Source organism: Strigops habroptila, chromosome 2 (genome assembly GCF_004027225.2).
Source record: "Strigops habroptila isolate Jane chromosome 2, bStrHab1.2.pri, whole genome shotgun sequence".
Classification (NCBI taxonomy): domain Eukaryota; kingdom Metazoa; phylum Chordata; class Aves; order Psittaciformes; family Psittacidae; genus Strigops; species Strigops habroptila.
In genome coordinates, this window is record NC_044278.2 from 120,241,465 (window position 1) to 120,385,643 (window position 144,179).

A 144,179-nucleotide genomic window follows, 5' to 3' on the forward strand; every position below is an offset into this window, starting at 1 on the left:
ACTAGGAGTGTCGAATTTACCTTTTGCCATTTCTTTAGTATCCCTTTTTGGCTGGAGAAAGCATATACATTTACCTAAACCTGAATCCATAATTTAATGTAAAGCTTTTGGGCAAAAGTGCTTAAGAAAGATCTTGCTCTACTTTATATCCTCACGGTCTTCCAGTCCTAGACATGTCAGAGACACTCAAAATCACAGAATCATGAAATGGTTTAGGCTGGAAGGCACCTTAAAGCTCATCCAGTTCCAACCCCCTGCCACGGGCAGGGACACCTTCCACTAGAGCAGGTTGCTCCAAGCCCCTGTGTCCAACCTGGCCTTGAACACTGCCAGGGATGGGGCAGCCACAGCTTCTCTGGGAAAAGTCTGTGCCAGCGCCTCAGCACCCTCACAGGGAAGAGCTTCTGCCTCAGAGCTCATCTCAGTCTCCCCTCTGGCAGGTTAAAGCCATTCCCCTTGGCCTGTCCCTACAGGCCCTTGTCCAAAGCCCCTCTCCAGGTTTCCTGGAGCCCCTTTAGGCACTGGAGCTGCTTTAATTTCTCCTCAGAGCCTTCTCTTCTCCAGGCTATACAACCCCATATGGTTATTCATATACTGCAGAACCCCAGGTGACAATGACAAGTTTGATATAAGCCAGAAGAAGCGTGTCATTTGCTCTGGGCTTCTTACAACTGTGTATGGAAAACTACAGCTGATGCCATACACTGGCATCTGCAAAGCACAACAGACTGTCCAACCCTGCTGGCAGTAATACCTGAATTCAATTGCTTTTTGTCATCCTGCAGCAGTGTGGAACTTCCAGGACTTAGATCAGAACTTGGTCGCTCTTTTTGGTCGCTGCTGTTTGACTAAAATAAGAGTAAGAACTCCCAAACAACTATCAAAACCTGAACTACCTAAACTGGCATCCTAATAGGGTTATTTCTTTTTTACTACAGAAAGAGATATGGCATATTTCATTTCATACAGATTATTCTCTTCTATCCAGAGCACTAAGTACAGCAGAAACCAAACCCATACCTATTCCACCATAAAGGTAACACAAAAATAATTAGGATTGTAACCCACCATTCTGGCATTTGCACATTATCAGGACGCTTCTCCACTATAATAAATGACATTATTTGGGAACTAATGCTGGTGGAAAAGAAAACAGAAGGGCAAAAAAAAAGTGTATGAAAGTCATAGGGACTTAATTTATAAAATAACTGAGGTTAGATGAAAAAACAGCACCATCTAGGGGGTACTGCGTGTTCTTACACAGTGGATACTCAGGACAAGTAAGATAAGTTGGTTTTGAGGTTTTGTATTTTTTAGTTTTGAGTTACTCTAGTTGGAATTTAATCTTAGCTACAATATCAACAGTAAAATCACAGCTTAAAAAAAAGACTGACGCAAAAAGCTGTATTAGACTTTGGATGAAATCTACTTACAGTAGTACTTCAGCACCAAAAAGTGGGCAGTTAGGCTTATAGATGTATATACAATTAAATGATATGTCAAAAGTCTTAAAATGCTTAGTTATTTATAATGAAATCTATACAAAACAGGTAAAAACGTGTTTTTTATATACATTTGGAGAAAAAAAAAAGTATTGTCTTCATTAGCAGAATGTACTAAAATTGGTTCTCTCCTCCCGCCTGAACCCGAACCTTTCTCTGTGGCTTGTAACTATCACAAAACCCCAATGTATTGCTTCAACAAGCCAAGTCATAAGGCTAATTTCTGAAACCTAACACTGTATACTGATTTAAGCTTTTAAACTGCCAAAAAATGGTCACTTTAAAAACAGCATGTAAGAGTAAAATACAGATTTTTACAAGCCTTTAAGCACATTTCACAGGTTCAACTTGGAAAGACGCTGAACCACATATCCCCGATTTTGAAAAACTGATTTGTAGCAAAATACATCCCCCCCCGCACACACCACGTTTTGTATTAGATTTAACAGACCTGCCTGTTTCACAGGAACTTCTTAAACAACTTGGCCTCACTTTAAATTTTACATTTCAATAAATAATCAAAAGATTAACTAGAGTAGATGGAGCATTTCGTGTGCTTACGGCACGAAGAAACGCCCCGCACACCGTCGTCACTCTACTTGTTGTAAAGCATGAAAACAAAAATCCACTAGCAAATCCACTTTGCTACCAGTTAGCGATTTTGCTTATTTCCAAACATTCAGCAAAGAGAATTTAAACCAAAAATAAAACTCTATTTTTAGGCTTATGAAAAAAAAAAAACCAACCCCAAAAATCTTAACTCTAAGTGAGCACAAGTGCAAGAAAGCTAACCAATTCCAAAATTCCTGGGGCTTTTCCAGCACTGTCAGAGACACTTTTTCTCTCACATGCTATTTAAAAATACAAATATTTATTAAACATTCTCTTTTTTCTTTTTTTTTTTGATGGTGTTTTGCTCAACAGCTAACAAAAAAAAAAACCACAGCAAAGTAACAAATCCCTTTTCACTGAAGGCTGTTTCAGTATCTGGGGCTTCAATAGCACGAGCTGTAGAATTCGCTGCAGATTTGCTTTTTAACAGGAGTACATTCCACTGTCACAGGTTTACTAAATCTCAGTGACTACATCTTGGTTTTTTCTTCCTTTTTTGTATTCTTTTTCTTTTTGGAAACAATTTGTAAGATGCAGCTTTTGCAATACCGTCTTGTTAAAACACACTGATGCTTCAAGGGTCCAATGAACGACTCTAATAGGCAAAGTGCTCTAAGACATCACAATACAAGGGCATCTTGGATACTCAAAAATCCCAAGATATTTTAAAGTGCACTCCAGTGTCCCAATTCTTTAGGATTGTTCAGCAGAACTTCGAGAGGGGCTGGGCTCAGTGCCGTCCTCAGTGCTACTGTCCACATCTTGCTCCATCGCTGTGTCCTCATCATCGAGGCGCTGACTGGTGAAGTTGTTGAGCTCCAGGAGCCCGCTGGGTTCCACTACCACATTGGAGCTGGAGTGACAAGGGATGGAATAGTGAGGGATGGCCTGAAAGGAAGAAAAGATTTCAGTTTTAACACGTGGTTTCTGCAGGTAAAGGCATCTGCGTAAGCGCGGGTACTCATGGAAAAGGGATATCTGGTTTCCATGAGCAATTTTCTCTAGCTAAGGCCCACTGCATGTTACATTAGCTAAAGCTTCAAAGCACCCTTTCACCAGATTAGGTTGTAAAAGATAAGATTTGAATAATCTTACTCTTAGGGCACTGAAGACTAAAGGTCTGCGACAGCACAACCAACAGCTAAACCAATGCCCACCATCCATCACTCCTCAAACACAAAGCACAGATAATCCTTTCCTCAGCCTTATCTTTTTCTTATCTTTTTAGGACAAGACATTCAGATATACGGACTAGCTATGGTTTTTGTATACAACACAACACAAGCTTTGGCCCTGCTCACAGCTGCAGCAACACAGAGGCTGAGGAACACGACAGATCTAAGCTATTTATTTCTACTCTGGCTTTTATAGGTTCTAAGAACTAAATCTACAACTTTATACAACTAAAATACTGGGCAGTATTTTAACTTAGAAATAGCTCGTAGCAATGATAAACAATACAGATTCGCAAAACATACAGATTTGAAGTAAAACAGAAATCTACCTTTGTCTATTTAGGGAAATGAGGACTAAAAATGAGTACAAAAGTGATGATTTCTACAAAAGCGAAGTTCGCTGCAATGAAGATTTTGCAAAGTGGCATGAAAAATTTGAAAGCTCTGCACACAAATTATTCCCCACATCAGAAGCATTTTCACTGTAACACAAATACGAGACAGAATAAAACCATTTCAATCCACTCTATCATTTGTGTGAACATCCAAGTTGTCTACGAAGATTCATGTTATACCTCTACAAGCCCTCGGATCACTTAAATACTTGCTTGGTTGACATTAGGACCACATATTACATAAAAACCATCAGCAGAATCAATCAAAAAAACAATCATCAGTTAGGCAATGACTCAAAGCATTAGGGCTGAAGATCAATAGTCATTTTACCTCAGAAGTGGCAAGACTGGCTGTAAGTTAACAAGGTTTCTTCTGAATCCAGACCTTATTTGCTGAACCTTCCAGGTAAGTAGAACCTCACTATAATTTTAGTGCTAACATTAACAGATGCTATAAAAAACTCTAGATCCATAACAAGGAGGTCACATTTTTAAGCATTTCAGATGTTGAAGGTCACATTTTTGAGCATTTCAGATACAAGTACTTTGTAAAATTAGATGAGCTTGGGTTGTTTTCTTAAGAGAAAGACACTGAAGACAGTGAATAATACAGTGATTGAGAAACTCGAGCTCCATTTCAGAATTACACACTGACGTAGCAACTATTACAAGCATTAAGAATAGAAGAACCACCAAAAACTGCAGAAGGAAAACACAAATACTTGAACATCTTTCAGTTATCATCACATTAGATACGAGTTTGCTCTGCTCAACCTTTGCCTTATTTGCTCTGGTCTTCTCTTACCTGGATAACAATTTCTGACGAACTCTCTTCAGCTTTCTTTTGTGATAGATTCTGAATGTGTATAAACTGGTTTGTTGGAGGCATTCCTTGTGCATCGACTTTCCTCTCTGTTACAGTAGGACCAACAGCAGGAGGACTTGAACTGGATTCTGTATGCGTCTGTTGCTGGGGGATGGAAGTTGCCGTCATCCCTACTGCAGTCACCCTCGGTCCCTGGGTACAAGGTGACGACTCTCCTTCGCTAGCCAGTTTACTAGTGGACATGGCCTTGTTTGGGGGATCCACTACCGTCTGTTCTATGTCTGTATCAATCTGAGCTTCCACCATAGACACTCTCACAATATCTGTTACTGCTGTCTTCTCGGATGCCTGCATGGGAAATAGGTTGGTAACCGGCAACGCCAGTTTGGGCACAGAACTGCCACCTGCTACCTTTGAAACAGAAGGAGGCTGATGCCCCTCAAAAGTTATCTTTGGAACAGTGGATCCTTGCGTTATAATTGGATGCTGCACCTGAAAATCAAATTTTGGTTGTGCATGTTACAGCTAATTTAGATTTGTAATTATTATCATTGAAAAAAAATCTAATCAATATTTCCAAGGACAGTATGGCACAAACAACATACTTGCTATTAGGAAGACAGTTGAAACTCAGTGTTTTAACAAAGGAATTAGCAATGATATGGTAACAGTTAATCGAAGCCTGGGGGAAAAAGCAGCTTTTTAGGCTGCTAGGTAAGGATTGTAGCAGTATAATACCACAGCAGCCTCGTTTTCCTTTGGGATTTACATCCCCATGTGATGTTTGTTAACCCTCTTGGTTCACATGTATTCCTGAAAGGGCCAGGAAAAAAAATAACTACTTTTCTGGAGTTAAAAATATGCATCTTTTTTTTTTTCCTCTACTTTTCTCAGTCTTTACATTTTCCCTTCCCAAAGAAAATCAAATTACTCCTGTAAATGAAAGCCACTTCATGTAACTTCAGGAAGATGTAAACTACAAAGGAAGACGTACAATGGAGAGTCTTAGGAGACTGCAGTGCGTTCACCTTTATTTCCACAGAAATAAAAAGTGCTATGGGAACGGAAATTTAACGTTGTAGAGATCTTAAAAATTCAAAGGAAATACTTAGGGACAAATTCCATGCACCAATGGTGGCAGAAATCCATAAAAACTGTCCAACAAAACACGTTTTTTTGTGAGCTCTATGGATTTTTTTTTCCCCCTAGAACATGTGTTTCTCTTTCCTAGTGTCAACCTTCTGATGGGGTCATTAATACCAGCGGAATGAGGAGTTCTCTCTCTCTTTGCCAGGACAAAAACACTGCTACAGCGACAGGGTTGGTGTTTTTTGTGGGTTTTTTTTTGCCTTGAACAGTGACGTGTATTTTTTGCATGCTATCAATATTCCGTTACCTGGCTTGCTGGCTGTTTCTCTGAAGAGGCAGGTAGCTGCATTTGACTCTGGGGGGGTTGGGGTTGCACGTAGATTTTTTGTGCCGTTGGTGCCTGTTGCAGTTTGGGCAGCTGCTGCGTGGTTTTTACTGCAAGCACCTGTACTACAGTTTGCTGTGGCTGTGCCACTAAGGTAGGGAGTTGCCTTTCTTTGGCCATCATGTGGTGGGGGGGGTGCTGTGCATCTGGTTTGGTCTGTGCTTGCTCTTGCTGCAGGGGGGTTAGCTTTTGATGCCTTATAGAAAGCTGGGGCATTTGTGGGAGTTTGTGCTGGATCTGATCGGCCTGCAGGTGGATTGTCTGCTTCTGCTTAGTCTGGAAACACTGCAGGGTTTTCACTTGCAGTTGAGTCTGTTCCAGCTGTGGCTGACTCAGTTTTTGCTGTTTTTGTGTCTGCGATTGTGTCAGGGCAGATCTGTAAAACAGGCCAGTCTGAGGATCTAAGGTGTCCATCTCTTCCACTTCTCCTTCCTCAGTTCCAAGTTGTTCACTGTGTTTGGTAAATGCAGTGTGACTGCTTAAGGCCTGAAGAAGAAGTTAGAGCAAGTCAGTAAAGAGAAATATAAGAACACACCATTTAAAAATCATTTTTAATGTTTCAACTGGACTACTTAACCTTATTTTACTATTAGACTCCCAATTCATGTATAAAAAGACACCCTACACGGAGATTCCACAATTCATAAGCAATTGATAGCTATTTTTATCATGTTAAAGTGTGGTACGTGACAACATTAACTGTATAACTAATCCTCAGTGGAGATTATGAAGCCCTCACATGTGTCAGACTAAGGTTCAAAGCCCCAAACATTACATGGCAGTTGCATATGAAACAACAGAAACCTAAATTTCCCCTGTTTAAGTTTGATCCCATCACCTCTTGTCCTATCACTCCAGTCCCTGATGAAGGTCCCTCTCCAGCACCCTTGTAGCCCCCTTCAGACACTGGAAGCTGCTCTGAGGTCTCCACGCAGCTTCTATTCTCCAGGCTGAACAGCCCCAATTTTCTCAGCTTGTAAACTGAACAGTCTCAATCTCATTAACTGCTTCCCTTTACCTCACCACCAAAACAGGCAGTATTAAAATCATGTTATTAATTTGCCCTTCCACTTAGCACTTTCACTGGCAGCAACACGACACACTCATTCAGAACAAGCCCAGATCTATATAATTCACACAACCTACTGCTGTTTATAGAGTGTTGGGAAAAGAAAGGGTACAACCTGCTGCATGATATGGGTAATTGCGCCCGTGGAGGATGCGGGGATAGATTTCACCACAACAGAAGTCTGCGTTGCTGTCTGCGACTGAGCCACATGCTGCAGCAGAGTCCTCTGGGGCTGAGATGACTGCTGGTGGGGCTGGGACCGATGGCTGACTGAAAGTAAAGAGGTCAGTGGCACTTCTCCAGAGCTAAGTGCTGTAACTTCAATGATTTGCTTTGCATTTAAGCTTCAACTGAAAGCATATATGAGTGAAATAAGGATCTGAGTATCAAAACCATCTTTCACTGTATGCTAGCTTCAATCTTGAAGTGTAGATCTATTCCGAGATGCCTCTTAAAGCAGCAACTCGGGAGGTTTTGCTTTTGTCTCTGTTTCTTAAGGAACCACATTTGGTCCAAACCTCCTCTGGCCTCCCTCTCCCAACCCACCAACTTTGCAAGCAGAATGTATACTTCAGCTGGGTTCTTTATACAGCACCAGCAGAACTGTGTAGAGCACAAGTTATTCTGTGGTTTGTATGCTGTTAAAAGCACCTGCACAATTGACATAAGAACAGCAAGCCTTGCTCACTGGATTTCTACCATTGATAAACTGCAAGAAATACTCTCCAGAGCACAGGCTAAATTGGAAAGATTCGCAAGTACAAAATATTTGTGTATTATGAAAGCAAGTGAGGTTGGTCACAGATCACAGACCAAGAAATGGAGACCTTGTCATGGGTCTATGCCACTTTCTAGAACAGATCCAGCATGAGTTATGGAGCTGTGGTGATGGCTCTACAATTAAATAGTGGATTGACAGAGAAATGATCTTCTGCTGAGGAAGAAACCAACCCAACACCACAAACCATTCGACACTGCAGTCACTGATAAGACATGAATCCAGTTACTTGATGCCTGTCCATACTAGTATGGAAATATTTGCTTTAAGTTCTTAGTTACAAAATAGTAACTGCAGGAGAACAAGTAAAGTTTAAATTCAGTTGTAACACCACTTGAAGTTCAAAAGTTTCCAGTGACCTTCCTGGAAGTTAAAAGAAAGGTCCTATTTTGAATTAAGATGGTAATTTTACTATGCCACACCCACAAAGGAGTTGGATTCATCAGTACCGGCCTGCAAGCTCTACCAGATCAGTCATGGATATCCCCCAACAGCTCCTGCACAATTAAAACCTTCATTTAAAAGTAAAGTTTCTAACCTATATGGTTGTGTAGATACTCTTCCGAATGTGAACCAATACAGTGTTGTCTTCCCGAGTCTGTAGACAGAAAACGGTGACACTAAGATGTGTGAACTGCTCCCTTCATCTCACAAGGAAGCACGCGCTGAATCCCAGCTCTCCCATAGAGATTAAAGTGTGCCTAATCCTTCGATTGAGATGCATGCAGGAGATTTCACAACAGATTATAGAGTGTTTGCTGTCTTACTACTCAATCCTTAGCAGAAAATACAGCTACATGGATTACTGAATCCTCAGAAGCACAAATTAAAGCAAAGAGAAACGCTGAGTTACCTGCAGCGTGCACAGAAACTGGGGGAAGGGACAAAAATAAGAGCAAAACAACTGGTTTTGTGCTGCAGAAGAGAGTGCTGCAAGTCAAACCAGAGCAGCCTGCATTTCTCTGGTAGAATCCTGTAGATCAATTCAAGGTTTATACAAATCCCAGTATTGAAAGAAGTAATCACAGCTCAAGGCAATTCTCAACTTCTATACTTCGTACAGCTTCTAAGCTGCAGAAAAGGACTTAAGCCTACACAGATATCAAATGTAATTTCCCATCCTCTCTGCAAAGGGCCCTATTTTACATCAGCAGCAAAAACTGGAATCCTGAACAGCAGCTCAGTGCACAGTATCTGTGTCAGGGAAGGTAATTGACTGTTAACTGCAGATTGCTTTAACACTATTTGTTGTCCTTTTCAGTTTGTTTTAAATGAGATCCAAGGCAGCACGATTCAAACATTCAAAATTGAAGCCAGATACAGTAAGTGTCATTTAAAAGAATAACAATAACATCCTCTCCAGCTCCAGTTTCACACAAATTTAGACCATACAATGGATGGAAGTGAGGGGAGGACGTACAAAGCAGGCAAACAAAAAGTGTAAATATCAGACTAGACATTTATCACAAAAATCTCTGGAATTATAGATATGTACTTCTGCAATTTAATGTTATCAGGTTTTACTGCTCTCTTCCAGTGTGCATATTCAACATACTTTTGCTTTCATTTTCCAAATAAAGTAGGGCGACCAATAATGTGGATTTAAGAAATGAAAATAGAAAACAGGAAATTTAATCCTCTCATGTAAGTATGGGAAGTGGCTCACCCCATGTTCTGGGGTAGCAGGGAGTAAAGAGACAAGGAGCCGAGGTAAGAGCTGAATCGCAACTGTGATTTCGACTTGAATAATTATTTGCTTAAAAAGTGCAAATCAGTTCAAAGTCTTCTGGCAAATCTTGGAATCATAGAACGGTTTGTGTTGGAAGGGACCTTAAAGCTCATCCAGCTCCAACCCCCTGCCACGGGCAGGGACACCTTCCACTAGAGCAGGTTGCTCCAAGCCCCTGTGTCCAACCTGGCCTTGAACACTGCCAGGGATGGGGCAGCCACAGCTGCTCTGGGAAAAGTCTGTGCCAGCGCCTCAGCACCCTCACAGGGAAGAGCTTCTGCCTAAGATCTCATCTCCATCTCTCCTGTTTCAGTTTGAACCCATTGCTCCTTGTCCTATCACTACACGCCCTTCTAAAATGAAGAAACTGGGGATTACATTAGCATGCTAAATCCACATCTGGCTTAAAAACCTACTTAGTCCTGGTAAGCAAGTAACAATTTGCAAGTATGGGTTAAACTAAGTCAAAGCCTGACTCCTCTTGATATGTACAGGAAACAATATACAGTTCCTGTAACTTCATTTTCTACTTTTTCCTTACTAGACATTCTCCTTAAAGACAAGTGGTACAGTCTGTCCTCTCCATCAGATCAGGGGACACAAATAGTTTCAACTAGGATATCCTGAACTGAAACAACCCTTTGTTTCAGTTAGAAACATTCTCCTCTACGCCCCCGAGCAGATGCAAGCTCAGTCCCCTGCACAGGGTCTCAAAAGCAAAAGAAAAGACTCATTTCCTCTACAGCAAATTCTAGCAAAAATGAAACCCATCGTAAGAAAACTCCCAAATTAAGTCCCCAGACTTCAACTGCAAACCCAGCACCACACCACTTTAGTCACTTACCAGTTGTGATATATTCAGCAACTAATTCTGACTCCACTACAGCAATTGAAGGGCTTTCTGGAGAATGCCTCTTCTCTTGGGTCATCTGGATTGGGACAGCCATTTGGCTCAAGTCAATGGTAGGTTGCCTTGGCTTCGATTCTATCTTTTCCTTCACTGCTTTGGAAGAAAACATAAAATAAACCTCCAGTATATAAACCTCCATAACAAAATAAACCTCTAATATAAATGTCAAATCTCACTTATATAGATGAACATTATAATAGAGTCAAACTGTTACAGGATAAGAAGAAAGGAATCAAGCTGATTCAAGATAGGTGCTTTTCAATTACAAAACCTGTTACAAACTGCTGTTTAAGCAAGTAATAAGCTTTGAAGTTATCCTAAACAACCACATGGGTTTTCACACCTGTGGTCTGCTGAAGTTCCAACAGTGCTTTTATCGTGGAAGTAGCTGACTGAGATTCATTGGATACATCCTGGTAAATTATTGTAGGGCTTGTGTCCACAGCAATTTCATGTTCGGACCAATCTTGACTTCTTGAAGCAATCACATGGACTACAGGCTGAGAATCTGTTTGCAAAAGAACAAAGGCACATCAAGTCACAGAACCATAGAATCACAGAATCATTTTAGGTTGGAGACCTCCTGTCCAACTTTGTGATTTAAAGTAGGGCTATAGTTCAGAATTAGACCAAGTTATTCATTATCCATCAGCGGTCTGAACACTGCCAAGGATGCATACTCTCATTATGCAACACTTTAGCTCACTACAATTGACTCGAAGTAAAATACTGCTCATGTTATGAACAAAAAAGAAAAAAGATCCTGTATCTTTGTTGTTTGTAAAAGCTTTGGTTCGAACAAGCAAAGTTCAACAGGTTTCTTTGTACACTGAATTTGCCTTGGATTGAACTCTTCTTCAGACTGTTTGAACAGTACAGGTCATGAAGATGTATTCAGCATTCTGAATTACAGCTCCTCAATTTTGACGTTTGTTCAATCTTCAGTTTTTCCTCTTTAATTTACTTAAAATAGCTGTACAGACCAACAGTTTCAGAATTATATGGAAGAGGTGACTGAAAGGCATGCAAGTACATGTTTCACAGAGGTATTTGCTTTTATCTGATGCAGTGATACAACCTATGGTCACTCCTGACCAAAGACTGGGTGTTATTTATTCCCTATTATTTATGCTCCTCTACCACACTAAGAGCTACATCTGTATCACCGCTTGAAGCCATTGCAGCATCCACATCAGGACTGGATGTCTGATATATGTCATGATGCACATATGTGTGCCTATAAAAGGACCACAGTTTATGTTGGTTCACATGACAGCTTTCAGTCATGAAGTGGAGAGATGCTTCCATACACTCAGGAAAGAGGTGGCAGAGCACAGGCTGCCAAAAACAACCCAAACCAAAACCTCTACACTGCCAACTTGTGGCAGACTCCCCAAAAAGAGGGAACAGGCTGCAAGCCACAAGCATTCTAACAGCTCTGCAACACACCATTATCTCCACTTTTCACATAAGAAATGGAGGCATTCAGTAAATAGCTCCTAAGAGATAAATAAAGCCATAAGGGAAGTGAACAATGACACCCATTGCTAAGAGACTGGGTGAAAACATGTGCTAAAAAGGAGACACGGTGAGGAATTATCTTAGATTCCCACCTTCATTTAAAAACTAAATATGGATGTTTAAATTCCACCTGACCTAGTGGAAGGTGTCCCTGCCTGTAGCAGGGGTTTGGAACTAAATGGTCTTTAAGGTCCCTTCCAATCCAAACCATTCTATGATTCTATATGAAAGTAGAGAAAGATGCCTGGGAGACAGACCATTAGTGACACTAATACACACCTTGGGAGCTCTGGGAGGACTCTGTAGAGGAAGAGCTGCTCTCGGTGTAGGTTTGTGGTTCTTCTTTCACTTCGGGGAGAGATGAGTTTCCTGTCTCTGCCACCCTTGATGCCTGCTGTAACGTTTCAGTCACCAACTGCCTAGTTTGTTCGCTCACAACTGTTGCTTGAAACGTCACTGGCTTTGGTTTTATGAGAACCTAATTAGAAAGACAAGTTTTGTGTATAGTAAGAGCACTCGAGAAAACAGATCTGAGCAATCAGTGTATGTATAAGACCTACATAATATGTCCTGATTTACTGAGAAAGTCTACCTGCAAATTCAACAGCTCTGATTATTAAGCCACAAAGCCCAAGTAAATGGCAATGCACAAGAATTTACTTCTCATTCAATATTTTGGAGTACGTAACACAATAAACCACCAAGCAGGGTGGATACAACTATGGTGTGACAGGAGAAAGCTACACAAGTGAGCTGGAACATGCATTGCACTAGTAAGGACAAGCACCTCTTCTGTAGCCCACAGTAAATAGAGTCTTGAACAATCAAGACACACGAAGTATTATAACTGATAAAAGTTTAGTTCTTTTAAATACTAAGTGCAACCAGAGAACAAGCTCAAACTGAAAGCATCCAGAAATAAGACAGATTCTCTATATACAGCCCCAGCAACTACAAAGAGTTGTGGGATAAACCTGAACATGCATTAACTAGAAAATAACTTCAATAAAGCCTCAGCTTTGATGGATGGTCTACGTCCAGACTCTGTGTCTTTATTTCTCACAATCTAGCCATTAGCTCTAAGTCTTAAACAGGCACCTAGAGCCATGACCAGACAGTTTCAGCTATGTAAAAGGCTTAGTAAATCCTTCTGGCTTGCTCTAGGCCTCCAGAAAAAGATAACAAATACAAACACTGTGCTCAAGAATCAAGGCCACCTCATTACACCCCTAAATCTCATTCCCCATAGGCATATATTAATCCTGCAACATCACGTGGCAACACATTGAAAAACTATTTACTTCCCATTAAATTTTAGGGGTACATTTCAAGACAGAAATGGGTCCTCACTGTACCTGCGTTTTCCCTTGCTGACCATAAACAATTTTAGTTGGGATGATTTTGGTGGCTGGCTGGACCGTGGACCCTATTCCTTTTGGCTGTGTAACAATCATTTTTGTGATGGGTCTTGTGGCAGTGATGATAGCAGGTTTTGCTCCTGCTGGCACTGCCTGAATAGTTTTTTCCCCCTGTAGAGAAGTCAAAGTTTACAGGTTAACTTAGTGAAATTCTTCAGAGAGACCCACTGCTCTAAAAAATACAGTTATAGGTGAGTGTGTACACCATGAAATTAACCTGCTGCTGCTGCAACTAAACTTGATACAAAAGAACTTACAGCTTTGAATGGAAAAAGCTACCAAAATCCCCTTTTCCATTACTTTACCTTTTGAGCAGCTCTGAAGGAGTGAAGAAAAAGAAGTAACTAAAAGATACTGACACGTGTTTTGAAGTTGCTTCAAAGAATTCACGCAAGTTGGAACTTCCCTCAAATCCTTATCAAATGTTTTTTAAACCTCTTATTTCTATTAACACTAACTTTAGCAAGACATCCACAGAACTTGAATTGAGATTCTAAGAAGACATTATTTAAATATAGATCTTTGTCTTATTGTCATGGACTTTTTTTTCCAACTGAAAGGTCAGTTAAAAAATACAGATTCACAACTGTTTCACAGGAAACACTTGGCTTCGGAATAGTGCTGACATATGAGTAGTCTCCCAACAGCTCAAGAGCAGCAAAGACATTGAGCGTGGTTGTTTTTAGCTCTGCACAACAAACCAGATGAGGAACAACATTAGCTGCCAGTTCTCCCACTATTCCTGTGAGTTCCCATCAAGTAGCTGGAAATCCCAAGAACCATAACGTTTCAGAACTATCTTCACATTGTGGTGGTTCCTACTGTATAACATCACAAGATTTCCACTTGTGTGAAACAACAGCTTTAAGTTTTGTAAACAGGAAAGTTTAAAATCCTCTAAAAAATTCCCCAAAGGTTTAAAAACCTCTCCCTTCTCAGCTATGCTACAAGTAGACTTTTAAAGATTACATGATTACTGCATTAAACCTCACAGTTCTACCTAGGAGCATAAAGCACGTTCATTGTCTTTATTTACTAGTACTTACAGGTAAACCCGTTTGAAGCTGGAAACTTCATTTTGTTCTTAATATACACCAGGTTATCAAAAATATCATTTAACAGTACATAATACTCAGGTACAGAGTGTTAAACACCACATACATTGAAAGGTGGTACGTTTACTGTGAAGGGACAGTTTATTTCTGCTCTTTACATCCACAATATAAGTAGTTGGAGATGCAAGTCCATAAAGCACAGGACCATGGTTCTCACTAGAGCACAAACAGGGTAAGAGTCTAGTAACTTTCTTCTACTTAATCCCTTCAGCATTACAAGCTCTTTAACCATGGAAAAAAAGGGCAAGCTCAAAAAAGTTGTTTTCCTTTGAGAACACTTCCAGTTTGCTTTAAGCATCTTCCATATCCTGCAAAACACACTTGCTTTCCAAACATCCCTGACATCAAGGCATGCTGTATCTGTTAAGGAGCTCATGCACAGTTTGCTTTTAATAAGGACTTCAACAGAATGAATGCAGCAGCCACCACACAGCCTGTCACTTGGCTATCAGTTTGAGACTTGAAACTCTTAACTTACCCCAGCATTCAACAGCGTTGTGACAACATTTTTGCCTGGAAGCCCTTGAATTGTAGTTCCTTTGCCAGTAGTCTTTTGCACAACAATCACATTGGGTTTGGATGTCATTGGAATTGTAGTGATTTTGGTTGTAGTTCCTAAAGTTTTGTGGGGAAGAAAAATAACGTGCAGTTTATCAGATGTACACTTACTTCCTTCCACTGTAGAACTTGATGAGTTATATAGGAATCATACTTAAATCTGACAGCACAACAAAAAAAGGGCATCATCTGGAAGGGGAATTTATGTTACCCGACTCAATATGTAAAGATGAGATGCCCACTCTACAAATCTTTCACCTACAGTAGAAACAGGCATGCCCAGGACAGAGTAATTCATTCTGCATTAGGACAGTCAGCCCTTTCTCACAAATTACAGCGCAAACTAACATGTCTAACTTATCAAAGGCTAGAATTAGGGGGGGATAAGGATACCACTAATACTTAACTCAAAGTCCTATTTGCACAGACAAATATTCTTCTACAGATAACCTCCATAGAAGAATCTACGTACCAAGAATGTATCTTGTAGTCAAGAGACATACCAGCTCTTTCTGGCACTGAACTGCTGTAATACAAGTGATAAGTAGTGGATTGAAAGAAGGAAAAAGAAGAAAAATATGCTATTGTTTCACAATCAGTTCTTAAAAGTTGAGTTTAGAAGCGTGGGGATTGTGTTTTTGAAGAGCTCTGTTGGCTATTTCTGTTCCTCTCCCAGTATTTCATTAGTTCCATTCCCTGTATCAGGTTTTTATTTACCTGCAGTGACAGGTAATTCGGTCAGCTGTCTTACAAGAGTACCTACACTGATATGTAAGTCACTGGTGTTATCAAACTGCCATTTCAATATCTAATCAAACAGCTTTTTATCCACACCTTCCACTTCCTCCTTGAAGGAAGTACCACTCAGTTACAGCAGAGCTACAAACACGACGATTCCCCTCACTATCTTCTACCCATTAGTCATGCCTGTAGGTACTTCACTACATATTTCAGATTAATAATGCTACTAATTCTGGGAAAGGGAAGAGATGCTGAGATGAGATTATGATTTACTTCATTCTAGTGACTTCAGAGGTACCTAAAGACTGCTCCTTTAGCAAAAAATAACTCCAAAACAAAAGAAAGATAAAAAACCCCAACACCCCCCCCAAAAAACAACAACAAAAAGCAGGCATCCTTTTAAAATTGGTGTTGTTTTAGAACAATCATTATTACCCTTATCAGGACCAGTCAGGGGTTTCCCTGCACTAGCTGGTGCTTAGGAGAATACTACTTGCATTTGCGTATAAACCCACTAAAACATCTAAAAATCTTCACTCATCACAGCCACAACAGGGTAAAAAAGTTACTTGTTCCCAAAGAAGCTATTGCATCAGCCCTAAATATCATTATAAAGAAATCAGGATCTGAAAAACTGAGGTTTCTCTACCAGGCTACACCCCAGAGTGGGTTTACTGGACACCTTCCAGTGACAGGAGCTGGTGTCATGTCTTTGCTAAGCAGCAACAACGGGACCTCTGAGTAATTTAAAGATATTACCAGACAGGATGAATGGACAGAGCAGATCTTGCTGTACATGTGCACCTAGCTAGGAAATGCAGCATTAGCTCAGCATTAGCACTGTTGATGTCTAAGACAGATACTAACAAATTGTGACTGGTGTGAGTGTGCTTGGTCCTGGTCCTAAAGAGAGGTTATACTGGCAGAGAGCAACAAGGCTGGTCAGCAGACTAACAAAGACAAGCAGCAGGGTCTGCATGAGGCTGGGAGTTAAAACTGAAGTTAGAATATGCTGACACTGGTAAAAGAACAAGGTGAGGTGAAGATTGCAAAGCTGAATTTTACATACACAGTTCATTTTTATTCTGGCTCTTTGGATGTGCAGTGGAGTAGAAAAGGGCAGCCTCCAGATTACAAAATGCTTTAAATTGGGACAAGCACACTCTTCTCATCTTTCTGTCCTCTAACAGAGAACAATATAGTAGTTCTCCCCCATATTTATCTTTTCCTCCCAGGCTTCCCTCACATAAGAAGTTTCCTTCATAAACACAAGAAATACTGCAATCCTTAAGAACACTTTACCTCTGTAACTTCTACCCATGACTTTCTTCATCCTCAGCTATTTTCCTTCTGAATTAACTTCTCCCCCAGTAAAGGTCCTAACAATTACTTGAGCAACTAACCCACAGAAAAGCCCTGAACAACTACAGCAAGTCTAAAGTTACTTTTGAAATAAGACTTAATGTCAAAGTATGACCTACCAGAAACAATATTACTGCTGATAATCTTCCCTCCCAGCGTAGCCAGTGATTTTGGCACTACAGTAATGATGCTACCACTTGTAGTTTTCACGTAAGTAGCAGCCCCTGGAGTTCCAGCCATCCGAGCCCCTATAGAGGGGCTAACTGTTGGCCGTGTATATGTTGCTTGAGTTCCTGTTTTAAAGAGAGAACAAGAAAGATCACTGTTAGAACATGATCCTCTACTAGTATTTGTGGAGAAGTAAGTTAGCTTGTGGAAAAGTAAGTTAGTTTAGAGAAAAAAAGCATCAGATTTTATTCAAAGAAACCCCACACTGCAATTTATCACTAGTCTTTACAATTCTCCTACTACTTTTTAAACCTATTTTTACCAAATGTTCCTCAACTAAGATTTTAACTTGTAATAGGTGTTTAGATTCTGCCTGTATGTTTGCCACTTGTTCCCTTAGATACTCAAGAGTTTGGCATCTGATGACACTACCAGAACTGATCCCTTCCTCTCTCGAAAGACACCTGTACTCTCACTTCTCCTATATGACAAATTGTTTAGCAACTGGTCGAAATATCACTCTAGGAGAAAAATATTATTTACAATGATAATGCCATTTTATGGATTTAGCCTTTAGCAGTACAAAAGAAACCTCCTGACATAGTATAAATGCTGGGGTTTCAGGCCTGCTCCTTCTCAGAATGGGAACAGAAATGGGTTCATACAAAAAACTTGCTCAAAATAATACAAGTCAACAGCTACATGAAGACTAATTCCATTCTGCTTGTACTACAGCAGATAGTGCACTACAGACCTTGATTGCTGAAGTTCACAGAGCAAACTGGTTTGTTACAAGAAAGCCATGTGTTCAAATCTAAGGGAGTGCAATAGAGGTTTTACCAATGAAATGAACTGCAAAACTGCTGTTTTTTTCATACACTTATATGTTTTTGTGAAGTACTTCAAAAGTTTAAATAGCAAAAAGAATATTAACCATTAGTTATACTGATACTGCCAAACCATGCTAAAAGATCAGGAAGTTAGTTTTCTGAAACTAAGATAAAGCTGCCTTTCAAGTTGTCCTCATACAAGTGTGCATTATTTCTGATCTTTAACTGGTAAGAAAACACAGATACAATTAGATCCACAGAAAAACACTGGGAGTTTCAAATTCAATTTACTGGCCTTTTTATAAAGTCACTGCAGGACTATGAGCAAGCCATCTGTCTTTTAAAATCCATCTATGTGAAACAGGAATGATGCTGAGCTATCTGCTTGAGGTACCTAAAAACTTCGTGTAGAACACCTAAATAAAGTGCTACAGAAGTGCAAAGTATCAGTGTAAGTTGCAAGAAAACTTCCTTTAAAATAAACCCAGTGGGGAAGGAACGATAATATTTTTGTGTTCTAATTCAAAAGTATCTTAAGAGCAATAAAAGAGCCCTCAGTGCAAAAATCCTACTCTAGAATAAATCCTAACAGGACTGTGAATGTGCTGTTGTGCTCGCTGTTTACAACAGAGAAGTGCTTTATCTTTTATTTACTCTAATAAACCATGTCTGATGACCTGTATGCCTGGGTTTACCCTCCCTTCCCTTCTCAGAGCCATAACTTACCAGTGGGAGTAGTGACCAGTTTAGTTGTCATGACAGTCCCATTACTGCTAACCACCATAATAGGTGAATTGCTACTGCTGGGCAAGGTCGCTGTAACTGGTTTGGGAAGGATTTTACTGGGCTGCACCTGCTGAGTGATTATTTTAACACCTAGGAAAGGAGAAAGGTCACTGTTAAAATACAGGCACGAAAAGTTACTTTCTGAAATGCTTCCTCAGACCAAGCCCAAGTGGGCAAGAAGCCTCACAAGGCTTTTATTCTGAGCACATGTATTCTTGATCCTGAAAAAAATAGACTTATTTTGTTTGGGTTGGGGCTTTTTTTTTTGCTTGGGTTTTGTTTTGCAAATAAAAAATCATCTTTAGGTTTCATGTGCCTGTTTCAATTCCTACCTACTCCCACTGAAGCACAGGATTCCATTCCATCATTGATTTGTTGTAGCGATTTTTAACCTTTTCTAATCCATGATTCAGTAAACAGTATGTTTCCCAGGAAACAACAGGTTACAACCAATACTGAATTGGTTCATATACAGTAAACAATCTAAAAGTGGAATAGTTCTTTATCAATTTAGTCTAAATTCTCATATTTTTTATCATCATAGTTTAATTTCATCTCTCTGGATAAACTAATAAAAGCTTTCTGCACAGATTATTAGTGGGTGTAAGGAAGCTACTGTGACACTGGTTAGGAAAGACTGCTTTAAGTAAAACTGCTCTCTCTGCTATTGATTTATTTGTTCTCTTGAAGCCACAAAGGAATTGGGCTGAAACAAGCTCTGAGTAGATTCAGAAGAACAAAGGATGAGGACACCTTAGCACAGCAAAGATTCTGCTCCTTCTCTTTCCATTTGTGTAGTGTGGAACGGGACCTCTGCAAGATTCACTTCTCAGTTGCAAACCAGGAGATTCACATCATCTCTTCAAAAGTATATCAAAGGATATTTGCAACTTACATTCTCTTCCATGATGAGGGACATGTATTGCATTGTGCTGGTCAAATGCCATAAAACACCCAGCCTGAATAGATCCCATCTAAATGTAGGCATTACATTTATGCACAAATATTTCTAGGTGAATAATTTTGTCCACTCAGGATGTGAAATATCTTCCTTTGATGTTTTCTTCTTTCTACATTGACTATAAGAGCAAGATGGAGCAAGTTAGCTCCAAACTTGAACAACAAAGTTAGGAAAGAGAAATTGAAGCCTTTGCAGCATCCAGACACAAAACTGGATAAAAGGCAAAGGTTCTGTGAAAGTTAATTCACACCTTCCAGAAAGCATAGGTATCAGATAGTATTTCCAAAGGTTTAACTAAAAAGCACACTGAACCTAAACCCATGGTAGAAGGCAGGAAATTAAGCTCTTATTGATCAAATACTGTTCAGTCACTGAAGACCTCTTTATCTGTCTTCATTAGTAGATATTATCCCTTAGGCAATAGTCCTAGGACCATTCCAAAAGGAAGTTTATCAAAGGACAGGAGCAGGGCTGTTTATTTTTTTTCATTCTATGGTGTATTTTAATTCTCTGATCTAAAATATGTATGAATATAAAAAAATAATTTAACTGACTGATTAATATATGGACATAAAAATACTTTGCACTTTTATAGCACTTCTTCCTTTAGAATTGGATAACTTGGCAAGCATTACTCCTTACTGTATCTTATGGAGATAAGAACTGTATTCTATAGCAAAGCCAAGATAGAAAGATGCCACGACTTGCCCAAAGTCAACTGAATGAATTAATACTACAAAAGGAATCCAGTCCAACTTCCAGTCTCAGATCTAATAGTATGTGTTTTGACAAGTATCTCAAAAATAGGTTTTGATTTCTGGACCCCAAAAGAAAGAATTAAAACAGATTAACTTCTTCTTCCAGTCAATACAGTTGAACAGCTCTTGGATCTTCAGAAAACTGGCATCTTCCAGGCTGCTAATCATGTTAGTTTTGATTTACATACCTTTTGATCTCTAAAGATAAAACATTTACTCCTAAAGCATCATCTGTAATACCTGTACCAAACAAGAAGGATGACAGAACCAAATCCTTCAATTCATGTTAGCTGAACACATTAAGACAGCCACCACTATCTACTTATGACCAGGTTTAATGCCAAATCCTGTACTCAAGTAATCACAGCTCCCCATGCACATTTTGGGACAGAATTCCACCCTTTCTCAAGCTGGGGTTAGACCTCATCAATCAGTGATATGACCCAAAATTAACTCCAAACTACCTGATTCCTGTTTGATCTGAATGGTGGGCTTGATGCCAGGCGGCAACTGAGATTGCTGTGGCTGCTGTTGAGCTGCAGAAGACTGCACCAGTTGTTGCTGCTGTTGCTGTTGTTGTTGTTGCTGCTGTTGCTGCTGCTGCTGTTGTTGTTGCTGTTGTTGGGCCTGTTGTATTTGGTGCAGCTGCTGTTTGGGAGACTGCTGATGCTGTTTGGGAAACTGTGCTAAGATCTGAGTTGGGTTCCCAACCAAACCTTTTGGGGAAGGTAGCCTGGTAGAGGCAACTTTAATTGCTGACGTAGACACACCTGTGAAAGAGTAAATGGTTTAAGACTGGACAGTGCAACACAAAAACCTTACAATTTCTAAAATCATTTTGCATTTCAACTACCTTTCCTACTGAAAAATGCATAGATACACAAGGGAGAAAAGCTCCCACATAGCAGAAGTGCTCTGATCAGAGGCAAGGGAGCTTTATACAGGTTTGCAATGTGGCAGCAGAACAGCAGCTAATGGAAAGACCACAATCCCTATTTACTTCCTGCACCTTTTCTAGTGCAAATAACTCACAAACATTGTCAAAGTCCGATCTTTTAGGCTTCAAGAAATCAAAGTATTTATAGTGAAAATCATGACTACAAAAAGTTAGGGATATGAGGATCTCAAATATCAAACCCATCCACATTAGAAGGGAGTATCTCCTAGTGAATGCAATGTTGTTTTAAAAGAATCAACTACTGGTATGTAATTTAGGAAACTGTGGAACACATTTTTTGTGCTGATAGGTTAGATGATCTTACTAGTAATAAAGTGATTAGAACAAGCTTGAAGTAAGATGGAAAGACAAAGTTCCCAAATAAATCTTAATACTTCTTTCTGTCATTCCCTTACGTAGCTGTCACAGCATTTCCAGCAAAATTGGGTTTCATCTTTAATTCTAAACTGCACATCCATAAGCACCAAAAAAGATAAACATAAAGTCCATATCTTATAAAGGCAGTTTTAAACCAAGTCCCAGTTGTAGTGGAACATACAAAGAAAATCTCCTCCCTTATTTTGCTACATTTACAGATGGCATTGATAATGATAGAAATCATAATAAAAAGTAATTTTGGCAATCTAAATAAGCAGCCCTTTTCTCACTGCATCATCTAAGATGATTTCTCCATTTCCTTGGTCAGCTGTTTTCATTCATGAATTTAACTTCCTTCACATTAGGAGTGATTACCTTTTTATGTCACAAAATGTTTTACCAGCATCTTCTGCAATGACGCAGATAGTCTTGAAAACCTAATAACTGTTAAAGGGATATTGCACCTCATGTATTTTAGAAGTTAAACCACTTCCATAATCAAACCTAACTAAAAAACCACAGTTCAAGCAATATGAAATTCTGCTGTAAGCTCTTGTGCTCTGTAGGTTAGTATCTTCAGGACCTGATTAACAGCAGCAATACAGAAGGCAAAATACCACCAAGGCTTGATTTGGTTGCCCAATGTTTTGTGGCATGGAACAAGAATGGAAAATACAGACAAGGAAAAATTGCAGTGTGACACTTGTCATTGTCAGGCACAGTATTTTTCAAGGGCTGCTCACTGAGGAGGCCCTTTCATTCATCCACAGCTTCCCTCCCTTCCTAACGTTAGCTAGTAGCTGTGGAGCTGAAACAGTCAAGCTAGCACACAGTTGGAACTGGCAATCAGAAACCTAGGAATTTTAATCCAAGCCCACTCAGGACTTAAACTCAAGGACTTGAAAACTGACATACTGATAAAATACACAGATAAAAAGGTGTTTACACCTCTCTACCTTTCAGAATTGTCGTTGAGATTAGTTACCACAAGGAATATTCTAAAGACTGAGCATGTCAAGCATACGTTCTATTTATCTGATGTTTTTGTAAATGAGGCTTTAAGAGAAGCAATCATCTTCAAGTATTGGAAACATCCATTTTCCATGCATCAGATAGAGTTCTTAAAGCCAGTCATTTTGAGGCTCTATGGTTTTAATGCTGCAAGTAAAATCTTTTCAAAACAGAAAACATGTCATGCTACCTCACCACATTCTCTTTAGAAAGAGGATCTGCACGTTCATTGTTGAATTAACGAGGAAAAGAGTTCACCAAGAATTTTTGTGGAGTACCTTGGATTAGTTTCGTCAGTAGATTTCTTTCACATCTCCTGTGCTTTAGTCATATGCAAACACAAAGTGCATCTGCCCTATGTTATTCTCAAAACAAAGAATCCAATTCATCAGTGAAAGAGCATCTTTTATAAGTATAATGTTAGTGCCATACCTTGTGCTACTGTTGACATAACCACTGATGGTGTTGATGATACTACAGCAGTCACAGCAATAGTATTTGCAGTACAGGAAGGAGTGGAACAGCTGCTGCTGGTGCTGCTGCTACTGACCAAAGAGGACTGAGAAGCAGTTATGACCACTGGTTGCTTTTGAGTAGTTGAGGCAATGACTGATGTTGGGACGAGTTTCGTAACTGCTGCATAGTTGTGGGACTTTGAAAGGATGTTGGGTACAAAAGTTGAGCTTGGAGAGGTGGTTACTATGATCACCTGAAAGAAGAAAAAGAACAACAAGAAATTCATTTGTTCTTTGCTTTTATTTAAAAGCATAACATTTCAGTAATGCATCTGTCTGTGTATTCATTTTAGGGATACATGTTTATTAAGACTGTTCAAGACTGTCATAATCTCATTTGCTGGCAACAAAAACACTCAATTAGTTTGAAGAAATGGTGATAAACATTTCCTTAAAATCAGAAAGGTGTGGGTTTGAGAAAAACAATTACTATCTAATTGAAGTAGAATTATCTCATGTCTGAAGGCAAACAGACAGGAATGAACTGCTTGGCTTCATTAAACTGGGCCAGGAAGCCTGAAGCCCATTTTAAATAGAACTAGAGGCATTTCCAGCAAGTTTTAAACACCATTCTCCCAAACCTTGCACATACATCACAAGACATGGCAGTGAGAGAATAGATGATTCCTTTTTTCTCTTCAGCAATGAACAAGCAGTTGCTGAGTCAGTAGTGGGAAATATTCTGATGCATAAAGCTGTAAACAATATTTCTTCAGTGAAAAAAACATGATTTAGGTTTGAAACAATTTCTGCTTTAATTAGCGCTCTCAATAACAAGAAATCCTTTCTTGCCTCTCTGAAAGCCACTTGTGCAAAGAGAATAAACGTTACCCCTAGTGTGAGTTACAATTACACCACCATGAATCTGATCTGACGTACGGAAAACACAGAATTCATTATAACATTGGAAGAGGTCTGTTCTTATGCAACTGACCTAGAAAGCTAACATTTCTTATGCGTTGAACATGGGGGCTGTTCATATAAAGAGATTCCTTTTATTCTGCTCATATGCACCTGCTTGTACTTACACACAGTTAAAATAGAAACACACAGCACAGAAATAGAACATATTTACCCTTTACCATGCAAGAATATTGAGAAGTTGTTTTAATAGTGCAGTTTGTCCCAATAAAAATTTCATTTATTAAAACCTTGAAAATTAAAACATATCAATGTAACAAAAGGAAATAGGAAAGAAAGGTACAGAAGGAGCAAAGAAAACCCAGGTTAGCTCAAACCAACAGTCTTCTACTACTACCCAAGGAATAGTGAAACCTTGCCTGATACAGAAAAGAAATAGTATGATAATGGCATCAGAAACAGACTTAAGCGACAGATCAAGCAGTAAGAGATTAAGAGTTTATAAAATAAAATAAAAACCACATGGATGGAATAAAAGCAGCAAATTTCACCATCATGGCTGCGTCTGCCTCTCCTTTTGCCCCAGTGCTTGGTTTTTATGATCCCCACTACTTAGCTAAGCCTTTAATAGCTTGACCTGAGGAAAACCATAACCATACCACCTTCACGAGCTACAGCAGGTTGTCCACAACTGACCAATGTCTGAAGGACGAGGTTTCTACTTCTGCTGCTCTACCACTTTATCACATTCCCCAGGGAAGAACATTTTCTCTGTGATACTCTTAGTTTTGCCTTCTCCCTAACCTTGATTCAATCAAAACACCCTCCTGAAATTGCTCTTAGGCTACAACCACGAAGATGAGCTGAACATGACAGCTTGATTCTGGTAGGAGGTGAAAAGATCCTACAACGTGCCTGTAGAGTTTTATCCTGTTTCTTAGTCAGTTAAGACTAGAAATACTTCCCAAGTGTTTGAATTTTATGGCCAGCTCCATTCCACTCATTTAGGAATACAGTCAAAGGACAACCTGTAGCTAAAAAAGGCAGATTATTCACATTAAACTTCCTATATAATCCGTAGTGCAACAGGACAAGTTCAGCATCTCCACTAAGTACAGATCTGTAGGATGAATCTGGGCATAGTCACAACTCTTGAAGACTGTTGTTCTTCATTCAAAGACAGAGGTAAAACCATCAGTCCAAGATTATCACTTAATAACACTTTATTTAACCATGCAACGAAATAGAGCTTGTAAAGAATTATAGTTCAACAATGATTGCTGTCCTGTGACTAAGCAGGTTTGGGCCTCTTTATTCTATTTCTTCTCTCAGGATTAACACAGAAGAACAAAGTTTAGTGATCTTCATGTATAAAGTATATCCAGAAAACAGAATTTTCAGGTAAAAATTTAAAAAGGTTAAAGCTCAAATCACAATCACATTTGTTGAGATGCTATTTTCTCATGCAAGTTGAAGTCAAAGTAACCTCATCATGGGTACCAAACTGCATCGTATTTTTTACAGCAGAAAGACTGCTTGATTTAAAATCTAAAAGAAAAAGCAAGTTGCTCTTTTGTTGTTGTTATGGTAAAAACTAATTCCTAATATAGATTAAAATTAGTCCTATCAGCTCTATTTTGAGAGGCATCAAACCTAGGCCCTGAAGAATTAAAGGCATTAACTGCCAGAAGCTTCACTAGCTTGATTCCTTCTGTGTCCTAGGCAGAGGACTTTATTATAACAGAATCCAGAAACTGGAGCTGTGACATTATTAGTCCTTAAATATAATCTTTCTCCAACCTACTAAAATGTCAAAACAATTCAGAAAGCTGGCATGCAGAAAGGAAGAATTTCATTCATACCCAACAACTTCACCCGTCTCTACCAGAACTTGTTTAAAGTAGTACACTTCCAATTTGAGTGTAACAAGTCTGACATTTAATGTCAAACTTCTAAAAGGGATGTCTCTCACCAAAATGATCCACAGTTATATATTCTGGCATATCTAACTCCAACAAAAGAGGGCAGTGTGAGAAGTTGAGATACAAACGCTACTATGCTTCCCTAATGAAACAAGTGATGGTTTTCCTATCACTGCACATTAGAGAGAGAGTCAAACAACACCATGCAAAACAAACCCTAAAACTTCCATGTCAGAACAACGAAAAGCAGGAACAACTGCAGGAAAGACTTTACCAACAGTCTCTTCTCTTCCTTTTGGAGATTTAATACATTCCATCTTTAACTATCAGCATACGTATCACTCGTACTTAATACAAAACCATTAAGGCAGAAAAATTCTTCCTGCTGAAAAGATGAGCCTAACAAGAACAACAGGATGGGTAGGTTAAGCCCTAAATTAGCTGTGAATTTGCTGCATTGAATGCAGGACATTTTATTTGATGGTTTCTGCTCACTCACAACTCTCTACTCCTGTATTCAGAGACGAAATTTGATTAAGGACACTGTTAAATGTTAAAAACAGTGAATCAAAAGAAAGCATCAAAGAACTCTGAAGTGGGAAAAGGCCAGAAAGCAAGATCTTTATTGCATATCAGTTAATCTTCCTTGGTTTTAAAGCTTCCAGAAATCAGGACATGGGAACTTTGCTAATCCAAATAGACTCATAAATCAATTAAGACGACCGAATAGAACAAATACCCTGTGAAGGTTTGAGCTCAATAGTCAAACTCCCACAGTTGGAATAAAAAATGCTTGTTACTGGCCAGCCTCCCACCAGTCTGTTGGCATCAAGGCCAAATTAATTCCACAGACACCCCCCACTCCTAAGTCTGCCTTAATAAATAACTATACCAAGAATTAACTTGGTCTGAGCCATTAATCTTTTCTTACATCTTAAGAACAAAAAAGTAGACACATCTGAAATGCTCCCTAAGGCCATGGGAAAACAGTCATGCCATAGATTTGGCACATAAAACTCCGAGTCCAATACAAAACTTCAACACAGAAAACCTTTTCCACACACTGCATTCTGGTGATAGCTGGGCACACTCAGCTGAAATAATGCAACTGATTTTGACCACTAAAACACTGTTAATGTAGAATGAGAAATGGCACACTAGTACTGAAAGGAAAATAAAGCCCCCCCCAAGTCTTTGATCAGCTCCAAGAATAAGCTTTGTAGACCCCAAAAAACCTAGTCTCTAGACAAAAGGCTTGGCAAGGGAAAGCCCATGCCACCTCTCCTGGAATTCTACTACTGCAAAGAATAATCATCAATAAGGAAAATAGAAATAAGAAAGATTACCTTTGACCAATAGTTGTTACCATCTGAAGGCTGTTCAGTGGCCTATGTGATCCAGTTCTCAGTGGACTAGTGTCCATATCACAAAACCCAACACCACAAATGGTACTAACTGGCAACCTTGTTGGCAGTCTCACCAGAGAGGCCAAGAATTGAATGAGCATGGAGACTGAATCCCCTCTCATCCCTAGAAGTGGTCCCTTCAGGTCAGGGTTGAGGCACATTGGTGGGGCAGTCTGGGGGAAGCCTGCACTCCCGCTGCCTGTGCTGTACCTGTTCTGTGGATAAAAAGAGGGCTTCAGTCTCCACGGCTGTCAATCCAGGTCCTTTCACACACAGGTGAACTAAATTCATACAAGAGCTTGGTTTTTTCTCTTTGTTCGTTTTAAAGAGGGATTACCTTATCCCAAGTGCAATCCTTAAAAAAACAGCCAGACAGTTCATAGAAAGGAAGAGTCAAACATCACATCTTACTCATTGATAAAGCCAGAATAAAGTAACATTTGGCAGCTTCCCCCACATACCTTCTGCGTTGTCGTGTTTGTTGTCTGTGTTGAGGGCTTAGTGAAGGTTATTTTCACAGGCGACATGTGTGGTGGTAAGGAGTTGGCAATGCTCTGCATTATATTACTCATCTTGGGGCTGCCACTTACAGGCACTGTGATAGTTTTAGTGACAGGAGTCACTGCCTTCGGGACTTCTTTCAGGAGAACAGGGGAAGAACTTGAGGAATTCGTTCGCCGTCTTTTACGGGGCTTTTCATCATCATCTGAGCAGCTGACGCCTGGAAAAGAAGTACTTTATCTCAATTATATTTTCCCTATCTGTAGCTCTAAGTGCTTTCTAAAACACTACACACTCGCTCAGTCTTGTATGCACTCTCAAATAAGGCAAGAACTAGAGGATAAATTACATCTTATGGTCACAACTAACCTGTATCACACCACAGATGGTCATAGTCCTTGATATAGACCACACTTAGAGCACCGTAAAGCAAAGAAAGAAACCCCCCCAAACCTCCAGCCACTCACAGGGTTACTTCACTCAGTTTAAGAGATTTAAACATAAGAGCCAGTACAGGGCTTTCATTCTGTCTCGAGAAGCTTGACTAATGAGATTACACACACAAGGGGGGTCGGGATAACATCATGCACATTTCAGTTTAAAACTTTACATTACATTGTTGTTGTTGCTGGTTTTGTTTACATCAATTGGACTACTTTAGTTTACCCCCCTGTAGTCTTCTCTGATTTCACAGAATCACAGATTGGTTTGGGTTGGAAAGGACCTTAAGATCATCTAGTTCCAACCCCCCTGCCATGGGTAGGGACACCTCACACTAGACCAGGTTGCTCAGCGCCCTGTCCCATACCTCCAAGGATGAGGCATCCACAAGTTCATTGGGCAGCCTCTGCCAGTGTCTCACCACTCTCACAGTAAAGAATTTCTTCCTTATATCTAACCTAAATCTCCCCTATTTAAGTTTCAACCTCTGTACCTACTATGCCATGCTTATCACTACAGTAACCCTTCTCCCTTTCACCTCAGCATGGCATCTTGAGATCCTTTATTTTATGACAAACTTTAACTACAAAGGTCAAACCTCATTCTACCAGCTTCTGCCTTGTCTGGTGCGTTTTGTGCAACACGTACAAAGTGGCACCAAACACACAATTATAAACACAAAAGTCTGGCCTCAAAGGAGTTCATTCTTCCTCACAGTCCTCTACTGCACACATACAACAAAAACCTGCTGCAATATTCAGCTGAGCAGAGGAAAACAGCGTGATCAATGCATCTTAAATCCATGTGAAACTTTCCAAAGTAGGCAATAGGTTCGTAAATTGGTATACATTACAGAAAGACATAGTTTAATAAGCTTGAAAATCTCTTACAGCTAACGGGTGGCATTTATGTTTATCAAATTAGCCAGTGTTCAGCAATTTTAAAAACCAGAGATAAGCCAAAAAGACCATTCCCCCTATGCAGAACAAGGCTGAAGATCTTGTTCCATATGCCTGGGGCTTAAAGACAAAAAACAGTCACAGCACAAGGCAGCCTTGCTGGTAACCCAAGCAAACTTGGTTGGCAGTCAATCTCTAATTAGGGCAAAGATCTAATTACAGTCTCCAATTAAAATAACTAAGTATTCTGGCATTCCAAAAGTGAAGATGCAGGAATTAACATGGACAAGAAAGTGCCCTCTAGCACAGCAAGTAATCTCTGGAACATGGGATTCTCTCTTCGTATGAGTCCCAGCTCATTGCAGGTGCACTTCAGAAGGCTGTCAGGTTTACCCACAAAAAGATGTGGAAATCCACTTCTGTGGAAACTGAACTAGAGAAGAGAAGCAAAGGCTTTGCTTTAAGTTTGCTTTGAACCCCCAAAAATACATTTTAGCTGGCTGTAGCTGTACAGACAAAGCATGGATCTACAGGTGGATTTCAAAGCTCTAATCAACACTTTACTTTATGGCCCTGAACAAGCCTAGAGGCTATATAAAGCAGAGATTTGGTTATATGACTTTAAACTCTATTATGAACAGGGTTTTAAGTATTACTGTGAGTGCACTATGCAAACTTATAGCTGTGAGGTTGTTAATCACACTGAAAACGTGCTGGAATTTCAGAATCTATTTGAATCAAAACTCCATATGCAGCTAGGATGTTAGGACACGGCTGTTATCTTGGTGGGTCACTAAGAAATACTGAAGAGAAAGCTATTTGTAATCCTTATCCACCAAAAAAAAACCCAAAAAAGAACAATACAAAAATAAGAAAGGAAGATTAAACTAGCAGAACATTATTTTTTGTTAAGTAGAGCTCATTTCATCTCTTATTTTCACTGCTCGGGTTCTGTTAGAATGTTAATTCTATGATTTCATGTTAGAAACTGCATTTGCACGAAGTTTTCCCCCAGCATTTAGCTAAAAGGTAGTACAGCTTGAGTGTAACTCACACTTGACAAGCAAGGAAGCAGAGGCAGGGAGAGGTTAATGGCTCAATCAGACTGTGACTCGGATGAGGTCACACAACAGATCAGTGGCAAAGTCACCACTATAACTCAGGCCTCCTGAGCTTGCTCTTCAGCAGGTTTGTTAAAACTAATGTGACTGATATAACACAGACTGAAAGACACTCAATTCCTTAAAAAAAAACCCAAAAGGAACAAAACGAAGCATGCAAAGTGGGGAAAAAAAGTGCAGTCTAGGGATGGACAGAATAAAAATGAGAACGTTTCATCTCTCCACTGTGCGTCTAGACTGGTTTTACACTCATTACCATGTAATAATTCATGTATAATTCATGTATTACCATGTAATAATTCATTAGAGGTCTAAATTAAATTTTTAAGAGGTTAAGAACATTTTTCCCCTGAATCCTTAAACTAAATCCAAGTGATTAGTGCATTAAATCAGGAAAATGAAAAATCTTCATGCAATGGGTTCTGTGGGTTGATTCAGGCCTTGCAGACAGTAGTCTGCAGATAACACTATGTAAAACGTGGCATTTCTGACTAGCTACAAGTTTATACAAACATCCACATAAAGCATAAAGATCATTTCTAAAATACTAAAGCAAGCATAAAAATAGCACTTATCAACTTCACTGTTAATCTTTGTCACCTGCATTTTGATATAGACAGCAAATAAGGACAGAAGGAAACATCTTTATTAGTTCAATAAAACTACCTTTGATGAGCAGGGTTTATGTATAAGGACATATTCTGCTTTTAAAACTAACTGATCTATTAGCCAATGAAAGAAGGGAAGGGGGGTAAGAAAAAAGACTGATTGTGGACGTTATACCCTGGGTATTTCCAAGTTCAAATACATGAAGATGGGTGTCTGGTGGGATTTCATATGTAGTTTTCACAGTTGCCGAGGAATGCAAGCCTCACTGAGATTCACTTCCAAATAAATGACAAAACAGCCAGACATAGATAACATAACCATGTAAATGCTTGCCAGGCTACTGCACACCATGAAAGTGGAAAGGAGGGACCTTTTCTAACTCAAGGAAGTGACTACTATGCATTACTTCAGCAGAAGGAAGCAACCAGCAGAGCCACCTTAAAGACAAGTTCTGATCAAGCTGGATCAGAAATCCACTGATACACAGCATTTCCTAGGTTTAATTTTGAAACTACTTTTCACTCTTGTTGTCCTTGTTATTACTGCTCCCTGCAGCATTTTACAGTGAGTGGATTTATCCTGAACGTGATTTCTCTGAAAAGGGGAAGCAATAAATTCATCCTTTAGACTAAACGAAGGCATAAAAGGCATTAAATGACTTGCCCAAGGTCAAAGTGTTTAACTCAGTCCATGCTTCAGCCACAAGACTGTCTCTTTCTTTCCCTTTTGTTAATCAGTTGCTAGTATCACTTACTTTTGACGTAAACAGTACTTCCACTTGGCAAGACGACTACATTGGAGGCTGGACTGGCAGGTCTGGGGGACTTCACTGTTGCTACACTGCCACTTGGAACAGGGGTAGATGTTGGGGTTGAAGTGGTACTTGTGTAGGAATAGCAAACCACCACTGAAGAGGAGAAAAGACACCTTCCATATAACTGAAGTGCAGAATCCCGTTATTCTATCACTATTTTAACAACTGAAATGGAAGCCAAAGACTTATTGGGTCATTATCCATACCTTTGCCTCTGCAATCCTGTTGATTACTCCCCAGTTTGACCTAAGCATGGCCATGGAATTAAAGGCCTTCAAAGACAACAGAGAAATCTAACCTCCCCTCCTCCCATCCCCAGAAATCTGTGCTGCCCATTCTAGATTTATTTGTATTAACCTGATCTTTTACAACTTGTTATTTTTCATTTTAGCATTTTAATTCAATATTTTCATCTTTTTGCTTTTCTATAGATGACCATATGCACACTGGTCACTGATAGAAAATAGCTAGTGTCTCTCCTCAACAGGACATCAGTTGAAGAAACTGAAACATTCCTTTGGTAACAAACACCTGATTATGCTAATCAGCTTTTTTCAACCTTTTCTTATAAGTAATAGCACAATGATCCAGCATTTCTCACACAACCAGAATAAACCAGCTTGTTTCAAGAAGTGTTACACATTCTCCAGTCGCATGAAGCACAATTCAAGCCCATTCAGCCAAGCTAGATGGAATGTGTACTAGCATTATTTAAAAGGCATAGGGAAAGAAAATAGTAATCTTTTAACTTGTTAACTTGGTGTGTTTAATCTCAAATGGGGGGAAAATAATAACAGAAAACCAACAAAATTTTCTTCACTTTCACCAAAACCTACTTATATTCTGAAAGTGTTCTGAAACATCAAATCATAGAACGGTTTCGGTTGGAAGGGACTTTAAACATCTTTCATCACTTACAGAACTTAACAAAATCTGAAGCCATCGGTCCAAGTTTTTGGAGTTTACAGAGCTTAACAAGTTAACCAGTGAATTTCCCCCTTGTTTCCTGGCAATTTGGTTTTCTTAATTTCAGTCACTAGTGTGCTCACTAACACCAAGTGTCAGATTTAGGCTGCAGGTGCTGCAAAGGCATTTAAATAAATAATAATTTCATATTTCTAGGAATGCTGTTCAATAAGAAAGATTCAGATTAAAAATAATAATAGTCTAACTTAAAAATCTGAGATAACAATTTCTACAGTGACATTATTTCTACATTCCCACAGACTGCAGTAGAATCCCAGCTTCCTCTCACCTTCTTTGTTTCCAGTTTCTGCAGGAACTGGAAGAGATGCATTGTGCTGAACAGCTGCATTGGCAACAGCATTAGCAGTAACAGTAAAAGCTGTTTGTGGAACAAGCCGTGGCATCAGCGGCACCAGGCGACGACCTTCTATAGACCATTCGGAAGAGCTATTTGGTCCAGACATACTAAACAGAAATGCACAGGCTGTAAGTATATTGCAGAGTTTCCAAAATACTCAGTACTCTTATTTAATAGGCTTTTTTCAACCCTGAAAGTCTAAAAGGCAGTTTCTAAAGACATACTACAGCAATAACCTTCAACTGTCTTCGTTTCATGAAAGCCTTACATTTTTGCCACCTGATGTAGAAATCCTCCCATAGAAATCTCAAGAGTTGCTGCTGCTTTACCTGTTTTGTTTTAAAGAGCCCTTAAGGGGACAGACATGTGTGGATGTCACGCTCAAAACCTCCATATTAGATTAGCTACTATTCAGGCAGAGTTGGTACACTCTCTACTTCTGGATGACAAAAATACCTACACATCAATAGATGTGTAAATTGGATGTGTAAATACCTACACATCCAATAAAAGACTATTGGAATTTTACATCTACTACTACGTTACAGGGAAAAACTCTTCAGCTTCTAATGCAAATCTTGTTTTACCTGAGCAGAAGAGCTTCTCAGACTTACTAAAGTAGTCCCAAACAAGGTAATACAACATGAAATGATTTAAGTACACCCCAAGCATCTTACTCAACAGGAACCAGCCTGCTGCTCCAATTTTCTCTTAACTTTAGTACTTACAAACTGGAATGCTTCCAAAAAAATGCTGTTCTTATCTAGATGGAAGAAGTATTTCTGTTTATGACTTATTACGCGAGTCATTTGTCAAATCAGCAAAACCAAAATGGCAAATCATTTTTCAACGCTGTTATGTTCTTAAGCAAATCAACCCATTTTAATGTATTAATATATTCTGAAAATACAACTTCTCACGTGAACTATTGCAAGCAAGTTGCAGCAAAAGCTACCACAAATTAGTTTGTAAAATGCAGAGGATCTGCTCTGTTGTTAAATCCTGATACACTTCAGCGTTCTTCATATACATATTCATATAGTGTAAGCAGAGCTACATCAGCCGAGGTAAAAATACATCTTTCCAATAAAAATTAAGACTACAAATGTTGCACATAGCAAAGCCAGAAAGTGGGCTTTCTTAATGAGTTAGAGATAATTATTTAAGTCAAATATTGTATTACCAACCATCACTTACAAAGAATTACCACAGGAAAAATAAAGAGATGCAGCACTTCACAATTGCACCTTGTCTGGATTATAATATCGCATCCATCTGAAGTTCAACACCTCAGGACAAACTTTATGCTCGTTCTGTAAAATGCTAAAAACAGAACTACTACTTAAAAAGGACACTTGATTGAAGAAAAGAAACCTGATCTGACAACTAAATGCTTATTCTTCATTATTTTTTCCCCTTTCTTTAAAGGAGTGTAAGGAAGTTGGTGGGTTTTGTTTGGTAACAGCATACTTCTAACTCCATCAACTTGAACATTGAAACACTAAAATGTTGAAAGTCCTTCTGCAGCACTAAAACTGTATGCTGATTTTGGCAAGTCTCGGATCTATTGTATAACTGCTAACTCAAACTGGCCTGCTATTTGTATGATTTCCTTTTTTAATTCCCGTGACACCTAATCTACAATAGTTAAACTTAAAAATCAATGGCTGTAACACTGAAAAAGAAGAAATATACAGACACTTCCAATCCTGCTCTGTTTAAAGACAGTTCTTAACAGTAAGACAGTTAAGTAACTATCAAAGATATGTAAGCACTTGCCCTCTTGCTCCTCTCCACCTTTCAAAATCCTGTGGAGCTTGCAAAAGCAAATGCAAGGAGGAACCAGCCCAGTGGATGCCAGCACAGCAGCTGCATCAAGCAGGAAGGGTGGACACGTCATCAGTTAATTTGCTGCAGTTTTTTTAACTCTGACCATTTTTTCCCCCCTCTGTGCTGATATGTTGTTTTCCACTGATCTCTGCCACCTCTTTCTCTCCCTTTGTCTTTCTGTGTAGTTAAGTCCCTCTTAATATAACCTTTCCAAAAGGATTTAAATAAAATTAAAGCTAAAACAAAAAACATCTTCATCCTGCTTAAGGATTTCTCTATTTTCTCCACCCTCTGTTTCTTCTGGTCTATGTCTCAGAAACCTCTTTCATAGAATCCCAGACTGGTCTGGGTTGGAAGGGACCTTAAAGCTCATCCAATTCAAGCCCCTGCCACGGGCAGGGACACCTTCCACTAGAGCAGGTTGCTCCAAGCGCCTGTGTCCAACCTGGCCTTGAACACTGCCAGGGATGGGGCAGCCACAGCTCCTCTGGGCACCCTGTGCCAGCGCCTCAGGGAAGAACATCTTCCATGACAAAAGACTGTTTCTTATATTGCGTTTGTACAGTGAATGGGATGCCTCCAGATCCAAAATGCAACAATACTAAATAACTGTTTCCAGTTCCCCGACATAAACCTGACACAGTAATTCCTTCACCCATACGCTGTTTTAACTCGCGTTCCTTAAAGCACCATCAATCTTCAAACTTCTATCTTTCAGTTAAGGCATAATGGATTTTCCAAAGGGTACCTTTGATATCACATAGAAAATGACCTGTAGCTTACTTGTGTGCAATAGTCGTTAGTCGTTCATCATTTACTGCCCTCCGAACTTCAGCGCGATGTCTCTCCGTTGAAATACTATTAAAAACAGCAATACATTTTAGTCAAAGGGAGACAGGAACATTTATCTAAAACTTCTAGCCTGAAATTAAACTTATGAATAATCTACTCAAGAGACGAAAGGGAACAGGCATTTACATTTAAGAGATTGTCACTTAACTTTTGCTATCACAGGGAGGAAGAATGAATGTATTGTTGTTCAAATATATTACTGAAGGATAAAAAGAACATTGCTGTTCATAGCAAACCAGCTAGAATCCAACCTCCTAAGGAGAGCAATAAATGTAAAGCACGTGGCAGAAAAATTTGCACAGAACACACAGCATTCTTTCTTGAAGAAGACCTTGAAGTTCTACCTTGATGAAGCCAGCACATACTCATGAGCTACCTGTGAGCTTGTAACGCTGTATCTCACAAAGCACCAAAACAGTAAAGCTTCAATCACAGAAGCACAGTCATTTTCCTTGTTAAAAAGTCAAAGCAGAAGAGGAATTAAACCTCCACCAGATGGAGAATTTCTTCTCTGAATTAAGATTTGCTTTGTGATGCTAGTGATAGAAAAAAAGCAGGTAATACCTTAGAAGAAAACAGGTCACTGGTTCTTATTTTAAAGAGGTCAGGGTTACCTAAGCACTTTAGAGAGTTCTCCAAGAAGATCCTTCTTCTCTTTCGTAAGGTCTCCCTGTGCACGTAAGGCACTGATGACACCTGCATATGCTTCCAGTTCTGAAGAATTAGAACAAATAGGATTTTATTTAATGCTCACAGCAAAGGGAAAAAAATGTTATTTGCAGTATTACTGACAGGATTCTATTCATTTGCAAAATCATTAAGAGGAACATGTCTTTCAATTATTTAGTACTTTTGAAAAGAGACTGATGATTTAGAACTCTCTCACTCAATTACTCTGCAGCGTACAGCTTTTCTATGAAACAATTCTATCATCAGAGAGTATTATCTAGTTTATAAACCCAACCGAATATGTCAAGCTCTGAGCTGACAGTTCAACCAGAAAGCTTGAAGAAACAGTCCCCAAATTTGAAGAGAAGCTTAGAATTCTCTAGAAGCAGGAGAAAAACACCTTTTAACATGTATCTTTGTTAAAAGTTCCACAGAAAAGCTTGGCTTGAAAAAGAATCGCATTATCAAAAGAGCAACTGGGTTTTCCATAATGCTTTTCCTTAATGAGCGTGGAGAACATCAGCTCTAGCCTGTTAAATACAATCATCACCATCTTTTATGCCCATTTACTTGAAATGTACAACTACTTGAATCTGAAAAGGACACAACACACTGAATTACACCTGCTCAACACAAAAGAAACAATTAGGCTATTCTTAAACGTAGAGCTACTCTTAACTGGAGAACTATCACAAAGATTAACTCGCCAACATGCGACTCTGATTTCAGGTGAATTTGTAATTCCAGTGACCTATGTAAATGCCATGCCATCAGTGTTTTAATAAAAATCAAATAGTTAAAGGCTACTGAAACGTCTGAATTGTGTCCTATGAAGCAGGGTGAAAATACACCTAATGAAATAATGGAGTCTGCTGATTTGCCGAAGAATGACTCGTTGTTCTAAGCTTAGCACAGTGGAAGGAAACATGACTGTAACTCCTGCTTTAACCCAAAAACACAAACTCCTTTGATACTTCCATAGCTGGCTTTGCCACCCCCACTTCAGTGGCCAACCCAAACCAACCCCACAACAGATCCCAGTTAACCAAAATAAAAGGGCTATGCCAAGACCTAACACCTCTGATGTTTGCTGCAAAAGAAAAGAGCGCTGCTCTTCTGAAAAGCTTTCAGTTTAGGATTCCAAAGAGCTAATTTACAAATCAAATCAAGGAATTGTGCTGAAAAGAAGTCCTGCTCTCCTGTCCTGACAAAACACAAAGCAGAGTCGCTTTGGTTAACTATGCAGCCTTACACAAGGATGTTGAGTGACCTACAGAAGCAGTTACAGCTTCAGTTATAAAACATTTGCTAATTAATGCAATGGTTATTACTAATATCAACATTTATTTAGACAACCATGTTACAATATTTAAGATACTAATTATTTTCCCTTGTTAACAACATAAACTAATTCTCAGATACAACTGTATAATCATTAGATTTTTTTTTTCTTTCTGCATTTTTCATAGACATTCTCTAGACCAGGGCTTTAAAAATGCACATTTTGGCCTTTTGGAAGATAGTAAAGATTTCAGAACAGTTGTAACTAGCTTCATCACCCTTATTCAGGCCAGGCTGGATAGGGCTTGGAGCAACCTGCTCTAGTGGAAGGTGTCCCTGCCCGTGGCAGGGGGTTGGAACTGGATGAGCTTTAAAGGTCCCTTCCAACACAAACTGTTCTGTGATTCTATGTAGCAATCGCTCTTTCCAACAAAAAAACACATCAAACGGTTTCACAAAACAGGTTCCACAAATAAATATCATTATTTCAAGTGTAAGGTGCTACCATCATGCCTTTACTCAGTTATAAACCACAAACGCTGCAGAACTATGCTAGGTATTGCACACCTCAGGATGCATTTCAGCCTCACCTACACCACTGCATTTCACTTGTGATGGGGCATGATGGATGTCCTGGAAAAGCAGGACTCTCTAAAGCAGATGAATATTGCTGGATATAACCCTTAGACAGCTATTCACTCCCACTGCCCGTGCTCCTTGACCCTCCAGTCCTGCAGTACATCTATTTAAACTCAAGAGCTTCTCTTCCCTAGCAAACACAGGGCTCCTACGGGCTCTGACCCTCTGTTCCACACACAGGGCCCCCTTGTGGGGACACAGCTCCTGCCAGGAAAAAAAAAAAAGGGAAAGGAAAAGAAAAAAACAACCAGCAAGAGGGTTTTATTATTTATTTCTTTTCCTGTCAGCATAGGTTATGTCATTGAAGGAGGTGTAGCTGCAGTTCTGTTTGGCTCAGCTGCACCAGCAAGGTTCTGCCAGCAGCTGGGGTGGAAGTTTTTTTTCCATGCTCCCAGCCAGCAGAGCTACGTTAACAAAATTCAGCAGCACAAATCCGGTCCAAATCTTTTGGCATCCTGCACTTTCTCTTAGTTTTTTTGTACTTCTTAAGCCTCGCTTAAGGCCTAGAGCACTCACCTTAATGGGTGTGCGGCTTAGTTGTAATGTTGTGCGCGACATCGCTGTTTCAACTGACTGCAACTCCCAGGTTCCCAAGAAATGAAATAAACAGGGAAATTCTCAACTCTCAGAAAATAGAGGGGATGGCTTCATAACGTACGCGAGCTTTGGCACAGTTAAGAAGTACAGCACATCATCTTTTAACGTCCAAGTAAAATGAGAACGAGAAAAGCTGTGACTTGACAGTCACAGGAAGTTAGAGGGAGTCTCGACTTTCTTCCTGACATCATCTCCTACATTATGCTCCTCAGAAGAAAGTCTGACCAGAAATATAAGGGTTTTTTTCTTCTCTTCTAGTATTATGCATCATTTAAGTGGCAAAAAAACCTTTAACTAAATAAATTCATCCCTAAGAACCCAGAAACGACTGCACAAGACCAGATCAATGGTCTAACAAAGGAGCCTCTCCTGTGGTAGCCAGAAGTGGATGTGTGAGGAAAGAGCAAATATTTTCATTACCTTCCAAAACGCAAAAGCATGTCTCAGACATTTACAAGGACAGAGCACCAAAAAGCCTCCCAATATATATCTCTTATCAGGCAGGGGTCTCAGATGCTGAACAATGCAAAAAGCTCCTGCTGTTACAACAGTTGAAAGCACATTGTTTTCACACTTCCCTGATAATTTGTGTAACTGCAGATCACAAACCATCAGAGATTCTTTTTCTACCTTTATTACTTGAACTCAGCCCCCCAGTGCTGGTTAAACCAGGGTTCCATGGGGGTATTTTGGTACGAAAAGGTGTCTAACACAGAACTGAAAACCAAACGAGGACCCTCCTCTCACAGAGTACCCCGGGCATGTTAACAGTCATAAAAACAGCAATGCAACACTGCACCATCAAGGCAGAGATGGACTAGGGCATCCGTGAGAAACTCGACCAAACCAAAACAATTCTGCTCTATTCATTTCGCTCTGGCAGAGAGCATCTGCCAAACATCATTTTAAGCCTGGGCTGTCAAACCAATGACACATGCAGAATGCAGGAAATGACTTGTAAGTTGCCTGTAGACATATTAAAGTATTCCATGGAAGCAGCAGGCAGGCAAATCTTAAAAGGGCAAACATACAGACCCACAAATTGTATCTTACTGTACCCAGTTTGCGAAGGATCCTCTTGCATTCATCTCTGCTGAGATCCAGAAGAGTTGGCCACACCACTGGCATCTTTCCCTCCTGTTTGTGCTCCCGGAGAGCTCAGCCTCGCTGGAAAAGGAATATAAATACAGTAAGAGCGAGTCTGTCACGTATTGATTTCCCAAACCGATTGATGCAAACTCTCCTCAGCCTGCTCACAACTCCACCGACACATTCCCTCCCATCCCCACACTCCAACCTTTGTAATGGCATGCTTCGCCATGCAGGAATCCAGCAGTTTCACAAGGGCACGGACTTCCTATACTCCCTCTAGCTCAGCTCCATCACCCGAACGTTTTTACCGAGTCTCCCTCCTCCTTCTCAAGCCCTTTTTCACGCCAAAACGCTCTCCGAATTGATGTTCCAGTCTCCTCCCTCTCTTTATGCACAGAGCACCTATTATAAGAACTCTTCCAGCTAACCGCACGCTCCCCCTTCCCCCCGGGGGACGCATTTAGCACCAGCCTATTATATGACAGAATAGCAAAAAAAAAAAAAAACCACCGTGAAAATTCGCTTTCCAACACTAACCCCCCCCCAAAAAACAAAAAACCAACCCCAAACCAAAACACAGGAACACCCCCTCGCCCCATCGCATCGCGGCGAGATTCCGGGGGTGGCGGGGGAAGAAGCCGCATCTCCCCGTCGCAATGAGGATAATAAAGGGAGAAAGAGGAGCCGGAGGCGAGCGGGGCGAGCCGGCTGGGGCAGGGAACGGCACAGCGGGGAGTGGGCACCGGGAACAAAAGCCCCGGCGCCGTCGCACGTTCCAGCGCGGGGTTACAGGGAGGGAGGATGGATCATCTATCTCCAAGGGCGCCCGGAGGCAACACGGCGCCTGGAGGCTCCCCGCCCGCCCTTCCCCGGTGCCCCCCACAGCCCTCGGCAGCGGCGCTGGGTCCCCACCGCGCTCGGAAGCCGGGAAGGAGCGGGAGAGCGGGCGGCGGCCGCGGAGGGGCAGCGCCAGCGGCCTGAAGGCGGGGACCGGGGCGCGGGCCCGGGAAGGGGGCGGCGGCGGCGGCGGCGGGTCCCCGCCGTCGGGGGAAACGGAGCTGCCCGTCTCCGCTGCCGGGGAGCGAGCCCGGGGCAAGGCGAGGGGGTGCTGCTGGGAAGCGGGACCCACCTGCCCGGCCGTGCCCGGCACATCGAAAGGCTCCTCGGCGGCAGGGCCCCTCCTACCTGCCCCGGTGCCGCGCTCCGGTTTGTTTAGTGGCGACGGCGGCGGCGGCGGCGGCAGCGCTTCCCCGGGCCAAGATGGCGGCGGGACGCAGAGCGCATGCGTGTGAGCCGCGGAGCACGCCGGGAGTCGTAGTCCCAGCGCTGTCTGAGAGAGAGGAGATGGATGAAATGCTTTGCCAAGATGGCGCCGAGGGTGAGAGAAGCGCATGCGCGGAGAAGAGGAGCACGCTGGGAGTTGTAGTCCTCAGGGGTGGGAAGAGGGGAAGGCTGTCCCGTCATGGCCCCGCCGCGGGTACGGGCGGCGGGAGTGGACAAACACCCTCCAGCGCTCTCCGCAGCGGTGTAATTTAATAGCATCCCCCACCACCACTAAAATTAAGGAATTAAGGGCTTGGGCGCCGCTTCTGCGAAGGAATGTGCAGGGCTGACATCATCCTTGACGTCATTTAGCTGTTTCCAGCTTTACGAGTTAAGACGGGCATTGGTTACGTGCGGTGCTGTTGTCAAACACGATGCGTGCGCACAATATGGTTGTAAAACACACACCCTAAAGCCACGCTCGCACCCGTGAGCTTGTGGTGTCCTTCTCATTGTGATCTTCTCACACAGCTTAAGCAATTACCCACTGCCAAAAGCCCTGGGCCTGGCTGCTCCTTCGTGTCTAACTGCGATTATAACTTTTCTTGCTTCGTATTTTCCGAGATAAACAGTAAACTGGGTCTGTTTAAAAGTGCTTAGATCAGATTAGAAACAGAAATCAGAGTATCTCGGGGGTGCAGCCACTGATGAGAAGCAATGGGACTGATAGGATAAGGGGGAATGGGTTTAAACTGAAACAGCAGAGATTGAGATGAGCTCTGAGGCAGAAGCTCTTCCCTGTGAGGGTGCTGAGGTGCTGGCACAGGGTGCCCAGAGAAGCTGTGGCTGCCCCATCCCTGGCAGTGTTCAAGGCCAGGTTGGACACAGGGGCTTGGAGCAACCTGCTCTAGTGGAAGGTGTCCCTGCCCGTGGCAGGGGGCTGGAACTGGATGAGCTTTAAGGTCCTTTCCAACCCAAACCTATGATTGTGGCTGCGTGTTGTAGTGAGAAAGTAAAAAAATAATCCAAAGCATAAAGCTGCCTACAAGGCGATCACTGGAAAATCACACCAAAGCTCCTTTAGGATGAGCTTTTGCTCACGGTCTTGTTCAGGGCTTTGTTTTTCCTGCAGGCGCTTGTTATCCATGCTTCATCATCATCATCATTATAGAATGTTTATGTTGTAGGGACCTTAAAGCTCATCCAGCTCCAACCCCCTGCCACAGGCAGGGACACCTTCCACTAGAGCAGGTTGCTCCAAGCCCCTGTGTCCAACCTGGCCTTGAACACTGCCAGGGATGGGGCATCTGTATTGCTCAATATAGCAAGCCTATTCTCAGCAAGTGTGAAATGAATACGTAAATAAAATGAAATGAAATGGCAGGAAACAAAATAAAATAAAATAAAATAAAATAAAATAAAATAAAATAAAATAAAATAAAATAAAAATAAAATAAAATTAACTAAACTAAGCTAAAATAAAATTAACTAAAATAAAATCAACTAAAATCAACTAAAATAAAATAAAACAAAATAAAATAAAATAAAATAAATAAAAGCTAGTACAAACCTTGATCTCACTACACAAAGTTGAGGAAAGGTCTTCTCATTAAATATTTATTGTTCAAGCCTTCTTTGAATCCTTTGTTTGTTAACCCTGTTGAGATTGAGATTCCTCTTGCATGCCTTTTGACTCTGCAAAGCAGACACACACCCTGGAGCCGGAGAGTGTGATGAAGAGGAGGGAAGGGCTCCTCCTCATTCCACTATCTCCCAGAAAACCTCATGTTATAGTTTGCTTTCATAATGCCAGAACCAGCTGGACGTTTGCTGAGGTGAAGCCAAGGCAGATGCATGGGGTGCATTGAATCGCAACACCTATTTCCAGATCTGCAAGTGCTGCTATTTCCACCTAACTATAGATAGAAATATTTCTTCAATGTGATCATTGATGAACACTTTCTCACTTGCAGTTTCCCATTGTTCTTCACAGCGGTGTATGTGTCTCAAGCACTTGAAAACAATCGTGCTGCGGGAGAGCTACAACAATTTTCCTTCCTATTTTAATGCCTTCCTAAACAAGAACCAGCTGAAGGCAAATAGCATCACCTCTGCATTATATTGCTTCATAAATGTCCTAAGCTTTGCACAAACCTGGGGATGATGCAGACCAGGTTAGGGCCAGAAGTTGAAGTTTTCCTTTGCGGATCAGAGACTCCATTGCAAACCTATCTGAAATGGGTATTAGTTGGATTGCTCTGATCAATAGGCACAAGCAACACAGACCTTGCTGCCCACCAGAATGAAATAACCCTGTTGAGGTTTATTCATCAGTTGTAAATGATGTTCTAGCAGAGCATTAGTTTTATTGCATCTGATGTGCTTAACTGCTGGCCTTTGTATTTGTAGAATAAATCATTCCATGAGCAAGAAAATACCAAAACCTCTATTATTAAATAAATCTATCTACTAAGGTGTAGATTTTAGCTGAGTATTTTGTCTTCGTGTGTTTATTAATGCACTCTGTTCTCATACACGCTCCCCAGTGAAATCTTTGCTAACAACACAGCTCAGAGAGAACACAAATACATTTTCCCAGCCTGCTCAGAGCTATATTCATTAAACTTCATTAGATCGATTTGGTCTATTTTCTTCAGATCTTTATTTTTTTTATTCCAAACGTGGATGGAATTCACCGACAGGATCAAAAGTTATTATGGGCAGAGTGGACAGACACACACTGACACGTACATACATATATATGTACTCAAGAAAGTAGTATACGCTTCATTTCCTTCAGCATACAGAACAGAAAGAGATGTAAAACCCAAGCCAGTTATGTATGAAGTGTTTGAAGCTGTGATTGCTGTGTTTCTGAAGATTATTTTTATGAATACTTCTTGTTTTTATTAAGAACAAGACCTAGAATTGGAAATACGCAAGAAGTCTAGAAAGTCTGAAGGCCAAATCGTGCTTCTAGTTCTGGCAGCAACATTGCAATTTATTTCAGACTAACCTACATCTTTACATTATATTAATTCTCATATATATCAATTCTGGATTAATCAGTACTCCATTACCTATAGATATGGGAGGGCTGGGGTACCATGGACAAAGGAAAAGAACCCTACCCAAAACACGTAAATAATCAGTCCTGTAACCTGAGGCAAGGCCAGAGGTCCGTGGTGGTTGATCAACTTGAATGGATCCACCAACGTTGTCCCTTGCAGCAGCAGATGCTGAGGTTTAGATTTAGATTAGGTTTAGATGAGCTCTGAGGCAGAAGCTCTTCCCTGTGAGGGTGCTGAGGCCCTGGCACAGGGTGCCCAGAGAAGCTGTGGCTGCCCCATCCCCGGCAGTGTTCAAGGCCAGGTTGGACACAGGGGCTTGGAGCAACCTGCTCTAGTGGAAGGTGTCCCTGAGTCAAGTCTCCCCATCCCATAAAAATCACTGATCTGTTTGATGTACAGCAGTAACAAGTCCCAGGAGAAGTATTGATCTTTCCATAAGACTAAATTAAGGTTATCTGGACTCAGAATGATTTCATGCAGCCAGCTTGGATCTTCTAGCCTAATCAAGGGAGGTCACCTGAAGGAGAGTGAGACTTGACAGCGTTTATTTATGTCAGAAACAAAATGTCAAGAGTGTTCCAATTATAGACTAAAAAAACCATGAAAGTAAAGCCAATATGGTTTAGGCTTACTTCTTTAATACAGAAACATGGCTGAATGTCCCACATATTCTTAGTAAATCCATATAAAATAAATTAATTCATTGTGGATAAAGGAAGAAAATGTAGAATATGAAAATGCCAGCACTTTTTCTAGCCTTAGTTGCCTTCTAGATGCTAATCGCTCTCTTAGTTCTCATTACCTACATCCCCAGCCTCTGAGTCATAATTTAATGAGGCCCCAAATTACAGAGCACTTTCTTACTGTTCACAAAGTAAAACAAGGGACAAACTTCTCAACAGCAGCAGTGTTTCATGTTCTTTCCTAAGGAGGCAAGGCTCAACAGTGTGAAAATCCCGCAGGGTAAAAGTAGTTTGTAATGATCCATTTTCTCCGGCAGTTGAGGTGAGCTAAGAAGTCAAATAATTAAAGCTGAAATCACTCAATTTTTGTAGCTTGGTCACATCAGGCTGATATCTTAGTTCTAAATGTGTTAACGGCAGCTCACCATTAGCTTTCCTGTCACAGCCAGCAGAGATGAAGCTGGGACTCACCAGGATCTGCTGTATTCTTCATCTGATGGTGACTTGGGGAGCAACCCTGCACGAGTTGTATCACCTCTCCGTGCCTCTGTTTCCCACTTTTATAAAGCATTTAAAACCTAATGACAGATGGTGCTATATAAAAGCCACACAACTATTATTTATAACAGCATCCTGCTGGGTATTCTTAAGAATGATAGAATCCCAGGGTGGAAGGGACTTAAAGCGTCATCTGGTTTCTAGGTGAAGCATGACCTAGACTAGATGTCCAGCCCAATCCTAACAGTGTCCAACATTGGGGAATCCAGTATTTGCTCAAATATATGCATTTAAGCAAAAATTCTGCCTCCTTTCAGTAAAGAAATGCAGTGACCATCAAGCACTCCTACTCTCCTTTATGTTCTTTACAACCTGGCATCCTCAGATCCCCCATCAGTTTAAATAACAGGATTCTCATCAATTACAGACACTGCTCTAATTAATTAAACTTTCTGGGCGCTAACAGAATGATCTGTGTCTCACCACGCTTCCTTCTATCCCCGAAGACAATGGAAGAGGGAAGACAATGAGCTCGGAAGCATGAGATGGCCCAAGGGAGGAGCAGGGAGGTGATTTGTATGCAGCCCAGGTCACCAGGACAAAGCTGCGCCTCTCAGCTCTTCAGTGGCTCGTAGCAAATGAGCACAGCAGCCTTGCTGTGTGGTTCTTGCTGGGTTATTAACTGCGTCTCCACTCGCATTGCTTCAACCTACTTGACACAGACTCCGAAATAATCCTTTCTTTTCAAAGCAGACTTTCCCAGGTAGAGCAGAGGTGTATCAGTGAGGTACTATGCACATGGGAACAGTGCACAGCTACTCCTTGTCTGCTGTAAACGGTGAATTTTCAGCATCCAAGAGTCTTATTTCAAAAGTAAAATGGGAAAATCGAGGAAAAAATAATATTATTTGGTTCAGTCTATCAGCAATTCAGAAAAGAAGCAAGAAACCCTCTATGCTTTTATAATAAGATGAATGCAGCATTATAGGTGATTTGAAATTGTAGGGAATTTAAAGATGGTTTAAAGTATGTTCTGTCTTGCATAAGAGAGAAATAGCCTCAATTCTAACAGAAGTTAACTAAATTCTTTGTCTTTTTTTTGTTTCTGATTTAAAGGCCTAACCAATGGGGTTTCCACTTAAGAGGTTATTCAGTCACTTCGTATGTTTTCCTCACATAAGCAACTCTATTTTAATCTCATTCTATTGCCCTCAGACCGCTCCTAAACTCACTCTCCCTCCTTAAACACTTTCCAATCCCATTTTTAATCCTGGCTAAGGTAAGAGCAGAACCCTCAGCAACACTCAAGTGCCAGTGGCTTGCCAAAGAAGCCTTTTCCATACAGCCTTGTCAGGGGCATTGTCACCCAGGACTATTCGTATTTAAATCCAAAGAGGTATTTCAACTGCTTTCACTGCAGATAGCTTTGTGTTGCAAGTTAACAAGAGACTTTTTTCCCCTATTATAAGTAATACATATTATATTCAACATGTGTAGTTATTTTACAAATCATGAGAGCTTCACTCCTTAAAGTACCTAAATTCAGCAAGGCTTAAATCCATCGCTTCACTACACCGAGGCAATAACTTGATTAAATAACCTCAGATAATGAAGAAAAACCCCTTCACTGTGTCATTCTGTGCCACGTCAAAGGCGAATTAAAGTTGGTACCCTGTGCAATGTAGGGAGGCTGATGCAAACCTCCGTCCTCTTTGTAGTGTGGTGTATTGGCAAAGAACATGTAAACTTGCTGGGAAGAAAGCAAAGCCACTTCTCGGAATAGAAAGGGTGGGAATAAGGCAAAGTATTATAGTTATCGCTCCACGGCACAACTTGTGTCCTTATCTGTGGTCACATACAAGTATTAAAAACCATCGTTGATTCCAGCACACTTCTGCAATTCAAAGAACACATCCCAGATTAGCATTTAGCACAATTCAGCCATGCTGGGATGTGATTTATGTTCTGTTTTAGGGGTGCTTGCATGCTCCCCCTCAAGTTGCATTTTTAACCTGTCAAGAGACTGTGTATTACTTTTCAGTTCAAACCAACTCATCAGTGAATGACTTGCTCCTGATTTTGACTAAATATTTTTAGAAGGTTAGATGCACTGTCAATGCTGGGGAAGCAAGTTGGGTCTATCAACTTGATTACTCTGCAGAGACTGCATAACAAAGGGAGCTCCATAGATAACAGGATGATAGAATCACAGAAACAGACTGGTTTGGGTTGGAAGGGACCTTAAAGCTCATCCAGTTCCAACCCCCTGCCACGGGCAGGGACACCTTCCACTAGAGCAGGTTGCTCCAAGCCCCTCTGTCCAACCTGGCCTCCAACCCTCTGTCCAACTGCCAGGGATGGGGCAGCCACAGCTTCTCTGGGAAAAGTCTGTGCCAGCGCCTCAGCACCCTCACAGGGAAGAGCTTCTGCCTCAGAGCTCATCTCAGTCTCCCCTCTGGCAGCTTAAAGCCATTCCCCTTGGCCTGTCCCTACAGGCCCTTGCCCAAAGCCCCTCTCCAGGTTTCCTGGAGCCCCTTTAGGCCCTGGAGCTGCTCTAAGGTCTCCCCTTCAGGAGCCTTCTCTTCTCCAGGCTGCCCCAGCCCAGCTCTCTCAGCCTGGCTCCAGAGCAGAGCTGCTCCAGCCCTCGCAGCAGCTCCGGGGCCTCCTCTGGCCTCGCTCCAGCAGCTCCACGTCCCTCTTGTGCTGTTGCCCCAGAGCTGGGTCAGGACTGCAGGGGGGGTCTCCCCAGAGCGCAGCAGAGGGGCAGGATCCCCTCCCTGACCTGCTGCTCACGCTCTGGGGGTGCAGCCCAGCACATGGGGGGGTTCTGGGCTCAAGCACACACTGAAGCCGGGTCATGGGGAGCTTCTCCTCATCCAGCACCCCAAGTCCTTCTCCTCAGGCTGCTCCATCCAGTCTCCCCCAGCTTGTGTCTGTGCTGGGATTGCCCTGACCCAGGGGCAGGACCGGTTCACACAGTCTCACCTCTCCAACCTGTCCAGGTCCCTCTGGATCCCATCCTTTTCCTTCAGTGTGTTGACTTCTGCCAATGAACAGTTAGTTCTACAGAACTGTAGGCAAACCCTGGATAGAAGCATCTTGTTTTTCATCCTGTCACTGTGAATTTCAGCACATCTGAACAGAGATTTACAAAAATACCTCCATGGGATTAACCTCATGTCCACTGAGCTCTTACAGACAGGTTAACCCAACAAAATGGGGCTGTATGACTTGCAAGAGAATGTAATAGTAGTAAGAGTTATTAAAGCATTTCAGACTTCAAATATTCTCTTGCAAATCATCTTTTAATAGCAGGAAACCTGCAGGACTACACAATCATACTTTAACAGTACATTCAAGCCCCACTTTCACCCTGGGAGAGACATGCAGCTCAATTCCAGATGTACATTAAAGAAGTCATTTTGCAACCACTATTGTGTGATAGAGAATCCTGGATTTAAGATACAGCTGATCTTAAGACATAGTAAGGGGGGGAAAAAAGCAGTTAAAAATCCATGTGAACAAACAAAATTCCTTTAATTTATCCGGAGAATACAGATTATATGTACAACATTACCAACACAGGATGCAATCCCTTCAATGTCAACAGGCAACAGACATACTTGGAAATATGCTGTGAGCAATAGTCTTCAGTATTATCTAAGACACAAAATCACCAGCATACAGATTATATATGTGTATTTCAAAGGCTATTCTGCAGAGAAAAGAAGGGTTTTGGTGATTTCTGTACTGTACAACAGAAGCTAATGTTTTCCAACTAAGCAGTAATGTAAACTAATTTTCTTTACAAGTAATGGGCTTCTATTGTTGAAAAGAATTAAGTTAATTTTCTTTCCATTATATAGCAATCACTTAAAAATTACTCTCCCCATAAAAATCATCATCCAGCAGACTTCAGGATGCACTACTTTCCTTGGGAAAGTTCATATGCAGATATATACACATTTAGAAGATAACAGTCTTAACACGCCTGTAGAGAAGGGGTTTTAGCACACACGTGCTTTTGTTTGGCAAATCAATTTGGAGGGAAAAGGCCCTTCAATCTTGGGCAGAAGATACAATTTTCTTCTTATTTAAGGCTGAAGAAGTGTTTTTTCCAACCGAAACAGGTTTTAAGTGTTTTAGAAGTCACACTAACATTAACAGCCATGCTTCTAAACTATTACTGCAACAGAAAATGATCCTGCTCTCTTTTTTATGTTGTGTGTGAACATTTATACAATCTGCACAGCAAATCAGATGGCAGTTACCTGAATTAAATCTAACCTAAAGGTAAATAAGTGTATTTAGAAAAGGGTTAGTTATCTGATTAACTCCCTTATACAGTTCACTGTGTATGAATGTTGGCTATTGCCCAGTAAAGTGAAAGCAGCCAGGTGCAGCAACGCTTACCTTTAGGATTGGCTTAAATGACTGCTCAAAACTACTTAAAAGGAATTAATTCAACTACATGAATGCTGGCAAAGAATTAACACCAAATAAATTAATGTTATTGAAATTATTCCAATGAAATATGCTTTGAGACTCATTTGAAGGGCACTTGACAGCAACGCCTCCTCATATAAAAGACAGCTTTTGTCATACTCATACAAAACAGCTTACAAGTTTTGAAGCCACACAAAAGGAACCAAATGAGGAATTTTTTTGTTTGTTTTCCCTTAGGCACTTTTTTTAAACAACACAGACTTTGGCTCTTTCCCATGTTTGCATTACGCTTCCCAAAGTCCAACAAATCTCCACATCAGGACGCTTTTTTATGCGATTTTAAAAATATATAGAAGATGTATCACAGCTGAATTCTTACAACACAGCACTACTATACCTGAAACAATTCTCATTTGCCATCAGCATTTATAGACTTCACAGCTAATCTACTTCCTCTACTTCTGGACAACCTGATCTAGTTGAAGATGTCCCTTCTCACTGCAGGAGGGTTGGAACTAAATGAGCATTAAGGTCCCCTTCAACCCAAACTAATCTGACTCCATGATTTCTCAAACTACTAGCATGGTGAATGACTCTTTTTCTTCTTCCACTCATCCCGTCTTCCATCTCCTGTTTCTTTTTCCTAAGCTTTCTTTCATTTTTACCTATGACATACCTGATAAAGCCTTCACACCAGGCATACTCCCTGTTTGATTACTTTATTGCTTAACATACCCCTTGTTCATAGAGTAGTTAGGATTGGAAAGGAACTTAAGATCATCTAGTTCCAACCCCCCTGCCATGGGCAGGGACACCTCACACTAGACCATGTTGCCCAAGGCTCTGTCCAACCTGGCCTTGAACACTGCCAGGGATGGAGCATTTACCACTTCTTTGGGCAACTTGTTCCAGCGCCTCAGCACCCTCACAGTAAAGAACTTCTTCCTTATATCTAACCTGAACTTGCCCTGTTTAAGTTTGAACCCATCACCCCATGTCCTATCACTCCAGTCCCTGATGAAGAGTCCCTCTCCAGCATCCTTGTAGCCCCCTTCAGACACTGGAAGCTGCTCTGAGGTCTCCACGCAGCTTCTCTTCTCCAGGCTTCAGAGCAACCCCTTCTCAAAAAGCAAAACATAAGAAAACAGACATGAGAACAACAGAATACCTCGCATCCCACATCCCAACTCTAGTTTTAAGGCAAATACACCCAACGCAGCACATACACCGCCCTCCACCACAGAGAGACCCAGAAGCCCCGTTAGGGGGCGCCCATGCGCGCCGCTCATCCGGGCGCCGCCGCCGCAGCGCGGCGCATGGGCACTGCCCCTGCGGGCGGCCGGTCGCGGTGCACTGTGGGAAGGAGGCGGCCCTTGTCCCGGCGGACGGTGGCGGTGAATCCTCCCGGCCGCTCACAGCAGTGTAGAGCCGCTTCTCCCCCCCCACCCCGTCCCCCTCCTTCCTTCCTCCCTCCCCCCTCATCCTCCTCCTCCCCACATACACCCCCCCCCTTCCCTTCCCCTCCCCTCCCTTCGGCATTTAAAGGGGCAGCGGCGCCAACCCGCGGGACCATGCCGAACTTCTGCGCGGCTCCCAACTGCACCCGCAAGAGCACCCAGTCCGACCTCGCCTTCTTCCGCTTCCCCCGGGACCCCGTCAGGTAAGACCGCACCCGGCCACTGCCGCCGCCTCAGGGAGGCAGCCCGCGATGCAGCGGCTTGGCGGGGGGGGGTGTGTGTGCTCGTCTACTCCCCGCTCTGCCTCAGCACACACCGCGGCGGGGAGGTGCCTCCCTCCTTCTTGCCTCCTCACCTCGGCTTAATGGAGGCGGGGGGCCCCCGGCTCGGAGCTGCCGCCTTCTCCCGGCGAAGGCCGCTGCTCGCTGTGGCGCCGGCGGGGCGGGACCCTGCGGGCCGCGGCGGGGAGGCGGGCGGGCGGGCGGCTGCGCATGCGCTGCCGGGTCCTCCGCTTTACCCTCCTCACCGGGATGGGGAGGCCCTGTGGGGCTTGTGGGAGTCATGGTGGGTGCTCGGCTCTGAGGGGAGCGGTGGGGTGTATCGAGCCATGGAGGGAGCTGAGGGGATGCCTGGCCTTGAGGGGAGCGGGGGGGCTTGAGGGGGTGCCTGGCTATGGAGGGGGGGCTGCCTGGTGTGATGGGGGGGTATGAGTAGTATGGGGGAGTGTGAGCAGTACCTTGGTGTGAGGGGTTTCACGCCTGTGGGGCAGCAATGGGGTGGATGTATGGCTGTTGGAGGTGTGGGGCAGCAGGAGGGGCACAGGAGCAATGGGATGAGGCTGGGGAGTGCATGGTGGGGAGCCCAGCATTGGATCGGGGGGTGGAAGTCTGTCAGTGTGTATTGAGGTGATGTGGTGCTGGACGATATGTGCATGAGAAATAGGGCACCAGTGTGACAGGCAGCTGTCACAAGGGTGATGCTTGGTGGTGAAGCATCATGAGCAACAGCGATGGGATGTTCAAGTTCCCAGTGGGTGAAAAGCAGGGATGGGGCACTGGTAGAGCAAGAAGCGTGCATATGAGAGGCCACAGAAAATAAATCATGCACTTAGACATAGAAACCCTTATGAGAAGCTCATCTTTAAATCTAGATAATGCTCCTAAAATCATTTAGCTTGCTCCTCACAAGTTTGGAAGGTGCATAGGCGCTAGAGCAATACCAGTTATCTCTCTCCTAATAGGAGGTAATAAGGGCTGAATTTTTTTGACATGTTATATATCTATAGACATACACATACCATATATATATATCGCTTCCTTGAAGCTGCTTGACCTGGTTTTCAGAAAATTGCAAACCCCATGGGAATGGTGGGTACATAGTTTTTTCTAAGAAAACAGTTCCCTGTAAGTGATTTTGAATGAAAATACAAAAAGCTTGTATTAGGTAGTAGCTGCTGTTTAAAGCTGTGTTTTCAGATGTGTCATCAAGCTCTCCTGGGTGAACGTGATGCCTCTGTTAAAGCTGGAGTAACCAGACAGCTTTCTGATGCCCAGACGTGCAAGGTTTGGTAGTACAATCCATATTACTTACGTTTATGTTTTTAATGAAAACTGAAATAGAAATACTTGGTTATCTACTCCTAATCTTTTATAGAATCATAGAATTGCTTGGGTTGGAAAAGATCTTAAGATCATCCAGTCCCAACCCCCTGCCATGGGCAGGGACACCTTCCACTAGAGCAGGTTGCTCCAAGCCGCTGTGTCCAACCTGGCCTTGAACACTGCCAGGGATGGGGCATCCATATATAGCAAGCCTATTCTGACCAAGTGCAAAATGCATTATTTGAATACTAGAAAGCTGGAGAAAGTTTTATACATAATTTTCTTCCAAAATCTTTTTAGTTGCTGCTTGGATAGTACTGTGCAAAAATTTACTCATTTGATTTCTTTTGGGTGATTTCAGGGGTCTGACCTCCTTTTTCTTTGTTCTTCCATTCCTTGCTCCTTGGAGACCACTAGATTTAGAACCAAACTCATAGCAAGGCTGAAGGGCTCAATTCAGACTCGGGTGTAGTTGCTTGAATCCAGTCACATAACCTCCTCTATCTCCCTCCAGCCCTGTAGCTACCTGAGAGAACATCAGTGCTCCAGCCTTTGCCAGTGGAGTTTCCTACATGTTTAGACCTTCAGTTGTCTTCTGCTGCTCCAGCGGGGTGAGGACCTTGGTGCCCATGTCCGAACAGGGTACAGAAAATGGGCACCAAGGGCTTCTTGTGGATTGTGTGCTCAGGCAGTGTTATGTTCAGCACAAAAGGCAGCAACTGCAGCTGTAACAGTAGAAGAATTTGGGAAGGGAGAGGAGTATTGGTTGGTTAATTTAATATTTGTGAGTCTCATTTCCTGAATGAGCTCTTTTGCCGTCATTCATTAGTCTGATCTACTAGTACCTACTTCACTTTTTCTCTGGTTGGTAGCCACAGCAGAAGTGAAGGGATTCAGGCTGACTTTTGTCTGACCTTGGCAACTGCATGCCAGTTCTACATACACCATCACTGCCACCACTTTGTGGTTGCCAGGAGGTGATTCAGAGGAGTTACCCCAACATGAGGAGTTCTGACTTTGCTCCCTGGCACTCTTCCTCAGCTTCCCCAAGCAACTGAGGGAGGCCACTAGGGTCAGGCTCTTCCTCTGGACACCCCTTAGACTGCAACCTTCCCACTAACTGCAGGGAGGCTTATCAGCCTTTATGACAGCTGATGCAATTGTGCTTAATGAATCGTCTAGTAATCAGAATGAACAATTAAGATGCACAAACCATTCAGCCAGCAGAGATCAGAACCCAAGATTCCTACCTTTTCTCTTCACAGTTGCCTTTTATTGCCCTCGGTTGAAGCAGAGGTGATGGTGAAGCCTCTCAGAGCTGTAGATTTTTCTCATTTGGGCTGCCCATTGAAACATCCGATGAGACAGCCTTCATTCCTAAATTGTTGAATAATCATGAATTATTTTTCTCCCCCCTTGCTCCTACGAGCAGCAATTCCATATTTGCAGTCAAAAATAATAGCTGGAAGTTATGAGAAAGCAAATTTACTATTTCTTGGGTCACGACCCATCTTCTTTCTAATTGAGGAATCAAAAAGAATTGTTTAAAGCCTTTTGGTTTTGACTGGACTGAGTAATTTTTTCACTTTCATGAATTTCAGCAATAATTGGGTTGTGGGGAGCTCTCCCCCACTTTGCCCTACTGAAATAGCAGACTCTTCACATAACTTCTCTGTGTAGGTTCCTGGACATTGCCAACATGCACCCATTAGGATAAAACCCAACACAATGCTTTAAAATATGAACCCTCCATGTTGAAGGGTATGTAGCAAAGTGATGGATAGTAAAGTAAAATAAGTCACTGAGACTGAAATGAAGGTTCCTTCTTTTTTTGCTGTAGAGTTATTGTGATATTACTATAAATCTTTATAATTGATTTGTCTCTGGTGTTCTTGAGTTTGACTGGGGAAGGATTTATGCTAGGAAGAAGAAGAGCTTGTGTAACCACCTTGTATAGTTATAATAATGAACAAATAAATCATTAGTTGTGTTCATATGAAGGTTTTTACTCATCTGTATTGTGTGTTTTCAACTGTTTACTTATTAGCCATTGTAAATTGGTGGCTCTGTGGTGCCATGAGATGTAAGGAAGTGCATTATTTTTGCAGGCTTATAGGAATCCCAGGTTGAAGGGACCTCAGGGATCATCTGGTCTGACCTTTTGTGGCAAAGCATGACCTAGACTAGATGGCCTAGCACCCTGTCCGGCTGAATCTTAAGCGTCCAACTTAAATCACCACTTCCCTGAGGAGATTATTCCAATGCCTGGTTGTTCTCACTGGGAAAAATTTCCCTCTTGTGTCCAGCCGGAATCTCCCCAGGAGTAACTTGTGCCCATCACCCCTTGTCTGTTCCATGGGGCTCCTTGTCAAAAGGGAGTCTCCATCATCTTTGTAGCCACCCTTTAATTACTGGCACGTGGGTTAAGGTTTCCCCTGAGCCTTCTCTTCTCCAGGCAGAACAGTCCCAGCTCTCTCAGCCTTTCCTCACACACTGCCCAGTCCTTGGATCATCTTTGTGGCCTTTCTCTGGACCCTCTTCAGCCCATCCACATCTTTTTTGTACAGCAGGACCAAAACTGAACACAGTATTGCAGGGGTGGCCTAACAAGCCCTGAGTGGGACAGTGGCATCTTTATCTCTGCTGGTGATGCCCATGTTGATGTTCCCCAGCATCCTGTTGGGTTTCTTTGCGGCAGCTGCTCACTGTTCACTCCTATTGCGGAAGGAAATGACTTTGTTTTTTAACTTCTAAATAGAGATATGAATAGCTGCTGGAGTCTTGTGGAGTAAATATATAAATTAACAAATAAAATAGCAGATGAGTTTTACTGGACTAGCTGTGCATAATGAATCTGTGTATGGTGTTGCTCAAAAATCCATAGCAAGAAAGTGATTGTATAGATCCTGTTGGGGGAAATAAGAGCTGACTAATGCATTTGCATCAATTACTGCAGGTGGTTTGCTCACCAGAGGAAGTAGTGTTTTTCATATCTGAAAGGAGTCCCTATTAGGGGAAATGTTTCATTAGCTTTGTGTTATATCTTGGAGAACTAATCTAAAGCAAAAGTAAATGTTGTAAAAATATGCATCTAAGGAAAACTTCAAGCATGTGAGCACAGTCTCAGGCAAAAGTTGAAAAACACAGCACTCCCCCAGCCACTAAGAAGGAGAAAAATGAGTGCTGCAGCTGAAACCAGGACAATCATAGAATGGTTTGGGTTGGAAAGGACTTTAAGATCATCCAGTTCCAACCCCCTGCCATGGGCAGGGACACCTCACACTAGGCCATTTCGCCCAAAGCTCTGTCCAACCTGGCCTTGAACACTGCCAGGGATGAAGCATTTACCACTTCTTGGGCAACCTTCCCAACTGAAACCCATTCCAGCGCCTCACCGCCCTCACAGGGAAGAACTTCTGCCTTATATCTAACCTGAACTTCCCCTGTTTCAGTTTAAACCCATCACCCCTTGTCCTATCAACTACAGTCCCTGATGAAGAGTCCCTCTCCAGCATCCTTGTAGCCCCCTTTAGATATTGGAAGCTGCTTTGAGGTCTCCACACAGCTTTTCTTTTATTTATATTAAAATTTCAAATTTCACTTTTCAAAAATCTACTCTGAACTCCCTCATGACCACAAGAAATTATAAATCCTGTATTTTGGAGGGAGGCGGAGAAGACAACAATTTTAATAGCTACCTTTGAAAACTGTATGACTTTAGTCTACAAGCACATCTTTTAGCCTTTTGTTTTAGGATTAAATTCTTGAGAATTAGATGATCAGGTTTTATGAGCAGTCTGGTGTGTGTGTGTTTGTGAGACAAAGGCAAGAACCATAGAATAGTTGGGGTTGGAAGGGACCTTAAGATCATCTAGTTCCAACCCCTTGCCATGGGCAGGGACACCTCACACTAGACCATGTCGCCCAGGGCTCTGGCGAGCCTGGCCTTGAACACTGCCAAGGATGGAGCATTTACCACTTTGGGCAGCCTGTGCCAGGGTCTCAGCATCCTCACAGTAAAGAACTTCTTCCTTATATCTAACCTGAATATCTAGATTAAGGGAAAAGATTCCTTAATTTGCTGGGGTGGTGTTAAGTGGTGAGCAAAAGGAGAAAACCAGCTTTCTAACAAGACTTGATGGTATGCTATGACAGAAGGTGTACAGAAACCCTCCCATAAAGGGCAGGGCTCACCTCACTCCCAATTCTGAGTACAGTTTGAAGTTGTAGAGTATTTTGTTGCATCTCAAAATGACCTAATTCTTTTGCTTACATGCAGGTGTCAAAGATGGGTAGAGAACTGTCGAAGGGCAGATTTAGAAGATAAAACTCCAGATCAACTCAACAAGCATTACAGATTGTGTGCTAAACATTTTGAGACTTCTATGATATGCAGGAGCGTAAGTAGAAACAAACTCTTGTTTGTGGCATCTTGCAAACTGATGATTTTCATCAGAACGCTCATTTTAATCTTTGACTCCCTGAGTAACTGGTCCCTGGGAAAATCAATCCCTTAGTCTTAACTGGGATCATTGTCATGGTCCAGGGCACCACCCAGGCTCACGGATGTCGGCACAAAAGATGAGGTGGAAATGAGCAGTTGTGGAAGGAAAAAGCAGAGCTGCTGCTACTGGTTTAATATGTTTGTGGAGCACTGGTCTTTACTTCAGATCTTTCCTCATACAAAGCAGTGCTTATTTTGTTTATTACATAAATCTATTGTGTGTAAGTATGTAAGTTTGCATACCTCTATTTGAAATCATTAATGTGCTGTTACTGCGGTGTGTACACAGTGTTACTTGGTGAAGTTACACTCTGTTGTGGCCAAGAGCTTTAAACATTCTTTGCATCTGTCAAGCTTTTGGTTCCTGTTGTATTTTATCCAGCTAAAATCATGGCACTGTTTCTGATGAAATAATAGCTTTCAATTCTTCTTTGTTTTCAGAGCTGAATTTCCCTCTGATACTTAGGCAAAATCAGTCTTTTAGTTCCAAAGGATCATTCAAATACACAGGTCAGACCCTGAGCTCCAGGTAGTATTAAATGTGACAGGGTCTCTGATTAGCCAGCATCCCAGAAACAAACACCTTAATACTGGGTGTAGTTAATCTGAAATGAAGCTTTATGACACTCAGTTTGTTTCAAATGTGCTTCAGTATAATGGCAGGTGGAGATGTCATCAGTTAAAATCCTCTACTTACTGAAATCAGCCAGTTTAGACAACATAAGTTTACAGTATATCCACATATAAATTTTTACTTAAAGTCTTTTTATTTAACTGCTAGAAACATTTACATGACCATCTAAAGTCTTTTCTTCTTCCTGCTCATTTGACAGGTAAATTTTCCTTCAGTATGATCTTCCACAGTAGTGTTTTGTGGAATTCCTAAGTTGACATAAAGAAGGGATTAAACATTTTTCGCAAGGAAAAAGTTTGTGTGATTATTTCTAGAATTGTGAAATCAGTGATAAAAACCAAAGCACAATAGTAACAAAATGATGTTTCCTTCCTGATTCCTAAATGTCTTTTTATCCAGAATGTTTATTTTTAACAAAATCCTAATATTGCAGTAAATAAACTTTAATGCATCTGGGGTCTATGGTGTGAAGATAATGGGGAGGAAAAGGTGTTTGTGGTTTGGGTTGGGATTTTCTTTAGTATCTCTCTTCTCATTTCCAGTGTTCTCTTGAGATCATAGAATCATAGAATGGTTTGGGTTGGAAAGAACCTTAAGATCATCTAGTTCCAACCCCCTGCCATGGGCAGGGACACCTCACACTAGACCATGTCGCTGAAGGCTCTGTCCAACCTGACCTTGAACACTGCCAGGGATGGAGCATTTGTCGCTCCTTTGGGCACCCTGTGCCAGCGCCTCAGCACCCTCACAATAAAGAACTTGTTCCTTATATCTAACCTGAACTTCCCCTGCTTCAGTTGAACCCATCACCCCTTGTTCTATTCCTGAAATGTGAATTGCATGACATAGCTTTCTGTGTGTTTTGAAACATCAGAAAGTGAGAATAATTTAAAAAGAGGAAAAAAAAGGGCACAGCACCTGAAATTCTGGGGTTATCTTGTGCACATACAGTGAGAATTTCCCAGAGAAATCCCTAATCTGGACATCTGTCTTCTTCCAGAGCCCTTACAGAACGGTTTTACGGGATAACGCTGTGCCAACTATATTTGATCTTACAAGTCACCTGAATAATCCTCACAGCAGACACAGGAAAAGGATAAAAGAGCTGGTAAGTTTTTCATGTAAGATTTGTGATTATTATTACTATTTATAATATTAAAACAATAAAGGCAAGTAAGTTCATGTGAAACTTTTGTATAAAAATGTCAAAGAACGTCATAGAATGACAGAATGATTTGGGTTGTAAAGGACCTTAAGATCATCTAGTTCCAGCCCCGCTGCCGTGTTAGCACTTGAGTGCGTTTTCTCTGCTGCCTGTTTTAGTATCTTTTTGTTGGTTATAAATTAAATGCCCAAATGTTACAAATTTTATCTACAAAGGAAGGCTTTATGAAATAATCTGGAAAATTAAATGTGTTAATCCAGAGCTGATTCTGTCTTCCAAAGAATATGTGTAGCTTCCTTTTGCTTGTTATTACAGCTCTAAATACAACTTCTGGATGATACCCTGAAATTCTTGCTACATATTGATTGTGATCTTCAGTTCACCTGTTATGTCTGTACGAATTCAGATATGTTTTTGTTTTAGCTTATTTACTGAGAAGATGATCCATGTAGAAAATCAAGATCAAGAAGTTTTTTGTGGAACTGTGTCTTGTCAATACCTCTTCTGTGTCATTTATAAACAGTGTCTCTAGGTCTCTGTGGTTATAAGTATACTGACAATTAAGAGGAATTCAACTCCTAAATTCTGCTTATATGTTTGAAAGTTACAGACAACTTCTAAATATTTCTTCATGAATCTGGAGCCCCCAGCATAAGAAGGACATGGACCTTTTTCACTGAGTCCAGGGGAGGTCACAAAGATCATGAGGGCTGGAGCTCCTCTCCTATGGAGCCAGGCTGAGAGAGCTGGGCTGGGTCAGCCTGGAGAAGAGAAGGCTCCTGAAGGGGAGACCTTAGAGCAGCTCCAGTGCCTAAAGGGGCTCCAGGAAACCTGGAGAGGGGCTTTGGACAAGGGCCTGTAGGGACAGGCCAAGGGGAATGGCTTTAACCTGCCGGAGGGGAGACTGAGATGAGCTCTGAGGCAGAAGCTCTTCCCTGTGAGGGTGCTGAGGCGCTGGCACAGACTTTTCCCAGAGAAGCTGTGGCTGCCCCATCCCTGGCAGTGTTCAAGGCCAGGTTGGACACAGGGGCTTGGAGCAACCTGCTCTAGTGGAAGGTGTCCCTGCCCGTGGCAGGAGGTTGGAATTGGATGAGCTTTAAGGTCCCTTCAACCCAAACCATTCTGTGAATTTGATTCAATGTGTTTATTGACTGAAAATAGAGTTAAAGATGGTTCTGTATCTTGACAGTGCTTGTTCATATTGAACCAGAATTCTTTAATGGAGTGTATTTCCTAATAATTATGTAGTACATTTTGAACAAACTCCTAATGGAAGCATGGGAATCTTAGGAATTGTAGCAAACTGCTCTTATGGCGTTAGTACGTATGTGTCATGGCAGCAATAAACTACCTGAAAAAACCTCCTTCTCTTGGACCTTCTAGCACTTTTTGGTAAATATCAACACTTTTAAATGGTCTCACCTGTAATATTTATATCTCGTCTTGGTGTGTTTTCATATTTTAAGCTCCTACTAGACATTATCATCAATACAAGTTTGGTTTTGGTTTTTGTTTTAGAGTGAAGATGAAATAAGAACACTGAAGCAACAGAAGAGTAAGTGGCCCAAATAATTGAGTTCATACAAACCTTTATCACTAAGGCTGACAAGGTAATGCAGGACACAGAACTGTAAGTTTATATATAATCAGGAGGATAATTGAGTTCCTGCCTGATTCAAACAGTCAGTCTAAACTCTTTCTGAAATACTCATTCACTTTTAAATTGGAAACATTAATCTCTAAACTCCAGTAATATAAAGGAAATGGGGATAGTAAGGGAAAGCAAATGTTATGTTTTATTCATGTTATCTTGACACACTGTTTTACATTTTGTAGTTGATGAACCTTTCGAACGGGAACAGGCAACTCAAGAATTGAATGAAAACAATGAACAAAACGCTGTCTCTGAGGAAGGAGGGGAAGAACAAGAGGAAGAAGCTGTGCCCTTAACACTGGAAGAAAGAGAAAACAAAGATTACCTTAAATCTTTGTTTGAAATATTGATCCTAATGGGTAAACAAAATATTCCTTTGGATGGCCATAATGTCGACGAGCTTCCAGAAGGTATTTTTACTTCCGATAACTTTCAGGCTCTACTGGAATATAGAATAAATGCTGGAGATGAAGTTCTGAGGAAGCGATTTGAGATGACTGCAGTCAACCTTGAGTATTGTTCAAAAACTCAGCAGAAACAAATGCTTGAGATCTGTGAAAACTGTGTTAGAGAAGAGACACTGAGGGAAGTAAGAGACTCACACTTCTTTTCTATCGTCACTGATGAAGTAGTAGACATTGCAGGAGAGGAACATTTGCCCGTGTTGGTGAGATTTGTTGATGATTCTCATAATCTAAGAGAAGAATTCATCGGGTTTTTGCCATATGAAGCTGACCCTGAAATTTTAGCTGTTAAGTTCCACACGACTATTACAGAGAAGTGGGGTCTAAACATGGAGTACTGTCGAGGCCAAGCCTACATCGTCTCCAGTGGGTTTGCTTCTAAAATGAAAGTTGTGGCTACGAGACTCTTGGAAAAGTATCCACAAGCTGTGTATACCCTGTGTTCCTCGTGTGCCTTAAATGTTTGGCTGGCAAAATCCATTCCTGTTGTTAGTGTTTCCATTGCATTAGGAACAATCGAAGAGGTTTGCTGTCTATTCAGTCAGTCTCCGCAATTACTGGTAGAACTGGACAACACGATTTCTGTTCTTTTTCAGAACAATAAGGACAGGGGTAACAATCTGAAGGAGATCTGCCGTTCCCAGTGGACAGGCAGGCATGATATGTTCGAGGTTTTAGTGGACCTCCTGCAAGCGTTGGTGCTGTGCTTGGATGCGGTAAGCAGCGACTCGTCCGTCAGGTGGAACAACTGTATTGCTGGTCGAGCATTTGTACTTTCAAGTGCTTTAACAGATTTTGACTTCATTGTCACCGTTGTCATTCTGAAAAACATTCTCTCTTTTACAAGAGCATTTGGGAAAAATCTCCAAGGCCAAACATCAGATGTCTTCTTTGCAGCCAGCAGCTTAACAGCAGTGTTGCATTCTCTGAACGAAGTGATGGAGAATATTGAAGTTTACCATGAATTCTGGTTTGAGGAAGCAACAAATCTGGCTACAAAACTGGATGTACAAATTAAACTCCCAGGAAAGTTTCGTAGGGCACAACAGGGGAACTTGGACTCGGAGGTAACATCAGAAAACTACTACAAAGAAATCCTTAGTGTCCCCACAGTGGAGCATATTATTCAAGAATTAAAAGATATATTCTCAGAACAACATTTAAAAGCTCTTAAGTGTCTGTCGCTGGTGCCCTCAGTCATGGGGCAGCTCAAATTCAACACGTCTGAGGAGCATCACGCTGACATGTACAAAAATGACTTGCCTAATCCAGACACGCTTTCTGCTGAGCTTCACTGTTGGAGAATCAAGTGGAAGCACAGAGGGAAAGACATTGAACTCCCAGCTACTATTTATGAAGCACTTCACTTGCCTGACATCAAGTTTTTCCCTAATGTTTATGCGTTGCTTAAAGTCTTGTGCATACTTCCAGTGATGAAGGTGGAGAATGAGAAGTACGAAATAGGACGAAAGCGCTTAAAGGCCTACCTGAAAAACACCTTGACAGCACAAAGGTCAAGCAACTTAGCTTTGCTGAACATAAACTTTGACATAAAACATGACTTAGATTTAATGGTGGACACTTACATTAAACTCTATCCTTATAAAGTGGAGTTTCAAGAAGACTTTACTCCCTCAAACAACTCTGAAGTAACAGGAGATGCTTAATTTTCTAAGCTTTACCCAAGCTGTTGAAACAGCTTTTAATTAAGCTTCAGTGCTGAGGAAAACAAAACCTGAGATCTCAAATCACTGCAACTGTGTTTCCATTTTAGGTCTTGGACTGAAGAAGTCAGTGACCCAGGTTATGGTTTATTAGCCTGCATTAAATGTCTTACGCGAACAAAATCAAGCCTGAAAACAAGCCCATGCTCTTGGCAGAGGTGCTGGTTGACTTAACTAGGTGCTCGTGTACTGCATCTTGGAAAAAATACACTGTGGTATTAGATCTGATGGGGCTGTTACATATTTGCTCATGAATTAGGATAAGAAAAAAGAAACCCTCAAAATGCTAAAAAGAGTATTGACCGTTTTAGATCTGTTACTTAGGATTTTATTCTCTTGGAAACCTTTTTAAAAAGAAGTCTTTGATGTATATTTAAATGGCATTTTGGAGGGTGGATTCAGCTATGGCACGATCCCAGTGCTGTGGACTCCTCTCAGTGTAAAGAGAATGTTAGTGACATAGAGGTACGTTTATACGGTTTCCTCGGAAGAATCAACCTCTTTAATGTCTTGATGACTGTTTACATTCCTTTGTGTGAGACACAAACCTTTTTTGTTTCCTTTAGGCTTTTAACAGGCATGGCAGGAGTATGGAAATTCCTAAAAGATACTAAAAACTTAACATTGATTCCACAAACGTTTCAGTCTGACACAAACCCATGCATCTTCTTGTCTGTTTATTTGTAAACTCGCCCAAGAAGGATTAAAATCAGCATTCGTTGTTTGTCTAGATGTAAGATTGAAAATATTGCTGTTATTTTTGGCAAGAATGAAACATTTTTGTACAGTTTATTGCAATTGAAAATAAAATGTGAATTGCTTTTTACATAGTATTGGGTTTCTTAGTAAAGCTGTGCCTCTCTGAGAATGTGTATTCCTTTGTAAGGTACCTTTTAGTTTTGGCAGGTCTTTTCTCTGTTGTTTTTGCACTTCCAGTGAGTAGCATTGTCTGAAGACACAGGAAAATTTGACAGCACTTCTGATCTGTGTGTTCTCCTGAAGGATTTTTAAAGTATTTTGAGATAGCACTAAATAAAGTGCTTTGAGTTGTGGAAGTTTGAACTGAAACAGGCAGAAATAGATGAAATTTGAAATGGTTGAGAGCTTTGCAGCTCTCCTGATGCATGCCAATTTTATAACTTTACAGTTCTCTTATGGACTTCCCAGTTCCAGTGGGGAAGACCCTCAGAAACAGAAAATTGTCTGATTGTCAGAACTATGCCAAATACAGTTCTTAACGTTTAAACGCAGTCAAACAATAACAATAAACTTGAAAATAGCCTTAGAGCAGCTCCAGTGCCTAAAGGGGCTACAAGAAACCTGGAGGGGAGCTTTGGACAAGGGCCTGGAGGGACAGGCCAAGGGGAATGGCTTTAACCTGCCAGAGGGGAGATTGAGATGAGCTCTGAGGCAGAAGCTCTTCCCTGTGAGGGTGCTGAGGCGCTGGCACAGACTTTTCCCAGAGAAGCTGTGGCTGCCCCATCCCTGGCAGTGTTCAAGGCCAGGTTGGACACAGGGGCTTGGAGCAACCTGCTCTAGTGGAAGGTGTCCCTGCCCGTGGCAGGGGCTTGGAACTGGATGAGCTTTAAGGTCCCTTCCAACCCAAACCATTCTGTGATCCTATGATTCTATGACTTACTGAGACAAATTGCAGAAACGAAGGAATAGCAGGTTGCAACGGGAAGTACCCCTTGAACTTGAGAGATTTGTGTGGAGGAAAACCATTTACTCAAACTATAGCAGCTCCAGCCTTATTTCTGAGGGTGAAGAGAAAGGATGTGACCCAAGTGGAACCCAGTAATACAGTCAGTAATACAGTTTTAAAGAGAACACTATTGCTAGAGCAGGTCAGAGACTGTCAGAGAAGTGTCTGTAAATGGGACAAATACTGAAGATAAACTTTCATTCCATGGGGTTTTTTAACAGATTGTTGAGATAGAAGGAGTTACCATCTTACATATCCTGCCAGTTCAGGGCACTATGTATTTCAAGGTGTATCTGCGGTATTTACTTTGCTTTGACCTGGTTTGCTGGCACACTGTGTAGTGAAGCAATAGTTCTGCTTATTTTAAGTATTGCTGCTGAGATATAACTTTAATGAAAGTGGATTTTCCTTACTGTGCTTTGGGAAAAGAATGCTTGTTTTAATATTCCAAACTCTGCTTATTTTTCCCATGGACAGAATTGCTGTTAGAAATCACTGTTGTAACTTAAAGCAGCGTGGAGCATTCTGTTTCCTGCAGTGTTACCTCTGTCACTGGCTGCAGAAATCTGGTACCTGCTGCTGTGGCTGCCAAGGTTTTGCTGTAAAGAATGGAAGGATCAGAACCACTGAATGCTTCAGGGTGCAGGTATCCTGCTTCTCTCATGCTCTGTTCTGTGCAGCTCTGCACATCTCAGAGTTGCCAGAAACCTCCCAGTTACTCTGAGAAGATTATGATAAATCTCTTCACTGGATCTGTTTCAAGAAACAGTTGCTAACCTGGAATAACAATAGGTGTTATACCAGAGTAGGCTTAATATTTGACAATTTCCAGACTTCTAATGCTCCCTACTTTCCCTAAGGAAAACACAAAGAATTGCAGTCTCCCTGACATTTTGCTTTGGTATAAGTAGTGAGGAATCAGCAAAAACAGTGAAGTTGGAAGTTTTAGCTCTGTAGCAGTTACAAAAGATGTTCCTTATGAGTTTAATTTACTTTGCAAAATAGCACTGTTAATGACATATTCATTACAAGGGTGCTGAGGCGCTGGCACAGACTTTCCCCAGAGAAGCTGTGGCTGCCCCATCCCTGGCAGTGTTCAAGGCCAGGTTGGACACAGGGGCTTGGAGCAACCTGCTCTAGTGGAAGGTGTCCTTGCCCGTGGCAGGCGGTTGGAACTGGATGAGCTTTAAGGTCCCTTCCAACCCAAACCATTCTATGATATAAGCCCAGATGGGGTCCTGGTCTTCTCCTCCATTCCCACCCACCATCCTGCAGTGGTGTTGGGCTGAGCAGACATGGCCTGGTGGGCTTTGTGCAGTTCATAGAAGGAGTACCTTGCACAAAGCCTGCAGTAGGGGTGTCTGTGAGGAGGCTGATGCTGATGGGGAGGTTGGACCCATGGCCATCCCTACATATCCACCATCTCACCAGCAGCCAGCTAAAGACACACTTGACCTCCTTCGTCTGCTGGGGGACTTATATTAAAGGTGAATCATCTATTTTATTAAATCAGAGGCCACTTCAAGGGCTGCAGCCAATTATGCCACGTGTTGTCCATATCCCAAAAAGAGTATTTGTGGAGAAATAGGATCCATATGAGCAGAACCTTGCTGTTGAGCACATCCCACTGGAGAACAGCCTTGGGTATCTGTCTGCAGAGATCAGGCTTTGGAGGATTCTGGCCTTAACTCTTAATTTATGGCACTGACGAGCTCTCAAGGATAGGGAGGGATCTGTAGGGGGTCCTGAATAAAGTGGTCGGTGCTGGGACATGCATTTGCCCTCCAAGGAGCAAGGCTTGCTGCTTTCGCCTTTGTGTGAGGCTCTGTGCTCCAGGAATGAGCAGGAATATCATGGTCTGGCCTGAATTCCTCCCTGGAGAAGAGAGAGACAGATGATATCATTGTTGGAGTTGTTTAGACATCATAAAGGTACTTACTGAGATGAGAAAAATATGGGTTTAATTCCTTTTTTAATAACAAAAAAGCAATGGAAAGCTCTGAGTGCCAGGAACCTCACTGAGAAAAGTCTTTGCACCCTGGAGAACTTCTCTTTGCTTATGAATAAGCACTTCTAAAGTCACTTTTGGGTTCATTTTATGTGTGTATCTATGTATTTAAAGTCTGCATAACCAGATGAAGTGACTCGTTTGTCTTGCAGATGTCAGATTTGCTGAGCAATGCTTTGATTAAGGAGCACGACCAAAGTGAAAGGCACATGGTTTATTCCTGAGAGACTTTATCCACACCATACATAGCTCCTCCTGAACCCTGTGCCCTGAGATCCATGCACATTACTGTTAAATCAGGAAAAAGATATTAGCTAATATATGCTAATTATTAGATGGTTTCCACTCTGAAATGGTTAAGTGGAATATGCAACTGAGTATTGACTTTAAGGCTTGCACAAACCTACACCTCCTTAAACTTTAATCCCCTAAGAGCATCATCATTGCAGAATAGGTGTTCATTGAGAAACCTGTGGGTTTTGGCACCCTTCTCCATTATTATAAAAGCTGGATTTGGAAACTACTTGTAATACATGCAATATGACATCAGGTGTCCAGGTATTTTCCAGACTATGTCACATTTTCACAATGGGGATAATGGAACAGATTCACGACTGTGAATCCACTGCTGACGCAGAAACCTACCTCCCATGTTTAAATCTAATTACAAGAAATTAATATAGTCATTTCTTCATTTCCAGCAAATCAATATTTCCTGAAGTATTGTGATGCTTTCCCTGAGCTGAGCATTAGGGCTCCATTAGGATTTTCATTTACAGACAACTTGGAAATATCTTATTCTATGTAAGAGTTGTGCTAGGTCAGATAAAAACATCTCTTGCATTCCTTGCTTGTCCCAGAGCTGCTGCACAGTAGATGTTTCAAAGTGCTAAAGACATGAAGAGTTATTAGTATGCAGGTTTGGAATCTTTTTAGGAATATTTGAATATATCATAGCCTTTAATAACCAGATAGAGCAACCACTTTTTCTGGGCTGGGAAAGAATTTGGGACCAGAGCTATAAAATAATTGGTGGTTTTGATTCAATTATAATTCTGAATAATGAAAAAAAAAAAAGATATTTTAAGTAAAAAGTCATCATCTGGTGTGAAATATAATTTTCTACATTTTTAACCCTCTCAATATTAAATTGAAGACAAATTAAGCCAAACTTGTGTGGGTTCAACCTGAAACGGGAAGTTCAGGTTAGATATAAGGCAGAAGCTCTTCCCTGTGAGGGTGCTGAGGCGCTGGCACAGGGTGCCCAGAGAAGCTGTGGCTGCCCCATCCCTGGCAGTGTTCAAGGCCAGGTTGGACACAGGGGCTTGGAGCAACCTGCTCTAGTGGAAGGTGTCCCTGCCCATGGCAGGGGGTTGGAACTGGGTGAGCTTTAAGGTCCCTTCCAACCCAAAGCATCATCAAAATGAAATATTTAATCTTAAAACCAGAGTTTCATTCATCCTGTACGAACCATGCAGGAAACCAGAGCAATTCGCAGACCAATTTCCCAGCTTACAGAATGTTTCAGTTGAAAAACTTGGATGAATACTATATGAAATCATATGTCTGTCCCACCCCAATCGAAGTCATTTTCATAATAGATAAAGGCAAATTAAATCTTCCTTTTGTTTTCTTTTGCTTTTCTATTAGATTGCTCATCTAATTATAAGGAGTGCACAGTGAGCAAAGCTTTTCACTGGGGTTGGGGTGATTTTTGCTTGCTTATCTATACAATTGTTACTGCAGCAGGGGAGGGGAAGAATGTTTCTGGTGTTTGAACAACTTGGCTTTCCTTCTCCATGTGGAATAAAAGTATGTGTTGTATTACAGAGCAGTCACCTTAGACCTGACATTCTTACGTTTCCTTCCTGTATGGAGAAAACAAAGCAAAGAGTAAGAAGCAAAACCATATACTGGGAGAAAAGATGTCACTACAATTTCTCACTAGGAATGCATAGTGGGCAAATAAAGTGTTTCCACATAGGTGAGGTAAATGCAAAATAATTGTGTATGTGCAAATTTCCTGGAGTCCTTGAGATCAGTGTGTTTCAGAACAGACTTTCCAGGTGCTGCAGTTCAAAACTGAGAAGTTCTGGAGAGTTATCCCACATTTTGGTTGCCCAAAGAAGTGGTAAATGCTCCATCCCTGGCAGTGTTCAAGGACAGGTTGGACAGAGCCTTGGGTGATGTGGTTTAGTGCGAGGTGTCCCTGCCCATGGCAGGGGGGTTGGAACTAGATGATCTTAAGGTCCTTTCCTTAAGGATTCATGATCTCCTTAAGGATTTATGATTCAGTACCAGCTCAGCAGAACTAAGTGGGAAATTGTGACTTTTTCAGCACTTCTCTTGTGTCTAATGCGTAAACCCAATGTCCATGTGTTCATTGTGTGATATTATTTCTTTGCCACTTCTTATGGCCACTTCTTATATTTGTCTGATGACAAATCAGCTCAAGCGTTTGGCTCACTGTTCCTGAGCGTGCAAACTCACATGGCTATAACAAAGACTGGCATGTTCAGGCGTGTGCAAAGCCTGAGTGACTGCTGTTAAGCTGCCACTGAAGGAGATGTCTTCTGGAAGTGGTTTCCCTTAGGATGCCATCACCTGCCTGCACCATCTCAGCATGGGAGAGCGGACCCAGCGCTGTGCCACTGGCATAGGAGAGGATGCACCACAGAGGAGGACATGGAAAGACCAAAGGAGTGAATGTTATATGCGGGTTGTGCTATTCCTTCTGGTTTTTTTCCCCATTGCCTTCTCAACAGCAGTTAGATGTTTAAGTGCAGGATTTTGTTGCAGTAGGAAAGGTCACAAGGAACTTCAGCAGAGCCTTCCCTATTTTTTTGTCCCCTGGACTGCCAGGATCCCAATTTTTATACGGCTTTTCCGTAATGCACTCCAACAGAGTTACTTTGATCTTGTGCGGTGGAAGGATCATAGAATCATAATGGTTTGGGTTGGAAGGGACCTTCAAAGCTCATTTAGTCCAACACCCCCTGCAATGAGCAGAGGCATCTTCAACTAGATCAGGTTGCTCAGAACCACATCCAGCCTATTTTACCACCCTCCTTATAAAGAATTTTCCTTACATCCAGTCTGAATCTCCCAGGATGAGCCACAGACCTCAACAATCTGTTTGCTCAGGTGTGTATCCATCCTTTTTTAATTTCTCAGTCTTCTTTTGTTCTTTTCTTTTTAAGCAGAAAGTTCAGTCAAGTGAATTTCCGCAACAGCTTTTATTTGGCTCCAAGTTCAACTTTATTGTGGTGCTGCTGCTGATCCTGTTGTTTTCCTTCTACAGGGTGGTCGTGGCAGGTTTGGAGCATCTCATTTGTGCAGAATATAGGGAACATGCAACAGATGGAGAAATCCAGCTCCAAAAGGTGGAATGGTTTTCTCGTGCAGAGTTCTCCAAGTCACAGCTAAGAAGGGGCACAGCTTTCTGGGAAAATGTGTGCCCTGTAAAAGAAAAGGATTAGGGAACCGCTTTATAGCTTGTGAGATTTATGGTTTCAGGACAAATGGCTGGAGTTCACTTGGTCTGCAGCTCTAAAGGAGGCCAAAACAAACTGCTTTAAAGCTCTAGTTCAAAAGGATGGCTCAGATTCCCCCCCCCTACATGTGTCTTTGTAAATGATGGGAGTACTGGAAAGAGTCTTGTGTGTCCTGCAGCACCTCTAAGTTACTGCTTTATGTTGCCCGAAAGTAGTAATATTGAAAGGTAAATTTGTTCCAAATGTCCCATCACAGTGGAAATGTCAACCTGGAAACACAGTGATGGAGCAGATATTTTATATAGAATCATAGAAAAGTTGGAAAAGACCTTTCAGATCATCAAGTCCAACTGTTCCCCAGCACTGCCAAGGCCACCACTAACCCATGGCACTGAGGGTCTCGTCTGCACGGTGTGTGAACACTTCCAGGGATGGTGACTCCAGCCCTGCCCTGGGCAGCCTGTTCCAATGCCTGATAATGATACATGATGGGAAGGGCTGCAGCGGAAATGTGTGATGTGACCTTTTCTCTGTCTCTTTGAGAAACACAAGCACAAGGCATGGCATTACCTTGCTATGTTGGAGAGAAGAACTGAGGTTGTTTTGGGATTAGCAGAGCCAAAGAAGCTTTGTTTTATCTTGACTTGTGTTTCCAAGGGGAGCTTGCCTGTGTGGATTCTCCGATGCCTGATAGGGAGCCCACATCCAGTTATTTCCTGTAGTAATGTGAACTTAAGGGGCTCTGTCTCTTGCAGCATTGTAGAACCTGTCTTCCTTCCCCATAAATTGGCTGGTTGCTTCAAAGGTACTAGTGGAAGGCTTGATAAGCTCACACAAATACCACAGCACGTTTAAAGGGTTTTTTAAACACCTTTTCTTTCAGAAACTGGGCTAAAAATACCAAGTCAAAGAATAGCATGTGTAAGAGCATGCAAACTGTTAACACCATTTGTCTCTGACAACTTAGTGTATTCTATCAGACAAACAGGGTAATTCATTTACTTTTTTCTATTGAAAAAACAGGCATTTTCAAGGCCAGATTGGACTGGTCTAGTGGAAGATGTCCCTGCCCATGGTAGGGGGTTGGATGTGGATGGGCTTTAAGGTCCTTTCCAACCCAAACCATTCTATGATTCTATAATAGGATTCTTTTAGGTTTTAAACATAGAAAAAGTGATACATAGAACAGGACTGGATAATTTACTGAAGATAGATTATTAAATTTGATGATTCCCAATAAGCATCTCAAATTGAATTTACCCTGAAGGATTCAGCCTTCCAGCCCAATAGCATAAAGACTGGCTGTAATGTGACCACGACAATTCTGGCATAGGGGTGTTTGTCCCTGCCTGTTGCTTCGCATTCGTTCTTGAGCCCAAAAGGCCTCCCAGGCTGCTGACAACACTTATCAAGCCCAGCTGCTGAGGAAGGATGCTGATTGTAGGCAGCCCATAGTATGTCATGGAGAAAACATTTCCTTCTTCTCTGCTTTCCAAGTCACTGAGGTCCTTCTGTGCAAACAGAGACAACGCTAAATTGCTGCTTGGCAGCCTTCAGCGTGGCCCTATGGAGTCGTCTGCCTACCACAGAGAGCCACCTGCCTTTAAATGCATTCACCACCTTTGCACTGATCTAAACGTGCTCCAGAGCAGTAGGGAAGAGGAAAGCAAACCAGGAAGGAGAGTATCTGTCACAAGCAAATGCATTCGGGTTTTCTAATGAGGCTGGTGATCATGGATATCTCAGGTGTAAGGTGGTTAATTTGCAGCCCCTGCCCAAAAGGCTTTCTAACAGTATATTCATGGCCATAAAGGCACCTTTGAAATTTGGTGCCATTAAAATGTCTTCTTTCATATAAATTCTCAGTACTTCAGCTTCTCAAAGTACATCACTTTGAGAAATGATGGCATTGAAGGACCATCAAAGGAACCTAAAGATTGTAATAATTTGGGTTAGAAATTAAAATCAAATTCTTGCTTACTCATCTTTCAGTAAGTGATTGTATGCTTTAGTGCTCATACCTAGATGTTTAGACAAATGGCCTGATTTTGAAGGTTCAGAGGTTGCCTTGAATCTCCCATGCAGCTTTTTGGACTCACTTTTCTTATTATTTAAGCAGGGAAAAGCAATAATTTGGGAGCTGGAATTGATGCCAAGGAGCCCTGTAAAACCTATGTGTCTTCTGCTTTCTGGCCAAGCGTTTCCCTTCTCCTCATGGGTTGACACTGCGAAAGCAAGTCCAGTAATGATGAGGGAAAACAAGGAAGAGGTTTCTGGGAACAGCAGCCAAATCTGAGGAAGTATTTAGAGCTCAGTCTGTTATGGATTTGAGCTCTTTAGGCTTGCACTGAAATGAAGTATCAAGTGACAAGAGCCACATACACTGGTTCCTATATTACAGCAATTGAATAGAGAAAAAGAGATCGTCCCAGTTCTGTGAGCTAAATAGTTACTTCATTTATATCTTCCCTATTCCCAAAAGAGAAGACACACTGGACAACTCCTCCGTTGTCTTTTTTTACTTCTAGGAGATAATGGATGTCCTTGGATCACAGCATCCCCAAAGTTGCCATTGTCTCTAAAACTGCAGCTCAATATCTTGCTGCAGACACTGGCCAGACCCAGCACCAAAAACCTCTTTAAGATATATTATAAGGTGAGATGCCTGAAGCAAAAGCTTTCTCCCGACCTCTTCCTTCTCCCTAGTAGCTTGAGGTTCAGCCGCACACTAAGCTATAGGTATTTACAGCCTCCTGTAAGCTTAATACTACTGATTACACCTCTGGATAGTGCTTTTATCCTTTTACAGATAATATTTCCTTCGCAGTGTGCTGGAACTCACCAGAAACTGAAACATTTACTACAGGAGATGTAGCTACCAATATTAAGTGTCTTTGAACTGCAAAGATGCTGGTTGTCCTCTTGGTTTTGGGTTTCTGCCTGCCTACAGGGAAGGACTGATGGAGTCAGCAGGCTTGGAGACAAGGACTTGGCACGGGAAGGCAGCAATGTTCAGGATGCAAGAAGGTTGTTTTCAATAGCGTGAATAATCAGTGCTAGAGCAGGTAATTGGAAGGCAGGGTGGATTCTGCATCCCATAGGGGCTTCAGAGTAAAATTAGGTGGTTTTCTGTAAGTTGGGCTTGGTCAGCCTGGAGAAGAGAAGGCTCCTGAAGGGGACACCTTAGAGCAGCTCCCAGTGCCTAAAGGGGTTGCAAGAAACCTGGAGAGGGGCTTTGGACAAGGGCCTGTAGGGACAGGCCAAGGGGAATGGCTTTAACCTGCCAGAGGGGAGATTGAGATGAGCTCTGAGGCAGAAGCTCTTCCCTGTGAGGGTGCTGAGGCGCTGGCACAGACTTTTCCCAGAGAAGCTGTGGCTGCCCCATCCCTGGCAGTGTTCAAGGCCAGGTTGGACACAGGGGCTTGGAGCAACCTGCTCTAGTGGAAGGTGTCCCTGCCCGTGGCAGGGGGTTGGGACTGGATGAGCTTTAAGGTCCCTTCCAACTCCAACAGTGAGGGGACCAAGGTGTTCAACAGAACACCTAGGAGCAGAGCGGAAAGCTTATAAATGGTTAAAAATGGACTTCATAATTTCCTTAATGGATTTGATATGGACACTCCTGGAAAAAGTGGTGCTTTTCTTTGCAACTTAAAATGTGTTAGGAATCACTGCCAAGAAAACCATGTCTAATAAAGAAAATCACTACCAAAAAATCACTACCAAAGTTGAAAGGGTAACTCAAAACCCCCCACTTATTGCCTTCTTTTTCCACTGAATCCTCTAAAACACTTAATGTTTCCCAGCTGGTGTGGAATCACATCAAATATCTGATCCCAACTGCTTTGGAGATCCCTAACTTTCCCTTTGGCCAACCAAGCAGGTGATTAGGTGTCTCAGTGTTTCACTTTGCAATGCCTAGTTGAATTCAGAGCCTAAATTTGGTTTTCCAAACTGATTTACTCATGTAAGAGCCTGCAGATAACTGAAATATGCAATGCTGCAAGTGGCTCAGGATGGGACCGCACATGTACTTGGGTACCACTGCTCAGATGAACAGAGATTTGCTAAGTGGGCTCCTAAGTCTCTCACTTCAACTCTGGATTGCTTATGATCACATCCTCACACTCCAATGTTCCTATAAGTCATTTAAGTGTTGCAGTACTGAATACTGCTAAATACCCGTTAAAACCTGGCCCATGGTCTTCTCTTGCTTGAGCATCTGTCTTGCTGTCGCAACAGTCCTGTCATTGGCCAAATGTCTTTCATTAGATGAACATGAACCCTGCAAAGTCATTATAAAGAAAAAGCTTCTACCTAGACTGGTAGTTCAGCATTTACATCTTTCATCTTTCATTTGGAGCATTATGTTTAATCCATTGTCTGTGACTGTAGAGTAAATGCGTAGTAAGGCTACAGGCTTTACCGAAGATAAGCCCGGTTTTCACTGCAGGTAAATTGGCAGTATTACCTGCTCCACTAAGAAACTGCATTTTGCCCTTGCTTTGTTGAGTTCTTAAAGGTTGGGTTCCTTTTTAAACAGCTGCCAAAGCTGGATAGTGGCTGGTTTGTGTCCAGTGAAGAACAGACTCAGACTAAATGAAACAGCTGCACAAAGATGTTCAACATAATAGGTAATGCGAGTCTTTAAACTAAACCCAGTGCCATCAAAGCCAGAATCTGAAAAGCTCTTAACAGAAAACATATTTGTAAAGAACAGATGGGGGAAAAATTGCTCGGAGCTGTATGACAGGATCACATCAATCAGCCCATACAGAAACCCTCACACATGACCAGAAAACCATAACCAGAACCAGGCACGATACTGATCCCTCCAACTCCTCACAAACCAAGAGATTCAGGGTGAACAACGTCCTGGGAGGCTGAGGACATGCAGGAAGCACAGTAGTTGTAGAGGTGTTTTATCTCTATAAAGCTGGGGTTTGGGAGATTTAGGAAAGCATCATTCCAATACGTTTTTCAACAGATCAGTTAGAAATACAGCCTCAAGCTCCCAACCAGTCCTTTTTATGTGCAGCAGAAAGCCGGTGATAATTGAGCTGTCTGAAAGATGAAGCAAATCACTCCAGTATATTTCCTTGCGTATTTTGATGTTATTTTTTTGCCACTAGATGTCTCTGCTGACTTGGCATAGAATCATAGAACAGTTTGGGTTGAAGGGACCTTAAAGCTCATCCAGTTCCAACCCCTGCCATGGGCAGGGACACCTTCCACTAGAGCACGTTGCTCTAAGCCCCTGTGTCCAACCTGGCCTTGAACACTGCCAGGGATGGGGCAGCCACAAATTCCTTGGGCACCCTGTGCCAGCGCCTCAGCACCCTCACAGGGAAGAGCTTCTTCCTTCTATCTAACCTGAACTTCCCCTGTTTCAGTTTGAACCCATCACTCCTTGTCCTATCACTACAGTCCCTGCTGAAGAGTCCCATTGTACTGGGTGAGCCACCTGTCCTGGTGAACAGGGGAGACCAATGTGGAGATCAAGCTGTGACGAAACCTGCTTGTGACTTTAGTTCCTAGGGTGTTCTTTCTCATTAATAGTATCTTCTGTTTAACACAAAGATAAGAGTCTGTGAGAGCTTTCTCAGCTATATCTCCCTTCTTTCAAGTATCAAAATGGGAATAAGCCACTTGCTGTCATCCAAAGGGCTGTGGGACATTGTGTAGAGCTCAGGGTGTCTGATCAAGGCACCCTTTCATTAGGTGCTAATGACAGACATGAGAAGGATGGGAGGAACATCACAGGGATAATCTGTATCATCAAGTGCAGATGTTGATTCCAACCTCCCATACTCTCAGATTTGGGGTGGCTCAATGTTGGAAAACATGTCAGATGGTACCTAAACTGTGTACTCCAGGTGTCAGGACTGGATAAAATGATCACAGCAGTAACTGTGTGTTCTCTGGAAGAGAGCTGGTTGTCTTCTGTTGGGTTGCAGCAAGGCGCATGGACTTAATGCATCCTTTGGCCATGGCTGCAGGATTGCACCCAGTGACTGACAGCTTATACTGAGAGTTGGGGAACAGGCACAGAATGGAGCTGCTCGAGACTGTAGGAACTCTGAGGCTATTGCCCTTAACATGTAAAGGGTACCCAGCTTAGAGGTTAAGCAACATGTGCTGGGATCGAAGCTATGGCCCTAGCGAGTGCTGTGCCTGAGGTTTCTGATAATCCAAGCAAGAGCAAGCCTGGCACTTATAGTGGTGCTTTGTGATGCCAGGGCTACAGCAGAGGCCACTGCCACTTGCCTGAGATTTGAAACCTGGTCCAAAATGGGTTTTTTGCCATTCATGTCATTACAGGGACTAGTCCTTGCCCTAAGAGAGAGCTTCTCCCCTCTTGGATAGGCATGACCATGCCTTGGATAGGTTTCTGGGGGAGTGTGAAGTCTCAGGCTTACAATTTCTTCACCATTACAATGAGTAGATAAACTCAGCAAGGCTTCAAAACACTGTCATCACTTTTCCCTTTTGCAGCTCACCATTCCCTGTTTCCATTCATTCCAAAGCGAGGAGCTTTCAACACCAAACGCCACCTTCCCCATTTCACAGTGTTCCCACGACAGTTCAGGGCAGTGTCCAAGTGCAAGGAAATTCCAGGGATGCTCAGAGGCGTATCTCAGGGGAGGAGCTTGGAAGAAGATATCAGAGGCTTCATGTTTTAACAGGCTGCCCTCAAGATAATGGTGAGAATTAGAGAGTTTTCTCCCCTTTCCATTATTTAGCTGTGTATCTCAGTAGCGGTTATCAGAAGGAAGTGCTGCACGGGATAGGTGGGGCTTTGACAAACAACCATATGATATAAATCCTGGGACTGGCAAATGTGCTCAACATATCTTCTGAACTCGTGTGACAGCACATGCAGTCCGAGTTTAAAACCAATAACAGCAGGAAGAGAAGGTGAGATGCAGAGCTTGGGCTGGTCCTTGAGTCTGATATGGCATCTCCAAATAACAGACCTGAGAACAGGAGGATATGTGGCTCTGTCCTTTCTTTACCTGCTCCCACTAATGGAAAAGCTGAGGCTAAAACTGGTGTGTGTTTGAGTGCAAATCCCTTTTCTTTTCCCTCATGGATTCTGTTTTCGTTCTTTGTTATGATTTGGGTCAGCAGTAAACCTTGGCATTGCAGTGACTGCTGCTCTGAATTGCAAAGGGATGCTTTCCCACTCTGTGGGTAATGTATCATAGAATCATGGAATGGTTTGGATTGGAAGGGACCTTAAAGCTCATCCAGTCCCAATCCCCTGCCACGGGCAGGGACACCTTCCACTAGAGCAGGTTGCTCCAAGCCCCTGTGTCCAACCTGGCCTTGAACACTGCCAGGGATGGGGCAGCCAAAACTGATGCCCGATAAGGTTTTCATTTCAGTCTTGGTCTCTCTTTGCTTCCAGGTGACCTCCTGAGCTGAATCTGAACCCTTGATCCTCACTCATGGGGTAAGGGTGTACCACGCTTGACCAGTGTTTGCTGATGAGACCATGTCACCATTGCTCTTGCAAGCAAATAAAACTCTCTGACTCCATCCATATCAATAACCAGCACAGGTCTCAGCTGACCATACACCTAGATTTGACGCATGGTCATTGGAACAGTTTTGGCCAGTCCCAATCAGTCCTATAGCTGCATGGGCCAGATAGCCTTCCCGGTGATGAGGATGGATGTGACCAACCTGTTCTGGAAAGCAATAGAGATTAATGATAAAGGAACAGATCCTTCCATCTCATCTGGTTATTGAGCCAGGGAACAGGCCTTGGCAATGCTTATTTTGCTGGCATAAAGACAACTGAGATGCTTAAGTGCCTCCTGTAGAAGATGTTCTGGTAAGATGAGCTGCATAGGTCAGCACGTTTCAGCTCTTTATGGGTTTGTTCAGTTCTGTCCCTTCCCACATATGAAGTACATTTGGGACCTTAAACCTAAAGCTGGCAGGGGAAGAGATGGGGAAGGAGCAGAATGGGTTTTATCAGATCACTTTTGTTTGAGGCTGATGTCTCCAGCCCTTCAAGGACACCTTGAATCTCATGCTTTGTTTGAAACATGAAGTCGAGGAGTTAGGCATCAGTTGAGCAATCTCCTCTTTGCTTTAACACTTTCCCTAATTCTTTGTTCCAGTAAAACCACTGAATCCAAAGTGGGAAATCATATCCAGGGTGGATGCTAAAGGCAAGAATGTAGACAAGATTCTGAGTAAAGTTTACAAGCAGCTTCTCAAATGGCTTGAAAGAAGTTCCCTTGGCTGTCTTTCAGTTATTTCCCCAACTCATCCCTCTGCCTTGTAAACTGTTTGTACAGAAGGACAACTATGTCTATACTTTGCAAGTATTTGTTCTGGTTCTCTATCACATTTTGGGTCAAAGCAGAGATAAGATTTCCAAACTGCAAGGAACCCACATCTTTTCATATATTTGCCTGAGATGAAGAACTTCTTACCTGGTGATTCCTGGGACAGAATGTCCAAACAAAGCCAGTAAAACCCTTTCCATAAGCTGAATCCTCTTTCTGTGTGAGCAGCCTTCACCCCAAGGCAGCTTTAACACCACATCAGAGCCCAGCATTCAGCTCCCACTGAACAGCAGTGCTCTTTGGAAACAGGTAAGAACCAGGAGAAAAAGAGAGGTGATGGGTAAAGGGGATGGGGAAGATGAGGCACAATGACAATGAGAATGGCTCTAAGCCTGTTGCTACAAACTGCATCTTCTCCCAAAATCACAGAATTATAGAATGGTTTGGGATGAAGGGACCTTAAAGCTCATCCAGTCCCAACCCCCTGCCACGGGCAGGGACACCTTCCACTAGAGCAGGTTGCTCCAAGCCCCAGTGTCCAACCTGGCCTTGAACACTGCCAGGGATGGGGCAGCCACAGCTTCTCTGGGAAAAGTCTGTGCCAGCGCCTCAGCACCCTCACAGGGAAGAACCTCTGCCTATTATCTGATGAAATCTAAATCTTAATCCTTCTTTTATGAACAGATGCCGGAGAGTAAAGTTTAAAATAGCTGTATCTAGATTTAGGAAACACAAGATCTCCAAAGTATTTCTTATTCTGCTTGCACTTTACATGTGTTTTATGGTGCCAGGAACAATTCATGCCAAGAGTCAGTGATACGTGGACACACAGTCTGTTGCCATTGACATAATTTAATGGTGATCTTTATTGTTGTCACGCTGCAGACAAGGGCTGGTGCTGGAGGCAAAGGGAAATCATCCGTGGAAATGCAATCTGCATGGCTGAACATGGATAAGGAGACAGCAGGAGTGCTGCATAGGATTGAGTGTGCACCACAAATGAGATAGGAGGGGAAAAAGCCAGTGAGATTTTCAGAAAATATCTCCTTGGCAGTTAGGGTGGAATTAAGGTCTTAAGCAATGCATTTGGTTGCAGAAGCAGCAGAAGGATGAAGGTAAGTGGAAAAAGGTGGAGGTGCTCATCACTGAGGACTGTAGGAGGCAGATGGGACACTTTGGGATTCAGGTAAACTTTAGCCATCTAAGGGCTTCAAATAAATACAGTTGACGTGGATGGGGCTTGGAGTAACCTGCTCTAGTGGAAGGTGTCCCTGCCCATGGCAGGGGGTTGGAACTGGATGAGCTTTAAGCTCCCTTCCAATACAAACGAGTCTGTGATTCTATGGCTCTCACTGTGACCCATGGGAAGTGAGGCATTTCCAAAGGGCAGTTGTAGGACTATGTTAAATAACCAGCTTTGGGTGGGTTTGCTTTACCCTGATGATACCCTGCTCTGCCTTTTCACTGTGGGACAGCACTGGGTGACCATTTTGTGCTGCACTTACGGTGAAATATTCCCCCCCTACACTTCTTATGGAGGAAAACCCAGGAAAATCCCAGCATAAATGCCCAAGTGACAGCTTGTAAGAGACATAGCCAACAATCGGCTGCACGTGTGGGAAGGGTAAGAACAGGAGGATAAAAGAAGGGCTGCCTGGGGTGCCAAATTGGAGAGATTATTTTGCGTGGATCAAAGGGGAGGGAAGCAGGGCATGATAATGTGGGACAGCCCTTCTCCAGAACGGGATCTACTGGGCTGCAAGTTCACATCTGCAGGGAAGCAGCAAAAGCCACAGGGATCCAGTCTCTTAAAGCAGGAGTGGATGAAGCAGCAATGCTCTAAGGAACAGTCCCAGAGCAGGCAGAGGACATCTGACTAACAAGACATCTCCAGCTCTCATTTCATCATTGTTGTAGAAGGAATAGTAGTTCATTTGGAGATTATTTGGACTATTCAGGTTGGATATAAGGAAGAAGTTCTTTACTGTGAGGGTGGCGAGGCGCTGGCACAGGGTGCCCAGAGAAGTGGTAAATGCTCCATCCCTGGCAGAGTTCAAGGCCAGGCTGGACAGAGCCTTGGGCAACATGGTCTAGTGTGAGGTGTCCTTGCCCATGGCAGAGGTCGGAACTAGATGATCTTAAGGTCCTTTCCAACCCAAATCAGTCTGTGATTCTATGATTCTATTGCCAAAGTAAGGCATCAATACATGGAGCAAACCCCCACCTGCCCTTCCTAAAGGAGGTGACTTCATTACAGTGAGTAAAGCTGCTGCAGCTTATCTCAAAGGAGCCTGTGAAGATGCCTTTTAGTGAATGCTGATCACCTCATGAACTCCCATTTGTAAACCCTTTGGCTCTGGGGACCATGAGATGGCGCAGTTACCCTGGCTATCAGATCGCAGCAGGCTGCACGCTGTGCAGGTATCTTCCCTAATTATGTGTCGGCTCCCCAGCTGCATAACTACAATCATGTGTGAAGGAGCTGCTGTTTTGTACACTGATGCACAGCTACATCACTTAACCTTCCTTCTTTTGACCTTCCCGGGGAGTCGTTGAGGTTCTGTGGGACAAGAAAGAGCAATCAAGAGTATTGTGTTCTTGTTAGCGATTGTGCCCCTTGCAAAGATTGCTTTCCTCTCCTTTTCTTACGTAGGGCTTTAAAAAAATAAACTAACAGCAAATCCATTTTATGTTTCCCCCCACCGAAAAGCCCAACAGGGACATTGCTTGTTTTATTAGAATAGAATTAGCAGGACAGCAAGATGCAGAATAACAGACACAGACCACACGGCAGAATGGTGGTGGATACCCTCCCTCTGCGTTCCCCATCTCTATGAGTGCAAAGAAAAGGTCTCAGAGCTGTGTCTGTTTGCAGGTAGTGTCCATTGCTATCTGCTTTTGGGTCCCTTTTGGGCTTGGGAAGGAGTGGTATCTCCAGTGCCCCGGCTGATTTCCAGGGAGGGGATCTGCATTGAGTTTCCCTCAGGTTCCACACTGGTTTGAACTGGATCTGGGTTTTTTTCCTGCTCCTCCTTCCCAGTGCTTGGATAATCTTGCTGTGTGCTCACTTATTTCCCCAGAGGTGATGTGTTTCAATGGAACATCTGCATCTGCTCATGGACTGGGACGCTCAACCCCATGCAGAGAGGACAGCCTGAGTCCTTTGTTTCACATGAGCTCCATCTGGGAATAAAAATGCCTTGGGGTACAAGAGCATTTCCTCCCTGGGATGCTCTATTTGCTCATGCAATGACTGCAGCCTCACTCAACCTAGAGTTTGCCTTCAGAAGCTATGGTGAAGCTGAGGCAGACAGATCTTCTTCAGCTTCTGGCAGTCAGCGAGGCCATAACACGCATGGGGTGTTAAGCACATGGGTGCAGTGTGGTGCTGCATAAGCACCTATATGCCAAACACACCCTGTCAGTAGGCTTTGGTATTCATTCCCTAAAGCATCACTGATCCCGAGTGTGATACGATGCAAACTCACCCTCCTGCTCCACAGGCACGTTTCGCTATGTCTATAAATGCGCTCCCAGCACATCAGGCCCCGATTCTTATCACCTCTACACTTGAGAGATCAAAACAGCCATAGAAAGGCTTCTCCAGGCTCTGCTGTGTGAGCTCCCACTGTATGCCTGCCCCCGGCCACATTCCAGCACTGGAGAGGAGCTCCACGCTCTCCTGTGCAAGGACCACACTGGCACCATCTCCTCCCTTGGCCCAAAATGCAGATCTTTAGCACCTCTTCATCAGGGACTGTAGTGATAGGACAAGGGGTGATGGATTCAAACTGAAACAGAGGAAGTTCGGGTCAGGTATAAGGAAGAAGTTCTTTACTGTGAGGGTGCTGAGGGCGCTGGCACAGGGTGCCCAGAGAAGTGGTAAATGCTTCATCCCTGGCAGTGTTCAAGGCCAGGTTGGACAGAGCCTTGGGTGACATGGTCTAGTGTGAGGTGTCCCTGCCCATGGCAGGGAGTTGGAACTAGATGATCTTAAGGTCCTTTCCAACCCAAACCATTCTGTGATTCTATGATTCTATGATCTGAGGCAGACCACTGCTAGCCAGAAAGCCCAATGGGTGCAGATGCTGCCTTTGACTCCAAGGAGAGAGGGGACAAGCAGCTCATGTAGAGGAGGAGAGGTCCCAGGAGCAGAGGGACTACTTGGCTGGGCATGCCCACCTCTTCTGAAATGCCCTTGCAGATGCCTTTCACGCTCAGCACAGTGTCCACTATATCCTGCCTTAAGCAGGACCAGCACTTTGGTAAGGGTTAGCATAGAAAACCCTTTTGTAGCATGGCTTCACCCTACAAGCACCTCACTGAAGCGGCCAAGCCCTGAGTCTGGCTTTTCTATGGGCATCTTAGAAGGCCAACTCTGAGATCTGAATCTCCCTTCAGGAGTGCCCTTCTCCACCCTTTAGGTGGCCGGGGGTCCTGAATAAACACCCTTCAGGGTGTGATTAATTACATTTAACATTTTCTTCCTCTTCCAAAATCACCTCCTACCTTCTCTTGGCAGTTGGTGTGATGCTGGTTCCCGGACCAGCTACCCAAAACTTGCCAGCTCTCTCACTTGGGTGGGCTGAGATGCAGAGACATGATGCCTTCGATTCCCCGTTTAATCTCGGGCCTTGGGGCAGCGTGTTGGGATCGAGGATGGGGGCAACTATAACAGGGACTTGGCCACCCTGGATGTCTCCAGTCGTGTTGCACTTGAGCTTTCCCCCATGATGCCCAACCCAGGCATCACATCCACTTTTCCCTATCAGCTCCTGGTTGCGAGCCGAGCCCTGCAAACCTACGCATTCCTCCTTGCTTACACACCACAAGCTTTATTTGTTTTAATCAAAGGGGCCCCTGATAATTATTAACATATTTAATTATTTTTACTCTGAGTCACTTGGCTCGGGCGGGCAGTGATCACAAGGGTTGCTTTTACTACAAAGAACCCAGCCCTGGAGCGTTTGCACCACCAAGTAATCGCCCTTTGCAGATGGAACTCCTATTGATGCATTTGCCTTTCCTCCCAGTTTGAGCTGGGTTTTGCTTTGCTGGGAAGTGCTGGCCTCAAAAGGAGCTAAATTTGGCACAATCAGACAATTTGCAGGGCTAAGGCTTTGCACTCCGAGACAGAGATGGCAAGGAATGATGTTCATCATTGCTGTGCTCTGGTCCTGCACCTCATGGGGAGTACTAGTCCATTTGCTCCCTATGAAGATTACACCACCCATCCAGCACATTCCTCCTTCCAGGCTGGCCAGCGAGTTACGTGGCCTTGCACCAGCAATCAGAGCACACTGCAATTAGTGGTGTTTGTCTGAGGAAACTCATAACTCTGCACTTCCACATGATTTATGAGGTTCCCCAGCCTGGGCTGGCCTGTGAGCTGCGATCATTCCCAGCCCTGGCAGTTCATAGGGAGGCTACATGGGGAGGTCCGGGTGTTTTTCCTCCCCTGGTATCCAGTGGGGCTTTGCTGTCCTTGGGGAATGCACAGTCTGAGTGAGGTCCAGGGAGTTTGGATGCAGACCAGACCCATGTGTCCGAGGTGCCTTTGCACTGGGGTGCACCCACACCATCCTAATGCGCTTGGTTCCTGCTCCCTCCTCCATGCCCCGAGACTTTCTCCCCTAAATAAGACAAGACTCTATGATCATGGGTCCCGTGGGGCCACCTTGGTCCTGAGCATCCAACATCCAGGAGAATCCATGTGGCTGGCGATCAAGAATTGCTTTAATTCTCTGTCCCACCAGTGATGCAGGATTGCATGAGTCAAATCTATAGACAGAAGAAAACAGAGCGAGGGGCTCAAGGATGCACAAAGGAGGCCTTGGAAGGGCTGTGAATTGAGCAAAAATCTTCAGACACCTTAAAGATGTTGGCTCTTGTTGAAATCTGTATTTAAGAATAAGTTTTTGGTTAAATGCGTATATAAATATTTATACGGAGAGAGGGAAAGGAAGAGGTGGAAAGAAATAAGTTTCCCAAACCCAAAAATGCACAATTTTAAACAAATCAAATCTTTTAATAAAAACCAGAACACTGATGCTACTTTAAAAGGATACAAGATAAGGGCCAGTTTCTGCTTTCCATTGAGGGAAAAGATTGGAAAATAGAGATCAGGCTGTTCCTATGCTCAGAAAGTCCATAGTGTTTTATCAGCATTTTTGTTCACTCTAATAATAGCAGCACTTCTTTTGTCTTGGCTGTTTTTACTGAAGACTCCAGGCAGCAGAGCTGGTGCTCTGGCATGTAAAGGCTTATCCCCACCAAAGCCCATTTCTAGTCTTGGTCACCCCAAAGTCCTTGCAGTTTTGGTATCTAAAGTGTGTCTCTAAGCAGCCCCCAAAAGCCACATGGTCCAAGCTGCCTTCAGACCCCATAAGCAGGAGGTACATGGGAAGAAGATGTGTTTGGAGCTGATTTTTGCTCCTATGCCTTAAGCACAGCCTGGACCCCATAAGTCCATCCAGCACCTCTTGCCAAGCACCATCCCAGTCTCACTTTTCCTGGGGGTGTTTAGCAGCTACAGCCCTGCTTGCTTTGGATACAGTGGAGAATAAGGAAATGCATCAGTGTGGGGTGAATTCCCAAACTCAGCTCCATCTTTACCCAGTACAGGGAAGAGTTGGGCTTGCAAACACAGCATAACTGCAAAGTAAGAATTCCTCTTGTTTAGAGATGCTGCAAGCTGAAGTGAGTGATAAATGAGAGAGCGGTGTCCCAGCTCTACTTGTGGATGCTGCTGCTGAGGAGAGACTTCCCTCAAGTGGCAGGTGACAGCAGATGGAAAGTGCCATGGGGAGGTGGAGACAAGCATGGGGAGAAGCACCCAGGGACCCAAAAGTGCAGGAGGTGGGAAGAAGTATCATGAAAATCCATCTCTCCTGTTTGCTGAGCATCATCTCAGGATCTCAAAATCTCTGCATTACTTGAGCCTGGGTTATTTTTGATCCCGATGGGCTGCCTGAGCTAATTCCCAGCTTGCCCAAGTGACTCTCATGGCAAAATGGAAGGGGATACCACCAGTGGTGATCCTCTCATTGCTGCTGAGAACAGACCTGTGCCATGGCAGCATCATCCTCTCCCCACACCTCCCCATCCCCTCCACAAACCACTAGACAAAGCTCCTTTATTGCAAGGCCAGAGCAGGGAGGGGATAAAACCCAGAATCATTAAAGCTGAGACTATATTAAGCCACGGAAAACCACAAAAATAAGTGCCTGCAATCCCAGCAGTGCTAAACCTGTCCGCTGACTTCCCTTCCCAAACCAATCCCAACCTGACCCGGGTGGGAAAACGCCTGTAGTCGTAACCACCCCGTCACGAAAACACAAAGCAAGGCATTTGTCTGAGTGTTTGATTGCACAGCTCGGTGCTGTGATTTGCTCCTCTCTGCAGAATAACAAAGCCAAGACGCTGCAGGTAGCAGCCAGGCCAAGAAGTCTGCGAGTTTCGTTCCCCTACAAGTGAGTTTTGGCACAGTAGCTACTTCACACCCAATTAATTACTTCAGCACCAGATTATACTTGCAGGCTCCAATAGAAGTGATAATAGGAACCAATTAAATTAATTTATATTTATTTTGTGAGCATATTTTCCTTTGGTAAATCTTTGCTTTAATTTGACAGATTGGACCCCAGCATTTTGTTTTTGTTAAGAGATACGGCCCTAAATCCAGAGGAACAAATCCAAACCTGTAAATCTAAGAAGTCCTTCCCTTTCAGGTTCAAAAACATGTAGGACATGGAGTTAAAAATAAAGAGAAAAAGAAGGATGTATGCACGTGCCTGGACTAATAAAAACACATGGTGAAATGTGCAGGTAGGTGCCAGCATGTCTTGCTGGAAGAACATGAGCATGAGCTGGGTTGAGTATGAGCATGCCAGAGCTCAGAACTGAGATAAGCTTTCATGTCGCAGTGGGTAAGCTCACAGACCAGCTTGGATGGGCTTAAGCCACATTATAATGGGCTGGACCCAGTTTATGCCTTTCTGTTCTGGCATAAACCTTAAGTGCTTAAATACTTGTGTATTGTAGTAGCATATGAATGTCTGCTTTTGCTCCCAGTTTGGATGTCTCTACAGCATACACAAATAGCAGGAGGTCTCTGTGTCTTTCATCAGACACAGGATAACTAAGAAGCGAATGATGTATAAACCATTGCATTATCTCATCCACATCTCAGGGAACAACCATAATAAAGCATAGTACCAATCAGCCTAAGAGACAGAAAAAGCCACGAAACCAGACCTGTGCCCCAGCATGTGATGCTGTATGTTCATATCCCCATTAGCCTTCCCTATCCCACTGGTACCCCTTCCTTCCTTCTCTTTGCCCCTCCAGCACCATCCTCCACTGCAGTTGGTAGAGTCTTTATGCTGTCTTCCATTGATGGTGATAACTTATGGACCCCATCAAAGGCAGCAGGGCTAGGGACGCCCAAGATGACAGTGGGAGCCTGTGTCTAAGAGATCAGGAGAGAAATTTCTTTGCACTGATGATGGTGGAAGAGACATGTGCAGGATGGGAGCAAACATATCCTCATGGATCCTCACTTTGTCTACATGGAGAGGAGCTGGGTTGAAGCCTCTGCCTTTGTCTGAGCAGGAATGGGGACATGATAGGGAAAACCTGCCCCTACCAGGCAGCTCACAAAAGTGGACAAAGATGATTTGGGGACACTTTGGAAAGCCACTGAGCTCCTTTTGAGCTCTGAAAATTTGCTACTTGCAATGTTGCTGTTATCTCAACCTATGAGATTTTTGGATTTTACAGATGTAGAGTTACCACTCATTTTTCACTCTCTGGATCATGATCTATGGCTTCTGGAACAAAAGATCTCCTGGAACTCTTCCTCCTCTTCTTAGCACTATTCCACACGCTTTGCACATTGCAGTCAGAAAAGCTCATTGGCCATGGCCCCATAAAATCCAATATTCTCTAAATTTTGGACCTCCCATGCTTATGTCTGGGAGATGTGAGGGTGTCTCATGATGTATGTGGGGTGCTGGGTGAGGAGAAGCTCCCCATGACCAGGCTTCAGTGTGTGCTTGAGCCCAGAACCCCCCGTGTGCTGGGCTGCACCCCCAGAGCATGAGCAGCAGGTCAGGGAGGGGATCCTGCCCCTCTGCTGCGCTCTGGGGAGACCCCCCCTGCAGTCCTGATCCAGCTCTGGGGCAACAGCACAAGAGGGACGTGGAGCTGCTGGAGCGAGGCCAGAGGAGGCCCCAGAGCTGCTGCGAGGGCTGGAGCAGCTCTGCTCTGGAGCCAGGCTGAGAGAGCTGGGCTGGGGCAGCCTGGAGAAGAGAAGGCTCCTGAAGGGGAGACCTTAGAGCAGCTCCAGTGCCTAAAGGGGCTCCAGGAAACCTGGAGAGGGGCTTTGGACAAGGGCCTGTAGGGACAGGCCAAGGGGAATGGCTTTAACCTGCCAGAGGGGAGATTGAGATGAGCTCTGAGGCAGAAGCTCTTCCCTGTGAGGGTGCTGAGGCGCTGGCACAGACTTTTCCCAGAGAAGCTGTGGCTGCCCCATCCCTGGCAGTGTTCAAGGCCAGGTTGGACACAGGGCCTTGGAGCAACCTGCTCCAGTGGAAGGTGTCCCTGCCCGTGGCAGGGGGTTGGAACTGGGTGAGCTTTACGGTCCCTTTCAACACAAACCATTATATGATGATTTCCTGATTCTATCTTGTTTCAGCAGTTCCCCCAAAAGTTCTTCCATGCAATGCAGTGGGGAAGGATAAAAACACAAGCATCTACAGGACAACAGAAGTGCTCCCATTTCCTCTGGTATATACTAGTGAGGCAATAACATCAGGCTGCCTCAGAGAGCTTGGTAGGACCCTGTTTTCTTTGCCCACCCAAATGCCCACATTGCCAATTCAACAGCTAGCTTGTGAAGACAGATATGCAATTGGCAGGTCAACAACCTTGTTTGCTCCCCTTCAACTCTTCTGCAAAAGAAAACAGCAAGGAAATAAAAGCACTGTGTTAAGTGAAGGGCATGCTAGACTTCCCTATTTTAGCTAATTTCCCTTTTCTGACTTATAATGTTCCCTTTTCAGGCTCATCTTGCTTTCTGCTGGTGATGGAGAAGGGAGTGTGAATGGTCTCTGTGGCATTAGCTGCTGCATTCCCTCAGGGCTGGGCTGTAGATGGGACCACCACTGAAAGCCAATGGCTGGTCCTGAGCTGAAGGCACCAATACCAGTTGGTGCATCCCATGACCCATCTGCCAGTGACCTGTGACGGATGTTCTTGTGGATGGTCAATGCCCTGAACCTACAGGAAGGCTCCAATCCATAGTTGGTCTGCAATGAGATATTTAACTGCTTCACCACCACACCCCACAAGCCATTGTTATACGTGGTTTATTCTTCCACCAGATGCAGGTTTTCTTTTTAAAGCAGACCTTAAAAATGAAAACTATGCAAGAGGAGCCTCTTGTGCTCTCCTGTCTGCTGCAGTTAAATTGGACATCCTTTAGAGCAAGAGATGAGACCTAGCCTGTCTGTGTGAGAAGAACCCCAGCAGTGAAACTTTATGAGCCACCATAGAATCATAGAATCAGAGAATCATAGGATAGTTTGGGTTGGAAAGGACCTTAAGATCATCTAGTTGCAACCCCCTGCCATGGGCAGCGACACCTCACACTAGACCATGTTGCCCAAGGCTCTGTCCAACCTGGCCTTGAACACTGCCAAGGATGGAGCATTCACAACTTCCTTGGTCACCCTGTGCCAGCATCTCACCACCTTCACAGTAAAGAACTTCTTCCTTATATCTAACCTGAACTTACCCTGTTTAAGTTTAAACCCATCACCCCGTGTCCTATCGCTACAGTCCCTGATGAAGGTCCCTCTCCAGCATTCTTGTAGCCCCCTTCAGACACTGGAAGCTGCTCTGAGGTCTCCACGCAGCTTCTCTTCTCCAGGCTGAACAGCCCCATTGCTGGGACATGCTCAGCAAGCCATGAGGATATCACATTATCATTCCTTTGCCTTCTCCAGCCCTTCCCCATTCTTAGTGGAAGCCTCGTGTGAGCCCTGAATGTGTCACAGCTTCTTCCTCTGGCTCCCTCTGAAAAGCTAGTTTCTGTCTTAATAATTTAAGGAGAGGAGATGATGTTATCAAACAGCATGAACACTTTTAACACTGTCAAAGGCCCACACCAGACTGGGAAACGAGACTCCTGGGTTGTTTGAATTCTTGCCTCTTCACCCCTTCACCCTTCTCCCTGCTTAGGTCCCTCATGTGCATTGACTGCACCAATAAAAATCTGGTTTGTATGTTGTCCAAGCTATTGCTATGTCAACTTATTTGGAAAGGCCCCCCCAAAAAGTGAAAAGTCACCAAAAAGTTTCAAAAGCCTAGGAAAAACAAGTCTCATGCTAGATCTCCACCTGCTTCACTTACCAAGGGAAGGTCAAGAGGAGGCTCAAGAAGGGTAGAAGTTCATCCTCAGGAGAAAACACCCAGAGGCAACAGAGCCTTGTAGTCTATCAGAGGTTCAAGGCCGGAACCTAAAAGCAGACATATTTCATTTCAAACTGAGGCCCGGTGCTTTAACAGTGGGAATGATTAAGTGTTGAGACAAAATACCAATGAAAGGAGTAGATTCTTCCTCTTCAGATATTTTCAAATTGTGAGCAGATGCCTGCTGGAACAGAGGTTTTAGCCAAGCACAAGTTATTGGGTTCCTTATTGGTGTATGCGATTTTTACAGTCCATATTATATGGAGCTCAGAATAGATGATCTTATAGCCCACTGTGACTTTAAAATCTAAAAAAATAGGTAGTTCTGGATTGAAAGCAGCCAGGTTTCCTCTGGATTTGTGTCTTGAGGCTGCCTGACTCTGCTGCCTAAGAAGACACAAGATCCGACTGAAGCTTTTCTGCTTTGACAGCCATGCTGTTAAAAATGCAGACTCTATTTCCAGGTTGAATTTGTCTGGCTTCGATGTGGTTATGGGTCTGCCTCTCTTTGCTTGACTGGCCAGAAAGCCTGGCTCTCAGTGGGTTACCAAGCAGAGCTTGTTTGGCCTCTGATCTCCTTCAAGTGTGGTTGAGCTTGGCCAACAGAGTCGGATGCTGCTACAGTGGGAATGGACAAACATAAGCACACACACACACTCACAGAGAGAAGATTGCCATAGATTCATTTCTCCAGACTAAAAATAGAGAATAATGAAAATCAACATTAAATCAAAGGAAAATTTATCTCTTCTGATGGAGGCTGATACGTTCGAGAACATCCTTTCTCAAAGCCGTTGCTTCTGATAGCAGAGTCAAGTGACCCTGAAGATCTTGTCATGTCTTTTGAGGTTATAGACTAAATAATCACATCCGCCTGACTTTATTTATTCTTGGGTTTGTAAAATGTGAGAGTCATTCAGTGCAGAAATCTGGTCCCTACTCAGTTTTCATGAGAGGTTGGCAGCTCACCCTCTAAAAATAAAAGCTCAAGTGGTATTCACTGTCTACATCATCCGAGCCAGTTAGGATTCAATTAAGAGCATTTCTGGGCTGTATTTTAGGAGTTAGTGTCTGTCAAGCTTTTACCTTGGGGTTCTTGGGTTAAACCTTCCTGTCTCGGTGTCGTGCTGTGTGGAATAGCTTTGCTCTTTGAAGGAATCCATCTCCCCTGTCTTTCCCCCCATCACCCTCCCACAGACACGAGGGTGAGCTGGTTTTTGGTATGTAGTAATAACAATTTGTCAGGATGCCAAGTTCAAAGCCTCTAACCTACTGCCAATGCGAAGCCCAAGAGTGAGGTCACGACTAATCTCAGACTTCTGACCTCCCAGTCACATCCACCATTGCCGGATCAGAGGAGAGAAGTGGAAAGGCTTATTTTGAAAGGTTTTAGATTTCAGGTGAGGTCAACAAAAGATTTGCCCAGATGGAAGAAATCAAGAGGATAATATGGAGCACATTAGGGAAGATGAAAGGCGTCGTGTAAAGCAATCTCCTCTTTTAGCCTAGAAAGGAAAGTCTTACTGCCAGGGTAACCTTCCGGTAACGGCAAATAAGCCCAAGCCATCAGAAAATGTAGCAGAAACCAGACATTGTCCTGAAGAAAGCAAGAGAGATCCAGAGTGACGCTGCTGGAATTTTCAGCAGCTCCTAAACAGAAGAGGCTTCAACCTCTTAATCCAGTGGGATTTAGGTGCCTAGACAAAAAAATCCCACGAGATATCGTTCTGCATTTTGAGGAGTGTTCATAGCTCAGTAACCTCAATGTGGGGCTTGATTTGATGCAACTCTGGACCCAAACATGTGGGAAAATATGGGCCATGTGGAAATTGAAGATATATGGGGGCTTCACCTACAAGAACCAGGGTATTCATGCAGCATCCAGCCCACTTCCAGCTCATAAACCACCTAACAGACCTGTTTCACCACCTCATTCAGTGGAGATGATGTGTTCCCAGCCAGACCAGGAGCCCATAACAGACTTGGGAAGAAAAACCAGATTTCCTGACTGCCATTGATAAAATGGAAAAAGGACCAACAAAATAGATTTCCATTTCTGGAATCAATGTTTGGACCAATGACAGGATTTCTGGTGAATTGAATTTTCCTTTAAAGGGAGGTAGGGATGTGGCTGCAGTCCTGGGACATGGATAGAGTCCTCCCCTCTTCTAGGTTTCTCTTTGCTGTGATACTCTTTGCCCCCATATGCTTCCTTGCAGCTCCTCTTCCACCCAGATTTGCCCCAGTCCTGATGCCCTGGAGGAGCTGGAGCACTAGTGAGTCCATTGCTGCGGGTACACCACTTGCTCTGGAAGTGGGTTGTGTTGGCATTGAAGTCTATACTTTATCTGCTAACAAGTTTACATCAATAGAAGACTGTCCTGGGCTAAAAGGATAAATTACGCAGAAAAGAAACCAATACTCCCATTATAAGAATAAGACAGAAGTTTTATTAATCTGAGGTAATGGAGATGTGAGCATTGATGGACACACAGACCTTGGGCCACTTGGAAGGAGAGCCAAGCCAAAGTGCATTTGTTGATCTATCCAATGCACTCCGAAAGGACTTGTATAAGAGATCCCATTTTCCATTCCTTGGACACTTTTGTTGCTGTTTCAGACACAGACAAGTAAGTAGAGATGATGCTGTCACACTCTGTGCACATGGTCTTATCTGGGGTTAGCTGGGCCATTTTCATCTCAGAGCAGATAACTGCATGTTATAGGATTACCATTTATGAGTATGAGCACAAATGTTGTTACAGGCATAAAAGCAAATTAAAGTTTAGACTTTTCTATACAAATTCAAATGTGCATCATAGTCAGAATTGGAGTTAATCATATTGTTTCCTAGAGTTTTTGCAGGCCCAGGCTAGAAAATAAATCAACTTTTGTTACAGACAGAATGGGGCATGTAAAGGCTCATCCCTATGAAATCTGCATTTAGCACCTCTTCCCCTGACTTGCTGTGCTGCAGGAGAAGAGTGTGATGCCTCCTGCATTAAAATCATCATCCATCAGCAAAGAGCTTCGCAGGAGGTTTGTGTACAACTCCTATCCTGACCAAGGCATTCTCCCAGATAGATGAACCTACCACATCTCAGGCAGACGACCATTAGGCCTACACCAGCAAGATAAGTAACATGTTTTCTATCTCAATCCAAAGAACTTTCAACCCTCTGTAGAAATAAGACTATAAATTATAGCGGAAACAAGTCTTAGCAGGAAATGTGGGTCGCTGTGTCCAAAAATAACAGCTATAGCACTGTGAAAACAGAGCAGTTGATAGGAAGGGAGTACTAGTCAACATGTGGATTTTTGACTCCTGTTCTGGTCATCTTATTTGATTTTAGTGGGAATATTGGCAGGGTGAGGAAAGGATTGTCATCGAAGCAGCCTGAAGTCCTAAATCATCAGGGGACAGATGCGTGCTCCATCAAGGCATTGCTCACTGGGCTCAGTGGTTAGAGCTTGCCGCCAAAGAAGTGAACCCAAATCCTTGGGGTTAATTCATCCTTTATATAACCCAGGGATATTTTCTTTCACCTTACAACCCATTCCATTTCACCCCAGATACAGGGGGACTCATTTTATGTAGCTTGATTTGCCTGGTGGTTTATCTCAAAGCTTTTCCCAGTGGGAGCACACAGTCATCTTTCTTATAGATCTGGTATTAGCTACAAAAAAGGCACATACTTTTATATATGACAAAGTCATATGTATCTGAATCTATTTTTAGGGAGAAATGATGTTCTGCACTTACATAGAGTGCAGTAAAAGGACAGTCCCTTCCATCCCTGACTTGTGGCATCCTATTGCCTTCAAACTCCCAACAGCGTTAAATGAGAGCAACTGGTCTTACTCTCTCATGTTGACAAATTGTTGTGTGCCAAAATATTGTCTACCTTTGCAATGATAATCATAACACAAGCATGAGAGAGATGTGGAAGAAGTCCAATTACAGATAATAAGTATAAAGACATACTCTAATGAAAACCCTTGCAGAGGGGAAAAGCAGTAAGTGATGTTCCCCTAAAGCTATGATCCAAGATCTTCGGTCTTCACTTGCCGTTCTCCTTCCACACCTGCTTTGATTAATAAAACCATTTCAAATATTAATATTTTATATATAATTTTCCTTCATATTTGCTCAGATGAAGAGGAAGAGGTATGATCTCCATTACAACTGTGTATTTGTGGATTGCTTTTGCTCACAAAACAATCTGAACTGTTTTTAGAAAGGCAAGCAGAAACGTATTTAGGTTTTCCCATTAAGAAATGTGAATTACTGAGCTGTTGTAAATTAGACTAATTTGATTTAAGCAGAACAGAGTGGAAATTAGGACCTGTCAGCTTTTTTCTTCCTCAGATGTAATGCAAGATGGAAATGACAAAATAAATATAAAAAGGATCTGATATGATACAACAGACATGCCGACAGAATTAATCCTCAGTTCTGCTGGTTATTATTGTAAGCGGCTTTAAGATTATGGAAAAAAAGACTCCTACTTGTTTCACTAATTTTTCCAAGTTCCAAAATGTTCAGGAAAAAAAGTGAACCATAACTGCTGCTATTCAACCAGTTTCTCTCTGTGGGAAACTTTGAGCACTTCAATCAGCTTCCTCAAGCACCAGCTTTTGAATCTGCAAAATCCCACTTCTCCACCTCGGAGCAAAGAGCTGGACCTAAGGAAGGCCACCTCCCCAGCTCTGAAAAGCTCAGTTTGGGGATTTGTTTTCTCTTTTAATCCAGGTCGATGCTTAAAATGGAAGTACTTTAAAAGAATCATAAAATCATAGAATATTTAGGGTTGGAAAGGACCTTAAGCAATATTACTAAGCTCAGGTTGCTCCAGAGATATTGGAGTGGAAAGGACTGGGAGAAGCGTGTTCAGTTCTGCGTTACCATCTGCCTACCCCCAGTGACAGCTCAATTTATAAAGGCAAAATTACTCATCCCATAGTAATATGTTTGGCACAGGGAAGAGAAATTCACGCTTCTGTAACCAAAGGCCCTGGCGAGCAGCAGAGGCATCGGGAAGGCTCGGCTGAGTGATTTTTGCTTGGCTTCACTTTGGCACCCATCTCCAGCTCCTGCTGAGCCCACATTAAATGGAGCAAGAAAACTCAAACTTTTTTGTACCCATTTCAAAGGAGGCGATTTTTCACAGCTCCCAGGTCATTTCTAACAAGCTGTGCCTACAGCTAGGTCCCTTCTGGTTCTGGCACAACTGCTGTCAGCTCTTCTACCAGAAACCAGCAGCCCATGACTGATGGTGTATAAAGTGGAACGTTGCTCATTCTTTTGCTTGGTTTTCCTCACTGAAAGCAAAGCCTGCTGTAGGTCCCTTTGTTCTTGGTGAGAATGGAGATTAATCATTTTTAAAATGAAAGGCAGGGTTTGAAAGCCCTCCCTTTGAGATGGGATAAGGTGATCGCAGAGTGGGCTGCAGGAACAGTGGGTAAGTGGTCTGAGTATTTTTCCCTCTTGGCTATTTGCTTTTATTGTGTGAAGGAGACACTTGGGACTGTGCGTGGCAAATCTCAGCCAAGCTGAAATTAGTGTTTTCACCAACTGAAGATCAAGTCGTGCCTGCTGAGGATCAGCACTCAACACTGCCACCGTGCTTTGCACAGCACATTAATTAATCTGGAGATCCGATCAATGCACCTCGTCATCCTGACAGTGATGCAGTACCATGCTTTGGCCAGCTGAACCTGAATGCAGCCTGATGTTTGTTCCAGTATTTAAAGGGTGGCTACAAAGCTGATGGAGACTCCTTTTTTACAAGGAGTCCCAAGGAAAAGATGAGGGGTCACAGGCAAAACTTACTCCTGGGGAGATTCCAAGTGGAATTCCCACAGGAAAATTTTTCCCAGTGAGAAATATCAGCCACTGGAATACTCTCCCCAGGGAAGTAGTGACTCCCCAGCATTGGACACTGCTAAGATTGGGCTGGACAGGGTGCTGGGCCATCTAGTCTAGGCCATGCTTTGCCTGGAAAGGCTGGACCACCAGATGATCCTTGAGGTCCCTTCCAACTTGGATTTCTGTGATTCTAGGACTCTATGATGCTGATGCACCCAGGACCCAGATCTCATGCACTGCTGATGGTTCTGAAAATGTCATGGTGTTAATGCAGGTCCTGGTGGAGCCAGTTGTGACCCACACATCTCCCTGTGGAACGTCAAAAGGTCTTTTGTATATATGGTCCACAGCTCCTCGCTGTTGCCTGGTTGGCTTAACTGCAACCCATGGGCAGAGCATCTGGCACCAATGTCCCTGAGCAGTTGAAGGTGTTCTCTGTCCTTGCTATGCATCTGCATTGTTAGAGTCAACACCACCAGATCAAATCCTTCCTTTCTTTTTGCATGGTCCCTACAAGGAGTGGGTAGTCTGATGTAGGTGACCCATTCGGTGATGATAACTAATCACTATCTTGTTAATTCTTAGCCTGGCGTTTGGGGAAGAAAAAAACTATAATAAACCCACTTCATTTCTACTCCTGCTCATCTTTGGGATTTTTCATACAGTGTCAAGCTCCATCCCCTGCTGGGACGGGACCAGTTCGTGGGAAGTTTTGGACTGCAACCCAAAGAATGATTCAGCTTTTCCAGTTCCAGACCAAGCAGCTGCAGCCTTCCGTGAGAGCAGCATTATCTCTCCAAAACCAGAAACACAAAGCAAAGGAAGTCCCTCATGCAAACATAGCATTAAAAAACCCTCTCAAAACTATAAAGTACTGCATTATCATCCTTTAAAAACAGTGACAAGAGCTGCAAGCTTTTTAAACACTTTCCCATACACAAAGATCAGAATCTTTTATGCCCTACAGTTTTCATGAAAACCAAATATTGGGAAGCTAAGCTATACAAGTGGTGCCATTTAAATCATAGTTAAAGATGTTCCCAGCCCTCAGTATTGTGGTGGTGATACCAAGGTGTCCAGGTTGACCAGGTGGCTTAGCTCTTGAGTTGCATCGTCCCAAACATGGGTGTCATGGTCATAGAGAGGTCAGGAGTTAATGGTGCAGATAGGGCACAGGCTTGTGTGGGAATACAATGGAATCTGAAAGCCATTGCGCATATTTGTAGGTTAGATATAAGGAAGAAGTTCTTTACTGTGAGGGTGGTGAGGCACTGGAATGTGTTTCCCAGAGAAGTTGTGAATGCTCCACCCCTGGCAGTGTTCAAGGCCAGGTTGGACAGAGCCTTGGGTGACATGGTCTAGTGTGAGGTGTCCCTGCCCACAGCAGGGGAATTGGACCTAGGTGATCTTAAGTTCCTTTCCAATCCTAACTATTCTGTTGTTCTATGATTCCATTTGGGCTCCATATCTTGCCTGGCCACACACAGGTCTATTTAATGCCTTCACAGGCAGAGCCTGTTGTAGGACACTGGCATCACTCAAGGTTTGCTGTTGGGTAATTGAGATCCAAGCTTGGACACAGTGATGAAATCTTTCACATTTTGGGTGTCAACGACCTTGAGAAATGTGGAATTACAGCAAATTGTGACCATTGGAGGTTTTTATGTTAACACATGGAAAATAAAAAGGGTTCAGGAGAAGCAAAATTATTGCTCTGAAATGATCTACCTCTATTAAGGTGCTGGCTGATCACATACATCTGTGCTCTGCAGTGCCAACTCCTTCCCCTTGTGCAGTTGTATTTCCCTTTGGCTTTGTTCCCCAGTGTAAATCAGCCAGAGCCTGGCTCAGTGTTGGTGTAAGGTATCAGCCTGGTGCTTGGTTTCAGCCCAGCTCCTCAAAGTTCACCATAAATAAAGACAAAGTGGTTCAGAAAAGCAGCAGGTGGGTGACATTTCTTCCCCAGACCCTTGGCAACTACCTGGGACCCTTGTGAGAGGGTCTTCGAATAGTGTGGAAAGAAATAACCCTTCTGACTACAATCATTTAATCAGGTAACTAGCTTGGAGAATATCAGGAGACACACAGTTGAGACAGCAATGCTTAAAGATAATTTAAACCCCATTTAAAATGCATTAGAGGTTCTGTGTTTTGGCTATTGTTTTGTTCTGTGCCAGTCTGAGGTTCAATGGGAGGCTTCTTCCACAAAGGAAACTCAGTTTGGGTCTGGGAGGGCAAAAGGCATTTGATGAGTTTCTCTTTTCTGCTCTCTCTCTTCTTCACAATGTTTATTCACTAAGACATTGAGGAACCAGAACTCTCTCCGTTTCCCATCAAATCACCACACTCTCCATGTCCCATGGGTGATATATTCCTTCTTTTTCCCATAGGAAATAACCATCTTGCCACCTTCTTCCTTTCATTACTGAACAACTTGCACTTAACCTTTTTATGTCTTTCAACTAACACATCTAGTTCAACTCCAAGCGCTTGCTAGCCAAGTGTAACCACCATAGAATTCAGTTGCTCCTGTTCCAGACTTGCAGAAGCCCTGGTGTGATGGGAACCTTGTCTACTAATCAGCAGCAGATTGGTACAGTAAGAAATGTTCTCCATACCATAAACCTTGCCTACCAGGAGACATCCTTACAGCAGAGATGGGTGTGAAGATTCCTATCCTGCTTTGTGCCTCAAATGGCGTAGCAGATGTGGAGAGCATCTGTGGTCCATCATTACAGAGATGTCATTTGTAAGGTTATCATGGCTGCCCATGTCTGGGTGTCATGTTTATGGTCTAAGTGAGGCGCTGGCCCAGGATGCCCAGAGAAGCTGTGGCTGCCCCATCCCTGGCAGTGTTCAAGGCCAGGTTGGACACAGGGGCTTGGAGCAACCTGCTCTAGTGGAAGGTGTCCCTGTCCATGGGACGGGGTTGGAACTGGATGAGCTTTAAGGTCCTTTCAACCCAAACCATTCCACGGTTCTATGATATGATTCTCTGCCCCATCACCCTGTCTATCCTGTACAAGAGAAGTCCTGTAATCCTGCCAGCTCTGCAGCTGCAGTTCAATATGCCATGAGCTATTGAAGGAGGATTTATCTAGGAGTGGGAAGCTAACCTGTATGAGTTGAGCCACAGGAAAGAAGGGAGATGAGACTTGGGTGATATCATCCAAAACTATCTTCAGTTGGGCTTATTGGGACTGGGAGCTTTGATCATCACAGAGTGCAGAGGAAAATGTGCAGCTCTGAGAAGAGGAGAATGAGAGGAGATGATCAAATCCAATAACAAATATATCTAGGACCAGAGGAGTTGCTGTGCTACTTTGACCCATGTTACATATTGTCTTGAACAGTGGTCACCACCAAATACTCCCATGGCAAGTGTAGAAACCCCATAGCTATGGGACCCACCCATACCACAAAGACCCAGCAAGTCTGAGATGGTTTGTTGCTCCCGGACAAGAAGAGCTCGATCTGTTTTGAAACCTTGATGATATCTTTGAGGAGACAACCACTTACCTCTGAACTTTGCTGAGATCTTGGAATTAGACAACTGAAAGGGAAAAAAGAGGCAGAATTTAAATGTTTGAAATATCTGTGGCAGATTCCTGCCCCCCGGCTGGTGCTCAGAGACAGGCCTCTGCTTCTACTTGTCAATTAAATTCTTACTTGAATTGTTTGGTATATTCTCAGTAAAGTTCTTTTCCAAAAGTTAAATGCTCTCAAGGCCTTTTGTGGCTAGAGATGGGTTGAGGAAGAGGATCCCACAGAAGTGGGCTGTGCTGATAAAGAAGGGGATGAAGCAGCAGACCATAAGAAAGTGGAGAAGAGAAGCTGGTAAGAGGAGAGCAGGGAAGGAGGAGGAGAGGAGGAATTGCCCTGAAGGGGAATAGGTTGAAATGTTGGATATTCACAAGCAGCCCATATAGACTTGTTTAAAAGTTTCCAAGTCCCAACATGAGGCACCTAAGAAAGCCCAGGGCCTTGTTAGCTGTGACTGGTGGACATTAATTAGGAGAAAGTGAACTCTGCAGAAAACATGGTCAGAAGATGCTTTCACACAAGAATTAGAAGATTGAGGGAGGGGATTCTCCCCCTCTGCTGCGCTCTGGGGAGACCTCCCCTGCAGTCCTGATCCAGCTCTGGGGCAACAGCACAAGAGGGACGTGGAGCTGTTGGAGCTGGGCTGGTTCAGCCTGGAGAAGAGAAGGCTCCTTAAGGGGAGACCTTAAAGCAGCTCCAGTGCCTAGAGGGACCAGAAGAAAGCTGGAGAGGGGCTTTGGACAAGGGCCTGTAGGGACAGGAAAAGGGGGAATGGCTTTAACCTGCCAGAGGGGAGACTGAGATGAGCTCTTAGGCAGAAGCTCTTCCCTGTGAAGGTGCTGAGGCGCTGGCACAGGGTGCCCAGAGGAGCTGTGGCTGCCCCATCCCTGGCAGTGTTCAAGGCCAGGTTGGACACAGGGGCTTGGAGCAACCTGCTCTAGTGGAAGGTGTCCCTGCCCGTGGCAGGGGGTTGGAACTGGAGGAGCCTTAAGGACTCTTCCAATCCAAACAGGATTTCTATGATTATCTGTGATCAAAGTCCCTGCTGCTCAGTAGAATTTAGGGGTGGATCCAGTCAACAGTGGCATCTCCCTGGCATCCCGTTGTCTCTGCAGGGAACAGTACTAAGGGAAGGCTGATAGTAGCAGAGGTTTTCTAACCCACCAGAAAGGTGACTGAAGATGTGTTTCCCACCAAATGACACTGTGATCCTGTGGTCATTTTGGGTACAGATATCCCTGCACCACAGGACTGACACATTTCAACAACCTGCAGAGGGTAATTTATATAGAGGAGAAAAGCAGCATGTTGCAGAGCAAGGGATGGGGGAAAAGTCAACATAACTTGCATGGCATTGAAAGCCAATGGTGGATGCAGGGAAGTTAAAGTAGAGGCTAAACTCATTTCCTCGCAGTAGCCCAGGGATAGGAGAACTGAATAGCTGTGAGATGATGGCTTTGCCAGCCACAGGTCTGTATTGTTATAACTCTTCTTCTGCAGCTGAACTTTCTGGTGTTACAGGTAGTTGACACAGATGTAAAAGTTATTGGTTGAAGCCCCCCAACCCCTCTCTCTATTTCAGCCTTTTCCTTGTTGCACTTAGAGAACTTTTTTGCCTCGCTCTGTTTATTCAGCCAGCTTTGGTGTTGGATGTATTTGAGTTTCTTGGCATAAATGCCCCGCTGTTTTAATGTCAAGACTGACTATTTAGGAGATTATCAGCTTCAGGAAGAAATTCAACATGTTGTAATAATGTGCCATGGCCCTTGCTCATTCTTACCATGGTAGTGGATGTTTATGCAGATCACAAGAGCATCAAGAACTGAAACAGTTAGTTTTCACATTACAAAGAAAATCAGAGATTCTGAAAGGAGATGTATCTTCCTTCTCCAGTAGAAATCTGATGTAAAACTCCAATTGCTTTTAACAGGGAATGTTGTTTTCTTTTCAATGTGTTATCGTGTTTTTTCATTGAGGGTGGAGGGAGGATTTCTGATCACAGAGGCTTAAAACACTTGAGTTTTCAGAAGGAAAAGAAGCAGAACATTTGAATAGAAGCAAATAGATTTTCTTTTTCCATTGAAAAGACTTTTTTAATACCTCCAAAAGGTCTGATGAGGCAATATTTGCCCATGTCTGCTCTGGGGGTTTAAGTCAATATTTGCTGGAAGTTAGAAAGAGATTCCTGCTATTGATCCACGTTTGCTTATTCTGGATTTTCTTGCGGTCTTCCTGACACATTTGTTCCTTGCCAGAGTCTGAGACAGGACATGGGATTGCTCACAAGTTTGGTCCAAACTTGGCAGCCCCCCTCACTTAAGCACAGTTTGCACTGCACGGTCAGGAGGCCAAAACAGGGTCCTGCTAGGGTAAGATGGGTTGAAATGTGAAGGAGGGCTCTGGATGTGCCCAGCTGAGAGAAAATCTCAGTCCACACACCTCTTGGGTGGAGGGTGAAGTGTTCTTCCCAGCTGCTTCATGCCAGAGCATCTGGTTGGTCCCAATGGCTGGATTGGGCACTGAATTGCCCCATCCACATGCTCCCAGGTCTGCAAACCATAACATTGAGGCATTCATTTATAAACTCTTGCCAGGAAGGAGTTCAACGTTTCTAACACTCTCATCCATGGACTATTTCTTTCACCTGTCATGTCTTTTGGCACCATCCTCTTCCATCCTGTTGGTGCTTAGGGACTCCAGAGCAGAAATGTAAGTGCAATCATAAGGGTTGGAAAAGAAACAGATTGAGCCCACTTTGCTGAGCTTACTGCAAAGGGCGGGCTTCAGACACCCACCTGGAAAGTCTTTGGAGGAAAATATCCACTGCCTATGCCCCTTGCTTAAAACTCTTCATCTGGATAGAATTAACAAAATCCCAACCCTCTCCCAAACACAAGAATGCATTTAGCAGTTTGCAGAAGGTCACAATTAATTTCTTTGTGAGGAAATAGTATGTCCCACACATATAAGCAATTTACTTCCCATAATTTGTGTGCTAGCTGTGGGCTGCAGCTCGTTCCTGCGTTTGCACGTAGCAAATATGGACAGACCCACACTGAAACACATCCATGGAGCTGTTTTGTTTCCTCTGACCAGACCCAAGAGAAAGCCCCTGCTCCCAAAAGCAAGAAGAAACATAATTGGTGAGAAGCAGCTGTTGGAGGTGGAATCTGCCCTTGGTATGGAGAGTTGAATGTAGGCCAAGTTTTGAGCCCAAATACACAAAGCAATGTGTCCACTACGTTGAGATATGTAGAATTAATGAGGGTCCTACTGTTGAATGCTTGTAACTTTTAGCATCCCCGTGCCCTGTGGTAATGAAATACACACTTTAACCTGGTGAACCCATAGAATACCTTAGACTTGGGGATCTTGATAAGAAATGATGGCTCAATCTGGCACGGGTGGGGCCAGGCAAGAGTAGTGCAGAAGTCAGGGAGGGGTCCTGAGGTCCAAAGGTTAGGGTCAAATCAAAGTGTAAGCACAAGACGAGCCCTTCTTCCCTCTCTGTCTTCATTCAGGACAGTTCAGTGGCACCCAGATTGGATCAAGTGCCCTCTTTTGGTACCGTCACTGTAAATTTTTGATTGAGGTTGTCAAGTTCTGGACTGTTTCGGAAGATCCAAGCAATGATCTTCATTTTGGTGCCTCACAACATTCCTTGTATAAAGCAAGATTTGTCTCCTTTGAGATTTCCAAAAAGGAGGATGAACCCTGCTGGCAAAAGTACAGGTCTGAGACAGAAATCAGTGGGAGTCTAAGCAAAGATATAAGTATAGAAAGGTAGCTGGGAGTTAAGGCAAGAATGTCCAGCCAGACCACCCCATCTGAGGATAAACCTATGGAATATATCCAGTTTGGCAAGCTGGATGGGGAACTTCCTTCATTGTTGTCACTGTCTTGAGGCATGACTCGACTCTTGCTCCAATGACTGTTTCTGGGGACAGCAAGTAGGGTTTGCCCATGGGATGAACGACGTTGGGATGTGAGGGACTGGCAGTGCCTGCCTGGTCCTACAGCAGAATCACACTCACAGGACTGGGAAAATGTTTAGGGCAGCAATGCCTGGCCAAGGATGGTAAATGGGAGGGACCCCACTATCCCAAAGGCAAGGTCTACCCTTGATGCCATGTCTGTGTCCCACTCACTTGTGGTGACATCAGCATGTTGTGAGGTGCTTTAGAAGGCACACTTGCTCCTCAACCAGCTCCAACAAGAGGGTCAAGCCATCAGCCAGGGTAAATCTATGTGACTCTATGGCACAGGAGACATCAAGAGCTATAAAGCGTTTGGGGTCTAAGCTTAAGTTTCCCAGCAGTGAGAACTGGAAAAGACCTAGGAGAATTCCAATCCATTTGTCTTGCTGAGGCAGAATTGCTCCTCACAGTGTATTTTCTCTCACTTTGCCCTGCCTTATTTCAAAAGCAATGGGATGTTCCCCAGGGTGCTTTTGAGGGGATTCTTTTCAGCTTGCCTTGTCAAAGCTTTGGAAACAGATGAACACAGCAAAGATTGGCCAGGAAACCAATCAAGCTCCTTAGGTGTGGAAACACCAGGTTGGACCCCCTGTGAATGGGTCCTTTCAAGGATCAGTGTTTTGTCCTGGGAGTAAACCGCATTCCCTCCCCACATCCCTGCTGGGTTTGAAACTAGCGTTTTTCTCTACTTTTTCATGCATGGTCCAACTGTCCAATGTCCTCTTCTCTGTTTCCTCCTGTTACAGCTCAGCATTGAGTGCTCCAAGGTCAGGGCTGCAGAAGGAAAGACAGAATTTATAGTGTTTTAGCATTATAAAGATAAATGTGCCCATCAGCATGGTTCCACCCACCCCTGCTAAGCTTTCTGAGTGCACGCAGTGGTGACCATGAAAACCCCCTGCAGTCAATGGGGAAAGAAGACTTCTTTTCTTCTCTGCATGAAAATCTATGCCACAGATCTACGACATTCATGTCAAAATCTGTGCCAAGCATATTGGCTTTGGGGCAGTGGGAGTTTCAGCCTTCAGCCCTTATTGTTTGCGCTGTGTTAGACCCCAGGCAGCTGGATCCAGCTCTTATTGGGGTGAAGGAGGTGGGGAATTGTGGTGGTTCACATTGACTGAAAGAGCATTGGGCAAGAAGATACATGGGGATGCCTACCAAAAAGCCCTAAAAAACAAATCTCCAGATTGTGTTAGGAGGTCTGCAAGAGAAAGCATGACAGCGAAAAATTGACCATCCCATGGGTATGCCAAGGAATGTAAGGGAAAACCAGAGGGGTATGGAAAGACCCTCAGTTTGGCTACATCATATTAATCAATAGTCAGTTTTGGCCTCCTGTAGCCTCCTTGAACCTGAAATAACCCAAAGAGTTTCTCTCTCATGCACAAATATCACCTTGTTCACCAGTCAAAGGCAACTTTCTTGTGATCCCATTGTACAGAGCAGAGCAAACCTGGAGAGCAGGCTGAAATATGAAACAAAGAAAACTAGACAGCAGGGATTGAAGGAGGCAAAAACGTATCTCCTCCTGGAAATGGTCTGAAGGACAAATCTAAGGCTGACTTTTCAAAGGGCCACATGAGCATTGAGGCTGCTTTTCAAACAAGAGAAGGCTTCGAAACCATCATGAGGCAAGTATTAAGTTTGTGCCGAAATCAGGGTGGTAAATCATGCTACCACTGTTGCTGAAATAGCCTAATCTATTTTATTTCAGGCTGAGCAGAGTGGATCACTTGGAGAAGCAGACACATTTCTGGATACTTGTCAGCTCTTGAAAGGCTTATGACAGTTCTTTGGAGCCCAGTTTTCTTTCAAAGGCTTGCATGGGAAAATTATAAAGGAAAGCATAATTCTAGATCAATGAGTCTCTGCTGCTCATGTGAATATATTAGTTTGTGTGTCCTCTACTCATGTGGATATGTGACTGCTTTTTATGTCACTTTTGAACCAGTTTGTGCTGAAATGGTGTGCCTGAAAAGATCTTTTGCAGCCAAAAGACATGGGGATAAAAGTCCTCCCTGCAGGAACAGCAAGCAGTTGTGCTGGTGATCGAATGCATAGCATATGGGCACGCTCATTTCTAGCCTAGGGTCTATGCTGCATCAGCTAAATGCTGGGCTGTTGGCATGATTCAGAGCTGAAGTCTTTGCCCCTGCCAGGGACCACAGCAGGATTCTGGTGAAATCTAAATCTGGATGATGAGAATATTGTAAGCCATAAAATTCACAAGGAGTCCCATGGAAAAGAAAGGGGTGATGGGCACAAGTTACTCCTGGGGAATTCCAGTTGGACACAAGAGGAAAATTTTTCCCAGTGAGAACAATCAGACATTGGAATAATCTGCCCAGGGAAGTAGTGACTCCTCAGCTTTGGACACTGTTAAGATTGACTGGGCAGGGTGCTGGGCCATCTAGTCTAGGTCATGCTTTGCTTAGAAAGGTTGGGCCAGATGATCATTGAGGTCCCTCACAGGGAGGCCTTGAGGCATGGATCATAGAATCACAGAATCATAAAACAGTTAGGGTTGGAAAGGACCTTAAGACCATCTAGTTCCAACATAATAACCAGATGCTGTGGGAGGAGAGGAGGTGGGTAGGGCTCCATTCTACTTTGCAGAACCAGAAAGCATGTGAGATGAATCTCAATCTCAACAAACACAACAAACAAAGTATTCAAAGGTGGCCTGAACACTGATAAACATTTAATGAGAGGACCTTTTTTCCAACTTCGTGTAATGAGATCAAGGTTTGCACTAGCATTTATTTTATTTATGTATTCATCAGCATTTTGCACTTGCAGAGAATAGGCTTGCTATATCAAGCAATACGGATACCTCACCCCTGGCAGTGATCAAGGCCAGGTTGGACACTGGGGCTTGGAGCAACCTGCTCTAGTGGAAGGTGTCCCCGCCCGTGGCAGGGGGTTGGGACTGGATGAGCTTCAAGGTCCCTTCAACCCAAACCAGTCTGTGATTATATGATTCCATGACCCCCAGCCAGCCCCAGCCCCTTTGCCGATTTCTTTCTTCTCTTACCCAGGCAGCTCTGATCAGCTCTGAATCAAAAGAAGCAAAGGGCAATGGGGCCGGTTTTAAAATTAGACCTGAAAGGAGCCCTTATCTCCAGCTGGGCTTTATCAGACGGGCAGGCGAGCCTTATCCCACCCCATAATCCCCTCTTCTGGAGGCTCTTGAATGCCAGCGACAACAGAAATGTGCTGTGTTGAAATCGTCGCCTGAAGAAATGTGAAATATCACACAAGGGCTCTCCCCAGCCCCTTATCCTTTGCTGTGGTCATGTTTCGTCAGTGGAGAATTACTTGCTTTGCAGCAGTTGCTTTGGAGAAACTGAAGTATCTTCTCTGTTTGCCCAGTTTACTGTCTGCAGGCCATGGGGAGATTATACTGCTGGTAGCCCCCTTTAAAGAGCTCATTAATGTCACCAGGGAGGTTCTCTGCTCTAGTAATCCGGGTGTTGTTCCAAGTCCATCAGTATTTGATTCTTAATGTTTTAGTTCAGATCAGGTGCTGGAAGTGTTTGATGTGGTGCCAGCCACAAAAAAAAGTATTCTGCAGAGGGAAGGGACGGAAAGGATAAATCCTACCCTCAGACAAGGGTCCTGAATAGAATCATAGAATCCCAGACTGGTTTGGGTTGAAGGGACCTTAAAGCTCATCCAATTCCAACCCCCTGCCACGGGCAGGGACACCTTCCACTAGAGCAGGTTGCTCCAAGCCCCTGTGTCCAACCTGGCCTTGAACACTGCCAGGGATGGGGCAGCCACAGCTTCTCTGGGAAAAGTCTGTGCCAGCGCCTCAGCACCCTCACAGGGAAGAACTTCTACTTTATATCTAACCTAAATCTCCCCTCTTTCAGTTTGAACCCATTTCCCTTTGTTCTATCACTACAGCCCCTTATGAAAATTCCCTCTCCAGCATCCTTGTAGTATGGAACCCTCAGATGCAAATGGCCTGGAAAAAAGTGGATTTAAATATTATGCTTGTCCCTGAGACATCTAAAAACAATCCTGAATCCAAACAACTCCTCCCCTTTCCTCCAGCTTCTCTTGGGGTACCTCTAGTTTTTCATCGTGAACCCCAGCACTGTTTCTGCTAGCTGGGGTGACACATTCATCCCATGGACTTCCTCCAGCCTGAAGTTGGTGGTTGAAGGTGAACATTATCCTATCCATAAGCTTGGCTGAGGCTATTTAATTTAACCCTCTCTGGTATATCCTCTTTCAGATGCTAAGTCTGGGTCAACAGCCCAGCCCCAGGCGAGGTCTCATTGCTGCTAGCCTTGACGATATGAAGGTTTCCACCTCCCTCCATTGAAACACTGGTTATGGAGCCGTTGTTTGCTTACAGAGCAGCTCTAGGATTCAGTAACTTGAACTAACACACTTCCTGCAGGCTCTTTGCATTCACACTCCCTCTGCTTCTATATTTTTAATGAGCTCTTGACATTTTTACTCTTCCCCTCTCTGCTGTGGGGATGAGCCTGTGATCTGCAGCCCGCACACTCTGAAGCTATAGTGGGACCAATTTCCAGGTGTCCCGCAGCTAAAACAGTGCAGGAGCTGTAGGATCCATATCCATAGACCCCCCCCGGCCCGGAGCCTTCAGCACGTCTGCCTTGTAAAGCACATTGTGCATTTCCAGGGCTTCATAAATAGCAGCCAGAAAAGCCGAGATGAGGAATCATTCTCTCGTCCTGCTGCCTTTCCCCCCGTGTTGTGATCTGATTGATAAACCAGCAATATACAAGGATATGCATTTACTCCACCATTTCTCTTTATCAGCTGGGATAACGAGTGGTGTCAGCTTGCACTGTTTCCCCCCTTCTTTTATAAGAGGGTGTTATTATGTTCTGCTTCTCCCCCCACTGTTTATAACTTGTTTTTTGCCAAAAACACTCAGAAATGCCTCCTCCAGGCTTCATGGGTAATAATGTAATCGAACCTGAAGGAGAAGAAGGAGAAAGCAAAGGCGACAAGCCCATTTTGACTACTGTGAACAGCTCCATCAGCATCTGATGTTCAAAGACCCACTGTGGTCTCATCTAACATCTGAAGATCTAATGTGGTCTCCACAAGCTCCCTCTGCAGTCAGAAGGCTCCTGCAACAGCAGAGCCTCAATGCTGCAGATAAATGCTTTTACCAGCAGACAGTGTTTTGGATATTGTGCCAGACAGGGTCCAGCAAGCTGGGCTTACGTCTGTGGTCCATTGTCCTGCCACCAAGTCAGTCCCTGGGGGTCTCTGCTTGGACATTCATTTATCCAGGCTGAAATCCATTTTCACACCCTGCTCCCTTGTGCCACAGAAGAAGAGTGGAAGGAAGGAGTCAGAGGACTGGAGCATCTCTCCTATGAAGGCAGGCTGAGAGAGCTGGGCTGGTTCAGCCTGGAGAAGAGAAGGCTCCTGAAGGGGAGACCTTAGAGCAGCTCCAGTGCCTAAAGGGGCTCCAGGAAACCTGGAGAGGGGCTTTGGACAAGGGCCTGTAGGGACAGGCCAAGGGGAATGGCTTTAACCTGCCAGAGGGGAGACTGAGATGAGCTCTGAGGCAGAAGCTCTTCCCTGTGAGGGTGCTGAGGCGCTGGCACAGACTTTTCCCAGAGAAGCTGTGGCTGCCCCATCCCTGGCAGTGTTCAAGGCCAGGTTGGACACAGGGGCTTGGAGCAACCTGCTCTAGTGGAAGGTGTCCCTGCCCGTGGCAGGGGGTTGGAGCTGGATGAGCTTTAAGGTCCCTTCCAACACAAACTGTTCCATGATTCTGTGATTCTATTCAAAAGGGATGGGACCTGAGTTGAGGAACACTGGCAGCAGGGAGAGATGTTCTTGTGCACAAACATGCAATGGGAACGTGTTCTTCTTGATCCACCCAGGGGCTGGGGAGGGTGCTTTGCACCCACAATCTCCTGTACTCTAATATATATGCATATGTAGCTATGCCAGCTACGGCATTTATGCAACACGGATGGACGCCTGGAGTCTGAATTACTCCAGCAGTGGGAAGCCACAAGTCACAACGCTTGGCACAGCGGGTACATACTTGCGGCACAGAAGTCCCTGCAGAGAGAGGAATAAGCTGCCAGCTGCCATCTCAGGCTCTTCTCTGTCAGGAGCCTTGTTTGAAGGCTTGAATTTGAATGCAAATTCCCCACAGATGAGGTGACACTTTGCTTTCTACCCAGAGGCAGATGAAAGATCTACTTGAACACGCAGATGAGGAGCCTGGCCCACCCAGCCCAGCGGGAGCTGCAGGACGGACTGGCTTTGTGGCCAAGGGCAGCCTGTTTGGAGAGGGGAGTGATGCTGGCATCTCCTTCAAACAGATTCCATTCCCTCCAGCCTTGTCTTAACACCTGCTTTGAGCTCTCCAGCTAAACATCTTTGTGTTCCCTTACTGAACTGACACATGGAGCAGAGCAGGCTCCCAGCTCCTGAGAGCAAAGGGGTGCTCAGACACTGTGGGTTTGTTTCCCTTCAAGGATGTGTGCCTGGATCACACCCAAGCGAGACAAAAACAAATATGCAAAGTGCATCAGGACAGAAATGAAAGCAGCAGTGGGTCATGGCTTTCCCCACACTCGATGGTCTGGAGATCTAAGGCATCCCTCAGATTAGCTTGCAAGGAGCGCTGCAGCCCATGAAGCCCCCCCTGGCCAAAATATTTGATGACTCCAGCTCTCTTAAGCTATCCCATTCACACATTGCCAGCTGATTTGGACAAAGGGCTCTGTGAAATCTAGACAGAGAAAATATGTCTGCAGTTCTTGGCTTTTCTGCTGTGAGTTTGAGCTGAACATGTGCTGAAACTAAAAGGGAGAAGACTAAGAAATACATGTTCTTATCCCTTGATATGAATTATACAGGACTAAGGCAGTTTTTGAAGTCAGAAGAGTGACAGAGGGGTTGGAGCACAAGGAGCATCTGAAGCAGAATGTGCCAGCTCAGACACAGCACTGTGTGGGACCCCCATTGTACCCTCAGACTCCCCTGCTTTCCCCCTAGACACATTGCTGAAGCATTAGGAAGCCACAAGACCCAGCTCAACTCACTCCAGCCACTCCACACAGCCTAAATACAGCTCACAGGCTCTTATTGACCTGCTGTACTTGTGGTCTGGTGGTGCATACCCTTGCCAAGGCCAGTAGCACTGTGAGCATCAGTAGGGCCACTCATGGAAAGGACACCAGTGGGAGGAAGAAATGGCCCTACAGACATAGCAAGGCTGATGGATAGTCACTGTAGATACCCCTGGGTGGAAGACACACAGTCCACAGCAAAAGAGCCTCCACCACTTTGTCATCACCTTCAACACCGGCAAAGCTTTCTCTTATATATCAATTCAATTGTGTTTCTCTCATCTCCTCCTCCACAGCCCTCTTGGGACAAGTCATACCCCAAGCTATTTGTAGGTTTAGGGAAAGCTGAGGCACACATCTCTCCTCTTTTACCTCAGTGCTGGGAAGTCATGTTAAACCAGGACCCGAGATGGGCTGGACTTTGTGCTTTGCTCTTGATAACTCATTAGATGTTCAGCTGGGAGGGGTGTGTGAAAGGCATAAATCAGGAATCCTCTTATTATCACCAAGGCAAGCTCACCTTCCCTCTCCACTGAAAGGAATTAAAACGTTTGAGGCCAGGTTGGGCGGGGCTTGGAGCAACCTGGTCTAGTGGAAGGTGTCCCTGCCTGTGGTGGGCCATTGGAACTGGATAAGCTTTAAGGTCCCCTCCAACCCAAACCAATCTATGATTCTATGGATAACCTAGTGTGATGCAGATGAAGCCTTTACTCAAAGTTTATGTTGATGGCTTTCTTGCGTCCTACAGAAGTCCTGAAGCAGCAGATTTTGTCAGTGGAAATCAGCAGGGGCTGTAGATGGAAATTTTCTGTACACATTATCCAGAGGGGACAGGCTGCCTGCACAGCTGATAAATATGCCATCTGTAGGGGTGTGAATTGTCGCTCCGAGGCATGACTCTGCAGAAAGCGTGTAACACTTCTAAATGCATGTACCAGTTGTCCTTCCCAAAGGGCAAATCAGTTAATGGCTATGGGGTGCTGTTTGCTATGGCTGTGTTCCCTGGCTCTTCTTTGCTTGATGGTGGAGAATCAACTTCATTTCTGGTGAAGCTGATTTCCTGAAGTTATATTCCACTTATTATGCTTAGGATGTGATCTTCAGTGTGTGACTGGTGTGTGAGGAGAGGAGGAGGAGGGTAAGAGTTTCCACATCCTGCAGAAAGAAAGGCAAATTGCTATTCTGTGTCATAGACCTTGGGTGTTGGACCTGGGCACCTAAATCTGCAGGTCAGAGATTCACCAAGACCCTCCCAAAGATTGTGTCTGTGGTTCAACCTTTAGGTGGCAAAATTGTGGCTTTTGGAGATATACAGAAGTGCAGCCTGTGAGTAGGAAAGTAGATGGTGATCCCCCAGATAAGCTGTTCTATTAGCAGACCTGGATGGCTGTAGGGAGAGCAGCTGCAGGTGCTCTGGAAGAGCATCTTTCCCCACCAGCACAGCAGCTAGAAGAGGCTGCCCTATGGCTAGGATCATCTGGTATAATGACCATGCTGATGGGACGTTTCTAGGGTAGAAAAATAGCAACTGGCCCAAGCGGAAGCTCATCCACATTGAGAGTGGCTGCGGTTACCAAAGACCACACTTGACTGACTTCACCTACCAGTGATGGATATCGAATCCTACTGTTATAGGCTGCATCCATGTCCCCTCACACTTCCTGCACCAAAACCCCATCTCCCCATGTAAGGCATGTAGAATGGGTCTTCTGCTCGTTGCTGAGGTCTTTGAATCATGAAATCTCAGGTTGGAAGGGACCTCAATGATCATCTGGTCCAACCTTTCTAAGCAGAGCCTGACCTAGACTAGATGGCCCAGCACCCTGTCCAGCCCAGTCTTAACAGTGTCCAATGCTGGGGAGTCACTACTTCCCTGGGCAGATCATTCCAATGGCTGGTTGTTCCCAGTGTGAGAAAGTTTCCTCTTGTGTCCAGTGGGAATTTCCCCAGGAGTAACTTGTGCCCATCACCCCTTGGCTTTCCCATGGGACTCCTTGTCAAAAGGGAGTCTCCGTCTTCTTTGTAGCCACGCTTTAAATACTGGTACATGTGGATAAGGTCTCCTGAGTCTTCGTTTCTCCAGGCTGACTTTGTCTAGTCTGCAGCAATTTCTGCTGTTTCCCTGCTTGTTTTACCAACCTCTGTAATAACACCCTGCTCTTCCATTGGGTTTGCAACACCTCAGGGCTTAGTAACACCTGGAAAAGTAATTAAAGGCCTTTTCTTCCTATCTCTATCTTCCCTGGTCAGTAATGAACAGGTTGTATAAGCTCCAATTCACCCTCTAGGCTCTCCCACCCTGAGGAATGGGAGCACGAGGGAACAGCGTCACAGGAGGAAAGCTGATCTCTTAAATGGAGAGACAAGATGTGCCCCTCTCTTGCATTCCCTCCTTCAAGGCAAGTACAGCCTGACTTGGTGCATAAGAGGAGACGCTGGGAATAAATGGGAGTGGGATTCTATCAGAGTTGCTCCAAGGAGGATTATCTGGCTGGGAAGGTGATGGGTTCCTTTGCAAGAAGAAGCTGAAGGGAATGCCTGTGCTATGATTGTAAACACTGTAAATTACTGTGTGTGATCTTTATGATCTATATCTAATGCAAATGCTGTCTGTCTCCAAAGTAGTAAATCATCACCCCCAGAGGATTTAATAACAATTATCTTGTGCTACCTGCAGCCAATGTTTCTATTTAAGGAACTATATAGAGTAGGTGTGCATTTATTAACCAGAATTTTAACATTTTTATGAGACACTTCTAAAAGTTAATCAATCCTCAGCACTCCAACAAGGCTTAATTGAGTGTAAATAAGGAGAATTATGTTTCTATCAATGAAGATAGCCACAGAGATCATCACTGTTTTTAGAAAAGGGGCTGGAACTCAGGTGCTCGATGATCATATCACAAAATACATCACAGTCATGGGCCTGGTAGACATGTGTAGGTAGACACATATGCACCTATATTTAATGTAAGCCACATGCTGGTGGGGTGAATGCACCATGATGTGCAGATGTGGGTCTGACATAAAGAGGGTTTTGGCAAATGGATAATCTCCAGACATGCACATGTGTGGTCGGAGATAAACCTTGTTGCTTTCCACATCCCACTAGGAATGTCTGAATCTGCCCTTCGTAAGCAGATACGTAAAGTTAAGGAAAAAACATGGACTTTCCTTTGTTTCAGAAGCTTGGATGCAATGTCAGAGCCACAACTGCAGTGGAAACACAGAAGCAAACCCGACTTGAGAAAATAAATAAGTGCAACTGATTTGGAGTCCTTGAGTCAAATTAATTTCATGTGCAATTCTCTTGAAAAGAACCAAGAATGGCTCAGAGCCATTCTGTCTGTAACAGATGTTGGGATCTCTTTACTAGTAGTCAGATCTCTTTACTGTTGAGTGGTCTTAACCCATTGCTTGTGGGTCAGTTGCTGTTCTGTCACTCATGGCTGGGGGAAAAGGGAAAAGCAGTGGAGTTCACGGGATCTTGCAAGACACAGCCCAAGAGTGCTTGACCACTATACTTGCTTGTTTATGGATGATCAGGACAGTGCTGGAAAAGAGGAAGGAACATCTGACCGATCAACATGACATTGTCCACACTGGTTGAAAGCTTAAATATAAACCACCTTCGTGGCTCTATATGTCACTTTTCAGAGTAAAGCTTTACTAATGAAGGCCCAATTGGAAACGACTGGTTTACACTGACAAGCTCCTACTCCCAGAAAGAGCTGGACTGACTTCTCAGCAATCACTCGCATGAGTAAGTACTGAGGAAACACAGTTTGGCCTGTAAGGAGCTAATAAGCATAGAGATAAAATCTTATTTTGAAAGCAGCACCAAAGGACACGTAATTTATATCTCAGTTGGTGACTTCATATGTTTTGCAGAGTTTCTCCAAAATGTATGGGAATTCATAATTCATTTTTACAATGTATTACATTAAAATAATAAATGTCAGGAAGTTGCTTTTTGGGAGAGAAAGAAAAGCCTCTAAGCAGCACTGAGGGATCAAAAGAGGTTTTGACAGGGAGAGACTCCTGTTGACTTGAAGGGCTTTGGATCAGGCTTGAGATTGGCAACAGAATGGACAACAGTAAATAAAAGTGAGCCTGTCAGGCATGCTGGAGCTTGGGTAAGTTGGAGCAGATTGGGAGCTGACTGTGATGTCTTAGTGTGAGTCGCAGGGAGTTGTGTGCTGGCCAGAGCCTCACCACTGCACATGGTGGGATCCCATTGCTCATCTAAATGGCAGCATCCACGGATGAGTCAAGACAAAGGAAGTGAGAGTGGATGCAGAGGAGAGAGTGGGGATTAGAGGATCAGAGGAAAAACAATGTTCAAGGGGAGAAACCATTCCAAACCCCACATTTATCCAAGGAGGACTGTTCCATTAAAAGGCTGTATATCATTCCTGGAGTTATTAATTTCCTTCGTGTTGGAAGAGTTATTATCTCTGTGCGTTTCAGTTCTTATCCTTAATGCAGGAATATATCATGTGCTTTTCAGCCGAGGTAGCATTTCATTTTTCCATGCACATTTGGAAAAGCACAAGACAAAGCCAAATAGGCAACTAATGTTCACCTCGTCCAGAGCACAGCATCCTCAGACATTTACAGGACTGGTGAGACATCATTTGAGTTGGGCAATGTTGTCGCTGTCTGTACCTACAAGAGATGTGTTTTGCCACAAAACGCCAGTCATGGCTGGTAGGCAACTAGTGCTTCTCTTGGACCATGGCTGATGGGCACTTACACCACCAAGCATAGGATTAACTTGAACCCTTTGTGCTCTAACCAACATAAGTCACTGCCTGTCCTACAGCAGTCACTGCTGACATGCTCTATAATCAAGGAAAAAACCAACAAAGATATCTATTAAATGAATGCCCTACCTTTCGGTGCTATTTAGCTGTATCCTTTTCGGTGGTCTCAACCCTCTGTCAAACTCAAGCTTCTTTTGACACTGGCTGGAGGGAACCTCCTGGTGTTGTGTGCCTCTGGTCTAAGATTCACCCAAAGCAGGTCTGCTTGTGGCTGGACTCGCTCCTGTTTATCACCATTTGCCTGGTGCTGAGAAGCCCAAACTGGATCCAGTGCCCAGACACAGTCTCAGGTCCTGAGTAAAAGGGAAGAATCATGTTCTGCAGCCTGCTGGTTGCCCCCTTGCTAATCCAGCCCTGGATGTGATCATCCCGTGCTGCAAGGGCACAATGCTGGCTTGTGGTCACCTTGTAGCCCACCAGGTCCCCTGGGTCTGTTCATCTTGCCCCAGCCTGTGCTGCTGCGTGGGGTTATTCTACCCCAGATACTGAACTTGACATTTCTCTTCATTGAACTTCATAAGGTTCCTGCCCATTCATTTATGCGGCTTCTTTCTTTGAAAAATATCCTTATTCTCCAGCATATCACCCATCCCTCCAGTTGGGCATCTTCTACAGGCTTGTTGAGGGGGCAGCCTGCCCCATTGCTTAAGAACTGGTTGAGCTTAATGACAACATCCTTTTCCTTTGTAAATGTTCACCACCTCCCGCTTGATCAGCTGGGCTATGTGATGTTAACGGCATAGAGGACTCCATGCAGTTTCAAGACATCATCCAACCTGGTGCAAGATCTAAAAGCCCACGTGGAGCTTTAATAACATGATGATTTATGGTTGGGATTGAGACTTTGTCCAAACTGTTGCTCCATTTGTATAAACCTTTCAGGCTGATGGAGGACTCTGCAAATTAAGTCTCTGACTTTTATTTAGACCCTGTGAAAATGGAGTTGTTCACAAGCGACCCTATGTCTCACCTTGGGGTGGTGAAAGCTCACAGTCATGGAGTGTGGATTCATGCAGACTGAGGGCTCTGTAGATTTGATTTTCCTAGGAGGCAATAGTCACATGTGGATGATAACAGTGTGCAACTTTTATGTACTGAGAGCGTATCTTCTTACTGCATTTGCCCAGTGTCTGTTTATGATGAGTGTAAAGCAGACCCAACAGCAATGTTCAGGCAAGGGTGTTCCTATTTATGTGCTGGGATTTCATGTCTAATGTGGCCTGTTGGGCTTTGAAAAGGCAAAACAAAATATGTGCCTAGTTTAAACAAAATGCATCATTGCATCACTCTTCATGTTTAAATCATTGAAAAAAGAGGAAATAATTTGAATTGTTTGTATTACATTAAGCCCCAGGAAGAGCAGATACAAACCCATGTATATTTACTGCTGTGCAAACAAATAAAGTTTGTGTTGGGCTGAAGTAGTGGAATCACCATCCCTGGAAGTATTCACACACCGTGTAGATGAGGCCCCCAGTGACATGGATTAGTGGTGGCCTTGGCAGTGCTGGAGAACGGTTGGACTTTACGATCTGAAAGGTCTTTTCCAACCTAGTTCATTCTGTGATTCTATGAATAGACCAAGAAGGTGTCATTATTAGTTTCTGAGAACTCATCCGCTCAGTGTCTTAATGCTTAAGTTCACGTACAAGGTCTGTGGCAGAGCTGGAGCTGCAGGCAGAGTTGCTTCTGCCAGGAAAACCAAGACCAGATCAGCCAGGTGGTGGGTGCCTTTGAAGTATGAAGGATAAGCAAAGAGCTGTGAAAAGGTTTCTGAGAAGGAACCACAGGGATTTGCCAGGCCAATGCTGCCTTAGTGCCTGAAACCTCCTGTTGTTGATGTTCCTGGAGAGAGAAAATGGGCAGAGATGACAATTCCTAATTATTGAGGAGTGGCTTTGCAGCGTGGTCCATCTTTTCTTGGAAGCAGTTAATAGTCATTGCTGATTCCCAGATGTGTGGCTAAATAATACTTTTTTGCTCTTATTAATATGTGGATATTAGAAGCTAGAAATAAACTGGTGTTTGTAAAGACATTATGGGCAGGTTATTCCACATTTTCTTGCCTCTTCCCCCCGGTTGTAGTTGGAGGCAGGCTCCTGCCATGACCCTCATGCTGGGCTGGGATGGCTTTGCTTAACTTCACCTGGCCTAATGCCTTCACTGCTGATCTGTGAACATCTCATTGTCTTTAGCATGTCTCCCCACTGCCTTTCAAGGCAGGACAGTGCTGTATTCCCTTCTGACAGAAGGGTACAGAGAAGTTATGATCACACTCAGTGTACTAGGTCACTGTGATGATTTATAATAAAATCTGTAGAGCTCATGAATTCCAAGTTGATTTTATTAAAACTTTTCAAAGTTTGTTTGCCATGCCTCATGGGGTGCTTAGGGTGAGCTCTGAAGGGTGCAAATGGGGAACTCTAGTTGAGTTTGCATGTTCAGGGCAGTACAGGAGGGCAGTCCCCTCCTTCATGGTCTTCTGCACTGCTGCCCATCATCATAGGAACATAGAGTCACAGACTGGTTTGGGTTGAAAGGACCTTAAAGCTCATCTAGTTCCAACCCTCTGCCATGGGCAGGGACATCTTCCACTAGAGCAGGTTGCTCCAAGCCCCTGTGTCCAACCTGGCCTTGAACACTGCCAGGGATGGGGCAGCCACAGCTTCTCTGGGCACCCTGTGCCAGCGCCTCAGCACCCTCACAGGGAAGAACTTCTTCCTTATGTCCCTTCCAGTTAAGACAAAACCTCCTTTGAGACATACCAGAATGAGCCAGCACTGCAGAGGAGAGTCCAATCTGACAGGCTGGACCTAAATGCAGCCTTCATGGAAAGCAGGGATCCAGGGAAAGAGATTTCCCCAGCCTCCCTCCATATGTTCTTATCCAGACTAATAACCTTTGCTAGAGTTGGCTGTATTTCACTGGTGGACAGGATGATTTCTCTGTGTGAGTCAGTTTTAGTTCCCAAAGCTGTAGGAATGAAGGCACCTTAGATCTGTGAGCTGGTATTATTAATAACAATAATTTATCCCATAGTTCCCCTCTTCTTTCAAATCTGGACTTTTATCATCTCTTCCACCTTCCCAGCCCTTGGAGCAATTTGCCGTTTGTCGGGAAGAAATGGGAGATGAAGCTGCTCTTCCTCATGCTGCAACTACGGGGATATAACAGAGGTGGATGGAAACTGAAATAAATCCAAAGCCCTGAATCCCACTGTCTGCTTAATAATAACGAGCTTTGCTCCAAGCCTTTCCCAATAAAACTCTTGAGTGTGTGTGTGTGTTGTAGGTCGAAGGGAAACATTTGAAACCCGAAAGAACAGAGAGAAGTAAAACCTTAGAAGTTTGCCTCAGGTAATTTGTAATCTAAATACCAGTTGTCAAACCTCACCCATTTATTACATCTTGAACCAACTGTTTTTGGGTTTGGGATTTCAAAAAAACCCCTAGGTTTTCACTGTGCCTGTGTTAAAGGTAGAGAAGACCACATCGAGAGCTGGTCCGCGGGTAAGTATTAAAGGCAATACTCTGGATGCAACCTCAAGCTGAGAAAGTCAGTAAGCACGGCTGGGGGAAGGGTCCCTGATTTCTAATACCCTTTTCCTCAGCATGGGCCAATGTCAAAAGTGAGTTACCGGGACAGATGGCCCCTTTGATCTGTCCCAGTAAGGTCATTCCTGCATTCTTATTCTCATTGGTGTTTGTTGTAACTAACAACACGTCCAAGGAGCTTGACAGCTGGAAAGTCAAGACTTAGGAAACGCTGGTGTAAAAGCTCCTTATTTTATCATTGTGTTTCTCATAGTGAAGTTTACATTGATGTAAGAATAATGCAGGCAGAGGCTCAGCTTCCACATGAACTATTTTAACCAGATGAGTTTAAGACAGACCTGAGTAGAAACTATTTTCAGAAACCTGTAACAAAAAGGACAGTGAAGTGCAGCAGCCCTGAGTGTGCTCAACATCTATTTTTCAGCCTGATTTCCAAAGGAAACTATGTTTATTTGATCCCTGGCAGTGTTCAAGGCCAGGTTTACAGGGCTTGAGCAACCTGCTCTAGTGGAAGGTGTCCCTGCCTGTGGCAGGGGATTGCGACTGGATGAGCTCTAAGGTCCCTTCCAACCCAAAGTCTGTGATTCTGTGAGGAATTCTGCAAAGCAATGGAAGGGAGAGAATCCACCATTTCTGCAGTGAAGGAGCTGGATTGCTAGACAGCAGAGAATCCTCATTTAAAAGTGCTGTTTTAGATATGCCAATGATGGGAAAACTTACAGCCAGTGCTTGGGGCTTATGAGGCACGCAGTAACTCAACACCAGCTTCCAGTGGCTGCACATGTCCTGCAGCTCATGTGCCGGCTCCTTTTATCAGGGCAGTGTATTCCAAGGAATGAGAGTTCTATCGTGTCCATCTCCAGCTACCTTTGGGTGAATCTGGGCCAGGCCCAGGCTGCTGGCCATGGGGATGATCTGCAATAGCAGCTGATGGAAACAGCACTTGCTGCCAGCCCCCTCTTCCCTCCCTATTGCCCTGCAGGGTCTCCCGAACAAACACTTCCCCATCTGGGGAAGCTGCTGTGTCTCTGTCCTCCCTGCTTAGCAGTTTCAATGAGCATGAAGGCTGGATTTGGAAGCTTTGTCTCTCTTCCCTATTTTTGGGGACACTTGGATTTTGATTTCATGCCCAGGCATCCATCCCATCACCATTTGCCCCACGCTCATGACTGCCCATGCTCCAGTCTCTTATTTGAATGCACATGGGGGTCAGCATCAGGTGGACTCCGCAGGGCTCTCTCAATAGGTATCAATGGCAGAGGGAGAGTAGCATTTACCCCTGTCCAGATGTTGGGTCTCTTCTGACCTCCCTAAATGCCCCTGCCCACACAGGGAAACCCAGGGAAGAATCAGCCTCCACATCCAGGGCTTGGGGCTTGCAGGGGTTGCCCCATCCTCGCAGGGAGGCTGGGTTGTTTCCCAGTCAGAGATGGACAGCAGATGAACAAAAAGAGTTCATTACAGCCCACGTAGTGCTAACTGAGACCATAGAAAGCCCTGGGGAAGTGGGAGAAAAAGGGAGAGAAGAGAATGGGGATGCTGGCACCAGCAGTGCCTGCCTGCTCTCAATTTACTCCCAAGGAGTCCTCTAATAACACCAGTGGAGGCCGTGCACACTTTACTGGGAGCTTCAAAAGTGTTTATGGGATGATTTGTGTGGAACGGTTACGCTGGAAGCGGTTGAGGGAAGGTATGCTGTTATTAGAGGAGTTTTAAACTCCATTTGGACACTTCTATCCATTATATACCAGCAAGGAATGAGCCCCAGCAGCTGTTTGCTATTTATTAGAGTCCACGGTGGAGTAACAAGGAGGGAGGCGACAGGGAGGGGTTCAGCAGCTTGGCAAGTTCTTCCTTCTCCTTTTTCCATAGGTTTTCTGCAGGGCTGTATTGAATCCTTGTAATTTCCTGCCCCACACAGACATCACAAGTGAAGAGCAAAGTGCTGGAGAGAACCCATGGAGTCAATACCCACATGTGAGCTGGTACCTCTCAACCCCAAAACTGAAGACTCAGGGAGTCATCACGGCACTGTTTACACTCTTTGTGTTTTCATGCTCGTTGTTTCTTGTGAAGAAAGCCTTGAATTTATTGCTTTGGGTGTTACCTATTCCTGAGCTGTCTTCTGTATGGCAAATAGGGAGATAGGACAGATTTATGCTAATAAGAGACAGTAATTTCTAGTATATCCCTGCATCAAAGCCTTGAATTTGTTGCTTTGGATGTTACCTAGTCCTAAGCTGCCTCCTGTATGGCAAATGGAGAGATAGGACAGACTTATGCCAATAAGAGAGTAATTTCTAGCATATCTCTGCACCGTGCAGTCCTGGTCCAAGCTGCCACAGAAACCTTTCTTCTGCTCCATGTATAACTCCATGTAAAGTTTTCCAAACACAATTATGAGTATAAATCTGTGTATGGCCTGTGCCCCAACTACAAGGTGTAAAATTGCTTGGCAAAGCTTATAGCACATGAGGGGTTTCAGCCCATTTCTTATTGTTGCCACGTGGCCTGAGGAAAGTGAACCCAGCATCATGAAGGTGCATTTTGCTGCTTGGGGATCCACACTCAAGCTGGGAATGCTTTTGGTGCAGGGAAAAGGCTGGTTGGGGTAGGTCAACCTTAGAGCTTGCTGTGTCATTGCGGTCCTGCAAAGCCTCACTCAGCAGAGGCGGCTTTTAAAATACCTCCCCCTTTCTGATGAAAGATTCTGCAGTGTCTCTCAACGCAGCGTTTGAGATCTCACTCATCCCTCTCTCTTCCCCCCCTCCTCGGTGATCCCGCGTTCAAGCTGTCACGGTTTAACAGCCCTGCTCTGCTATATTATCAACATCTACAGTAACTCGCAGGCGACCTTTGCTCTTTCTAACACTGCAGAGGCAGGAAAGCTGCAGGGAAAGGGAACAGGATCTCATTCTGGTTCATGCATCAGCTACAAAACCATCTGCTGAGTGTGGAGCACAGGAGTTTTATTAGCCGTGTGATATAGCAAGCAGAAAGGGCTTTGCTATGTTGCCATATGCCCGGGAACAGGATAAAACCTTTTCCTTCCCTCAGAGGAATTCAAGCAAGCTCCATCAGGCTCCCTGTACTGAATTTCATTCTTCTTCTTCCTTTTTGCTTGCAGGACCACTGACAAACTCTTTCACCCCAAAAGATCTGTGTCCCACTGGGAAACCAGTGCGAACCATATGCAAAACCTCAATGAAGAGTGTTAGGCAAAGTCCTGGCCCTGCTAAAGGCAACAAGAATTTAGCCACCGAGCCGTGATTTCCCTCTTTCGCTCCTGCTGCTTTAGTGCTTGAGCAGGGCTTTTATTTTCCCTGGAGCCTTTATTCTCCATGCAGATGGAGAACAGAGCTGCAGAAGGGCTGCCAAGCCAAGAGGCAGGTATTCTGCAGTTTCAATTCCCCAGTGCCGTGTATTTTACAAATCCCCTTTCCTAATATTTATTACTAAGGAGGCTTATTACGCTTCCAGCTAGGACACAGATGAGTGTGAAGAGTGGTATCATAGGACCAAAGACAAACCCTTCCCAGAAGAACTTCCATCAGGACAATCAAGTGAAAAGTAGGAGAAAGGGATAGCACTTGAAAGCCATTGAGCTGGCCTCTTGCCTATTTTTTTCTTCTCCACATTGTAGCTCTTGCTGATGTTTTCAGGGGCTTCAGTTCATGGCTGGCTCTTTCCCCTATTGCTGTATGTCTGGTGGCACATAAGCATCTCCTGAAGTGGTTTAAGAAGTGCACTGAGATGCACAGGTGCTGTGATTGGAACTAGTAGAAACAAGGAAAGGCTAATAGATACTAAGCACCCTCTTGGAGGGACCTAATTGAGGCTATTTGCAACCATAACCCTTGGCTTTTTATCTCTTCTTGCCTATTCTCTTCTCCAGTTGTTCTCCTCCACTCCTCACCATGGTGTCTCAGAGCAACCCAAGATGTACAGGGTGGTTGCTCCCCAAGATCTGTTGCCAGCCCCATAAAACACCCAGTTCAGCATCACCTTTCCAGCACTCCATGATTTTCCCACTCTTCATCCCTGCCCTGCATCTGCTGTTCCATAAGGCAGAAAGGCTTGCTGAAACATAAGGGTTTTATGGACTTTTGCACAACCTTCTCCAGCTTGGTTTCCCAGAAGATCTAAGCCTCATGCAGGGTCTTAGTCTCAATTATCCCTACAATGGGAGAAAATTGTTCTGCATTGGGACGTGCTGAGGCAACAGCAGAGATGCTGGTGGGGACGCACTTATTCCTGTGTCATAACTTGTATAATATCTTGGAATGGAGTTTAAACCATCTGAAATTCATATTCCTTTCAGGAAAAAGCTGGGGAAAAGAACAGGTCTTTGTACTAACATCAGCGCTGCAAGAATGGCAGGCGTAAGGCTGTGGGCATGTGGAGAAATAACCCACACCAAGAGCTGTCTGGAGTGACCTCAGCTGCATCTGAGGGATGCCACCCCATCTCAATCTCACCAAAGCATTTTTGTATGTTATAGATTGGCACTGAGGAACCCTGTCTTCCCCTAGGATCGCCCCAAGATTTCGGGGGACCAGGCAATTTCAGACTCTTCAGATATTTGTGGCTCCTAAGTGAGACTGAAGTAACTTCATTTCTGGTTTCCAGCATCCATCAATAAGATGGTGGAACCTTTTTCCTGGGCCGGAATCACAAGATTAACACACATCTGTGTTCAAAATAAAACTGCTGTGAATTGTTCTTGATGCAGAGAATGCCTTTGAAGCCCAGAAGGCACTGTTACAATCATCTTTTTTGGATCTCCTGCAAGAAATGTGCTGTCAAGCTTTTCTGAACTGATTTCTGCTTCAAGGCCATTGCTCTGTCTGAACAGAGCAATCATTTCTGAGCCATATCCACCATGACCTCCACATCCCTGCTGGAATTGCTGCCTTCCAGAGAGTCAAATCGTGCCCCCTACCCCCATTTGGTAAATCAGACCCATATGTGCCATTTTTCAGCATGTGGTCTTACATTTGGTCATATGGAAGTACCAGTAGTTTGCTTATACTCAGCATATCAACCGCAGCGAGTTGCCTTCTGTTAGCAATCTGTCTTGGGTTTTATTGTTTATTGTTCTTGCCAATCCCAGTGTCATCTGCTATGTTTATCCATAATGATTTTCATGCTTTTGCTTAGCCATTGGTAAGAATTGTAAATAATGTAAGGATACAGACAAATCCAACTAGAGCACAACTATGGTATTAGGTCAAAGACGTACATGAGCATTTAGACACTCATTTTAGGCATGTCTGACACTTTCATCCCCTTAAATGTACATCATGTTGATTATCCAGTGGTTCCAATTTCATAAGAGAAATTTTGTGGTGTAATTTACAAGATTCCTGTGGAAATATTCTCCATTCATGCTGTCATTTTTGCTTATCAAAACTCATGTGAGATTGGCTTGATGTGATCTATTTTCTGTGCGGATCAGGGTTATTTTTGTCAGTGATGTCGTTGACTCCATCATTTTTTCCATGACTGGTGTCAGGCTGATAGCCCAAAGTTACCCAGGTTATTTTGTTTCTCTGTTAAGAAGAAATTCTTCTATTCCCAGGATGGAAGTTATTTCTCAAACTCAACAGCACACAGTGGTCCTTGGTTAGTTCTTTTGGAAATATAGGACGCCAGTCATACAGATATCTAGTATCTATATATCTGATTTTACTAGCTGTTCTTGGCAGTCCTGGGGTAATGGTTGGACTTCATGATCTTAAAGGTCTTTTCCAACCTACTTGATTCTATGATTCTATGCTTTTATGGAAGGTATTTAATCATCAGCAGCTAATATATCTGTATTTCCCCCCAAACTGGAATATAAATGTTTCCTAGAAGACATTTACTGCTTCTGAACTATTGTTACCAAGTTTGTTCTGTCTTTCCACATTCATCCACGTCTGTCCGTGAACCAATATTACACTTAGGATTCCTGTTGATTTTGTTTTATTAAAACCTCCTACTTATTTTCTCCTCCTGTTCCCCCCAGAATATTTTTCATCCCCAGAAATCTCTACAATTTGTAGTTTCTAATTTTTTCTTTTAAGCTTCCCTAGTTATTATATATTGGAGTTTATAATTATTTTCATAACTGCATTCACTTCCTTTGTAAAGCAGCTTTAAAAAAAACCCCTAGTTTACTCTCCTCTTTCAGCTGCGGGCCTATGTTTTTATGAATATATATAGTAAAATATTCTTTAACAGTTTCCAATTATCATTCACATTTTAAAATTCCTTTTTGCCAGCCATTCATCTGTTTTTTGAATCAATAGAATATATCTATCTACAAAACCTTTTCAAACTTTCTTTCCTTCCCTTTATTAAAAGGAAAAACAAAGAAGAGAAACCTGAGATTTGTATCTAATCCCATGACTCTGAAGTCTGGGCTTTTTTAAAACATGTAATAAAGGCCCAGATAAAATCACAAGAATTGGCAACGCTTTAGTGTTGCATTTGTCTGACTGCATTCCCTGGCCGGTACCTAATAGCATATTATCATAATTCTTTTAATAGATGAAAATAATGATTTCACCACAATTTTGAAAGGTGAAATCCAGAGGAAGAACGTGTCTGTTTTTTGAGCATTTACAGTAAGAGTGAAGATGATTTCCAAGCCTGCAGTGATGTCTCTAGGAAGTGATGCTGACACTTATCAACTCTAGAAATCCAAACAGTTTAAACTCATTAAAAATACTGGCCTTACATTCCTTGGCCAGTGACTCACCATCCGTGGCACTGTCACACAAAGCAGAGTATGTGCTTCAGTTCAGTTCATTAGTGGGTGAAATTCACCCCATAGATGAGATAACGTACAGAGTCTGATTGGCTTTTTGCTTCCCATCAAGAAACACAGGGTTCAAGCAGCTTAAGAAGGCTTAGGTCTGGATGCTGATGGCAATATCTCTGTGGCATGTCATGATTAAGCTATTAATTATGTGTAAAATAACAATAGCCCACTTGTCCTTCTAGTGTCTCCATTCCAGATATCACTTTTACTTTCCAAATCCATCATCTTGCTTATGAAAGACTGAAAGTTTTATGACCTTTCTAGAGAGAAAAAGAAGGAAAAGAAAGGAAAAGGGAAGGGAAGAGAGGGGAAGAGAAGGGGAGAATGGAAGAGAAGGGAAAGGAAGGGGAGCAGGGAAGGAAAGAGAATCATGGAATCATAGAAGAGAGATAACTTACGATCTAGCGAGTTGTCCCCTCATGCTAAAGTTGTTTTCTTGTGGGGTTTGTTTCTTTCCTTTTTGGATTTTCAAAATACAGAATAAACTTAGAAGCAATTTTCTTCCAATGTGCCTTTGCCTCCTGCCCTGAACCCAAGAGACATGTGCAAAAGGAAGGAGCAAAATGCTGTGATGTGGAATGTATAACTGTGATTTACCAGTTGGACATGGAGGTTAGGAATAACCAGGTCTACAGGTAACATTACTTAAGAGATGTTTTGTATTCTCTGGCACATGGACAATCCCATTATGGATGAAAATCTCTCCCTGGGTCAAGAGAAGCATAAAAGGATAGACAAGAGTGATACACAGTTCTAATTCACCTTCAGAAGCAATATTTTGTGGGTCTTCATACTTACTGCTTGGGCAAGTGTTAGCCATTGGTAAGAGCATGTCTAGATTATCTCCTCCAAGGCCTGGTTGGACACGTCCATGACTGAGTCATTCAGACCAAGCAGGTGCAAGGAAGTTCCAGGACACGGATGGGAGGATGGAGAACTTGTCATCTGAGTGGAGACTGTAGAGCTTGGCTCTTTTAGCTCAGCACAACAGCATCCGAGAGAGGAAATGAGTGCTGTTGCACATGAAAGGTAAAAATAGCCAGGAGCAAAAAGAAACACTGGAGTGAAAGAAAAATATGTTGGCACAAGAACAAGTAGGTTTTTAATTGGCCTGGAGTAAATTTAGTCTGGAAATTAGCATCAGATTAGCAAAGTCCTTGAACAGGCTTCCAGGACTCTGAAAATGGAGCTTGCTGAGATGACAAATTGCTTTAGCTGCGGCAGTGGCTGTGAGAACACGGAGTTCTGCTTGGTGACCCACCAGGCTCAACCCCTGTGCACCTATGTGCACAGTTCTGGTGTCCTCAATGTAAGAAGGACATGGAGCTGTTGGAGCAAGTCCAGAGGAGGCCACGAGGATGATCAGGGACTGGAGCAGCTCCTGTATGAAGACAGGCTGAGAACATTGGGGCTGTTGAGCCTGGAGAAGAGAAGCTGCGTGGAGACCTCAGAGCAGCTTCCAGTGTCTGAAGGGGGCTACAAGGATGCTGGAGAGGGACTCTTCATCAGGGGCTGGAGTGATAGGACAAGGGGTGATGGGTTTAAACTGAAACAGGGGAAGTTCAGGTTGGATATAAGGAAGAAGTTCTTTACTGTGAGGGTGCTGAGACACTGGCACAGGGTGCCCAAGGAACTGGTGAATGCTACACCCCTGGCGGTGTTGAAGGCCAGGTTGGACAGAGCCTTGGGTGACATGGTTTAGTGTGAGGTGCCCCTGCCCATGGCAGGGGGTTGGAGCAGGACGATCTTAAGGTCCTTTCCAACTCAAACCATTCTATGGTTCTATGTTTCTGGAGAGATAGTGGAGACAGTCCCCAAAAACAGCCTTTCAACCATAGGATTGGTAGTGCTTGGACCATAGCAGCAAGGCAGAGTTGTAAGGCACCAGCAAACAATTTATAGATGAAGAAATACTCCACCATGGGGAACAATTTGGTCCATCTTCCTTGTAAGATTGCAAGATCTCTTTGCTGCTCTGAAAATTTATGCCTAATATAAGAAGCTGAGACATGGCCCTGTCTGTCCTTTCATCCCTGCTCAGCCTGCTAACCAGGTAAGACACTTGCTTCTGAGAAAGAAACCAAGACCAGTAAAATCACCACCCCAGACTGGTAAACTGCATCTATGATAAACTGATTTAACAATGAACAAATAGATAGGAAGGACCAGATGGGAGCTGCTCTGTTCCCAAATCCTTTACCTATCCCCAGGCTTTCAGGTTGTTGAGTCAAAGGCTGTCAATAGCTCTGTGTGACACCATGAAGAAGCACCAAGTTGCTTGGTACCATCTCAGCCATCCTCCAAGTGCACACATGCCCCAGGAGCCTCACCATATGGACAGTGTGTAGCCCAGGAGAAGGGCTGTGATGCAGGAGGGAAAGTGGTCTTCTGATCCAGCTCGGTCCCCTCCCTTGGAAGTCTTCAGCCAACACAATGAAGATTGAGACCAGGAAAGCATATTCTGCTATGAGATTCCTACTTCTGCTTTCTCAGGAGGGAAACGCAAGACCCTGGATGACACTTTGCCATTATGAGGAATCAAAAAACCCAATGCTCTTGGCAAAAGCTATAACAAAGCTAACACCAGCATAAATACAAGAATGATCCATTCACCTTTCTCTAAGGAATACTGAGATGCATTTTGCAGAAAAGCCTGTGTGGTTTAGGTGCCTGTATCACACAGATGCTGATGGGATCTAGCCCTACAGCTCATTGAGGCAGTGCACTTTGTTATCCTGTGAAGACGTAACAGGCCGTTTATTCTCCTGACAGGCTGTTGGTTTATTACGACTTTTTCCCCCCTTTGCGTTGCAGCCAACAAATTCAAATTCCTCAGTAAAGTTTGGTCCAGGGTGCCGTCTGCATGGGATGAAAAGGTGTCATAAATCATTTCCAAGAGGAGCAAAGGGGATGGAAGATGAGTTGAACAGAAGCAGAGGTGCTGTTGTAACACCAAATCTCAATCAAGGTAGCACTGTCCCATCTCTACAGTCGCCATTCACCTTTGTAGGACCTGGGTGAGACCATCTGAGCTGGACACTGATCTCAGCCAGGTGAGTTTGAATCCCTCCAGAGCTGTTGAGCAAGGATTTGCCTCTGATCAATCCAGACTTCATGCAGAATAGAGATGTGAAGGATTCTGGTTTTTAGTGGCTCTGTTGCCATGTCTTTGATGTAACTCAATCTCATTGTGCTTCTCTCGACGGCGTCTGACCAAGAGGGCTACACAACTGTTTCCAGAATTCCCCCCCCCATTTATCCCATGCAGTCTGGAGCAGCAGGTCCCTGGAAAAGCCATTGGAAAACAAACCTGCTCTGGTGCCTACTATAAAATCTGGTTCTGTTCAGATTAACTCTCAATTCTAGACATTCAAAACCAAGACGAATGGTTTAAAAGCCATTTATCTGCTCAGCGATGAAAGGACAAAATTCCTTGGCAAGATTGGAGGCTCCTTTTCATATCTCGTATACTTTAACTACCACATTTACAATGCCTGTAGTACCTTAGTTTTTACATTCTGGACTTGTTATTTTCCACTTCTTCTCCAGCAGCCATAGCACAGAAACCAACCTTTATCTTCAAAAGAGAGGTGAGATGTCAGTACTGATTTAGAGATCTGTGCTTTGAATGAAAGAGTGACACCCAATCTTACTATCTTTTCATCCCCCTCACTACACACACAGATAGGCACTCACACACTAACTACACCTTCATTTTAGATCTTATTCAACCAGTTCGGTTTTACTAGGGAGCCACTGAAACCAAAAACAGCCCCTGTGTTGAAGTGCTTGCTTATCTAGAGACTGGGGGGTCTCTGAATTAAAAAGTCTTCTTGAAGTATATAGTCTTTGCATTGAACACTGAGGACTCATATGTTCCTTTCTGGATGTTTCTTTCTTTTGGACCCTGAAGGAAATAAAAAGGAAATGCAGAGGAAATAAAGAAATTGAATGAGAGAGCTGAATACTAGGAATGATACAATTTTCTCTCCAAATAATCCAGTAAATGGAGCCAGAAATGACTGGGTAGTTCCTTTCTCAGCACCTTTGCCAGAACCATGTGTGCTAACAGGCAGCAGCTGCCCGTGTGTGAGCTAAGAAGCTGTTCACTGCAGGCAAGGGGATTACACCCGATCAGTGTGTTGGAAATCCTCTTATCCAAGGTGTGAATATAGCATACAGGAAAACCTCTTTCAAGTTTGAGAATGGCCCATTACTAGCCCCTCTCTCCCATCCTTGTGGGAAGGGAATAGTTCATCTATAATTGGGATGCTCTCATTGGGTTTTGCTGTTCAATTTCTAAGCCTCAGTTTCCCCACCTATAAAATTGCTTACTTCAAGAATTCCTATAGGGACTTTTTTGGTGAACCTTGGGCAATGCAGCTGAAAATTGCCATCTTTTAGTGAAGGGAGTGGTAATATCATTTTCTGGCAGCAGACAACAGAGGAGGGCAACAAAAGAAAACAAGTGACTCTTCATCAAGGATTGTAGTGATAGGGCAAGGGGTGATGGGTTCAAACTTAGACAGGGGAAGTTCAGGTTGGATATAAGGAAGAAGTTCTTCCCTGTGAGGGTGCTGAGGCGCTGGCACAGGGTGCCCAGAGAAGCTGTAGCTGCCCCATCCCTGACAGTGTTCAAGGCCAGGTTGGGCAGAGCCTTGGGCAACGTGGTCTAGTATGAGGTGTCCCTGCCCATGACAGGAAGTTGGAACTGGATGATCTTAAGGTCCTTTCCAACCCAAACCATTCTGTGATTCTATGATTTGAGTGTGAAACTAGCGAACAGCATTAACTGGAGGGCTTCGCAGTGTGGGTTCTCTTGTGTCTAATTAAGTTGTGGATCACACACAGTCAACTGTCCATTTCGGACAGTCTTTATTTGTTTTTTTGGGGGGGGATTCTTCCACACCCAGTCTTCTGGAGAAAAGATTCTGATTCTTGGGAGATTTAGCTTCATACTGAGGTTTGTAAGAAATTCTGGCAGCAATCCTTTGCTCGGACTGACCACACTGGATACTTTCAGTAGAGCACAAGATGTCCCTGCAAAAATATTTCCCTCAGGAAATAAAATGATCAGACTCTGAGATCACAGAGAGTCAATTATTCCTCAAATCTGTGTGCTTATTCTATTTGTGGATTTAAAAACAATAACAAGGGTTTACAAACTCTGTAATGCTCTCTGTGGAACTGCCCAAAATCCTGCCCAAATCTACCATCAAGGTACATGACAAAGCTGGAGACCTTTAAAAACAAAGGGCCACTCCTGAAAACTGAACCCTGTGCCCAAAAGCTGTGCCTAGTATCAAATGCCACCCCTTTTCCATCTCTCTGCAAAAGGTTCTCCAAAGAAATGACACCGATGTTCCAACAAGTAAATGAAGATAAATTGAGTTTTCATCCCTTTTTGGGTACTGTGCTTGACATTGAATCAAAGTCCTTACAAAGGACTCCTAAATGACAGCAAGGAACCTGCCTGGGTGTGCAGGGTCCTATCTGCTCCAGATCAGAGGGGCTGCAGTTTAATAGCAGAAGTCAGATGGCCTCCGGTATCTGCCATTGATTTTAATCATCTTGCTTGGTAGGAGCACACTGTGGCTCAGTGAACCATGCTGATCTCTTTAGATGCTTCATACGCCCCTGTGCAACCATGAGCAAATGATTTTGCTCACTGACTTCCACATGTCTTGTGCGTTTACCCCATGTAGCAGGCAGAAAGTAGGCAACATGGCTCTAGTGCAGAGCGCTACCAGGTAGGACTCCTGGCTTGATGTTTTCTGGGTGGATCATGCTTTTTTTTCAGGTAGATCCACACCACTCATGCTTTGGGGAAGTTGGGGTTGAAAGGGATCTTGCATGGGAACAGCCCTCACAAGGGAGATATAGGCAAAGGACTGTGAAGGGACCATCAGCTCTGCCTTCCAAATTATTGGACAATAGTGTCCAGATGCAGCAAATGTCCTGGCTTGGAGCATCAGGGAGGAGAAGGGCGATGGGGACAGCCTGTGGCTGTCAGGGTCACCTCCTGGTCCTTCCCTGCTCCTGCACCCTGGAGTAACACAGTGATCCCCCTCATTACTACCAGCCCCATAGGAGATATAAGTTGACCTCGGAGGTGTGCACAGTGTGTGCCTTTATGGCTGCTTCCTGAAATGTGTGGGTTAAAAAATGCCCAACGCACTGGAAAATGTGTTTAGGTTTGTTTTTAATTACTACAGGGCTCTTCACATAAACATTCTTATTTTCTTTCCTGCTGGTACATCACATAAAACTGTCTGAAAGCCCATGCCCTGAAGTCCTCAAACAACATTAGATGCCACCTTGACATTTCCAGTGTGGGTTTTTATGACTGTTTTCAAGAATTAAAGGTAAAACTTCCAAGAAAACTTACATGTAAAAATAGTTCAGATAAACCTCAAAAGACATTTGACAAATATAGAATGACCAGGGCGGTAAAATGAATACATGTGAGTGAACATAAAGGGGTTTTATTTCCCTTAATTCCAGTTGAACAGCCCATTATGTCTTTTCCTGGAGCCCGCAGACTTGAAAACCAGTCGCAAGCTGAACTGAAGTGGTTGGGATATGTGATCTATAAACATTAGGGTAGCTGAAGCATGAAAGCAGACGATGTGAGGTTGGGTTTATGATACTGATGCTATCTCCTTTTCTTTCAGAATCGCCTGGAGTTATGAGATGGAGCCTGCTGGATTGTATAAATGTTACATAGTTTAGTGAGTGTATGAAAGAGGAGTCAGTCTCGAGAGCATGTGGGCATCGGCTGCTGTTCCTCCCGAGTGCCTGGGTCTGGGAAATGAGCAAAAGGAGAGCCTTTTTTTTCTCCCTTTGGAAAGATCCAGCCATTCAGACGATATTTGCCAGGTGTGGATTTAAAGCCCTAATTAAGCTCTCACTGTGGTCAATAGGAGCTTTATCAGAGACTGCAGTGAAAGTCAGACCCTATATCACCAGCTCCTTTTGACTAGGGACACACAGACTGTCCCTCTATCGCTGTGTTATTGAAGCATACCCTTGAAGTAGGTGTGCAGTTCAGCTGGTGGTCCTCTCTGTATAAAGGGGCACATTATCCACCTACCCTCAAAGATCAGTGCCAAGTGCCTTTATGAAGACCTGCAAGGAGCCTTCAGCTGGTCCCATGATGATGATCCCATGTCAAGCAGCAGGTCAGTGGAGTCATGCTGATTTCCAGCAGCTCTGGATCTGACTTCATCCGAACCTCTTTGTCTCTGGGTGATTGAATGCTGTCACCATTCCTGGAGGCTCAGATCTGAATCTCATTGTGCTGGGTCCAGGGCAACACTGGAGGCATCCTGTGACCCATCATTTGCTCTTGTCTCCATCTGCACCTTCCTTAACCTCCAACGTTTCCATTACAATATTGCTGGAGGGGATCACTGCTGTCTTGGTCAGAGAATACAAGTCAGCTGGAGAGATGAGTAGGAGGGAAGCACTCAAGAACACGATTTGGGGGGTATGTCTTTCATCGCATGTGCATGCACACGTGTTGCTTTCCTAATTTTGCTGAGAACCATCTCCAATCACTCCTCTAAAGTCACCGTCCTCAAATGACCTCTTTCTTCCTTTCTCACGGCTTCACCACCCCACCCTTCTCCTTTAATTGCTGCTCCATACCTTGGGCCCAGCCTTGCGTGGATGTCTCCACCATCACTGCATCCAAGGCTACCCTCACCGTCCTCTCTGTCTCCAAGCCTTGTTGGCCTGGAGCCCTCGGAGAGTAATTTCTTCCATATCTTCTGCTGTTCACACAATGATCTCCCCCTCCCTGTGTTCCAGGTCCTCCCACCTAATTCAACTCCCTTCTGCACATTCAGCTTCCTCCAGAAGACTCAGCAAGGCTAACCCCTCATCAGTTAAACGCCCTCTCTGTCCCAGCAACATGTAAGTGTGGAAGGACGGATTAAAATCATGCTAAATGAATACCTGATGTGGGCTTCCCAGAGTGCCTCTTCTTATAAAACCAGAGAACTTGGCTGCTGAACTCTTCAGGGCAGGGTCTGTCTTGTATTTATATCCTGTAAATTTTCAAATCCATTGCTGGTGCTAAGAAATAAATTGTAATGATTAATCACTGGTCATTTTGGGCCTGATCCAGCTTTGATTACATCAGTGGGAAACTTTCCATTTTGCTGCGTGGGACTTGGATCAGACCCACAATCCATCCTCTTCTTAGCTCAGTGCCGTCCTCGAGTGGATTTTATCTTGTCTGGATTAAGGTGTTTGCATTCAGGTACCTTTGTCCTGGTTTTGTGTAGCTAACATTGAAGTGACATACCAAATCTGGAGACAGTGCCTACCAGGGACCTCCAGAAAACAGTGTTTGGGATCTGAGGGATCATCGTATTTCACCTCTTAATCCACTCTTACGAATTTTGGCAATGTGAGGCTGGTGAAATGCTGTAGCCTGTGAAATAAAACCTCCCCATGACAAAGATGGGAAACTCAAAACCAGTCTGGGCGATGCTCTCACGAGATGGCACTGCAGCTCTGAGAAGATGGCAGAAAGGAAGATGCCAATGCATCCTGTTAATGTGGCTTTTCTACCCTCTAATCACACGAGGGTTGCCACTAAGGGATATGAGATGGAGCCCTGAGAAAGCAATTTCTCTTATGCAGCATCAAAGTTGCAACTCTTGTCCTTTTATATACAACAGAAAACAAAGGAAAAACAGCTCCAGGCACTAATGGCTCTCAGCTGATGCAGCTTAAGCAACTAAATACTCAATCAGGTGAATAATTTACATCCATACCCCCTGAGCACATCAGCTGTTCTGCTGTTTGGTTCAAGGAGAGCATCCTTGAATCTAGAAAGGAGAATATACTAAGGAATCCAGCAGGCAACTGAAAAATAAATCACGTTTTCATGTGTGTGGAGGAGATCCAGAACATCATCCAACCCTCTGAGGCACCTCTGTCCCTCTGGTAACACGGCAAAAGGGTTCCCTCTGTAACAGGATACACTCTCCATCACCACCTCAGCAATGAAGCAACATCATGCTTTCTGCCAGACACCTGGCCAACTCCTTCCACCTCTGACCCCTCGATGAACACCCCTATCTTCAGCGAGAAATGCTTCCTGAGATTTTCACATGGGGCAGAATTATTCCTCATTGAGCATTAATCCTCCTGCTGCAGGAAATGCCTGTGAATTATATTCTTCCCTAAAATGGATCAACTGTCTGGGAAAGTGCAGGCACAGCTCATGAGCTAGCCTCGAATGTTTATACGTGAGAGATGGTAGGTGAAATATTTATTATCTCCACCAGTGTTAGGAAGGATCTATCTATCTGAGTGTGTTCATATGCCTTATGTTGGCATTTGAGCATTCCTTCAGCGCTAAAGGTCTCAGCAGATCACCCACATGAGGTAGGGTGCGAGGCATTATCATCACTGCATGGAGAAGGAGCTGATGAATACAGAGATTATCCTGTCAAAATATCTCTGCTTGCCCAGTTTATGGGTTCATACATGCCCAGAGGTGCTGGCCCTTCTGCTGGAGTGCATGACCTACAGAGATGCCAGAGAGGGATGCTTCATCAGGGACTGGAGTGATAGTGCAAGGGGTGATGGGTTCAAATCGAAACAGGGGAAGTTCAGGTTAGGTGTAAGGAAGAAGTTCTTTACTGTGAGGGTGGTGAGACCCTGGCACAGGGTGCCCAGAGAAGTGGTAAATGCTCCATCTCCAGCCTTGTTCAAGGCCAGGTTGGACAGAGCCTTGGGTGACATGGTCTAGTGTGAGGCATCCCTGCCCACGGTAGGGGGTTGGAACTAGACGATCTTAAGGTCCTTTCCAACCTAAACCATTCTATGATTCTACGATTCTATGACCTGGGAGTAGCAGGCGATGCTGCTGTTATGCCACCTTTGACAAGGGCTGCCTTCATCCCTGCACCATGCAAAGCTGATGCAGAGCACTGATTCCCTAAATTTGGAAGCATCTTTCTGATGGGCAGCTAAGCTTGGAGTGATGGAGGTACTCCCATCTTGGCTGTTTGGCGAGGTCCAGCATGCATATCAGTAGTGCCCCAGGAACAGACATTCCTGTATGCCACAACTTCTGGGCCATGCCAGAAGAGCCTTCCTGAAATAGATCTTGTTCCTGTTAAGAACCCCTCAAAGAATTTGTCGGTTCCTGCTTACCAAAATCATGTAAACAGCAAGGCTTAACCACATAAACAAACAGAGGGGCATGTTTCTCATGAGTAGTCCTCTTAAGTGGCAGTACAGTAAACTTGCAATCTGGATTCCAGGCAGTCAGAAACCAAGAAAGCGATGATGGCTGTCTGAAATGAATGGGAGCAGCTCCCAGCCAGAGCTCTTAATGGCAGGAATGTGTCTGTCCTCTGCGTTGTTTCAGTGCCAGCAGTCTGAAGGCAGCACTGGGAAGCGCTGTGCTGCTTTACCTCCCAGTTTCAACTTCATCTTCCTGCAAAACCATGGGATCAGAGAATAGTTTGTGTTGGAAGAGACCTCTTGGAAGTCACCCAATCCAGCCTCCTCCTCAGAGCAGGTCTAATTAGATCTGGTTTCTCAGGCTCTTCACCAGTCAATTCTTGAAGACCTTGAAGGGTGGAGATTCAGTTGAAAGCAACACATTTCATCTATATGAGTCCATCCATGGGGAACCTTTTTGTATCTGTTCAGGCAGTTAAAGGAAAAGAAAAGATGTTTTGTAGGGTGATGCTGTGTTATCTGGGCCTTAAAGTACGGGTTGTGTGTCACTAAGGTCAGGTCTAGTTCCACCAGTGACCAACACGAAGACCAAAAAAATGTTCCCCTTTGCCAGGCTTGTCAGGATGTGCAGCTGTGGCAGAAGGTTTTTAATGGCTTTATAACCACTTTTTGATGGTAAATTTCTGCAGATTCTAAATCAGGCAAGATGTTTGCTCCTTGTATTACTTGTATTACTTCTTCAGGAGTCCCAGACAGACTGGGGAATGGGGTTTTTTTGACATATCAGTTGAGGAATAAACTGTTTCTAGGGTGCTTTTTTCACCTCGTTCTTCTCTGGTACTATGAAACTATCCTCTGGTGCTTGCAGAATGGATGAACCTGATAAAGACCCAAAGGGTATTAATCAAATCCCTTCACTTAGCCTCAAAATAACTTTTCACTGAGAAAGAGGAAACAGAGTTTATTAGGGGGGTTCCTTCTATAAACACTTCACAATTGTAGGCTCTTATAACCCTTTGCTGTTGCACATCACCCTGAGTGATAAAGGGAACCACCGTATGGATTTCCTCATCTCTCCTCTCTTCTGAAGACTAAAGAAATCTTCCGCAGCACTTTTCCTTGTCTTCTGAGTAAATGCTCCATCCCTGGCAGTGTTCAAGGCCACGTTGGACAGAGCCTTGGGCGACATGGTCTAGTGTGAGGTGTCCCTGCCCATGGCAGGGGGTCGGAACTGGATGATCTTAAGGTCCTTTCCAACCCAAACCATTCTGTGATTCTATGATTCTGTGATTCTATGACTCTGTGATTGATTCTGCACCATGGTGCATCTTGAAGGGAATCTTTTCATGTCAAACTCTTCCTCAAGAGGAACCACTGTCGTTAGCCCAGCAGCTGTGCTGGGTATTTAGAAATAAGATTGAGTTTGTACAGAATGCAGTATAACATTTTACCCCGAAATAAACGAGTGCCAATGCATTTCCCTGTGTATTTTCTTTTTGCTCTGAAACTGTGCAGTCCGGCCCATGGAAAACATTGTTTTGCTGCTTCTCTCCTCTGCCAGAGAAGCAGTTTGCACAGATTTTTTACTGCTTTGTTTTTGTTTCCTCTGAAATGATACATGCTAAAGCTTCGGGATTAACTGTATGTTTTGTTTGAGACTCAGCACACTCATTAACTAATTGCACTGGCATAGAGAAGCTTGAAGATAACAAAAGTCAGCCTGGATCCTGCTTGGATGGAAACAGGAAATACTATCATACAGAAGGGGAATTTACAGGGCAGCCTCGCTCCTCTCCCCTCTCGCAATTCGGTGTTGGAGCAGGCACTCAGAAACGATTGCTGTGCTCTTGTTGGGCCATGATGTGCTTTTAGATCTGGCTGAAATGCAGCCTCTTGGCAGCCTGCAATAGGCATAGGGGCTTGAGTGCTGGCAGTCACTGTGAAAAGGAGGAAGGGGATCTGCAAACAAAGTCCCAGGATGGAAAACAGAAGAGGAAGGCTGATGTGATTTAGAGGCTTTGCAGAGTCAGGATGAGTTTGTGTCTCACTGCTTGTTTTCAACGCAGCTGGTGCCTGCAGTGGGAACACAATTGCAGGGGTAGGGCAACAAAAGGCTCTTCCAGGGGGCTTGATTTCACCTGGCTTCTCACCATGTTTTGGTAAAAGACTGCAGCGTCTGCTCCTTGTCAGACTGGGTCCTGTGTGATGCTCTTCGTCCAGTTGGATGACCAGGACCTGACCAAAATCTCTAAGGAAATGAATTGGTGGAAAACCGTTTAGACTAGAAGAAATCGAGTTAGTTTTGATGGTCTGGCTTGCTTGCTTCCTTTCTCCATCAGATGCTCTCATCCCCCTGTCTCAGTGGGATTGCCTGAGCTATGCAGAGCCTGCAGGTCGTGAGAGCTGAGCAGAGAATTCCTGCTTCAATGTTGAGCAGGATTATTTTAATACGGAAGTTGGTATTACTCCTAATTTTGAAGGCAAAACAAAGTTTTAGAACTTGGCTCCAAAAACCAAGTCAGGAACCACACAGCGCCCTGCCCAGCTCTGCCCTGGAGCCAACAGCTCTGTGCCAGCCCATCTTCAACACCTTCCCAGTGCTGGCAGCTTGGAAAGGGGTGGGCAGCCCTCAAAGTGAGGGAGGCTGGAGACTAGATCATAGAAGCATAGAATCACAGAATGGTTTGGGTTGAAGGGAGCTTAAAGCTCCTCCATTTCCAACCCCCTGCCACGGGCAGGGACACCTTCCACTAGAGCAGGATGCTCCAGGATCTGCTGATGTGTTCCAGCTTTCTCTATGCTGCGTCACGGTTTCCCCTGTCCATTGCATATGCACATACATGCTCCTGGACCCTCATGAAAGTCTAGGGTTGGAAGAGGTGAGAGAAAAGATGAGATAAACCTGCCTAAAGGAGGAATAATGAATGCCATATGCGATCTAGATACCATCTTGTGCTTTCCTACCTGGACACAGTCTCACCACTAAAACACAAAGGTTTTCCTTCCCTTAACCAATGGTCCAATCCAGAAGTTTTCTCCTCAGTGTCTCCTTAAAACATGCCCTGTGCCCATTATCAGGCTGTGGCAGAAACATCAGTTCACAAGGAAACACATGCTGGAATGGGTTTGTCCCAGCAAAATCAGGGCCTTTACACAGAGCTTCATAAAAACTAGAAGTGCTGCAGGGAGAAAGAAGAAAAAACACTTGAAAATTAAAACCCTTGTCCCCAGCTTCTTCATCTCCAGGCAATTTACTTCATAACACAACTTAATCTGGGTCTGTCTTATTGGAGGAATGAATTAAGGAGTATTTTGAAGGATCTGGAACCCATTATTGAGGTGTTAGAAATTAAATCTTTGTAATCAGGACAAAACCCCAGACATTAAACAAACCAAGCGCTCAAACCACCCTGTGAGACAAATACGAGTCCTAAGAGGGGCAGAAACATTTCAGGCAGACTGAGAGTTGGTTTTCAAATGATTCTGGAGAAAAACCAGGGACAGGCAAGAATGAACCAGGCTTCGAGTTCAGCTGAGTCTTAGCTGAAGATCTGCAAGAACTCAGGGTCAGATTTGGGGGAATCCAGGCTGATGGATGAGGAGGAAACCATGCCAGACAATGAGTTTTATGTAGTCTGAGGTGCCAGACAATGAGTTTTGTGTGTCTTCAACACACAATTAAGACAATAGTTGTATGGATACTCCTCCCAGCATCCAGGGCAGCTCCCTGCTTGAGTCTTGTTGGGGCTGAGATGTAAAATATCTTATTACCAAGTAAACAAGGAATGAACAGGACCAATTCACAGCATCTTTGGCTTGAACTGAGATTAAGGAGGAGCTAAAACCTTCATTTAATGCACAAATGTTTCTGGAGTAAAAGGATCTGTCTCTCAATTAGCCAATCTGCGTTAATCAAGGATGACCGAAAACAAGATCTCCTACTCTGCAAGAACCTCTGTGCTCCTCATGGCACATCCACAACACTGTTTTTGTGGACATCATCATCATTTCCATAGCAACCACCTGCAATGGCACAGGTGGATTATGACTTCAGAAGGAGAATTAACAATAGCAGACAAAATCCCAAAGGAACCATTTGATTTGCTTGTGACGTAAAAGACCTGGTTTCAAGAAGAATAAGACAAAAGAGCAACAGAAAATACAGCATGGATGCAGACTTGCTTTGAAAACAAATATATTTTTGTTCTGACAGGATATGAAATTCTTAATATCCTGCCCTGAAGTGTTTGTGGAGTATTGGTGATCACAAATGAATCATTGAGACCAGCCCATGAAGCACAGGGTGATATGGGACCTCTTGGGTTAAAGAGTCCAGTTCCCTGCTATCATACCGATTCATATTATTTAAAGTCATTCAGAAAATGATTAACTCCATCTGAAAATATATTCATTTCTCACACAGCACTTATTTATTTGGAAAGTTGTTCTGGATCCTACCACTTCTGAACATGAGAAATATTCTACTTTCTGATCTCACTTCATTTGTCAACAGGTTACGACCATCTGTGCTTGTACCAAGGTCTCTTCTAGCCTAAATAGCGCTTCTCCTTTTCTGCTGCTTATTCCACTGGTTTTTGGTTTTAAAGACCTATGGAAGCCAAATTTCTCACACTCTTCATTCACAGGGTGCCTAAAATAAAATCAGCAAAGCAAGAAAGTCAATGTAACTTAAAAGTAAATCAGGTTAATGGTGTTCCATTGCCATTATTGAACGAATGTCTGACCAAAAACCTCCTCATCCGAACAGTCTTGAATTTTAAGGCAAATTTGATCTAGCTCTGAATTCATTGCCTGGCCTTTCCTTCCTGTATAACCCCACATTTTGATGAAACCCCTGTGTGCCAAAACGCAGAAATAACCAAAAATGGGGTCCTGCAGGAAATGTGAAATGCAATGGGATTTGGGAAAGAAATTAACACTATAGTTCCACTAACACTTCAAGTTGTCTGAAGCCAACTCTGCCATGAAAAATGTCTAACTTTTCCAATCCTGACTTTAAGTTCCCACCCTCTATTCCCTCCTTGGACAAGGATGGACATTTTGTGCAGTGGATCAGTGTGGGAGACTGATCCAGGTTCAAACAAGCAACACTGGTGCAGAGCAGTTGGGGAGAGAAATAGGAGATGATGCTTCTGATACACCTCCCATGATTTAGGATGGGACGAATCCTGTTTTCTGAAGTGCCTGTTTCCCTAATTACGGAGTGGCCCAAAGATGGTTCAAACATCCACCTCTTAGACCTCTCAGCTGGAGAGATGAGCACCTTTCCACCTCTCCGGGGTCTTGTTGGGGTCTAGGCAAAGTTTCAGTATCACCTACTGAATACACTCTAAGCCATGCAGAAATCTGTTAATGCCACTTTCCATGATCTAAACAGCACAAAGGAAACAATGACAAATACGTACTGAAACGAGCTATGGAAGAAGAAGCATAGTTTACTAATGTGGAGCATAGGGAGCTCCTGTCAGCTCTCTCCAACACCTCTGAAAATCAGGCACCATATGCCCCAAAAGTGAGGCACATCAACTCAGCTGTCATTTCTGAATGCATTGGCCTACTGCCCAACATCTACACATTCTGGATTGACAAATCCAGCCAAAACCATGTAGCAAATTGGGGATTGGCATCATAAATATATATTAATAGTATATTACAACAGCAGAGAGAACAGAGCACATTAGTAAGAAACAAAAGAGCTTCACAGAGAAAGACAATACAGCCAGGAGTTGTCTAACAAACAGAGAGTGACAGAGAGTAGTTATTAGAGCTGGAGTTCTTCCTTGGGTTAGTGAGATTTCATACCATCTGGGAGTGCTTGGAAAGAGAACAGGAAGAGGCTTGATGAATGTTGCATGGGGGAGTGTTGCATGAAAGAGGGTTTGACATTGTGAGCAAGATGAGCAAAGAAAGAGCGCAGTCAAAAGGGAGACAGAGGGGAGCGAAAGGGAAGAGGTCGTGTGGGAGACGAGGGGAGAGGCCTGACTTGAGCGTGAAAGAGGTCCCTCAGCCCATGGCAGTCCACATCACACTGAGTGTGTGAGGCAAGGAGACCCTCCCCACTCCTTGCTCTTATGTAAAGACCACAGAATACCCATCTGCCTCTCACAAGTCCTCGTGTCCCCACCAGTTTCAGACAGAGAAACAATCATAGAATCAATCACAGAATCACTGAATCATGGAATGGGTTACATTGGAAAGGACCTTAAAGCCCATCCAGTCCCAACCACCTGCCGTGGATAGGGACACCTTCCACTAGAGCAGGTTGCTCCAAGCCCCTGTGTCCAACCTGGCCTTGAACACTGCCAGGGATGGGGCAGCCACAGCTTCTCTGGGCACCCTGTGCCAGTGCCTCAGCACCCTCACTTCTTTCTAATATCTAATCTATAACAATAGTGGCTTGGAGATGATGGGAGCTAGGTTGATGAATTCTGTTCTTGGTGGGTCAGTACAATAGTGGATGTTAAAGACAATACGGTGGTAAACCAGACAACTGCTGCAAGAGTGCACACTGGGGTGAATATTTCAATATTTCCTTGCTTGTAATTGCTGTTCGAGATGTTCTCCATTGACTATTTGCAGAAAGAGACCCGCAGAAACTAGGACTGTGGACTGATCCAGTGTTGCAGATCTGAATCTCTTGAATGGTCTTTGACAGCTCCTTGTTTCCAGGGAAGTGTATTTTGTATCCCTGTGTGTGTACACCCATGCACAAAGGTGAGTGTATGTGCAAACATAAAACACAGCAGTGAGAAAGATTTGGACAAAACACAGATCTTGGCATCCAACTAGAATGACTTGTGCAGCTGTTGATGTAGTCCTTTCCATCACAGACTCTTACAGCATTAGAAAGGTGATCATTAATATTTTCAATCCCTTCTAAAATGATAGCTTCAAAAGAGCTCTACTGAGTCATAGGATCATAGAATCATAGAATCATAGAATGGTTTGGGTTCGAAAAAACCTGAAGATCATCTACTTCCAACCCCCTGCAATGCGCAGGGACACCTCACAATAGACCATGTCACCCAAGGCTTTGTCCAACCTGATCTTGAACACTGCCAGGGATGGAGCATTTACCACTTCCCTGGGCACCCTGTGCCAGCACCTCAGCACCCTCACAGGGAAGAACTTCCTCCTTATATCTAACCTGAACTTCCCCTGTTTCAGTTTGAACCCATCACCCCTTGTCCTACCACTGCTCTCCCTGATGAAGAGTCCCTCTCCAGCACCCTTGCAGCCCCCTTCAGACACTGGAAGCTGCTCTGAGGTCTCCACGCAGCTTCTCTTCTCCAGGCTGAACAGCCCCAACTTTCTCAGCCTGTCTTCACACGGGAGGTGCTCCAGGCCCTGACCATCCTTGTCCATCTCTGGAATTGCTCCAACAGCTTCATGTCTTTCTTACATTAAGGACACCAGACCTGCACACAGTGCTTCAAGTGGGATCTCATGAGTCCAGCTTACCTCTGTGGGACTTTTGATAAGAAAAACCATGTTCTCTTGCTCCTGCCAGATGCTTTCAAACACTGCACTTGTATATCGCTCTATTTTATCTATCTTTTAGCCACTCATGGATAGAAAGACTTCACTCTGCGCACTCCCAGATCTAATCCCCATGCCCTCCCTTCTGTGATTTATGGGAGCAGGCCAGCCCTGCAACCTTCTCCTTTTGACGCTGCACCTGCACATCATAGCTAACAGCTTTAGGTGCTTTCCTGCAATAACTCATGGGATCTCTTTCCTGGGCAGCC

At 43.7% G+C, this 144,179-nt stretch overlaps 2 protein-coding genes across 24 annotated transcripts; one reads left to right on the forward strand and one right to left on the reverse strand.

The window, feature by feature from the left end:
- Positions 1–954: 954 nt before the first annotated feature.
- EMSY (EMSY transcriptional repressor, BRCA2 interacting) lies at positions 955–41,649 on the reverse strand. 17 transcript variants are annotated; one of them, XM_030475883.1, is made up of 21 exons: positions 41,517–41,646; positions 40,354–40,462; positions 36,724–36,823; positions 36,041–36,115; positions 33,359–33,534; positions 32,044–32,196; positions 28,180–28,439; positions 23,447–23,723; positions 21,153–21,458; positions 18,910–19,059; positions 17,305–17,478; positions 15,003–15,139; positions 13,347–13,520; positions 12,271–12,469; positions 10,814–10,978; positions 10,405–10,560; positions 8,370–8,429; positions 7,169–7,323; positions 5,907–6,470; positions 4,490–5,002; positions 955–3,002 (listed from the first exon to the last, which is right to left on the reverse strand). In XM_030475883.1, exons 2-21 carry the CDS (start codon positions 40,421–40,423, stop codon positions 2,808–2,810), a joined length of 4,059 nt encoding a protein of 1,352 aa, XP_030331743.1. In that variant the 5' UTR covers positions 40,424–40,462; positions 41,517–41,646; the 3' UTR covers positions 955–2,807. The 17 variants fall into 17 exon arrangements, with proteins under 17 accessions (XP_030331743.1, XP_030331747.1, XP_030331741.1 ...); XM_030475887.1 differs by having other exon boundaries at positions 4,490–4,858; positions 10,405–10,563; XM_030475881.1 differs by having other exon boundaries at positions 10,405–10,563.
- Positions 41,650–49,002: 7,353 nt separating this feature from the next.
- On the forward strand, positions 49,003–80,080 carry THAP12 (THAP domain containing 12). Of its 7 annotated transcripts, none has more exons than XM_030476953.1 (7): positions 51,822–52,008; positions 57,686–57,806; positions 59,545–59,652; positions 61,228–61,264; positions 61,546–63,543; positions 67,079–67,083; positions 80,067–80,080. In XM_030476953.1, exons 1-5 carry the CDS (start codon positions 51,920–51,922, stop codon positions 63,492–63,494), a joined length of 2,304 nt encoding a protein of 767 aa, XP_030332813.1. In that variant the 5' UTR covers positions 51,822–51,919; the 3' UTR covers positions 63,495–63,543; positions 67,079–67,083; positions 80,067–80,080. The 7 variants fall into 7 exon arrangements, with proteins under 7 accessions (XP_030332815.1, XP_030332808.1, XP_030332813.1 ...); XM_030476952.1 differs by lacking the exon at positions 67,079–67,083 and adding an exon at positions 78,956–78,962 and having other exon boundaries at positions 80,070–80,080; XM_030476951.1 differs by lacking the exons at positions 67,079–67,083; positions 80,067–80,080 and adding an exon at positions 69,462–69,489 and having other exon boundaries at positions 61,546–63,918.
- The last annotated feature ends 64,099 nt before the right edge of the window (positions 80,081–144,179 follow it).

Coding starts and splice junctions, on each gene's coding strand:
- EMSY (XM_030475881.1), bottom strand. CDS start 40,423: ATGCCAGTGGTGTGGCCAACTCTTCTGGATCTCAGCAGAGATGAATGC. Junction 13,521..15,002: donor CAACGCTGTTGAATGCTGGG/GTAAGTTAAGAG, acceptor ACTTCTCTACAG/GGGGAAAAAACTATTCAGGC. Junction 6,471..7,168: donor TTACCCATATCATGCAGCAG/GTTGTACCCTTT, acceptor CTTCTTCTTCAG/GCCTTAAGCAGTCACACTGC.
- THAP12 (XM_030476948.2), top strand. CDS start 51,623: ATGCGCGCCGCTCATCCGGGCGCCGCCGCCGCAGCGCGGCGCATGGGC. Junction 52,009..57,685: donor TTCCCCCGGGACCCCGTCAG/GTAAGACCGCAC, acceptor GCTTACATGCAG/GTGTCAAAGATGGGTAGAGA. Junction 61,265..61,545: donor AACACTGAAGCAACAGAAGA/GTAAGTGGCCCA, acceptor TACATTTTGTAG/TTGATGAACCTTTCGAACGG.